The 117,337-nt window shown below is 31.1% G+C and overlaps 1 protein-coding gene across 1 annotated transcript; it reads right to left on the reverse strand.

Moving 5' to 3' along the window:
* Positions 1-379: 379 nt before the first annotated feature.
* On the reverse strand, positions 380-72,695 carry LOC142327018 (dipeptidase 1-like). Its single transcript, XM_075369779.1, has 10 exons — positions 72,557-72,695; positions 37,643-37,799; positions 30,537-30,669; positions 27,778-27,928; positions 23,786-23,864; positions 17,045-17,221; positions 13,348-13,432; positions 8,463-8,538; positions 1,919-2,057; positions 380-875 (listed from the first exon to the last, which is right to left on the reverse strand). Exons 1-10 carry the CDS (start codon positions 72,658-72,660, stop codon positions 771-773), a joined length of 1,206 nt encoding a protein of 401 aa, XP_075225894.1. The 5' UTR covers positions 72,661-72,695; the 3' UTR covers positions 380-770.
* Between the last annotated feature and the right edge of the window lie 44,642 nt (positions 72,696-117,337).

The raw sequence follows: 117,337 nt of genomic DNA on the forward strand, positions 1-117,337 counted from the left end.
TATTTTCCTGATTTAGCTCCTGCTGACTTTTACCTGTTTCTAAAATGAAATTTTTGCTGAAAGGGAATCAATTTGACTAAACTGAGAAGAGCATTCTTTACACCCTTAAGAAAGAAAAATTTCCAGGAATGCTTCCAAACATGATTGGAGTCTGTGAGTTCAGTCGAAGGGACTACTTTGAAGGAGATCCATTACAATAGCCCGTAAGTACTGCCATTTTGAAATTAAAACTTTCCTATCAAACCTTGTATATACTTTATTGGGACAACTGGTTATTACAAGAAATAAATAAACAATAAAAATCTCATATTAGAAAAACAAATTAAAAAAGAATTAAGAAAGAGGTTCTCAAAATAAATAAAAAATATGTGCAATAAAATATAATTCAACATTTAATTTAGTTTATGGATACCTTGACTTACGATAGGGTTTAGTGCCTTTCGTGTTTATTTATAACACTACATTAAGAATATAACAGTACTACTAGTAATATAATAATCATTAAAGTAATCTATAATAATTAATTAATGATAGAAGGTCCCCAGTTCATTATTAAATACATGATAGTAATAATTCTAACAATAATAATAATAATAATGATAATATAGATGTGTAGTAAAATGATAACCGATATACATTATACTATTATAGTAGAGCAATTTAGTTTTAGGTAACTTACCAAAAAATGTTATTAAAATTAATTATACCAATCAATAAACTAAACAATAAATATATTTAGTGTTAATAATGGACACTAGGTAGCACTAAGATCATGAACCATTATATACACAATCAGATGGAGGCCTGACAGGTGATGATGCCGCAAATAATTCTTCAACTGCACTAACCCCTTCGTACTTCCATTTGTCCCTTACCTGAAAGAAAAATTACATAAAAGATTAGTAAAGTATGATAAAATTAGATACTGTTTATAAATCACAAAAATTTTAAATATTCCTCACATTTGAACCACACATGGATGCTTTCTACAGATGACTTGTATGTATTCAAACTAAAACAGTAAAGTTCAAATGAGAATTGTTTTTTTTTGAGCTTATTGAAAAAATATCTTTGAGGTTAAAGTTCTGAGGAATATAAAATATCATACCTCCCTGAATAGGCACAGTATCGAATCGGTTTAAAAAGGATGTTAGTCCTCCTCTAAACATTACCTAAAACTTTTGACTGAAACAATTTTTGATATGATCAACTCTTATGGCAAGGGATGACCAAAATGCTGCTGCAATTGTAAGAAGATGGGGCTTGTCGTATGCTAAACATGTGAAACTTTTATTCACATGCAACCATTGTTGTATTGAGTAAATTTGAAGTTTTTCTTAACTTTAAAGTGGAAATCTGTTTTATCTCCTACTTAGCACCGGTGAAATCTACCTCTTTCCGGCGTGCCGAAAGAGATTTTTTAAATTATATTTATTTTTTCATTTTTTTATACTTCACAGTGTTTATTTTTCTTTTTTAGCAAATCTTTTGATTTTTAATTTTAATTTGGTTTTTATGCCTTGATGTCATATTTTTACATATGAAAAGAATTTTTACAATTTAATTTTTAATGCTAATTTTTCATATTTTTAAATTTTGTTTTAATTTTTAATTTAACTGAATAAAAGTTTAAAATAAAAATATTAAAGGTTTTAAATTTGAAATAAAATAGGTAAATAGATGATATGTTATTATATTTAAAAATGTTTGTAACGCAATTTGAGATGAATACAATGTAGCTGATGATGTGAGTAAATCGTGAAAGTGGGTCAGTCAGACTAATTTATTTATTCTGTACTTTGGTTGATTTAATAAAATAAATATATTTGTATATAATAAAGAGGAATATGATTCTTAAAAGAATTAATCTAAAAAAAGTAATATATATATATATATATATATATATATATAAACATACCTGCTCTGCTGTAGAGAAAACCCTGATAAAATTTAGGCCTGCAAGTTTTTTGAGCTGTTCTTCACCCCATGAAGGATCTTCCATGAGGGTAGCAAACAAATTTGGATATTGTGACACATCTTCTAATCCCCTTGGAGTCCTATTTTTTCAAAAATTAAATAAATTTAATCTGATATTTATATACTATACGTAAAATAGTTGTTCAGTTTAGGAGTAACAATAATTTTAATTTAAGTCTAAGGATGCTAGACAAACACTGATGAATCATCAACATTAACCTCAACATTAGTAATACATCTTGTATAGAACAAATATAGTTATATTTGTTTGCAGTGTTGCACATTTGTGACTTTATTTAGGGAGAGGGCTAACGGCTGCTTTAATAATAGATACTGTGGTCAGATTTCGCACATAGATTACAGCTATCTTACGTAGCTGATCCTGTATGTTTCTGAAAATTAGGCTTGCATAAACAAGGTTTCTGAGTTGATCTACATATTAATAAGTATTGCTAATAAAATAATGTTGATATTTTTTTTAAAGATCCATCATAATTTAATATGTTTTAGAAATGTAATAATTTACATTCTACTGAAACATTTCCTCAGAACAACAAAATCATTTACATGGTCAAAATCTATTGTTAGATTTGCATTTTAGTTACTAAAAATAACTAATTTTAGTTGATAATATGAATAAAATTTGCATATAATAAATAAATTTATATCTACTGATGATGACTAACAATACAAAGGGGGATCTAATAACAAATTTTTACTTTTATTACTGGCACTTTAAAGTACTCTTTGGCATTTTATTTCAATAAAAATTTATATGCTTCACATTTTGTGTTTTTCAGAATTCATCCATGGATTTGTTGCAGATCACATACTAACATGTGATGACGAGTGATTTTGTTTATGATATTTATTAAAGACTAGAACACTTAAGAAAACTATGTACATATAGGGTTTGTATATATATATATATATATATATATATATATATGTAAAATATATGAAATATTAACTGTTCAAAATTTTTATTATGTATTATTAATCTTCACTAATAGTTTTACTAAATACAGGGTCATTCACGGGAACCGGATGTTTTTTAAATAATCATAAAAAATTGAATATTTACTTTAAAAAAGTTTTATTGGTACTGAAACACTTGTTAAATCAAAGCATTTGTTACTTACTCATGAACGAAAAATTATGTCTGGCAAGTGATGTCCATTTTGGGCAATACATTGTTGTAGTCTTTCATGGTAACTGGCCTCAATTCTTTGCAGCATGTCTACATCAATCTGGGTGACGTGATGACGAACTGCGATCTTTAGGTCCTCCAATGTACGCGGTTTATTGCCGTACACATGCGATTTCAGAAACCCCCACAGAAATAATCACAACTACTCAAGTCGGGGGACCGAGGGGGCCAAGGAATGTCGCCGAATCTGGAAACGATCCGTCCCGGAAACAAGTTACAGAGAAAGCCATCATTGCCCTTGCTGCATGCGCTGTAGCTCCATCCTGCTGGAATAACACGTTTTGAAAATCAATTCCCCGGTTTCGTAACTCAGGGATGAAAAACGTATTCAACATCGCAATCGATCAGCTGTTACAGTTACGGCAGCGTCATTTTCTTAAAAAAAATATGGTCCAATAACACCGACCTTTCCTATTGCACACCAGACAGTCACCTTTGGGCAATGAAGTGGACTCTCGTGAAGCTGATGTGGGTTTCTTTCTGCCCAATACCGGCAATTCTGTTTGTTGACGAAGCCATTCAGATGAAAATGGGCTTCGTCACTCATTAACAATAACAAATTTTCATTTTCTTCAAAAATGGTAAGCATTTGTCGATAAAATTGTAATCGCTGCGTGAAATCTTGCTTGTTTAACTGCTGCACGATGGCTATCTTGTAAGGATGGAAATGCACGTTTGTATGCAGAATTCGTATTACTGTACTTGTGCTCATTTGAAGCGCTGCTGAATGCCTCTGAATAGAGTGGCGTGGGCTTTTGACAATGGCTTCCCTTACTCGTTCGATGTTCTGCGGAGTGCTAGCAGTTCGTCGGGGACCCGGTGGTTTTTTCTTCAATGTTGAATCACTTGTTCGAAGATTGTTTATCCATAGCAATATTGTGTTACGAGAACTTGCATTACGATGGATATTAAACTGACGGCGGAAATCTCGCTGAACAGCAGTTACAGATTTGTCATTTCGCACAAAACTGTCATACACGTACAGGCGTTGGTCTAGCGTCCACAGCTCCGTCTCAACGACTAAAATGTAAATGCTATGAACAAAGGAAACGTCAGACACCAGCCACGTGCCCCTCCCACCACGAACGCTCGAGTACAACCCACTTCAAAAACAGCCGGTTCCCGTGAATGATCCTGTATAATAAAAATTATTGAAAATAATCTTAGTGCTGTAACTGTAATTATTGTAGACCTGATGTGCTACAAATAAATCCTGAAAGCATCATTAGCCATTTTCACGAATAATAAGTATTCCATACCACGCCTCCTAGGGAAAAAGATAAGTGACGTATTTTCTCAATCTCTTATTCACTGGGTCAAAGTACTGTGGTATACTGACACACCAAACCCAAAAATGCAGAATATATTCGGCTCTAGAAGTGACATATTCACTCTGTTCAACACAGGAACTGTATGTATAGCTGAAGGATAGATGTAACACACATACACAAAATTCCCTACTATGTGAAAATTACAATTAACTGAAGTAGCAATACAAAAGTCTCCTAGCAAATGAAAAAAAAATTAACGTTCTGACAAAAGTATAACAGATTATAGAAATTTGAAAATTTTCTTGGCAACATAACTGCCTACGATATGGCCAATCTGTTATGCTAGCTTAGGTTTACAATACAATGCTGCAACATAAATAATCAATAAGAATGTGAAGAACCATTATGTGGCAGTTATCCAAGTGGCATATTGAAAAGCCTTATCAGCTGAGATGAGAAATCCATATATTAACCTGGTATGCTTCAATTCAAATGAAAAAGAAATGTTGCACACACTACTTTTTCATAGTACAACACAAGTTTTAATGCAGTTACTTACACTGTCAACAACTTACTCCACTGAGCTGCTTTCACAAAGCAGGCATAATCACATGCTGACTGAGTGTAAGCTCCCTTACTGGCTGTATCAATCCTCATTGTTTAAGATAGTTTTTGAAGAGCACTTACTGAATATCACTACATTAAAATATGGTGGAATCCATCTGTTATGTGATAAAGAGCACGGGCAAGAGATAAAGTGCATGAATAATACATTAAGTTTGGGAGTAAATTATTTCATCATAAGGGAATTTGAACATGTAAACTGCATAATCAACCAAAAAGATCAATCAACAGAGTCACCTGCTTGAATCTATCAGTATTCAACATCTTGGTATGCCTGGGAAAGAAATTTTGTGAAACTCCTGTTTCATCAGTTACAAGATTAGTTTTAGTTTTCTTACTCCCAGTTAGCTGAAGACAGCAAGGGAGTAGTAAACATTTCCATGATGGAAAAGTATACTGATAGACAAAATGTATAAGTATTTTTAGACCCGTGGTAAAAAATATACATCGAGATCAATCTTCATTGTTAAGTAAGATACAGCACAGCATTAAAAAGCAGCAGTGAATATATTAATTTCAGCTCACATCCAGTTATGTGACAAAGTCAAAACACATTAAATTGTAGTTTACAAAATAAAGTAACATTGTACGGGCATAATGTTTGGGATCAGACTTTGCAACTTTTCTCCAAAATAACAACTTCAACAAAAGTCGGACTGAGCCTCCATTAGGTGCGCCTGGATATATCCGGAACATATAAGAGAAATTTGTCCAGTGAAAACTGAATGTAAACAAACTTAACAGTTTCATTTATCATCAAATCGCATCTCATTATCACCTCATTAGATCAAATCTAGAGTTGTATCTCGGGACCTGGTCCTACCACAGGTGACCTCTTGACAGTCAACCATGAACGGTCTTGGCTGAACCATGCAATACCAGAGTTCAGGGAAGGCAGTATTTGGATATGGTGGGCTGCCACTTAGAAGATAACATGTGATCAGAAGCATTGGAATGCCCCAACACTACACACACGAACAAGAAAAATACAAAGTCCAATATCAAAACAGAGCAAATCACCTACATTTGCCCACACACAATGTAAACTCACTCGTGCATACTGGTAAACTAAAAATAATAACTGGCCTAATCGACAAACACAAAATTCTCATCATGGGTCTGCAGGAAATAAGAAACACTGACCAGGATGCCACATAATCTCAATAATACAGACTCTACAAAGATATACCTGGGAAGAGAGTAATGAAAAATGTCCTAGTTTGGAACAGGCTTTTTAGTCAGCTTCAAAATAATAATTTCAAAAAGTTACTTTCACCTTTTTTTTTTTTTTTAATCAGTCTTTGCCTTCCTAAACCGCCTGAATGCCCTCAATTTTCTGTGGGCCTTCTACCATTCCTCCTGAAGACCTCTAATGCCCACAAAGGGGTGTTATCGCCAAATTTCAGGATGAATAGCTTAAAACCTTTATCCTAAACAATTAAGATTGTTAAGTAACCAGTATAGTAACCATCCAGCAATAAACATTTTCAACCATAAAGTACAACTGATTCATTTGCATACTGAATAATAAATACTAACTAAAAATAAAAGACACAAACAATACTTAATTAAAAAATTTAATCTAAAAAATAATTAATTTAATTAACTAAAACTTAACGTATGATTTAATAACTTATAAATATAATCAAAATTATGCTGTATGTTAATTGATATACTGTTATTTTGTGCAACTATCTTTAATAAAGCTGTTTATGTAGATCACCTAGGTTAAACTTCAGGTGTAGTTTCACTACATTCTGTAGCTATTTAATAGTGACTATAGTGTAAAGCCATATCCCCAAAATTTAATCTAATCAAACATGACTGATGAAATACATTGGCAGATTTTGAAATCAATAAAGTAAATTTTAATCAGTTTACTTAATCAATTATAATTTTCAGTGACACACAATTTATAATTTTTAATTGTGACTGACTGACCACTCAACATATTATAAAGACATGTACACTGAAACTCTGAAGCAAATTTAAAATGAATGCAGTATAATAAAATATTGTCAAAAAAAAGATGGCAATGAATTGCATAACTTTCCCGGCTATGCCACTCAAGTTGTGCAATTCATTTTTCAATATAATCATTTAAGCTCTATTTGTATCTTATGATAAAATATTCCTTTTTACTGAAAAACAAATGTTTTAATGATTAAAATATTCACTAAAATTGAGTTTAAATAAATTAGAATCAAAATTTAAAAAAAAATTGTTTTAAAATTTTTTTTTAAATCTGGGAGGTCCCTCATCAGGAGAGCGGTATAAAATTATTTTATTGACTTAATTGTTCAACAAAATATGTTTTGAACATTAAAAATCTTAAATTGTTAAAACATTTTTTTTTTCATTTTGGCAACTCCCATACTCAAGGGGAAGCATTCTGGTAAAATTAATTTTTAAGAAAATACTCCCCAACTGATAATAACACATAAAAAAAATATACTTTTTAAAATTGTTTAAAAATACCAAGATACAAACATAATTCTAAATAAACAAACTTGTAATTTTCTAAGAAGGGGATGAAAATTTTTTTTTCTTCCAAAAATAGTAAGGAGTAAGTACTAAAAATTAAGATTTTTACATTTCAAATGGATGGATAATTTGTAAAATGAATTTAAATTTAAAAAAGCTTTAAAAAATATTTTTTGAAACCACAAACCACTGGAATAAGATAGGAAAAAAGTTTTATAGTGGTTTGAAAGCCTATTGATGTAGAAAATATACATGCAAAAAACTCCCCCATTAACTCCTTTTCTGAAGCAAGATATAACTAAAATAAGAAAAATATATAAAGCCATTTTTTGGGAGGAGGTTAATGTTAAATAAAATTTTTATAATTTGTGATCTTGATAAAAATAAGTTTAATGTTTGTAAAACAATTTTTTTGCTAAAGTACCCCAGTAAAAATTTGAAAACTCTTTTTCAAATTTTTGCAAAAATTTAATATTTTTTCTCTTCGGAAGGTATCTGTCTACCATGTTTGAAGAAAATTGGTCAACAGGATTCAGAGTTATAAGACCAAATACAAGCCAACATTCATACATACATATGCACAAAGGTAGATATTTTAGACTTGGGACCATTGGAATAAAAATTTTTTTTCTGCAGATTATTTACAATCTATTTAAATCTAGTTTTTTAATTATTTTTTTAAAAATTTCTCCTCAAGCCACACACCTTAATAATAGACTAATTTTTTTTAAACTTTTATTTACCCAATAAATAATGTACTTTCCTGTTATAGCTATACAGAATATATCACTATAATCAGGAAAGTAAAAGATGTTAAAAATTATTTGGTTATTTAAAGCATTAAAAAATGATATAATTAAGATAAACTTTTTATAAAAGTAGTTAATATAACTTACGAGTTTATGCCGTCATATCCAGCTCCGATGCCTACATGGTCCTCACCTGCCACGCTCCTAATATGATTGATGTGAGCTGGGAATCAATTTCAAAAATGGTAATGAAGTATAAAAATTACTATTAAAAAAGTTAATCAATTGTTTTCAGTTATTATTTCAAAACGATTAACTTTTTAAATTGTAATACAACTACACTATTTTATACAAGTCAATTAAGAAATTTATTTCAGTTAGTCTAACATTTTAAATTTAATACTAAAAAACTACCTAAACCTTTTTTTTTCTGTGCGATAAAATTTCCATTCCTTCTTATTTTATGCATCGTTATGTTACTTTAAATTATTAAGGAACTTATTCACCTATGCATAACAATAATCAGCGACTGCTGGTGATCATACAATTGCCTTAAGACAAAAGTTTACACAAATTACCATGAACCATAGATAAAATTCTGTGGATCTGGTCACAGGTTGCAGATACACATTAACATGAGGTACGCTAAAATACATCTGTTTCAGAAATTGTAAACAATTTTGTAGGGCATTTAACAGAATTTATGTTTAAAATAATTTATAACAATCACAACATTACACATTTATACAATGATATCAGAGCTCTACAATTGTAATAACATAATGCTGTAGGAAACTATGCAACAAAAGCTGCCATCAGAGACGGATGCTTCTTTGGACATATAAATTAAAGGGTAAGTTCCAGAATAACTTTTTCCTGACCTTATAGATGTTCTTATAGGCCTAGATAAAGAAGAAAATATTTCAAAACGATTCAACAAATTTAACCAGAATTATTTTACTGTAAGTTTTGTTTAAAAATGCGCATTTTTTTACTAAAGATTATAAATGCACTGACATGATGATAACAGATGTCGAATATTATGTAAAATTAAAAAATTGTATTTGCTGATAAGAAGTAATAGCTCTTACAATTTGGCTGCTGATTGTAAGTGACAATATCAGCTCCTGATACCATATTGTCGTAGTGCTCTCACATTAAAAAAAGTTTAGATGTTAAGGGTTTCACTATCTATTAGCTAATGTTATTTATATTCAACATAGTTAGCAATTTTTTTCTTTCTTCCAAATGACAAATTCATTAGAAAGTACAGGATGTGGTGTCGGCACGCCATTTTTTAGTGGATGTCTTGCCATTTTAGTTACAACCATGGTGTGGAGTGGTAAGCATTGTGCTTTCGTTATTGAAACTTATTTTAAAAATGGTGATTCTTTATTAATGCGCAGCAATTATTTTGCTCACACTTTCAGCTGGGTTGACATGCTGTGGTACCCAATAAGAAAACCAATTATGGGTATCCAATTTTAGAGCTACCGGTTCAGCTTTGAAAAAGAAACCATCAACCAGGTAGGCTACAAAGCGTTCAAATGCTCAAAAATATTGAAGCAGTGAGACAAACAGTTACACAATCTCCAGGTCACTCAGCTTTTAAACATTTTACTGCATTACAAATTTCTGATCAGACTGTAAGGAGAATTTAACATGCCGATTTAAGTTTCAGTCTTACAAAATGATGGTCATGCAGCAGCTAAATGAATGTGTTTGGATCAGCCATATTACTCCTTGCCAGGCTATTCTGGAAAATGTTCCAGTGAATTAAATTAAGCTGTCAAGTGACAAAGGCCATTTCCATTTATAAGGTTGTATTAAGAAACAAAACTTTCAGTACTGGGCAGAGAATAATCTCCTCCAACTTTATGAGTGCCCTCTGCACCCCGAGTGTGTTACAGTTTGGTGCATGGTTGCTGAATTTGGTATAAGAGGGCCATACTTTTTGAGGAAGAAAGGCAATCAGTTACAGTAACTTACAAACGTTAAAAATGTTATTCATATAACATTTTTCTTTTTTCTTGCTTCCAAGACTTAATGAAGACGGAAATTAAGCTGAAAATTTATGATTTTAACAAGATGGGGGCCACACACAAGACAATCAATGAATTTCCTCAGAGAAATTTTTCCCAGCTTTCTTATATCACGAGGAGACACCTCATGGCCAACACAATCACCCGATCTTGCATTTTTTTTTTCTGGGGACATCTCAAGGCTGAAATCTTTAAACAGAAGCCAAGAACCCTAGATCATATTAAAGCTGCTACCCATCAACAAATCACTGCAATACCATTGGAAATGACAAGAAAAGTAATACGGACTTTAAGGGAGTGGTTAAAGACCTGCATAGATAGTAAAGGTTGGCATATGAATGACATTATTTTAAAAAATTAATAAAAGGTACGTGCAAATAAATGGCAAACACTACTCTTTCAGAAAATATTTAATTTTTTAAAAATTTTATTGTAATGTCTATTTTATTTACATTTCAAGTTGGGGAGTTATTTCTGCCGAACCTTTAGAATGCATAGAGAAAGGACAAAAATAAATTTCATAAAATTTCAAAGATTATCTTAGTTGTGAAAACGTTTATTATTTATATTAATTCCTTTATAATTTATAAATTCAAATAAAGATGAAATGAAACTTCCAGGAAGGCAAGACATGATCACCTACTACACTCAAGATAAATCAAGGATATATTTAGACGTAAACAAAGTACTTGGCTACGTTATTAATTTTTTTTTTTATTTCTAATAATATTTAATTTTTATTTTGGAAAAAAGAAGGAAAATGTTAATTTATTTTTGTGTTGATATTTATGAATATGCGATCTTTATGACTATTTTTGTCAGAAAAAAAGTTATTCTTAAAAAAATAATAATATACAATTTTACCAAACCAGATAATGGAATTGTTTCAGGTAATTCCACACAGTACAGCTTACAAGAAAACCTTATTATGTTTCTATTACCATCTTTAATAAATTATTGAACCATTTAAACAAATCTTCCTATATATTTATTTCAACAACAATTAAAAGTTTTTCCCTATAGAAACAATATTACTATACGAATGTTTAAATAATACAAATAAAAATATTAAAAAACCTGAATTTTCTTATCCCATTCAATATACATAAAAATATGTGGTCAAATAATTTTCATTAATGTCCTTTTGAATTGTGTATTATTTTGCACTTATTTTTTACATTTAGTATTTTCATGTACTTCTCTTAACATTATTTTAGGTGTTTATATGAGGGTGAATCAAATTTAAATGGTAATTTTGCTATTCTATGTAGTAAGCAGTTCTGAGTAGGATGGCAGAGTGGGGGGGGGGTTAATGTTTGGTATGTTACAGAGGGGGAACCAGCTAAGTTAGCTCCTTCGCTCTGTTCCGTCATTAGTACAGCCATGAGTGAGCAAGGGGTTCCATCATCTCTTCCACAATGTCATAAAGTTTTTAACTAATGAAGGCATTAAACCTGCAGAAATTTTAACTCGTTTAAATGCAACGTTTGGGACGCTACACTGTCCCAGAACCAAGTGTATATGTGGGCCAGACAATTTAAGGATGGGCGAGAAAGTATAGAAAATGAAAATGACTTTCATTTTGGTGTCTTTCATGACTTTCATGGGTGTCGATCATGACGATCGACACCCAAGGACAAGTTTCACAGCTGACATCTGTGCCATTAGAGAGCTTATCAAAGGTGATCGCCAGTTTACTGTTGAAGAAATCGGGTCAGAAGTGGGTATCAGCTATGGGAATGCTATAAATAACATATGTATGATACAAAGAGAAAAAGTAATTTTGATAAATTACAGCAAGCTGAAAAACAGAGAAATAATTCACTGGTTTAGGTACATAATAAAACTAAGGTATGTTACATGAAAATTAATTAAATATTTTAATAATGATGTTTTGTATTCATCAATCAATCGTCTAGTTTGATGTTATGCTTCGTTCTTTCTTCTTCACTAATATTTTAATCTCAATAGGTATAACTATAGCAGATTGGTATAAGCAGAGACCAGACAAAAAAAAGAAATAGAAGAATAAATTCATGTAGGGGTCAAGAGTCCTTTAATTATAGTTCAGGATGCTTTTTAATAAGCGGCTGATATTGCTTGAACAACAAACTTAAAACTTGAGTACGATTAAGCTGAACACAATGGAAAACTATAGCTTATTTTCTGATGAACTGCTTCTCTTCATTTCTTTTGTTCTCTTTCTTAATGATATGACAACAGACTACAATATGCAACTTTGAAAGGTAACAAACCATATTCTGGGAATTATTAGCTAAACACTAGTAGATAGACTTATTTTAATTGTGTAATACTTGTAAAGAACATAATTACTCTAATTTTCAACATGATTTTGCTGTAAGTGCAATAGATAAATAATAATAAAAATAAATAACTAATTCATTTTATAAAGTAATAGTTTAGTTCAACAAGCCATAACTTTATAGTTTGAATGGTTTTTATTACTCAATTGTTAATAATATAAATTCTGAAACAAAACTATTGACTTACGCACAGTAAGTATTATTTTTATTTTAAACTACAATTTTAGTTTAAGTTGTTTTTCCAGAATTTTGAATTCTAATAAAAACAGATGGTAATTAGAAAAATTTTTAATGTCAAAAATTTAAAAAAAATTAACTATTATTTTATAATTCTTACATTCTTTCAATTTGATATGGTATAAACATTAACAAGATATCTGATGTATAATATACACAAATACATATTAAAATAAAACTTTAATATTTAAGCAATATTCATAGAAAAATATTAAATATTCCAAACACTTTTCAAAACATCTAATAAATATACATTTGATTTAAAAAAAAATAATTTCTGGTTGGATGACAATTAAAAGCAGAAAGTAAGAATGAATTAATGTTAATACAAGGAATTAAGTAGCCTGTGAATTTAGCGATGTGTTTCAATTCAAAATAGTTTAGGTACTTGATGTTTAAAGAAATAATAATAAAAATATATTTTATTACCGATGACATCCTCCAGTGATGATGATTGGTTGCAGGTAATGAAGTACGAATAAAAATTTACCATGACAATTCCACCGTTTAAGGCCTGAACATAAAATTAAACATATGACTATTAAAAATTAGCAATAATAAATTAATATCTAAATTAATGCATAATTATTTAAAAATATCTTGGAAACAGGATTAATTGAAAAAAAAGTTTTAATAACACAGTCAATATAGTAAAGAAAAAAGAAATGAATTAAGCTACATTTTGAACACTAATAAATTTAGTTGAGACAACTTTTAATTTTAACATTGGCAAACAGAAGCACACAAAGGGATAAGAATGGTAATAATAACATTATCACAATTAAATTACATTTATAGGTACTGAAAAAGCACTTTTTATGTGAATATTCAAATACAGATAATTTAAAAAGTGGTAGGCAAGTGCTTCAACTGAGAGGTTTAGTTTTTAATAAAGTACAACGATGTAACCCAACCCAATTTTACCTTTTAATTTATGGGTGAAAGAAGAGAATTAGAAACTTAATACTAAATTTTAAGACCGGGGTATTAACTCAAAAACAAAAAATAAAAATCTTGCAATTTAAAAAATTAAGTAAAATTAGGAATAAGTTAAAAGTAATGATTATTATTAAAGGGGAGATTTATTTTTAAAATGATGTGAATAAAATAATGGTGATGAGATTTAAGAAAAGAAAATAAGGAGGAGGTCTGTATTAATGTAGTGGAACAAAGTATCAGAGGCGATGAAATTTTGAGAATTCTTATATATGGTGTCCTAGTGTTGGATGATCTGTACCTGTTCAATATTTTTATCGTTTATCATTTTAAGATCCTGTACTTGCAGCAACTTTAAGCTTGATAATACTCTACTAGCAAGATTCTTTTCTATGATCAGCTATGACTCATCCTACTTCAGGTGCCAACAATACTGTTGACTTGTCTTGTTGTTCTGCATCTATAACTAGCCCCGGACAAGATCAGTCTTCATAAAGCACTCTGCTCTGGTGATTTCTGAGCGTAGGATGAGAGACCTGTATAGCACTTGAATTGACATAAGCATTTTCTATCAACAGTTGTGAACTATACTGCCAAGCACCACACAGCCTTTTCTGCATTGTATCAAATCAATGACATTTATTGTAGTCTGTCACATAAATTTTTTTTAGTTTATGCTGGCTTACAAAAGACTACGGCCACCTGGCTGGTCATTTGGTGTAGTAACTAGCAGATCAGCTCGGGCTGGGTTTGTTTCCTGGCAGTGGTGGAATATTTTCACTTATTGTTTCATTCATTTGTGATTCTTGTTAAAATATTTGCAGAAGCATGATTGGGGTTGTGATAATGGTTGATCTTCTCCAATAATCAGTAACAAGTCCTCAAATTTAAATTCCTTAATTATTACCTGAGTAATTAATGTATACATTTTTTTCTTGTCATGTTTCATAACTTTTGTTTCACTTTTATCTACTTTTAACATAAATTTCTCTTCTCTCCCACCCAATGAGTTCATGCCATAAATATCATCCTGATATTCTCTCTCTGAATTCAAATTTTATTTTTTAACTTAAAAATGATGGATAGACATCTGTGTGCTCCTTCTTTTTTATTTTTATTAAACTTGTAATCTAACTATAGCTTCCTGATACTTGCATAGATTACAATAATTTCTCTTTCTTTATAAACTCAAACCAATGTTCCTTAAAATTAAAAAAAATATTCCATACAATATCTTAAGATCTATGAAACTATGACATCTATGTAAGAATTAAGCTTTATAAGAATTATAAATGTATGAAAGCAGTTTTTTCAACTCGTCTTTTAACACTAATTTAATAGTTAAAGACTACTAAATTGTCTACTATTAAACATGATAGTTAAATTAAAATTGTTTACAATCAAAACAACTTCTCCCTCATATTCTATTCTTCTATAGAATATCCTCTAATTAGTATTCTGAAGTATAAAATGTCAAGCTGATGCTACAGTAATTTTTTTATTTATACTTATATAATAATAAACTAACAACATTACTAAAAATCCATTAATTTGAAGCAGTAATCTATTTTACTGATAAATGATAAAAAGAGCTGTATAACGTTTACCATTTACGGTTTAATAATAGATTTTATTTGAGGCATGTTTTCTAAAAACGTTGTTTCAATTTTGCCACTAATTTAAACTTTTAAAATAGACAGTGCTTGAATATCACATTTATTTGTTAACAATAGTAGTCTTCTATTGGCAATAATTTGGTCATATTCACATTAGTTTACTATTCATAACCTAATTGAAATGACTCCCATGAAGTGTGAAGTTTGGCTAATTTAAGAAATTTATTTCTTAATGATAAAAAAAAATCATCTGCTGAAATTCACAAAGAAATTTGTGATGTTAATGAAATACACGTTACATATGAAGGTAAAGTTTGTAAATGGTAACATTTGTTCTAATGGCTTATGAGTGAACGATAAAATTTGTGAAAACAAAAAATTTTATAACAAATAAATTTCCAAATGTTTTATGTTCAGTGATTTAAAAGATTTTAATGGAGAAAACTGTGTACCAGGTGGGTGTCAAAAAAGTACACAAGAAAAATAGTATTTTTGCAACTCTACAAAAATGAAGGAAATGAACTACTTAACTGAGTGAATTGAGATGAAACTAGGCCATCGTTTACTCACTGGGTTGGTCTAGTGATGAACGTGTCTTCCCAAATCAGCTGATTTGGAAGTAGAGAGTTCCAGTGTTCAAGTCCTAGTAAAGTCAGTTAATTTTACACAGATTTGAATACTAGATCATGGATACCGGTGTTCTTTGGTGGTTGGGTTTCAATTAACCACACATCTCAGGAATGGTTGAACTGAGACTGCACACAAGACTACACTTCATTTACACTCATACATATCATCCTCATTTATCCTCTGAAATAAAACCTGAATGGTAATTCCTGGAGGCTAAACAGGAAAAAAAAAGAAAGAAGGTACATTAATGTTGAAACAAAACAGCTATCAATGCAGCAGTGGGATCATAATTTCCCAAGGCTCAAAAGGCAAGAATTCCAACAGGAAGCTTATATCCAATATTTTTGAAAAAATAAACAGATATTGCTTATCGAGTTCCTTGATCATCAAAGCACTACAAATGCCAATATATACGTGAAATTCTTAAAAAATTTCAACATGCTGATAAAACAAAAGCTGTCCAATAATAAAATTTTATTTCTGCATGACGATATTTGACTGCAAACTGCAACAAAAATAGTGTGAAAATTAAAGCCACTTGCTGGGAAATCTACAAACGTGGAACTGTATTTCCTGATCTTGCCCCTAGCGATTATTATATTGTTCTCCATTTAAAACAATACCTTTCATTGCAGAGATCTGAAAATGATGAGGAACTATAAGTGAAGTAATGATTAGTTCATTTAAATCACTGGCATAAACATTTTCCAAAAATAAAGCAAGTAGAATATGAATAATACGTTGTAGTGAATGGCAACTACATAAAAAAAAAATATATATATATATAAATTTTAATAAAGTTTTTCTTTGTTACTTGCTTTCATTTTTAAACCAAAATGGCCCTTACTTAAAAAAAAAAAACATGCCTTGTATAAAACTTATTTTTTTTTTTTAAAACATGTCGTATATTTAATATATACGAGTAATAAAGACAATATGCTTACCACCAATTTGAGCACGTGATCAGGGACATTGCGAGTTGAGTTGCAGAGTGCAAAGGCGGATGAATGTGAGAAGATGATTGGTGCAATTGATACATTTAATGCATCTTCCATTGTGCGCACCGAAGTATGGCTGAGATCAACCAGCATTCCCAGCCTATTCAGTTCACGCACCACTAACTGTAAATTTATTTTACAAAATATTGTAGAGAAAATGTAAATACTATAATAAATATTATAAACTAGTACTTAATAATAATTAATTACTATCCATTCACTGGGTTCATCTACGTTTCAAGAAACGGAATATGTTATTAGATATTCCTGATGAAACTTTGCCAAAGTTTAAACTTTTCTGTTGTAGTGTTTTCATTACACTAAAACAATTCAATATTATGCAATGATGATAATAAAAATGAGAAAGATCTTCAGATTATCTATGTAGATGAATTAGTTTTTTAAAATTAAAAATCACATCCCACTTCAGCTGTGTAAAAACTTACAACAAAACATATTCTTGACAGACTAAAATTGGATTATTTGGAAAAGAGTAAGGTTTGAACATAATTAAACAAAAAAAAAAAATCATGGACTCCTGGACTGGCCCAGCTGTCATTGTTATCAACTCTGGTAATTCATAGATCAAACAGATCTATTCAGAACCAAATGATTAAAGTTAGTACGATCCTTCCTTATCATTACTGTTGCTTACTTCTGTGTACAACTTTTACAGACAAATTTTTGAAGGACTAAAAAGGATTCACTTTCATACTTTTGTATTAGTACAAAACAAAACCTTTCAAGATAAATAAAGATTTGATTATGAGTCTCTCAAAAGGTAAAAATTCCAATTGCAATTTGTTTTATAACATTAACAACATGTTTTTTTAAAGTATGTTGATTTGAATTTATTTATCTTTTAAAAAAGTTATTACTATTAATGAAGTAATACCATTATTAAAACTCTCAACAAATCAAAATTACTTTACATTTAATGGGAACTACTATGTACGAAGGGTGGTTGAAATATAATGCAAACTGGAATGTAATGGAAGAAAAAATGTTTCATAAAATGATAGGTGTTATCATCTTGTACTTTCATCCCCTACCCCTAACACTTCAAAACTTGTTGACCCACGGCCTCTCATTTTCTGTCAATCACTATTGATATGGAGTTGAATACGCCTGCTATGTTAATGCATCTAAAATGATGTGTTAAAGTGATTGCATGTTATTGTAATGAGGGAGATAACTTCCTTTTCAATACTGCGATGGATAGATGAAACTGGGGTGTATCATTACGATCCAGAAGAAAAACATCAGAGCATATAATACCATTACTTCATTATGGTAAAAAAAATTAAAAATTCAACTCTGCAAAAACAAATTCTCTTGATATTGTTTTGGGATTCCAAACACGTGTCAAAACTGACTATTGAGAAGCTGGGTCAGTTATTCTGTGTGATACATAGATGCTAAAACCCCGTAGGAGACAAGTATGTTCTGTTCAATAATCCATGGAGCTGATAATTCTACATCACAAAAATACTTGGTCAGAAGTGAAGCATGTAATTGCTGGGGCTTTTGTGAAGTTGAAATTTAAACCTATTCCACACTTTCCATACTCATCAGACTTGATGTCCTGCGATTTACACTTCTTTCCACAATTAAAGAGGAATATTAAGGATATCCATTTTACCATGGATGATGAACTGAAGGATACAGTGAGATTATGGATCAAGGGAAGATCATCAGCTTTCTTCATTGACAAAATGAAAAAACTGGTTCACCATTAAGAGAAATGACTGATTGCAAATAGTGAATATGTGGAAAAATAAATGTTAATTTTTGTAGCAAATAAAATGTACTTTTATTTATGTTTATTCAGTTGACTACCACTTTTCATTTATGAATTATGAATGATCGTGCATCACAATTCAGCACCCTTTGTAAATGTTCACCTTTAAGTAGCATAATATCAGACATATAATACATGGAAGATATAATAGTTACATAAAATAAAATTACAGATTAGATATTCTGAAAAAACTTAGTTGTACACAATAAATAAAAAATCAGAATGTGGTATATAGTATTTTAAAAAACGAAATAAAATATTTTTCATAAAATATTTTAAATGCTTTAGAAACAGAAATCTATTATATTTCACTTTTTGATAGCAATGTAAAAAAAAAAAAATAATAAAAATAAAGTAACCCAGTTTTACTTTATTTTTAATCTACTATCAAACAACAATATTCCCAGTCAGTAATAACCAATAATAATAGATTAATATAGCTACATTGCCAAAAAATTGAAAATTGGAAAACATACGAAAATGTTTACAAAATTTTATAATTTTATTTAAAATTTTAAACTAAAACCAAATTAAACTGAAAGAAAAAGGAAAACTCATTAATGAACTTAAAAATAAAGAATTTTTAAAAATGAAATGCTGATAAAAGTGCTGCTCTTACTTTTTAAAAATAAAATTTGTTACGTAACATACTAAAAATTGATACAAAAGAGGTCATACATTACATTGATAAGATCACTCTTCCTGGTTTCATTTGAAAAACTAAACAGGTTGTTACTGATTCAATAATTTTTTGGATTCTGAAGAGAAATGTAGGCTGATTATTTCTGACGGAATCATGCTGAAATGACAACATTGCTTTCAAAATATGAAATTAATAAATCAAATGCGCCGACCAATTGTTTCATAATAAATGTACCGAATTACGAATTTAGTAAAATGGTTATTAAAAAGACTTAGCCATTCGATTACAGCTACCACCAACACCATTTTCTACTAAAAACAACTTTGATTTAATTTATAATTTAAAAGATGAGGTTTTATAATCGATTCTTATACCACCTGACGTTACTTCACTACTATCATTCCCATCAAGAAAATAACTGAGATTTTTAGATGATCGACCACTCTATTGATTTTTGTGAAGTAGAGAACAACATAAGGTTGACAGGTTTATTAATCTTCAATTTAAGAACAAGTTTTATAAAAAAACTGACAAAACAACCAATAGGAAACGCCAATAGGTACATCCCTAGCTAATCTTTTTATAGGGAACCTATTAATGAAAGCTAAAAGAAAATTAAAAAAAAATGTATATATATATATATATATATATATATATATGTACAGATTTTAACTCTTTATCCTCCAATTATAAAATCAAGTAGTGCCACTGGGTCTCCAAGTTTTTGATGATTTAATTCCCTGTCAGCTATTAATTAAATTTATGGTTGGTTACCATATATATATGGTAAAACTGCTTATATAAAAAAAATTAATTTTTTTTACAAAAACCTTAATTTAATCAAAAAATAGGCCTTAAATATCAATTACAATAATTTTTTTGCGTGATATTTCCTAAAACAATTTTTTTGATGTAAATCCGGGTTTCTGGAGTGTTAGGTGTTTCTGGTGAACCTTGGGGTTCAACTATTTCATCATCACTACCTTCACTTTCACTATAATTGTCTAAAATAGCATTTTCTTGATCACATCCTCAAAATTATAATCAGGATCTTCATCACTATTATCATTAAACTCATTTTACATAACAGAATTAGTTAAAAAAAACTACTAGAATGATTTATAGTTGCCATGCCGACTCACAGAAGACACAACCTCATTTCGAGAACGTAATTAAGTGTAAAATGATCTACTTTCGATTATATCAATATTACATGGGTTTACGATCTTACAAACAGATGTCAATTTGTTTTTGGATCTCTGTGCATAGCTGCAGTTAGTTTAAAAATGTCGAGCCATACTCAACATCCTTGTAAAGGCAGTTACTTTATATGGATTTGAATACTAGATTATGGATACTGGTGTTCTTTAGCGGTTGGGTTTCAATTAACCATACATCTCAGGAATGGTCGACCTGAGACTGTACAAGATTACATTTCATTTTCATTCATACATATCATCCTCTGAGGTAATACCTTATGGTGGTTCTGGAGGCTAAACAGAAAACGAGAGGTGAGCTATACTCAACAAAGGAGTGCTATGTGTAAATTTCATTATTGAGTTATACTTGACAAGGCGCAGTACCAGTATATTATGATGTTGAACTGTATTTGACAAAAGAGTGCAAAGGGTTATAATATTTTCTTTGTAGGAATGATATTTAAATATTTCCAATAATCACTTAGCAAAGCTCTTTTTTGAATTTAACATCATGAATGATTAATTCAGCCCTAAACTATACATACAGATAATAGAGAACTTGAGTTAAATGAAGAAATTTGTTTAATAAAATATACTGTAATTAAAATCAGAATATAAAGGACATAAATATAATAAACAAAAAACTAATTTTACTGATTACATCAAGAAATAAATACATGTTTGAAAGCAAAGAAAATATCCCAGTATTTAAAATAAAAACAAATTTCCCTTTATTGTTAAATTTCCCTCTTTCACTTGAAAAAGTAAACAGCAGTAAAAAATATAATTAACAAACAAATAAAATTTGAATGTGATGATTGCTTAGGGAAATAGCACATTTAATTTGAAAATATTAAAAAATATATTGAAATATGGTAAGGAATTTTATTACCTATTGACACATCTTTAGTTGCAGCAGTTAGAATAATTTATTTTATTTCAATAAGATGTTAATCATACATCTCTACTCTTTTTAAAATATGTTTTTTAGTAATTTCTACTTTTCTGACTATACCTCTATTGCTGCTGCAGCAGCATAACTATAAAAAAATTATAGCTATCTGCCACAATCTTAGGTATCACAATTTTTATAAATGTTGGTGTTTCAAGACACCCTTAATTCAAAAACACAAATTATAAAAATCTTGAATCATTCTTCGAAAATGATTCAAAAAATTCTTTATACTGATAGCATTAAATGTTGGATAAAATTAAAAAAAGGGATATTTTCACCATTTTTATTTCTGACTTTTTAATAGTGGTCTTAGAATATTGGACTTACGTATGATGAGATTACTTATTCAATTATTTAAAATTCGAAACTTTTAAGACAATCCAATTTAGGGATATTCAACATTGTTTGTAAAAAGTCTTTGCTTCATATTTTGAAGAAAAAAAAACAGTCAACAAAAAAGTTGAAATTTGGCTATACATATCTCAGCTCTAACCTTATATTTGAACCTATTGGACAGGTATACAAGATACCCATATTTTTTAGTCTTGTTGACTAAATTGCACCAAATTGAGCCAACTAACTGAATTCAATAATTACTTCAGTAAATAAACTTTAAGCTCTTTTTAAAAACAAGGAGCAGAACAGAACTTAAAATATCAGCTTTTTAAACTGTAATTTCACGATTGAAAATTCAACTATACTGAATATTGATGTATATGATATGGAAACTTTTATAAAAAAAGGGGGACTTCCTTCAGGACCCAATTTAATTTTAAACAAATTATTTGAATTTTTTATAACTTCTTAAACATTATTTGTTTTTCAAGTTATGACTGTTATTACAAATGCTATATTAGGTAGAGAAGTTGAGCAAGAGGCTCAAATGGGATCTAAAATTTTTAATAAAAATGTTGGTTTTTTTTTAGCAATTATAAAGTATAATTTTGATGATAAAAATGCCATTTGGTTTTGTGAGTCAGTTGGGATTAAAAATGTTTCCTAAATTTATTTTTTCAATTGTGCATAACTTTTTTAGCAAACAATGTAACTTGATGAAGGTTGGGGGAGATAAAGTTGAGCAAGTGGCATTCTTCAAGTTCCTGGGTTGCATCATTAAGGAAGATATTTAGTGTGATCAGAAAGTTAAAGTACGAATTGCTAGGGCAAAGGAAGCATTCAGCAAAATGAGGAGAGTGCTATATAGCAAACTAGATCTGCGATTAAGGAAAAACTTGTGAAATGTGTTGTGTGGAGTGTCGCCCTTTATGGGGCAGAGACAAGGTCTATTAGGAAGGGAGAGGAGAGAACACCGGAGGCCTTTGAAATGTGGGTTTGGAGGAGGATGGAAGAGATTAGCTGGACGGAGAGAAGTTGGAATGAGGAGGTGCTTCGTAGAGCGGCAGAAGAGAGGGTGATTATCGAAATAATAAAAAGAAGAAAATGCAGTTGGTTGGGACACTGGCTGAGACAGGACTGCCTGTTGGTGATGGCATTGGAGGGATTTGTAACAGGGAGGAAAACAAGAGCTCAGAGACGAATGAAAATGGTAGACAATATAAAAAGGGAAGGAAGCTACTATAAAATGAAACAGATGGCACAGAATCGAGCAGAATGGAGGGCGGCCGGCCATGTGAAAACTGGCCTTTGGGCAGAACACTTATTATATGATGAAGATAGTTAACCCAAATTTTTTTACTGAACATTTTGATTTTTTTATCAATTGCACTATAAACACTAAATAATTAAGTCATTAATATTTAAAAATCCTATAGCGTATTTGAAATAAAATTCTGACAAGGGGAAAGCCAAGATTGTTTTTATGCAACCTTTTGTCATATTTTCTTTATAAAAAAAATATTCTAAGGATGCATAAAGAGATCTCAGTGAATGTGCTGTTAATATATAATGATATAAAACATAATGATTGTATAAAAGAAAGTATTTAATGATAAATAATAAAAGCAGGAAGAAGATATAAAAATAATATTGAATAAAATAATCAAGAATATTATTTTATCAGCATATTATTTTAAAATCATTGCTGTATTTAGATACAGTAATAAGAAACACAAAACTAAAACGTACTTACACTCCCAAAATGGGAAAGGCCTTGGTTATCATCCTCTGAAACAGAATTTTGGTCCTCTGGGCCCACACAACATCCTGCCCTACCAAATTAAAGCAAACAAAACATTGTATTTTAATAAAATAAATAATCAGAAAATATATTTCAAAGTAATTGCATTTAAAAAAAGTAAACAGAAAATAATATTAAAAGTTAACTGTTTGTCTAAATTGTCTGTAAAAATAAAATTAATTATATAATATTTTGATATTTTACACTTTTCCTATTTGTTTTATATAAAAACACCACATACTATATCAACTATTGGGTAAAAGTTTACCATGTGTATATTTTTTATTTATTTCTTGGAGCAAAGGCCAATGCAAAATAGTGTTCTAAGGAATAACAAAACTATTATTAAAGTGTTAATATTTTCATTGCTTAAAATATATAGAAGGTAACAAATTTAATTTCAGTTGATTAAAAAATGAAGACCTGAAATGAATGATGACTGACATGAATCATATTTTAAGTACAGGAGATTCAAAGAAACGGGAAATTTTGAAAGTTGTGTTGGTGGGCGATTGGTACCACTTGATAAGTGGCGCCAGCCTCTCTAACCTAACCTGCCATTTAGTTGTCATGGATCCTTGGAGTGGTGTGCAACGTGCATTTGCTATCAAAGCGTTTTACAAAAACAATGACAGTGTGGAGGGAGCGCGTAGAGAATTTCGCCGTCATTTTAATCTGGGACGGCACGACCGTGTTCCATCAGCACATGCAATTAAAACATGGATATCTAATTTTGAGGAAACCGGTTCAGCAATGAAAAAGAAACCTCCAGGCTGTGAGTGAACCGTCCATACACCACAGAATGTTCAAGCTTTACAAGATGCTGTCACACGAAGTTCACATCGGTCAATCCGTCGTCTCTCAGCATCTTTACGACTGCATAGTTCAAGTGTTCGAAGAATGTTAGTGAAGGACTTGCAATACCATCCATACAAGTTGCAGATCATCCAGGAACTGAAACCGAACGATGCAGTTGTGCAAGCACAATTCTGTAATGTAATTCTTCAGAAGATAAATGATAACGAAGAGTTTGTTCATGAATTGTGGATGTCAGACGAAGCGCATTTCCACCTCAGTGGATTTGTTAACAAGCAAAATTTCAGATACTGGGCACAAGAAAATCCTACGCAGCTACACCAGCATCCGTTGCACAGCCAGAAAATGACCGTGTGGTGTGCTATGTCATCTTAGGGTGTTATAGGCCCTTATTTTTTTGAGGATGAGAACGCTCTTGCGATTACAGTGACGTCGGCTCGTTACGTAGCCATGCTTGAAACCTTTGTTGTGGAACAACAAAAGAGATTTCCACCAATTCTTAACACAGCCTGGTTTCAACAAGACGGAGCAACGTCACATACTGCACGAATATCAATGGCAGCTGTACGCCGATTGTTTGGATAATGTGTCATTTCACGAAATGGTGACATTAGATGGCCTCCCAGATCGCCTGATCTCTCAGCTTGCGATTACTTTTTGTGGGGTCACCTTAAAAGCAAAGTGTTCCACAGTAGACCTGCTACAACGGAAGAACTGAAGGCAAAGATCCGAGAAGCAATTGCGGAAATTCCAGTTGAGATGTTATGTCAAACAATCAACAATTTAACAAAGAGACTTCGTGAGTGTTTACGTAGAAGAGGAGGTCACCTGCAAGATGTCATCTTTAAAAAATAAACTTAAATCTATGTATCCTAAAATGGCAACATTTGTACAATTACATGAAATAAAATTCATTTTCTAAAAAAATTTTTCATTAACGTTATTTAAATTTTAATATTTCCCATTTCTTTGAATCACCCTGTAGTTTATGTATCCCACTGTGCCTTTCTCTCTGGATAAATTTTAACTTCTACACATCACTCTGTTATCAAATTAATTAAACCTGGATATCATAATGTGTGGCCCATCAGCTAGTTCATATATTTACAAGATTCTATCACAAGTTTAGTTACTAATCTATTTATCTTAAGACCTCGTCACTTTGAATTTTATCAAGCAATCTAATTTTCAACCTGCTTATGTAACATATTTCAAAGTTTCACAATAAACATCTGCTGTGATTATTGTTGTACCCGACTTCATAAATTCTGCCAATGAAATTCCTTTACATTTCCTAAACGCAGTTGCCATCATTTATTTGAATATTTTTGTGCTTGTTCAGCAAGTGTGTTTGCATCCGCTATTTGGACTGTTCTTTTGTCTCAATATTGATGAAATAAATCCATGTCTTGCTCGTAGCAGTAATATTCTCAAGAAATGCACTTCCTTTATTCTGATATTGCTGAAGAAAAGTGAATGTCACTCCCATTCTTTTCATTTTATGGGAATATGTAAGTTGTTTCAGTACCTTCATGCACAGAACTAACAAAAATCCAATCTGTCTAAAAAAATTTGTAAAGAGAGAACCTTGAAATTTAGGGAAAATTTTCACTAATTTCAGTAATTATTTCAACAAGTTCATCATTCATAATCAAATGTCGCCCTTTTCTTCTTCGTTGTGTATATTAGTTTGCATTTCCCTGAATTTTCCACACCATTCTCCAACAAAACTATCACTCATTATATTATTATTGTTAACTGGACACATCCGACAGTGGATCTTGGCTCCAGATGTTACGTCTGCTTGTAAAAAAAAATGAATGACACTATGTACCTTGCAACTCGCAGGAACTGGAACAATCACTTCCATATTTCACCATGTACTAGTGGTACAGAGCAATATGGCCACTGACTGTATGTGTGATGATGTTTAATCTTAGCTGATATCTTATTTCTCCTCTAAATTACATAAAAAAATTAAATACATATTTTCTTAAGCCAGAATGAATAAGATACATTTTTTTTTAGTTTTAAAGGGAAAGTAAATATAATACTAACATTTAAAATTTTAATTTTTGAACTGCTCAAACAAGACTAGACTTCATACAAAGATGACTCATTCTATGTTAGTATTGTCAGTCCCTAAATTTACGGATTACAGATTTCTTGAAAGGATCAATAGTCTGACAGGAGAGGTAGAATGAAACATTATACTGTGAGTAAATGAGATGATGAACACAAAATAGATGGGTATCTGGAATATAAAGCTACAAAGACCAGAATATACTATTAAAATACATAATTCTGGGATTGAATAATACATTAATTACAATCACAGAATGTAACTGCCCACAAATTTTCCATTTGTCGTTTGGTCATGAAATTTAAATCCCCGTTTATGAAAGGCATTTTCCCACATTTTATCAATTCATTAACATCTTAATTATTAAGGGAAAGAACTTAGTCATGCATCGCAAAAGTAATCTCTCCTTTTACCCTGGATTTTCTGCTTTTTACTTTGAACTGAATGACCGAATTAATTGTGAGATTAGAAATTTACATTATCATTTCAGACAATGCAAATTCAATGATATTGAAATTTTAAACCTCGTAAACTTTATACATTATGAGGATGTGGCTGTGCTGCCAACCGCGAAGAAATAATTTACCTTTCAATTTTATTAGCTTTAATCTAATTAAAAACACTAACTTGTTTTTTTTACATAAGTTAGTAGTACTTATTGCATGACTGATACCGGACAAGACAGCTAAACTATTGTGATCATACCCTAATTAAAGACTAATCTCTTTGTAGGCTGATTTTCCTCTTTCTCTAATTCTTCATGCCTTCTTTCTCTCACAGGTACACAAGGAACTGTTTTAGCTGCAACTCTTTTGTAGCAACATGCTGATCCTTCTGATAGCTAACAAAGTAGCTGCTTTTTTACTGGAACTAACTGCAGCGTCAATTCTGTCTGTGGGACAGTCTGATGATAATTCTAGTTTCCTTATCCGAAAATCGTATAACAAACCCAATGGTCAACAATGTTATTGCTGGGAAGAGCTGGGTCTTTTGTTCTTCTAACATCAAAATCTAAATATTAATACCAAACAAAAATAAATATTACCAGGGCGTGTGGCAGGTATGTGTAAGCGTAAGATATCTGGCTCCTAAATCATAATACATTCTCAATACACCTAATGAGCTTCCTAGAGAATGTCCACCCTCAACACCAATTAAACTTGCAATTCTTCCTTTTCTATGCGCTTCTTTGAGACCTGTAACAAACAAATTTTGTTAAAAGTAATAACAATTAAGGAAACTGAATTTAAAAAAAAATTCTTTTGAATAACATTATAACATTGCATTTCTTTTTACTACTGCACTTGAAGTCCACTGTAGTCAATGACACAAATAATCAATTACCTACATTTCTACTCTGTATCTATATTTATTCTAATTAAGAATAGATTAGTAAGATCCAAATAAAATTAGTATGACATATATATTTATGCACTTATATTTAATAAATTCATTTGTAAATGCAATTAAAATACATCCTTTGAATTTATAAAAATTCTTCTTTAGTACAATATTGTTTCAAAACATGTAATTCATGTGATTGCTGATGCTTTTAAGTAGAATAAAACAATACTGCTTCAGTAATTTTATTCAAGGTCTATCTAAAAAGTTTTTAATTTTCCTTTCTTGAGAAGCAGTTGAGTCAACAGTAGAATTTTAATCAGTACTTTATTTAATCCTCCTGCACATGCTTTATATTTTATGGTAATACTAATGGTCACTCAATGCCGTACACAATCTTTCATCAAATTTTGACAAAAGCTTGTGATATCCAAACTGTCATACAATTAATCAAGCATTCAGGAATGATTCTTAGGGGTAACAAAAATTAAAGACTAGCATAATTATTTCAAAAATAGCTGAAATTTTAATTAGATATTTATAGATAACAATATAAGATACTAAAATAATTATATCTTTTTATCAATGAAGTTATTTTATTTAATCTAAAAATGGTAGTTTCTTGACTTAGTATATCTTTTGTTTCCTTGATTTCATTTTGAATAAAATTTCTTAAACATATTCAACAAAGAGTGGATGAACTCCAGGAATATGTTCTGTCGATAGAAAGGAATATATTCTGGGATAGAAATTTTCATATAAACACAAGTCTATAAGAATGATGCTTTTTTACCAGTTATGGCGGCCCAAAAATTTAATCAAATAAGATTGGGATACAGACATATGAAAGTTTATAAAATTGTTTCAAGAAAATTATATTTACATTCAGTTGTGATGTAGTGGAATGGTGTAGAGTGTGTGGTTGCCGTAAGGCCATTTTACCGACATGGTGACTGTATGGCAGCTGCACAAAGTGTTTTGGCAACACTATGAGATCCCGCCCAGCAGTCAAGTTCCTTCTTCACAAGCAATCAAAACTTGGGTTGATAACTTTGAAGAGACTGGTTCAGCTTTGAAAAATCTTAGTGGGCATGTATTGTCTGTACATACAATAGAAAACAATGATGCCATGATAAGCAGCACTTCCAATACTTTTAGTGATAAGCAGTACTTCCATTACTGGGCACAAACAAACCCTGCTCAACTTCAACAGCTTCTGTTACATAGCGGTAAACTTACTTTATAGTGTACAGTTTCATGTCATGAGGTGATACGCCCTTACTTCTTTACAGATGAAGGGGGCTCTGTGATTACTGTGACGTGTCAACTTGTTGACAAGCTAAAGGCATTTTTGCTCGTAGGCTCCATTCTCTTCCAAAACTTGACCTTCAGCAAACCTGGTTTTAACAGGACACAACCACCTGATAATTTATGGCAGCAGTGAGACGTTTGTTTACGGATCGCATAATTTCAAGGACTGCTAACATCGCTTGGCTGCCCTGGTCTCTAGACCTTTCATTGTGTGACTTCTTTTTATGGGAACATCTGAAGAGCGGTATGTACCAGACTAGACCAAGAAATCTTGCCCAGCTAGAACATACATTGAAGAGGAAATCGCCAACATCCTGGAGAACAGACTGTGCCACATTTTGCAACATTTTTAGAATCGACTTATTGAACGTGTACGCAAAAATGGATAGGACGTAAGTGAAATAATTTTTAAAAAGTAATGTATATTGAAATCTCCACTCTTGCAGAACATATTTTCAACATCAAATAAAGGAAAATAATTTTACTTAATTTTTTCTAATTATTTACAATTTTCCCATTTCCCTGTGCCACTGCATATTACGGAAAGCACCGAGTATTTTGTTCAAATGCCATAACTTTAATAGCAGAAGGTTACTTTTTTCTTTATTTATTTATTTAACCTCCAGGGCCACCATTAATTGCTTCAGAGGATGAGATGAATGATATGTAGCTGTGAAAATGACAGGCCTGACTTGGATGCGAATCCAGGAACCCTGGAAGAAAGGCTGAGATGCTACCACTCGTGCCACAGAGGCTGGCTAGCTGTAGGTAACCTAACAAGAATTATAAGTCACTTCAGGAACTGAAGTGACAGTCTGAAGTACAGTCATTTTCAAGAGTAACAAGCTCCTATATCAGCCTTACTAAAGAAATAAGGAATGATCTGGTTTCCTGTAGTCTTCTTTACAGAGCTGAATGTACAGATGCATATCAGCACACAAGCCTACTGAAATACAGTGATACTCAGCTCTATAAATGATGTATTCATTCTGTTCACCATAGGGATTGGTGGTTTAGTGAACATTATTACTCATAGAGAGTGATGTTTCTTGTACTTCAAGTGTTTTACAGATATCATAGCTATAAAAACAAGACTAGAAAGCATATTCTGATCTAACAGTACTAATAAAAATATTAATAAAATATATTTACCGGCAACAGATGAGACAAGTTGTAAATCTGTACTATATACATCTGTTAACCTTCTAATAACATCTATCTGTTCCATTGTTACTTGTACTGCATCCAAAAACTGTGATCCACATGGTGAATACGCTGACCAAAACTAAAAACAGAAAAGGAAAAACTATTATATTATCCTTATTAGAACATAAAAAATATCACCCTCTGTTAATACAAATAAAAATTAAAAGCATTTATTTACCATATTTTAAAAGGGAGGGGGGGAATGCACCCATTATTTAAATTTTATAGTCTATCGATATTCAATAAATAAATACAGCATTGGCTGCTATACTCATTACAATTAATATCGGCAGATTGAGCATGCAGCATATAGCCCCTGCCATAGGATCTCAGTTTATAAACACATATGCTTCCTCACACAAAGGCTGTTTAAAACAGTAAGCAATGTTTTTCTCACTGTGTAATTTCTGAACAGTTCATAATGTACACATACACTGCACAGCGAAAGCACGGCACTGTTTTTGTGGTAACTTGTACATGTCCATGCGGAGTAAGAGAGTTGGGTCATTGTGGGGGAGAGAAGGCAAGCAGTGCTACTGACAGGCAGTGGGGAAACCCGCCAAAATAAATGATAATGAGTATAGTGCTTAATTTTAATATTTTCATTTTTTAGAATGTCAATCAATGAAATGTTCTAAGTGTTATATCTAGCTTACTCACTAGTACAGGAATCCATTTTACATTTAAGAACTTACATTTTAGTAGGAACAATTTTTCAAGATATAAAATTGTATGCGAGACCAATGTTTATTGCTCTTAAGTACGAATGTGCAATTTTTTCTAAAAAGAATAGTTAGTTATTCTTTAAAAAAATAACAATATCAATCTCTATCAAACCAGGCAATAGAATTGTTTTTGTATAATATTTTGGTTTATGAGAAAGGGCCCTATTATGTATTTTATAAATTATTTTAATATATTAAATAAATTTTTTAAGATTTAAAATAAAAAATCTTCCTCCAATTTAAAAAAAATACAATTAAACAGTTCTAGTTTACAGAAATAGTATTACTCTATACATTTTTAAATAATACTTATCTAAAAAAACAGAATTTTCTGTTCAATGTTTGTGTAAATATGTGCTCAAATAATTTAAATTAACGCAATCTGAATTGTGATTTATTTTGAAATTATTTTTATTTATTTAATATCTTACATATTATTATTATTTCATGCATTATTTATATTTTAAATTATTAATAAGAACTTACATCAATTTTATTTTATAATTAATTGTATATTTTGTGATGAATGCTGCTCTGATCATGGTTCTCCTTGATCTTTCCAGGCAAATACTGGAGTAGTTCTTTCTTTTATGGACAGAGCATCATACCTACCATTCTCGACAAGTTCTATATCATGTATTATTATGTACCGGTCAGAATTAAAGATTTACTTATTTTACTTGACGTAAATAAATAATAGCAAACACAATATAATAATCACCATAAATTAATTCCAGCTGATCACAATAGTAGTAGAATGGATGCTATGTGAAGAAAATGACAGCTAGTTATTCATTATAATGGTTCAAATTATTTTTACTCAAAAAATGGTTGTGTGGGTATAGGTCAAATCCTACTAAATCTAACATTTTGAGAATGCTTAAATCTTAATGATGAGAGCCAGTTCATCCTTGGTATTATCTGGTAGGGAAGCTGCCTGTAACTTGATTTTGGGATTCTTTTCTTTATAGTGGCTGCATAAAATTCTAATACATTAAATCCATATTAGGTAAAATCAGCCTTGAAAACTCTCATAAAATTAAAAAAAATTGTATCACCTACTATTGTTATTAAACAACAAACAAAATGGTTTAATAAAATAGAAGAATGTAATCTACCTAGTGTCTCTTTCTGTTACTAGGTATTCTTTTGTACACAAAACAACCTTCAATAATATTACCATATTGGTGCACTATCTGGTACTAAATAAAAATAAAAGGAGAACAATATACTACTAGATTCTATTTGTCATCATTTTTTATTCTTATTATCTGTCTTAAGAAGTGGCTGATAGTAGATTATAAGTAAACAATTAAAGGGTAAAAATTAAATCCTAATAGCCAAAGCCAGTTTTTTTTTTTTTTTTAATGAAATGATTTCATTAAATCACTGAAATTGAATAATGTAGAGTCCAGTTTTATTAGTGGTTAATGCCAACAGCAGTTGATGCCACATAAACTATAAATAAAAAAAACATTAATTATGTACAGTAATTTAAAAAAGATTTACTTCACAGATTTCTTTTAGAAACTCTACTTTCATCTAAAAGGTTCTGGGTTTGAATCTTGGACATGCATGCCATTTTTTTTCACGCAGTACAAATTTCTATAATACATTTCTACATGTTAATGTTTTACGCTTACGAGGAATGTTTGATAGTCCACACAAACTCAAGAGATAGGGTTCATAGAACTTTGTTGAGGTTATTTTTAATTTTCTACATCACCGCCAGGAGTATAAACCAAGTTTCAATCAGATGCAATCATAATTCTATTATTGACAATTGTCTGAGTCAATCAAATATTGTGTTTTGTGAAAAAATGGATGAAAGAGAATTTTGTGTGGTGATCGAACATTACTTTTGGAAAAGGAAAACCATACAGGAAACTAAAACTAAGCAGATAAATATTATGATGATTCAGCTCCACTGATTAGAACAGTTTACAAGTGGTTTGGTTATTTTCAAAATAGTTATATAAGCACAAATGTCACTGAACTTTTCATATGATCTGTTCAGGTTACAACTGAAGAGAATATTGGAAAAATCCACAATTTGGTGATTGCGAATTGAAGATTGAATTTGTATGAGATTGCTAAAACAATACACATCAAAATGAACAGATACATCAGATTTTACACAAATACTTATGAATAAGAAAACTGTTCACAAGAAAGATGATGCATTACTCAAGAAAAAATTTCCTTTTATTTCCAAGCATAGTTTCGGGTTTTTTCAATGTAATTAAGAGCAAATTTTATACTGTTTCATAATCGTTTATGAAACTTGGATACAACACCATCATACTGAAGCCAGGAAATAGCTTAAAAAATGGGTTGCAGTCAAGGAAGTTGCTCCAAAGAAAATGAAAATGTTCTGTCAATAAGAAAGGTGGTGACTGGTGCCTTTTGGGGTGCTCATGGGGTAATCTTCACCGACTTTCTTGAGAAAGATAAAATGATAACTGAGCAATATTATGAATTTTTGTTGGATTCTCTAAGTGAGGAAATAAAGAAGAAAACTACAATATTTGATGAAAAAGGTTTTTTTAACTAAAACAATTCACTCTTCTGTGAGATTGAAACAGAAAAAAATTAACTGAATTATGCTACAAAATTCTTCTGCATCTCTCTTACTTGCCACTCTTAGCACCTTTGTAGTATTATCTGTTTTCAAACATGAAGAAGTGACCTACTGGAAAAAAAATTATGCAGTTATTTCTGAAACACCTACCTATTTTGTAAGATTTGTGTAAATTATTAGAAGAAACTGAAAAACCTAGCATTGTAGGACTAAGCGTAGAAGAAGAGATTATCGTAAAACTAAGTGATTGAAAGAAGATTATGTTGAGAACTAAACAAATTTTTCTTAAAAGAACTGTGTTCTTTATTTTTACTTGGACTTATCAAATACCCATTATAAATGGAAGGGATTAATGTTTCCATATTTAATTATTTACCATTCTGGACTTTCTTCTTACTTTTCCAACTCCCCTCCCTGGTTTTCTACTAGATTATCTTTACATCTTAATTTGGTTCTTCCAAGTCTTCTTTTCTCACTGATTTTAACTCTCATATTGTTTTTCAATGTTCTTTGCATCTTGTTTTTCACTTCTTTGCTTGACATACTTGAACCATTGCAACCTATATTCTTACAGACTTCTAATTATATTACCTAGCTTGGCAGATCGTCCAGTGTATTCATTTATCTCATTACTCTACTTATCCATCTTAGCATTCTCATCTCAATCACCTATGAGGGTTGTCTGACAATTTTTGGGCCTAACATAGAAAGATGTATTTTTTCTGTCAAATATAGTTTTATTTTTTAACAAAGTGTCCTTTCAAGACCATACACTTCTTCTAGCAATGCTCTAACCTTGTTAACCATTTCAAATAGTAGCTGGCATCTTTCTCCACAAAATAGGTGTTTATGTATGCAATAACCTCCTTGTCTGATCAAAATCTCTTTCCTCCAAGCAAAACTAAAGGTTAGGAAACAAGAAAAAGTCGCTTGGGGTCAGATCTGGTGAATATGGTGAGTGGCCAACCAATCCAAAGTGCAATTTGTGAATTTTAACCATGATGACCATCTAAGTGTGAGTAGGTGCATTGTCCTAATGGAAAAGCCCTTTTTACTTTTTTGAAGATTATCAATAAACAAAATTCCTTTACAACCCGAAAAAACAGTTGCCTTCACCTATCTGGCTGATGGAACCATCTTTGCCTTTTTCGAAACAGGTTCACGCTTTGCAGTCCACTGTTTTGACTGTTGTTTGTCTCAGGAGTGTAGTAGTGGATCCATGTTTCATCTACAGTTATGAATTGATACAAAAAATCTGACTCATTTTGCTTAAGCTGCTCCAGTAGGGCCTTGGAAATGTTCATTCAAATGTGTTTTTGGTCCAAAGTGAGCAAATGTGGCACCCAATGTGCAGATAGCTTACGCATATCCAATGCTTCAGTTAATATATAACAAACACATTCTTTCGATATGCCATAGCCTCTGCTATCTTTCTAACCTTAATTTATTGGTTGTCCAGTACCATTTGGAGAAACTTTTTCGATGATATTGCTGGTGGTTACAGTTTTTGGCCATCCTGAATGTTCAACATCAACCAAGCTGGTACAACCATGCTTAAATTCAGCTGCCTGTCTTTTCATGGTGACAAATGATGGGACAGAGTCCCTGTAAACAGTATCCAATTCAGTTTTAATTTGCATAGGTGTACTGCCTTTCAAATGCAAATATTTAATCATGGCCAGATATTTAATTTTTTCCATTTCCACTAAAACACTCACAATGACTTACTCAAACGATTATCAAACAACTGAGCGTCCAAAATGGATGAAATTTTAGTGAGAACCTTTCAATGCATGTGCGAATATATTCCCTAACTTTTATTGATGAGTGCTGTCTTCTTCATGTTGAGGCTCAAAACCTTTTAGATGACCTTGTATACCCCCTTTATCAGCATCTCTTTGTAATTGACCATGTCCCACACAGTTTTATATGTTTTTTCTTTCATCTTATCATACAGCAATGTCGCTTATTTTTCTCCACTTCCAGTATCCATGTTATATTTTACGGTTTATTTCATCCTGCAGCTTTATTTTCTACATTTGATCCAAAATTTTTGGAGTAATTTAATCATAAATATTTAATTTACACAGTTTTAATATAACTGGTGATGTTTTCCACAGTTTAAATCCAAAAGACCAATGTAACTTAATAAGCGAAATTTGAATCTATAAGTTACTGGTGAAATTAAAACTTTCAGATAATTTTAAGTTTACATAATAAACTTTTCATTAAAACTTCAGTGATCCTCATAAGTTTTAAATCATTCAAGTTCCCCTCAATAAAAAAGTTAAAATAAACAAAACACAAGCGGTTGGATTGAGGAATGGTGTTACATATTAAATTTATATCGAAGATGTTTTACACAACAATATATTGTTACTGTATTGAAGAGAGTACATATTGGGGAGATACTCAAATGCATAACAAAAGATATAGGACAAATAAGTCATCATAATATGGCATGACCAGAAATATAAACAATAATTGTATATGGTATAGTATATTACATATTATGGTTGTATATATATATGTATATGTGTGTGTGTATTTTATTGCAGGATAGAGAATGGCAAACCGACTGACTACAAGGACACACAAAACACAGCTCCTCTTGTAAACTGTACATTGTAAACATTCTATACTTCACTATAATACCCATCAATATTCACTTGATGCACTTCAATAATGACATCTACACTTGTTTGCTTATCTATATTTTTATTTCTCCCTATCCATCTTCCTGTAAACTTAAATATTTTTATAAATAAAAAAAAATCATCAGAAAATAAAAAGAATGTGTTTTTTATGACTATAAAAGTTATCTCATCAATTTTATTACACATAACCTTACAAGATATATATATGAACACTCATAAATATTTATATCACATGATCTCATATATATATATATATATATATATATATATATATATATTTTTATAACCTCTTCAATGACATATATTGGTTATATTTAAAGAAAAATGGATGAAATTTGAAATCTTGAATGTAAAGATTAATACTGAATTAATTATTAAAATAGTTATCTAATTTTAATAGAATATAATTATATTTTAAGTGGTGAACAAAATATATGATTATAAATAAATTTTTCTTCTTGTCAAAACCATCTAAGCAATATGATTCACAACTTTTTTCCAAAGAAACATGAAAAATTAAATCATATTGTGATTGAGCAATGACAAAAATAAATTATACGCAAATAGGTCAAAGTATAGTTTGAAGTAAAACCAACTTTTTTTTCTAATAAAAAATTAATAATTTTATTAAACAAATAATGTTGAAGCAGAATTTTCATAGGAATTTTGCAACAATTGCGAAGGGGATGAAATAAAACCATATTATTATTTTAACAATAAAACAAAAGTTTTTAATGATAAATGATTTTTAAAGAGGAAGTTTGATCTATTTTATAAATCACTGTATGACATATACCAAGAAAATTGTATCACACAGTTGTTAAATAAACAATCAAAAATGTTTGTCACGTAACAACACATTTTCTTGTCAAAAAAAAATGTATGACCATCATCAATTTTCCTATCCACATTTACCTATTATAATACTTATACAAAGGCTGGTTGGAACTATAGTCATCAACCATTTGTAAATAAATCTTCAATACCAAGTCGTACAGCATGAAATATTTTATTCAAATACTTAAAATACACACTTAAATATTTAAAAAAAAAAAAAAAAATTAAAATGATAAAAAATTAATATAGTACCTGTGCACCGACAAGTCCTGCACGTAATCTAGGCAAATCTGTATGCGACCAATTTGATTTTGACCATGGTTCTATTTGTCTTAAATCCCATGAAAAATTGAATTGGCCTAATTGATTGTGAACAAACTTACGAATATTCCAGGGTAGATCATTGTGCCTGAAAAAAAATTTAAGTATGAACAATAAAGTACAACAATATTTTTACATTCCTGGCATCATAGTCCTCGGAGCTATGCTGCAAGAATGAAAGTATGGAAATCAGTCAAAAAATGGGGTATGGGTTTTTCTCGATGTTTCATGACCCAGGGACCCCCCCAAAAAAAAAAGTGGGGAGTAATGTTTATAAGTGTGGGAATGTTTGAAACTTAACAACTTTTGGCTGGTTAACTGATTTACCACAGATTCATGTATGTGGAACAATTTGTTGGTAAAATTTTGGGGTCAATATCTCCAGGAGGGTGGGGAGCCAACTTTCTCAAAATCTTATGAACATAACCCCATTTTATATTAAAACTCGGTACTTAGATTAAAAAAAATTAATTTTAGTTTTCCTCAGTGTTTTGAAAATAAATCTCAGAAAGTGACTGGGAATAAAATAAGATTATCTTCAATTTTTTACTACTATTATGAAACTTCAAACTCATCATCAAAGCTGTGATGCAGCTGTTAACAATTGTTTTGTCTGCTGACTAGTAAAAGTTGATAATAATAAGGTAAGCTATTAAAACGAATGGTTATAAACATAGTTATTTTGGTGTATATATGTATATATTTGTTTTGCATTTAACTAATATGCAATGTTTTTGGGATAAATAATATGTGCATGCAAAACAATAAATGAAAATGCATATACTATTATGGCTGCACGACTGTTTTGGCACCACTTTAATATCTGTTGAAATGAAATTATACAATCAGCCTGTGCAATTAAAGTTTAGATGAAAAATGTTGAAGAAACTGGTATATTGTTGAACAAGAAGCCTCCTGTTGACCAAAAGAATGTACATAAATCTGAAAACATAGAAATATGAAAGAAACAGAATGCTGATAACAGTCTGTCTCATCGATCAGTTTCACTCAGCTTATCAAACATCAATGTTCAAAAGATTCTTTATAAAGATTTATACGTGTAGCCAAATAAAATTCAAGTAGTATGCAGATTAGATGATGCTGATCAAGTTCATTATATGAATTTTTATTTATAATTCTTGAATCTTAAAATTTTATTTAAATCTATTCATAATATGCAAATGAGTAACAAATCACACTTTGATTTATTTAAGCAGTTGTGTTAATGAACAAAAATTCTGGTATCGAATAACAAACAATCCTAATGAAATGCATCTATAATTACTGCATAATTCAAAAGTCACTGCATGATCTGCAACAGTATCTAGAATAATTATTTACATTTCTTTGAGGACAATGATTAATGTTAATGTCAAGTCAGCGCAATACATCCATGCGACTTAAAAATTGTTGTTTCCTCAAATAGCAGATAAACTTTAAATCAAACCAGGCATATATCAACAGGATAAGATGACTATTCACACAGTGCTAAGCAGTTAATGAATGTAGTTGAACAATTATTTCCAGTCTGCATCATCTTTAGATGTGGCAATATTCTTTGGATTGTGAGATCACCATATCACCCTTTATTATTGTGCAATGTTTTTTTACCCTTGTTCTTTTTATACCTGATGGTTTTTTGTTAAATGACCATGTATCCATGAGTTCTTGTTTGTGGTTACTCTTTAAGTTGTGTGTTCTCTATAAATTACTGTGGAATGGGTCTACTTAAGGGTAAAATGTATTCTTCAATGTAGTAGCTTACATGAGTGCAAGTATGCTGCACAACATGTGAATACATGTAAGATGATATACGTGAAAAAATTTCTTGGAAGCAAATTTTCAGGAATTTAGAAAGCGAGTTATGATTTTTATAACTTTTTAATGATTTAATACAGTAATATAAAATGCCCTTTAATTTCGATAAGGAATAACTTAGAACTGATGAAAATGTAATAATTTTCAAATTTAATATTGAAGAAGAATTAAATTTTAGAGTTGTTAGCAAATGCCAGACGTTTAGCAAACATCATGGGTTGCTTTTCTAATTTTACTTCTTCTTCTAATTCATTTTTAAGTTTTACTAATACAACAGGACCATTAGTAACATATCAAAAAATTGTTTTAATGTTCTTCACATTTTAAGAAAATAAAACTGACAATTTTTCACATACAAGTAATCTAATATTAAACTGAAACATTTTAATTTTATCAATTAAATTGTTCTTCCACACTATAAGGTGAAATGCTTACTTTATTATACATTAACAACATGAACGCATTGTTATAAACACTACAAATGATTCCACAAACTTGTTTTAACTAATAATCTTTTAAAGTATGAAAATGTTAAGTGTTTAAAATGTTCTATAATAAGTGTAATATAAAATGAAAACAGTTAACAAAGTTTACAAAAGGGTTTTTGTTGAAAGTAACTTACAATATAAAAGAATTCTTAATTTTCTGACATACTAAATTACCGTATGTAAGTAATTGCTTAAAGAGGAAACAGGAACGGCATTAAAAATCTTTCAGTACCTTTTATTTACATTTACTGATTTGTTAATTTTCATTCCATTTAAAGATATTTTACTGAAGTGCTTAATTACAGAAAAAAAATCTTCTTATTTAATACTAACTAAAATCTAAATTTAAAGAAAACAAACATTAATATGACATGAATATTGTATGATTTTCTCCCTCTTTCTGAGTAAAGGCTTTGTTATTGAAGAGATAATACTTGCTAGGTAAACTCAATACATAGAGAACTGACTAACAGAATAAAGATATCAAGTTATAATTTGGATTTTTCATCATTTCCAAAATAATAAAAAAAGGTAAAGGGGTCTTTTGATCCTAGAATCATAAACATCTCTGTGATTAAGGTTGGAACTTATTTGAATCATCTAATATAAATATGTTGAAAAAATATTTCTATATTTGTTGCACATACAGAGCGAGTCAAAAATATGGAAAACCCTCAACAACTTTAAAACCGTTCCAGATAGAATACTATAGCTTTCAGGATAAGGTATTGGTCAACTACTTTACCTTTTGATGAGAAATTAAATTTCAACTTCTTCTTGGGGTATGGTCCAGTGGTTGTAATGTGGTACATAATTTTAAAGGTCCCTTTACAACAAGAAAAATGGTGAAAATAAAAAGTTGGTACAATGTCTGTATCCAAAATGGCAGCAAGATAAACTTTGAATTTTGAAAAAAATTACATTGTTAATAATTTAAGAAACTGTTATCGGAAATAAATAAACCTATACAAATTTTATTAAATTTATATTATTGAATAAATTTATTTAAAAAAAAATTGTTTGCTTATTTACTTAAATTTCATTTGAATAAATATTCAAAACGTTCTCCTGTTTGACAGTGTGCCAGTTGGTTGTGAAAGGATGATGCTGTATCATTTAGTGATTCCCTAGCGATATTTTGTGCTGATTTTCAAATTCTATTTGGTAAATCATCAATATCTTGGAGCTTATTATGTTGAACAATACTTCTTAAGTGGCTCATAGAAAGTAATCCGATGGTGACAAGTCAGGTGATTTTACTGACCATTCTATTTGACCGCTTCAGGCAATTCATCTTCCATTTAAATTTGACTTAAAGCCCATCAGGGCTAGGTATGGAGGGGGCGATGTGGGGTGACCACAATCGTCACATAGTGGGTGTCTTCCCCTACGAGGTAGGATACCTGAAGACTGAAATGAGGTGGAGCACCATTCTGTTGAAACCAAATGTTTTGGAAGTTGGGGCCAACGATGTTTTGAATGATATGGTCAAGAAGCAAAGCCTCATATTTCATTGTGTTTAAATTTCCATCAATAAATATAGGCCCTATCGATCATCCACCAACAATACCTGCCCATACATTTACTTTGACTGAATACTATGTATGTGCCTCACAATACCAGTATGAATTAACAATTTACATTGTCATTTAAAAAAAAAAATGTGGCTTCATCATTAAAAACTATGTTGTTTTAATAAATTACAATCTGCACAAAAATTGTTCATTATAATTTCGCAGAATTCAAGTCTTCTACCATAGTCATCTTCATTACATTCTTGCACCAGGAAAATTTTTGAAGGGTTTGAAATTTTCACTTTTTAATGTTTGAATCACAGAACTTTGGTTAATGTTATGTTCTCACACTGCTGATCAATTCGAGGAATGAGAATTCTCAATAAATTCTTGTATAATCTCAAATGATTTGTTATTATTTGTTGCAGATATAGGCCTCCCTGATTTACCGCTATTATTAATGCCTCCTTTTTCTTCAAATCGTTTGATGGTTTTTGACACTGTACCTTTTGATCTAAATAACAAAAGTGGTTAACAAAAATGGTAAAGGTAGACAAAAAATCAATTAGCCAACCAATCACAATAAATTCTCATAAGAAACTATCAATGCAGTAATGAAGCTCTAAATAGAATATTCCACAACAATGAAGTAAGCTTCATTTTTGCAACAGTGGTAAGAGACCATCAATGATCAGCATGATTAGGTGACAATATTTTTATTTAATTACTCATTAAATTGGAACAAAAACCTTTTTTTATGTAAAAAATCTTTTTAAATTTAACTTTTAAAATAAATTTTTAATTAGATTAAATTTTTATTTAAATCAATGTCAATTTCTTTTTATTTAATTTTACTTTTTGAACTTACTAAATTTAGTAGTTTTCAAAATAAAAATTTTATACTGCCTTCATTTTGGCTATAGACATTGTACAAACTTTGTATTTATACCATTTTTCTTGTCTTAAAGAAACCTATAAAGTTTCTGCATTCTTTCTGAAATTAAATTGTTCTTAATCTAATGCAACTGGCTACTACCATTCTGTTTTCTGTTCTTCTAAAAATTTATTTCAGTTATGGAATCATGAGATCCTCTGTTTTGATTTTATTTTTTTCTAAAAAAAAAAAAAAAATAAAACAACTGGTTAGAAGTTAATTTAAAAAAATAATTTAATATTTTATTTCATTATAAATAAAAATGTTATAAAATCATATAAATGAGTCTAGAAGACCATATGTTTAATAATATGTTCTGGTCACATACGGGACATATATAAAAAACTCATTCATTGTAATACAAAATCGCAGAAAACTTTGGCTTAAAGCCAAATACCGAAACATTATAGAAATAGTATTACTGAATTTTAAATTAAAATCTATCTGTTTAACTTAAAAAATCCTTATTCAGTATGCAGAATTATAATTTATATGTACTAAATATTTTATTCATAACTAGCAAAGGTATATGGCTTCATCTGAGTGGAGGTTGTACACTGTACTACCATTACCTACTAACAGAATCAGTAAATATTTAAAAAAAAAATTATAAGAGCAAATAAATACAAAATATAATATTTATCAAAATATACTATGCACAGAGGAATAATCTTTATTGCTGGAAGAGAAATATATTCTCCTAAACACATCATGTTAAAAAATATAGCATAAATATTTCAGTTATAGAGGAAATAAAATTCCCATTCAAATTTTAGTAAAAACAATATCATAGTTATTATATAATAATAAAAAAAAATCATCAATGTTATGTAAAAACTTACTGAAATTTTGGTAGTGAATTTGTAATCTGTCACTTCTACTTTGTATGGTAAATGATCTAACTACTCTCTAAGTTCAGTTGCTATCCTATCTGGTGATATATTTTCATTAAGTTTCAATTTGTGTAATTAGATATTACAAAAAATTAACTAATTCATTTCAATAAATTTTTCCATGTGAGAAGTACGAATGGGCTTATGCTTTCTTTTTTTAAATGAGAAAGTTTGCTAACTACTGAATAAGGTTAATTGAGTGAACTGAATGATTTAAATTTTTCTTCATACAATCTTAACTTAATTCTACATCACTATTACAAATAAGAAAGTGTTATTAATAGTTTTCACATTATGTTGTCAAACTTCATTAATTAAAACAAAAGAAAAGGACCAAACAGATTAAATTAAATAATCTCTATTAGTCATTTTTTTAAAAAAAAAGCTGACAAAAGCATTGCATGAATTTTCTGGCTATGCCGGTCCAGTCATGATTACCAAAATAAGATTTAAGCATCAAAATTTCCAAACTTTGGATAAAAATGTTTTTGATTTAAAGGGCTTCCTTACACTGTCGAGAAAACTTAGGAAAAATTTAATTTAAAGAAGAGATCGCTAACAAAAAAAAATTGCTGGTCCTTTTGTGTCCAGAATACAAATGCCAAACTTATTTTAATTTTAATAGCCCTTTAATTGATGAAGAAAATGCAAAAGTTTTTTTTTTAATAAAAATTAAGAGTTAAAGCAAAAAAAAAAAAATATATTTTTTAGAGGTGGCAAATAAATTTTAAGAAATGTTTTTCTAAAAATATTCATACATAGATTAAGTTTAGCAAAGTTGTTTAAAAAAAGGTTTTCACTACAAGACAGAAATGTCTCATAACATCCCCTTCAATAAATGCTAAAATAAGAAAATAAAAATTTCAAAAAACATTTCAGCATTTTAGGTCTGAGATCTATAATTTAAATTTTTTTTAGACATTTCTGATAGCTTAATATATGAAGTACAAACTTTCAAAAAATACTTAAACTCAAAGGACATAAGAGCAAAATAACAAAAGACATTTCAATTTTAATAGATGGAGAGGTTGATTTTTTTATAAAGATTTTTTTTTATTATTTATATACACATTATAGATAACAAATTTGTTTTAATAAAATTTTTTGTAAAATGGCTCTGAAGAAAACTGAAATTAGGTGTTTTTTTTTGTGATATCCCCCACACCCTTAACATGTTAAAAAAATGAATAATGGATCAATCCCAAGATAAAAAGTCAAAGAGTATTACATTATTTCCCACGCTTAAAGCATGCTGATCATGAGATATCAGGTTCCTCATTTCAAGGAAGTTTGTTGATCTCTTAGTTTCTTTAATAATTTTTTGAGAAACAGGAAACACGTGAAACAGGGCTGTAGTTCTGAATTTCTTGCCTGCTTTCTTTTTAAATATTGGTATTACATTAACGTTTAGTTGGCTGGAAAAACTCCTAACTCAAATGACTTGTTTAAAATATTACAAAGAAAACCTATTCTGATATTTATGTGCTATATTAGTGTTACACTGTGTCAATTAGTGGTTGTTGAGTGATTTTGCTATAGTATTCCCATCTGTCACTACAGTATTAGCAACTCTAATATTTCCAATGTTATTTGAATTATCTTTCTTCCCAGTCTAAGCTGATTAGTTGCTAGTTCCTTTTATTTTTACAGTTTTATTTATTTATTTTTATTACGCAGACTATTATAAAAAAAATAATCTACAAATAGGTCCTTTTTGCTTCTATCAGAATGTTTTTGTAAATTTTCCTCTGCAACATATGAAAGTTCTGTTGTTTAAATTCCCTGGCTGATTGTGCAGAATCTTTCAGTTTTACCCTAGTCACTTTGACTACCGTGGTAATTCACAGAATGTTTTTTGTTTTTATAACTTTTAATTTTGAGGGGGAAAGCAGTATTAAATAGTAATTAAATATGTTAATAAATCGATCATACATTTCATACTGTCAGAAGTGGTAACTTCTGACAAGTGATAAATGCGTTACCTGATCTAATATTATAATAATTGAATAAATTCACAAAAGGCACTTTTTATATAAAATTGTTAGTTTAATCTACTGTGCTATACTAGTGGGAAAACACACTATAAACAGACATATACATATACACATATATATATATATATATATATATATATATACCTTGTGGGTGTACATGCATATACACACAAGGTCTGTAAATAAAGTAATGAGACTGGTTCAGAAAAACTTTTTATTTACAATCCAATTATACATGGAATCTACCACCTTTGAAATAGTTCCCTTGGGAAGCCACGCAACGCTTCAAACGGTTATCCCACAATTCATGCAGTGTTGGGACTCAGAAACCGGAATATCCTTCAGATGGTCGGTTACATTTTTTTAAATGTTTTCTACTGTTCCAAAATGTTATCCTTTGAGGTGATTTTTTAAAGTTGAGAACAGAAAAAAGTCGCAAGGACTCAAGCCAGGTGAATAAGCTGGTTGAGCTACTACAGGAATGTTTTTCTTTGCCAAAAACTTATTAACTGAGAGTGCAGTGTGACAAGGTGCATTGTCATGATGCAGCATCAGTTGTTTTTGATGGCTGGACTCACATGGGCAACTCTTTTCAGCAGTCTTTCAAGAATTTCTCAGTAAACATATTGATTTACAGTCTGTCCTGCAGACAAAAACTCCTTATGGACAATGCCATTACTGTCAAAGAAACAAATTAGCATGGTTTTGATTTGTTCATTTTTTCTTTTTGGGATGTGGTGAGTTTGAAGTGTGCCACTCATTGCTCTGGTGTTTTGTTTCTGGGTTGTACTCAAATATCCAAGATTCATCACCAGTAATAACATTTTTTAGAAAATCAGGATCAGTTTCAATTCGCCCTAGATGATTTTACATCGTCCACCCTGTTGTTTTTCTGTTCAACAGTGATGTTTTTTGGAATTAATTTTGCACAATCTTTTTTCAAGTCCAATTTGTTTGTCAAAATTTGATGGACTATGATATGGTTCAAATTCAATTGTTCTGCAATCATTATGGCAGTTAATCACTGGTCGTACTGTATCAAGTCTGATTCGCTCAACACGATCATCACTTTTTGATGTTAATAAACTTCCAGAGTGTGGATCGTCTGCAACTGTTTTCCATCCATCTTTAAATACTTTAAAAACCACCTAAAAACTTAGGCTCATGACAGAGCATCATCTCCATCCGCCCTTTAAATTTTTAAAAAGTTTCAGTAGCATACTCACAGAGTTTAACATAAAACTTAACTCATTTTTGTAACGCACAACAAAAACTCATTTCACTAAAAGTTTGTTTAAGTCTCTTGTGGCAACAACAGATTAAAAATATTAATACCTAATATAAATCAGCTGTTCATATAACCATATGTTTACGAGTAACTTTACAGTGTTGCCACTATAGCTGCCAAAAAAAACTAGTCTCGTTACTTTATTTATAGACATCGTATGTAGTATATAGTATAGTGTATGTATATATACATACACAACACAAGTACCCTAAAAGCTTCCGTAAATAGGGAAAAATGTACGTCAATATTTAGGTCAGCAGTTCCATATGCTTGGGAGGTCGGCGTGGTCCTGTGAAGTAGCTTCCCAGATTCTCAGATTTTATCCCACTTGAGTTTTATCTTTGAGGGCATTTGAAGGCCACGGTGTATCAGGAAAAGATACAAAACATAAATCATCTGAAGGAACATATCACCAACACCATTACAAGCATAACTCCAGCTGTGCTTGTAAGTGTTCAGCACTGGAGGATACGCATTGAAATGTGTATTCAAAACAATGGTAGTTATGTAGAGCATATTATATAAATAAAAATGGTTTTCATAAAAAAATGTTCAGTTTTCCTATAAGTTTAAAAACTTATAGGAACCTTGTGTGTGTGTGTGTGTATGTGTGTATTTGTATTTTGGTTAATATTTATAAATTGTTTATATATTCATATATATATTTTGAATATATTAAAGTTAAATGCTAACAACTAATAAAATATAATGGTAAAATAAAATATACAGTATTGAATTAAAAATTTATGATGAATTTATGCTAAATATAGTAATGAAATTATTTATAGTTTTTTTTTTTTGTCTTCAGTCATTTGACTGGTTTGATGCAGCTTTCCAAGATTCCCTATCTAGTGCTAGTCGTTTCATTTCAGTATACCCTCAACATCCTACATCCCTAACAATTTGTTTTACATATTCCAAACGTGGCCTGCCTACACAATTTTTCCCTTCTACCTGTCCTTCCAATATTATTTATAGAGTAGGCTCTTTAAAGTATTTAGTTATTATTTTGATAAAAACTTTTAAGATACTGGTAATTAAGCCATAAAATTATTTGACTTAGGAAATAAATTCAGTTATTTCAAGTGGTCAGTCTGTATAAGAATACAACTGTAGTAATACGATTTTTGTGCATCTTTATTGTTTATATACAATCATAATTACTTAGGCAAGTTAAAAAATTCAAACAGAATATCAAAAATAAATTGAAATACAGATGAAAAAATATATCATTATTTCAAATTTTATATCAGATGAACATAAAACAAAGGGTAACAATACAAAATCTGTTAGTGATGCGATCAGCTGTTTTCTAAAAAATAATTGCGATTCAACAATTAAAACAATCAGTAAAACTATGTACCCACAGATCTTGTTTACAAAGTAAAAATGAAAAAGAGAGATATTTTAAAATTTGGAAAGGGTTATAGATAGACTATGTAAAAAACAATGTTAATGGAAAAAATAGTTTATTTAATGGAAGATTTATGCATACACTATTTAATGGATTTATCATGTACTGCAATAGGAATTTTGTTTTGTTTATTATATGAGTATATAAATTAGAATAAGTTACACATATATTGAAGTTAATTTAACCACATTTTCAATTAGTTGCAAGTAAAACATTATTAAATAATATAATAAATAATTCTTGTATAAAATTTTCTTCTTATTTTGGAAATAGATATGCATGATAAACACAACATATGAATCTTCTATGCTCTACTGGGACATATACAAAATGTTTCAATTAGCCAGTCAACATTTTGTTCTCATTTTCTTTCATTTATTATATACATTTTTTGAAAAGGGATTTTTAACAATACAGAGTTCTTTCTTAGTTAATTTCTTTACATCACAATACAAAATAATTATTGAAAATACATTACAAAAAAAAGAGTAGCAAGAAATTTAATTATTTATAATATATATATATATATATATGTTCAAAAGAAAAAACAAAATTCAGCAATCCACCATAGTGCAGATCCAAATAAGAGCTCTTACCTTATTTTTTCATTTTTTTATTCTCCCTGATGTAACAATGTGCGCTTTCAAGGAATTCCTGTTCATCAGTTGATTAAAATATCAAAGTTAATACTTATATAAAATATGTTTTTTTTTGTCTTCAGTCATTTGACTGGTTTGATGCAGCTCTCCAAGATTCCTTATCTAGTGCTAGTCGTTTCATTTCAGTATACCCCCTACATCCTAGATCCCTAACAATTTGTTTTACATATTCCAAACGTGGCCTGCCTACACAATTTTTTCCTTCTACCTGTCCTTCCAATATTAAAGCGACTATTCCAGGATGCCTTAGTATGTGACCTATAAGTCTGTCTCTTCTTTTAACTATATTTTTCCAAATGCTTCTTTCTTCATCTATTTGCCGCAATACCTCTTCATTTGTCACTTTATCCACCCATCTGATTTTTAACATTCTCCTATAGCACCACATTTCAAAAGCTTCTAATCTTTTCTTCTCAGATACTCCGATTGTCCAAGCTTCACTTCCATATAAAGCGACACTCCAAACATATACTTTCAAAAATCTTTTCCTGACATTTAAATTAATTTTTGATGTTAACAAATTATATTTCTGACTGAAGGCTCGTTTTGCTTGTGCTATTCGGCATTTTATATCGCTCCTGCTTCGTCCATCTTTAGTAATTCTACTTCCCAAATAAAAAAAATTCTTCTACCTCCATAATCTTTTCTCCTCCTATTTTCACATTCATTGGTCTATCTTTGTTATTTCTAATACATTTCATTACTTTTGTTTTGTATTTGTTTATTTTCATGCGATAGTTCTTGCGTAGGACTTCATCTATGCCATTCATTGTTTCTTCTAAATCCTTTTTACTCCCGGCTAGAATTACTATAGCATCAGCAAATCGTAGCATCTTTATCTTTTCACCTTGTACTGTTACTCCGAATCTAAATTGTTCTTTAACATCATTAACTGCTAGTTCCATGTAAAGATTAAAAAGTAACAGGGATAGGGAACATCCTTGTCGGACTCCCTTTCTTATTACGGCTTCTTTCTTATGTTCTTCGATTATTAAAATATATGTATGTATGTAAAAACAGATAGTAATGTATTTAGTGGCTAGCCACAAAGATACTTAAAATTTGAATTATTTGACTACACATATTTTACACATGTTAATAAATTCGGTATTTTAATGTGTAATTTTGAAATTTTAATCAACTGATATTGAGAAATTCCTCAAAAGTGCTACTGGTACATAAGGGAGAATAATAAAAATGAAAAAATATTGTAAGAGCTCTTAGTTGGTTCTGCACTGTGGTGGATTGCTGAATTTCATTTTTGCTTTTGAATTAATTAGTACACAGGAAATATGGACAACATAAAAATCAATTTTGCTAAATTAATATATATATATATTTTCTTTTTCTATAAATTTTGTTCACAAAATATGGTAATTCAAAGTATAAAGAAACGTGATTCTTTTTGTTGGTTTTTTTTAACTGAATTGTTTTTACTAAAATGCTTTTTCTACAATTTATTATTAAATTTATCTACTATTATGACATACAATAATTAATTAAACCTTTTTCTTACATCCTATGACATTGTGTCCTGTTAAAAGCTATTATCATTCTATTGTTTCAACCCTCTTACAAAATCTTCTCAATTCCTGTATGACATTGGATATATTATAATGCACAATAACGATTAATTTTCAGCTACTTATTTTCACATTTGATCGTGTGCTCATATGTGAATACACACTCACATGAAATAGTAATCGCTATGTATAAAAGCTTCCTGAACATACAGTAATAAGAATTTTGCCTCATTTTTACTAAAAAAATCTGTAATGAAAATTAAAATTTTTAAACAAAAACAAAAAATTTCACAGTAATATGGAAAATTGAAGTTTTATCAGCCTGTTGGCTTTACGGAACAATAATTTTGAAAGGCTGGTGCCCAACTCTTAACTTGAAATATACAACTCTTTGTTTTGAACAATATCTATTTATTTAATTTGTTACATTGATAAAAAAACTAAATAAAAGAGATAACAATGCATAAAAAAGAACAAATAAAACAAGAAGTAAGGATATTTTGGAAACTAGTAAGAAAAATAAATATTATATATTAGCAACAAGCTGCCGACAAAAAAAAAATATGCAGTTAATTTTTAGCTTAATCTTAATATACTCCTAATCACAATGCAAAATATTATACATACATATATATAAACAGTTATATATATTTACACATATATATATACAGTGACTCCGTTATCATAAATCTCTTGTTTCCAATCAGCATGAATTTCCTCGTATTTTTTTAACAGGAAAAGGAAACAAATATTACTTCAACAATTACTAGAATACAAAATTAAAAAGGATTTGAAATGGTTACTGAGATCAGAAGAATTTGAAACTCTGACTATAGAGCACAAACCAATATTTTCTGTTTTACAAAGAAGAACATTTTGCTCCAGTTGAATGTTATACCAAAATTTGTCAAGATTATTTGCTCCAATAATATTCAAAGTAATTTATGTAATTTTATAAATATCTCTTTAACACAGACTCTATTGCGGATAAAGTATATTCTTTAATTTTCATAAATGTTCAAACCCGTTATAATGGAAACTTGAAATTCAACACAGGTAATAATTTCAACATTCTATGAAGCAATGTGTCTTTGAGTTTTACTTTAACATCCCTCCCTCTAAACGAATGTAGATTGATAATGGAATAATTCATAGCTCCTTTATCTACTTGTATTATAATGTAATTATAACCAGAACTACAATTTAGTTACAAAAGTAACTTCAATAACTTAAAAAAACAAAAAAACTGGAGTTTCCCCTTTTAACCAACTTAAATAGGTGAAACAGGATAAACATGGAATATTTGATTCACAAATAGAATCTACAACCGACTTGCCTATTTAAATTAAATACTGATTACTGGCACAAAATGTTTTCTTAAGATGAAACAAGCCTAGAAAAGAAAAAAAATATCATGAAGTAAAGACATCTTAAGGATCTGGCATTAACCATTGTCAAAAATGGGTATTTCACCTAATATTTTAACTTGTAACTAAGTAAGTATGAATAAGGAAAATCATGTCCAATATTTATAACTGTGATACAATGATTTTCTCCCGCATAATTAATTACAATATGATAAAGCAACAGCTATTAAATGGAAGCATCTAAATAGCTTAAATTATTTTTTTTATTTAAATTAGTATGTTACTTATTAAATATTATAGAAAACATAAAATAAATATAGCCAAAGAGGAGCCACCTGAAGAAAAAAATCACATCACCTTTCTACTGTTGATTATCTATATATAATAATGTAAATGTTCGTTGGTTCAAAATCTTAAATCTCCGAAGTTCTTCACCGATTGCTTTGAAATTTTGACACAATGCTGTATTTGAATACACAGGTATTTTTATACACCTATTATTTATATAGCTAAGATGTCATACCTGTGTCAGGTAAAAACATGCTCTTTTTTAAAAACAGCGCTATCTGTTGGACGTAAAAGCAACACATGCTATATTAAATATTTTATGATTTTGTTTCAGTGTTTCCGATATGTGTATTCGCTACAGACTAAAAAACTACTAGACTGATTTACGCGTAGGGAAAAAGGAAATAAGGGAAAAATCAGAAAAGGAAAGAAGGGGAAAACAGAAAAAAGGAAAGGGGAAATGTGATAAAAGAAGGGGGAAAGGGAAATAGAAATGGAGAAGGAAAGGGAAGGGGAAAGGAAATTGGGAAAAGGAAAAGGGAAAAGTTAAATTTTGTGACATTCTGTAGTGTTCATTTTGTTAATGTTTTATCAAACTTTCAACTGTGTTCATTTAATCTATATATATATATTCAAATCTAGCAATAGCGAAGCATTGCCGGGTCTGCTAGTTATAAACAAAAAAACTATATGATAAAAAGACACTCAAAGGAATTTTTATATCATTTTTTAAAATTAAACTCATGAAATATACGGGGTGTTGAAACAGGGCTGAAGAAAGCCTACTCAGTGATCAAGAAGTTTTTTCTGAAACTGATTACGTGCAAATGAATCAATTACTGAGGCTAAAAAGAAACTTCTAATTTATTTAAATATTCTTTTCATCCATTTTAAAATAACTGAATTACAGTACTTAGCAATTAACTGATAGTTGAAAGATCATAACTTTTTCTCACCTCATCTACCCACCATTTCTAGGAATTCCTTTTGTTATATAAATATCTTCTGAATTATGTTGTTTCTGCCTTATTTTTTGCACTTCAAAATGACCTTTAATTTCTATCAACAATATTTTATGAAAATACTATTTCAAATCCATATTTTTAAGTCATGAAATTCAGGTGAGCATTTCTATTCATGTGAAACGTACTGCAATACACAAAATTACATTGTTACGTGTAGATAACAATATGATGTCATTGTTTTTATTTTAGACTGCTTTATGCAGGACTTTTATTATCCAAAATAATACAGTCTATAATAAACAGACTAATAATCAATAGTAGAATGAAAGTACAGGTTTTTACAATTTGATAAAATTATTTATTACATCAAATTCATTATATCACAATAAAATCAGGCCATGTAAGTAATAAAGTTTAAAACATTGATTCAGATATAATCTCAATTTTATACTCATTAATGGGTCTGTGTGCTCTTTGTTTTACATAATAGTTAAAAAAAAAAAAGTCTGTAAACAATCTAGATGTTGGTCTAAGTCTAATAAAATTATTGCTTATTCTGTACCTAATTAAAAAAAAATCTACATTCTTTTATTTAAAAGCAATAGGTAAATAAAGATTCGGATTTAAAAGAACCCTACAAAGTAAATTTCATGCTACTCTTTAAGTATTTATTGTATTACAAAAAATAATGTCAGCAACACATTTGCTATCAGTACAAACGGTACAGGACTTTTTTGCTGAATTCAATCAAAATGCTGCATCTAACAGTGAAGTGGGAGGTCTTTGTTCAAATTACTGTGAAAGGATTACAGGATTAAAATTTTCAGTGCATTCTGATAAACTATAGTAAAAATTGTAATAATGAAAGTGTATCAAATAAAGCATATTGTGCATATAGATATTTCCATCTAAAATAAAATGTCATCTCTTCGAGCTCCCTCAAAAAATCAAAATGAGTTTTTAAGATACAAAAAAGCTCTCGGATTTAATTATGGAACATCATAAATATAAATCATGTAGAACTACATTTATAAAATTAATTATGTTAACTTATCCTAAGGGTTATATTTATGAATGTGCAATCTTTGATAAAAAAAATAAAATAAACAATTATTCAAAAATAAAAAAAACTAAATATTCAACTCTACCAAACCAGACAACGGAATTGTTTACATATAAATCAATATAATACTTTGTCTGATGAGAAAGGGCCTTATTATGTTTATGTTGCCATTTGTAATAAATTACCGAACTATTTAAAAAATCTTGCCACCAATTTATCTAGAATATTGTCAAAAGATTTTCTTTTACAGAAGCAATATTATTCTGTCTACATTTTTATATAACTAAAAAAAAAACCTGATCTTTCAGGACCCTCTTCAACATGTAGATAACTATGTGCTCAAAATAATTTTCAAACTGTTTTCTGATTTGTGAATTATCTTGCAGTAATTTTGTTTATATGTAATGTATTTATCTTAACACTATTTCATATATTTCAAGGCATACACATAAAGCAATAGTTGTCATCTTATATTTAAATATTGGCGGGTCTGAATACAGTTTCACGCTTGCAGGGCCATCTATCGGCTATTGTTTTAAAATAGTATAGTCGTTTACCTGCCGGTGAATACAGATCGCAATGCCCGCGACAATCGTTTCTCTCGCCAGTTCTGAAGTGCGCGCTGTGATTCTATTTTTGTGTGCAAAAGGATCTTCAGCTGCTGAAATTCATCGGGAGTTGTGCCTAGTGTATGGACCTACAGTAATGAATGAAGGAAAGGTTAGACAATGGTGTCGAAACTTTAAAAATGGCCGCACAAATGTGCAAGACGAAGAGCGGAGTGGCAGGCCCAGTATTCAGACCGACGAAATCGTTGAACAAGTGAACCGAAAACTGTGATGTGATCGGCGATTGACGATTAGCGACCCGGCTGATGAATTTATATATGTTGGACGCACCTCTGTCTACACGATTATTACAGAAAAGCTCGCACATCACAAATTGTATGCAAAGTAGGTACCGAAAATGCTCACCAACTAACACAAAGAGCAAAGATTGTGCAGTGAACGAATGTTTTTGGACCGCTATCGAAAGGATAAATATGATTTGCCACATTTTACGGGCGACAAGACTTGGATATACTACACCGAAGCAGAATAGAAACAACAGTCGATGCAGTGGCGCCATTCAAGTTCTCCAAAACCGAAAAAGTTTAACCAATTCTCGTTCTTGAGTAGAAAAATGTCGGCTACCGTTTTTTGGGACGAAAAGGGCGTCATTTTGGTTGATTTCATGGAACGTGGATCAAAAATTACAGCTGACGTGTTCTGCGAAACGCTCACCAAACTGAGACGGGTAAACCAAAATCGACGACGCGGGAAACAGTCGTCCGGCCGCAATCCTCCTTCACGACAACGCGCGGCCTCACACCGCTGCCTTAACCAAGAAGAACATTCAAGATTTTCGTTGGTAAATTTTTTACCGCCTTTCATATAGTCCTTGCACCTAGCGACTATTTCCTGTTCTTGCATTTGAAAAAGTGGTTTGGAGGACAACGGTTTAAAAACTACGCGGAACTCAAGACTGTAGTTGTTAACTGGTTCAATTCCCAGGAGGCGAACTTCTATGCAGAGGGGTTAAAGAAATTGGTGCAGCGTTACGAAAAGTTCTTAGAACTGAATGGCGATTATGTGGAAAAGTGAAGTAGATATGTAGTAAACTAAAACTGAAAGTTAATTTTTTTTAATGACCAAACGGCTCTTACTTTATGAATATGCCTCGTATATTTAAATAATTAATATCAACCCTATTTTTTAAGTTACAATTAATTTTATAATGACAAGATCACACTGTTTTTTCTTGATTCAAATGAATTTGTAATTATACACCCGAAGAACGATCACATTAGTTGACTGTTATAAGAGAGCGGTAATGGGGAAAATTTCCAAGCAAAAAGTATCATTTAAAAGAACCTTAATCATCTCAATAAATAAAAATAAATTTAAAATGTAGAGTAATACATATGACTTTATAGTGTTTTGTTGTAAAAAAAAAGTAAATTAAAAGGTAAATATCTTTTTGCAACATTATGGAATTAAAAATTAATATATATCTTGCTATTTATCTTAATATTTACTTTTTTTATAAAGATAATACGAATACATTATTTTTACTGGTATTTAAATCCCATTTAAAACAGCCTTGTCCATATCTTCTTTACATATAACGAAGGTTAATATTTACAGTTATTATTGTAATTTATTTATTAGTAATTAAATTTTAACTTATTTACATAATGTTTATAATTCCACTGCGTTAAATTTTATAATTTGCAATTACAGTATCGTGTTTTTCATTTTAAATTTTACTCAATTTTTTCTTGTAACTTACAATGCACTACTGCTGTAATGAACAAATTAAAAACACAAAAATACCATTAAAAAATAGATGACAGGTCCAGCCCACGTTTTCCCCCAGCCTTATTGTAACTATACATTGCAACAAGAAAAAAAAAAAAAAAAAAATTACATCATTAATAACTAATATTATAATACAATTACATTTTCTTTAAGTATTATGGAGTTAAGCAAAAGAAAAAAGTATATACATATACAACACAATGTACAGAATAACGAGAAAAAAGCTTAGGATATTTAATACAGGCAAATGCATTATTTAAAAGCAACGGCTGGACAGAAGAAGCAAAGAAGATCAAAAGAGATTACATAAAAATAGGAAGTCACTAACAAAGGATGAAAAGCCTAAATATTCCAACTGAACCACCGATATTATACAAAGAGTATATAAACAGAAATCTGCACGCAGATGCTGATCTCCTTACTTTATACACTAACATCATATTTTAAAAACATTTATTACATCGTGATATTGTGCATAGCAATTATACTTTAAGATAAGAAAGTGACGTATGGCTGGAATGGACTAACAATGAAATCTAATTATTACAGTAATATAAATAACACATTAATTAAATATTCAGGTGTATTTATAACTGAACAAGATTTATACGAATTCCAATAAAACCATATGCACACTGTTATTTTTAGTCTGTGTATGTGAACAAGAATACATTTTTATTTTCTTATATTTGTTAGATTATATCAAAATCATTTTCAAAAGTAGTTTGAGTAATAATTATAATTAAAAATTGTTAAATGATTTTTATAGGCTTAAGTATTAACAGAATATTTATAAAAGACCAAAAAACGTCCTTGGAAACTGAATTTTATCCCTTAAAAGCCACTGGTTCAACAACACTTAAAACATTTTGATTAGTAATATTCTGGTAACTAAATTACGTGAAGTAAGGATAAAATGCCAATGATAAAAGTCATGTTAAAGAAACCGGTTCCTATAAAGTTAAACAACACTGGGTGCAGTTTAGTTTATACTCGCTTGCATCTCATGAATGAAGCGATTAATGCCACTTGAAATTAAAAAAAAAAAAGTAATGTTTATCTCCTAAGTAGACAAAATGTATATAATACATTGTTTCTTAACAGAAGAAAAGATTAATTTATTGATTCATATCGCCTATCATAGTCTTTCGTATGGGTGTAGTAAATACAAAACACCTGAGGCAGGAGGCACTACTTAAAGTTGCTTTGACAAAGAGTAAAATTACAGCCCTGGTAAACAGAAAGGCGACATGTATGTTTTGTTATTTAATCCATCTTCTGTATTTCAGTAGGCTTAGCAAGCCAATGATCTAGTGAATGTTTCTCAAAAAAAAAAAAAAAAAACATGAAATTTATTGCTTTCCTTATTAAGCCTGATATGGGATCTTGTTATTTTGAAAATTTCTAGTTCAGTTTCAAAATTCTAAGAAAAATAGAATATTTACACATCATGAAGCATCCTCTGACGATCTCTAATATTCCATTTACATAGAAATATTAAAATTAAATAATATTTACTGACATCCTATAAATGAACTTTTAAGTTAAATTTGCACTAAACTTTTTAATGTCATTTTTATTGCTGTAGTTTTATGTAAAGCTCAGATTCCATAAACAACTTGTTCATAAATTAATTTTACCCAGATTTTTTCACAGAAAGAAAGATTAACAAAGTTGTGTCTTCAGACTGGACAATGGAGAGCTATTGACTCATCAATCATTTGGCGGGTTGATGAACTTACATCATTCTCTAAAACTTCAAGCTTCAACATACTTCCTGTATTTTTAATTATCAGTTTCATATATTCTATATACCTTTATTGTTTCAGTCATCTTGTTACATCGACTATAGTTATATGTTTCGTATATAATAAATCTCTGACTTCCTTTATTGTTCTTAACTTCTATATTTCCTTATAGGGCCAAATTGACTAATCCTGGGAGTTTTAATGTTATTTAGTCTTGTCTTTCTTTTTAAAATATTGTACCATAAATTTCTCTCTTGTTTTAAGAAAAGAGATTGAGGTTTTCTCTTAATTCTGTACGCTATTTACCTAGTTAATTTTCAATATTCTCTTACACCAGACACTACTTTTACAGGAATATTACATTTACATATAGTGATCAGCCAAACTTATGGGTTTTTGCAAATAACATTCCATGACTATCTTGTTTTTTGACCTCCCCCCAAAAAAAAACTCTTAGTCTATGAAACATTAATAAAAAAAAGTTATCGATTTCTGAAAAATGTATGTATGTTGGCCTGTATTTTGATACCTTTATTTTGAATACCTCCTGAGTGGTTGACAATTAAATTCTTCAAAAATTGCTCACAAAATTTCTACATACGGAGAGTAATGATGGCATTAAATTTTGGACAAAATTAAAACATTCATCCCCATCAGGTGAGAGGCATCACAGTACTCTGTTTTTTAAGGTATACTTATTTTTTTTTTTTTTTTAGGAAACAATAATTTTTTTTAGCTTTGTTGAATAACATTGTCCTGAATCAAACCAACTTATTTAAGTAAATAATTACTCCAATAAACAGATTTTTAAGTCTTAAAAACAAAACAACTGAATGGATCCGTACTTAAAATATAAATTTTCTTAAACTTTTATTTTCAAGATTGAAAATCCAATTGTATGTACGTATTAATAATGGAAACAATTAGAGAACTTTTTAAAAAAAGGGGTCCCATGGTAACTCGCTTAAGAATAAAAAAATTTGAATTTTTTAAAAGTTTTTGAAAATTTATTTGATTTTCAAGTTGTGGTTATAAAAAATTTTATATGAGGTAGTCATTGAGCAAGGGGGTCAAAATGGGATGGACAATTTTTACTAAAAATTTTGATTATTTATTTTTTCTTAGCTGTTATTATACAGTACAATTTTGATAATAAAAATATTATTTGGTCAAGGGAGTCAAATCATATCCAAATTATTTACTAAATGTTTTGACTTTTTTTTGCAATTAATTGAACTGTAGATATTGCATATTTAAATCACTGATATTTAAAAACTTTATGGTAAATTTAAAATAAAAATCTGTCAAGGCCAAATCTAGGAAAGCTATGCAACCCTTTACCATTTTTTTTTTTTACTCTCCTTTTGTCTACGTTCTATTGTAGTACACTCCATAAATATATTCTAGGAATATTTTACTGACAAATTACATCAACAACATTCCTGACAAATTATTCTGACCACAATTACTAATAATAACAAAATGTTTATTTCAGAATGAAGATAATTACAAAAGAAATAAATACATAAACATTTTATAGACATGACCATGAACTGGTTGTCTGTCAGGTTGAGTTCTAATATTTAAAAAAGTCTACTATAAACAAACACAAGATTATAATTATCTAATGATTACATTTATATTTATATAAAAAGAACAAAAAGTAATAAATAATCTAATTTCCCGAAGTAATCCAATCAACAATTCCTGCTTCTAACGTGGATAAAATTTTTTAGAGGGATTTATTTATGAAGATTGGCTATTAGTAATTTAATACTATTCATAGTCAGTTTAATGGTAATCCAGTTAGTATACATATTAACTATTTCCAGTGGCACCCTGGGTGGCAAAATTTCACAATAAATATTAATATCTTGTAATCTGAACTAAAAATTTGAACCATTTCTTTTCGTATTTTTGTTGCACCTAATATTCAGACCGATTAAAATGAGCACTGAACGTTTTGTTATTTAATCTGTAACAGAACTGGGGAATCCCCCTTTCTTTAAGTGAGTGTAGTCATCTTGCTTGCTCTAGCAACTGGCAACACTATCTGTACTAACCAGTTACCTTGTGGTAATTCCCTGTGCTTTATTTTGTGCTCGGATTGTTCACAACGAATATTCAGCGAGAATTAATTCTTTCATATAAAGGATAGAGTTCAATATTGTCTAATAACGCCTGCAACATCAGTCGTCCAGTTCACATCGACTCAATTAACCTCAATTCATGATTTTCTTTAAGTGCATGTTGTGATTGTTAAATTATTGAAGTTTGTCGAAAAATTATTTTATTAATTTTATGTAATAATAATTTAATCTTGTCTATGCATATCATAAATGTTGTGTTTATATCAATAAGTGACATACGTGCAAGAACTTTTGTAACAAATGTGTTTATTATATTATAAAACATTCACATGACTTCTTTATTTGTACCTGTACAAACACACAATAACAGATTTATTCTTGCCGAAAAGTTCTTTAGAATTTCCGTAAATTTTGGAGCCTTTCAGCCTTATTTTAAGGGCGAATTTGGCCTACGCCAAACAGCTGAAACCCATGCTATGCCACTGACTATCTCATAAATGAATTTCATTCTTAATAAAAATAATTTCATCACTTGGAGAGGCCTTTTTATCTGTAACGGCACATTTTTCTACCTTATAATTTTTAAACAAAGATATTACACTACTAGGCATACTTTCCAGCCAAGTCTCTGTAAGATAAACAATATTAATAAAATAACCAACCTTTATCTGATATCATCTAGTATGTTGGAAAACCCATTTATATTTCAGTACAATATATTATTTCAGAACATACAAAATTCAAATTACATCTTGAATTATATATAAGTGTTGTTGCTATTTTTTATTGTCCCGCTGGGGTTGGTAATAAAAAACGATTCAAAGAATCTTGTTGACCTCTCAATTTTAATTTTTTTTTTTTAATTCTATTGAGTGCAGTAAAGCTCCTAGATGCATCTACTCCTTGACTTTTTCTTGACACACCTCAGCTTCCAGTTAATTTGTGATTCTATAGTAAACAGCAATAAGCTAGTAACAGCTAGCAAAAGTTAATTTTTCTTAACTAAAATACTACTGCTTCTAACTCAAATATGTACAAGAACATCTTGCTTTCAGTCCCTTAGCCTTCCAATTTAATTTATATTTTTATGGTGACTAATATTTGAATATAACCTCTTGGTTGATTTCAGGAAAGTTTAACTCCAAAGCAGTACATTCTTTTTATTTTTATTAGACTTAAAGGATTCATTTTTTTAAAGTTTGAAACGGAACTCAAAATAATAGACAAATCACTAGACATGCTATAAAAGTTATTATTGTCTTGGTTATTTCGATACTGTTCACTTTATTTACTGTGAAAATTATTTAAAAAATATTTTCATATTCTTTTAAAAGTGTATTTGCAATTTTCAAAACATTATAATGTCTATGTTGTGTAAAATGAAGACACTTGTGTTTCAAATGAAACTAGTTAAGACTTAAATTTGCTTTTTTCTTGGTAGCCAGAGTTGCATAACTTTCCTGATATTAATGAGAAAGTTGTGCAACTCTTTACTGGCAATTTCTTTTTTTTTTAGTTCTTATTACTTTTCTATTATTATAGTTTATACTCTCTGTAAATAAAAATATACCATGAGCCATAAAACACAAATTAAATATATCTTAAACATGTTGTGCATCCACCTTATGTTAATATATGATTGGGAAATTAGGTAACCTGCAATGGATAATCATTGTTATGTGTGGTCAAAATTTTAGTTGAACTGCTTTAATTGGATAATAGTTATTTTGGTTAGTAATTTACCATTACTCTAGTTGAATGTTATTACTTAATAGGCTGAAATTTTTATCCTCAAAATGTCAGTTCCAAAAAAATACAAAATGTTTTTGCTGTAATTGATTGTTTGTTAAGTACTCATTTAACAGCTGGCAATAATGTTACAAAAAAATTCTTCCTGTTCTTTTTAATTTTTAACGGTAAATTTTGTTTTTGCAAATTTTTCACATTACCAAAAAAGGATTTGGTTTTTTAGTTTACATTAAATGAGAACTTTTCTGAAGCAATGTACTGTTTCTAAACAAAATTAAAATTTTTCTAACTTTTTTTGTTTTATTCAACTTATCTTACACCATTTTGTTCAGAATTACATTCTCTACAAGCTTTGTTTAAAAGTTTTATATGCTTATTAACCACTTAACAAAGTTATTGTTGTCAAAACAAGAAAACAGGGTGTTTTTAATTATTGGTTTTTAACTCCAAATTTCTCAAAAATTACTGCAGTTATGATTCTGAGCCATATTTTATTAGATTTTTCAGGTAAAAAAAAACCATAAGAAATTACTAATTACTTAAATTACTACCCCCTTAATGATTGTCTGAAAAATTTCAATATGACTTCATTTCACTGGGGTAGCTGAAATCTGAGCAAAATCTTTCACTAGTCGTAACTCACTAACGAAACATTTTAGGATATATTTTTATATGTGTAACGTTTTCCATTATTTTCACAAGTAGAATAGATTATGAAAGTCCCGGGAAAACTTTGTGAAACACTGTATATTATGAGGCATGATAAAAAGTACAGGTTTGATATTATAGTATAAGTAGATGTTGTCAAGTAACATAGTGCCCTTACAGTTGTAGGTACACATTAGATTTGACTCAGCACCATTTGCACATACTCCGCCTCTACAGAACACTGTGACCACACACATGTGGTGGATGTTCTCACTGATTTATTAATAAACAATCTACTTTTCATAAGAAATGTGAATCACTGTAATATTAGGATAAGGGATGTGACCCACCGGGTTGGTCTAGTGGTGAACACGTCTTTCCAAATCAGCTGATTTGGAAGTCGAGAGTTCGAGCGTTCAAGTCCTAGTAAAGCCAGCTATTTTTACACGGACTTGAATACTAGATCGTGGATACCGGTGTTCTTTGGTGGTTGGGTTTCAATTAACCACACATCTCAGGTATGGTCGAACTGAGAATGTACAAGACTACACTTCATTCACACTCATACATATCAACCTCGTTCATCCTCTGAAGTATTATCTAAATGGTAGTTACCGGAGGCTAAACAAGAAAAAGAAAGAAAGAAAGGATAAGGGATGTGCAACAAATTAAATGACATACTTTCATTTATGAAAATCACCTGAGAAAAGTGCATATATTTTCTAGTTTTATTATAATAAATATGGTAAAAAAATATTTATTATGGTATAATAAATTGGTAAAATTTATATCCTTTCTGTTTTGTTAAAGCAATCATAATTGAACATAACTTAACGTTACAATTACTGGTAGATGGAAGTTATTTATCAAAATATGAACTATATGATATCACACTTCCATGGTCCATATGGTTTCTCTTATCTAAACTGCAGAATGAATGTTTATATTAGACATGCTAGATCAACAGTCTGATCAATAGAACTGCCAGTTTAATATCTAGTTTTCCCTGAAATATAAGGACAAAATTTCTATTTTATTTTTTCTATAACTCCCAATGACCTGTGAGTGAAGATAACAGAAGTGATTGCAGTTTTAAATGCAGATGCTGATTTATAGGATTTGGGGAAAATCTCTTATCAAAGCATCCCAAAATTTTGGTTAACTACTTTATATACCCAATGCTTTTTTATCTGTTATTTTTACCCAGAATATATCAAGCTCTAAAAAATTATTATAAATTTTGTTGTAATTGAATAATAATTAAAATACCATTCAGCAGATGGAACTGTTAAATAGAAATTTATTTAAATAGAGTGTAATATAAAAAAGGATTAACAGTCATATTTTATGCAATGATAATATGAAGGTGATCTGATGAGTAAGGTAAATGACGCACAGATAGGATTAATATTAACAACATTCTTTGTTAAGCATTTTCTTCCATTGCTGAAATATCCAAATCCTACATATCAGTTCAGTATATTAGTTGGATTTTTGTTTAACAATATGCTAAAGAAGATGGGTTCAATGATTTTGGTAAAATTGTGTAAAAGATGATTGTATCACTCTGCATAAAAAAGGATGAAACGTAGGTTTCTTGTATGTGCTCAAATTTTTATTTTAGCTGCTAATGACAGCGCAGACCAATGGTGATACACTGGGTGGCTGCACACAGAGCACGAATGATGCATTTGTTTGAATGATTTATACTTCTTGATACAAACAATTTATCTAAATTATATTTGTGCTTTGGGAATGAAAAAGGAAAACAATAGGGTTAGAGCTGTGTTAACAAATCAGAACTCAAGAAACAGCTAAAAGTCTTCAGGATAGCCCATCCTTTTCTTAGTAGTAATAAAATTCTACTTTTTGAATGAGCAAAACGGGCACTTAAATAAAAAGCAAATTAGATATAGTTTTTGGCGAGACTACACAATCATTTATAGTTCACACAAAAGTTGTTGAATTTTTAAATATGGTCGATCAACCTGCGAAGATAAACACAGCAGTGGCTATATGAATGAGGACAGCTGAAAAAAGCAGTGAGATTGTAAGCATTTCAACTGACTATAACATCCTTCATGAGATTTTGTATGAAAATATTTATTGTTGTAAATACTGCAACTGATGAAAAAATTGTGTGAATGGATATTTCATCCCATGGTATAGCAAATACCAAATGAAATTTTATATCAATTTATAAGTGGAACTTGGGTTCATCAAACCCGTAAGATAGAGAAACAATCAAGACAATAGAAATCAAGAGGTTAACTGAAACACTGAAGAAGGAAAAGTGAGTGTCATCTATCCAAAAATTATTTTCACTTGTTTTTGGGATGTGAACCCAGTGAACTGCATATTTTTCATTAATTACTTTACAGAAGAAAAAATAATGATTAGTAATTTATTGCAAAATTATAAAAAAAAAATTACAGAAAACCAGACTGCAATTGGCTAAGAAAAAAATTCTATAAAGATTTGTGCTAGTTGTGTTTCATCAAGAATTGTGCTAGTTCACAATTCAGCAATTGCAATGACCAATACAATGTATGAATTCCTACGCATCTATCTGACTAGCTAAATTTGGCTCCTACAATTTCAACCTATTCTTAAATCTAAAGAAATGGTTCTGGGAAAAGGAATTTTACAGTGAAAGTTAAGAGATGAATGCTGTGTATATCTATTTTGAAGAGTTGGACAAACTTCTGCTCTATAGAAATGCTATAACACTGATAAACATAATTTTTGTTTCTTAACCTGCGATACATGATTTTAATCTGTTTTTGATTCTGAAAACGAATATGAATTCGGAATCTTTCTATCACCTACCATTTTTGAAAAATTTTTAAATTTTAATTAAAGGATTTTTTTTCATTTTTCAACGTATAGTTAGCTTCTTAAGCTCCTATATTGTATTTTGTCAGCTCATTTTTTATTTTTTAACTTTGTTACATAATTTGTAAGCTAAAAATAAACAATACTAGACAAAGAATTAAATCATATCATAGTCACATATTATATGACATGTACCTATGGTTTGGCGTGAACCAAAGGATCATGTTACTGATTGTTACTTTCATTTAACAAGTATGTCTGTAATTTCTAAAAAATCTAAACATACTGTAAAATATCCTTCATTGCAATCTGCAATCAGACCTGTACCTCACAGTGAACTTATTTCAGTTCCTGAGCCACCTGTGAATGTATGTTTCGAAAGCAGCGATGAAGAATCAGGCAGTACTGAAGAAGACAACAATGCTTTTGATTTTGAATAATCATCCAATTAGCTACATCTTATTTCACAAGTTGAATTAAATGACTTGGATAGGGATTTTAATTTATCAAAAAACCAAGGTAAACTGTTAGGATCAAGACTGCAAGGTTGGAATTTACTTCAAAAAAATACAAAAAATTTTGGGCTTTTGAAGCCGACAAAAAGAACTTTCTCAGTACCTTATTGATGAAAATAATTTGGTTTATTGCACAAATATTGATGAGCTTATGTTGCACCTCAGGACAAGTTCATAAATCTGAGGACTGGTGTTTTCATAGATTTGTCCAAGTATAGTTTAAAAGTGGTTCTACTACACAGCGGTAACGCATATCCTTCGATACTGATCCCTTATGGTACTAATTTTAGAGATATACAGTGCAATGAAAGATGTACTTGAAAAAATAAATGATAAAAACCATAGCTGTAATATATGTGGTGATTTGAAAGTTATAGCTATTTTGTTTGGCATGCAGTTAGGCTATACTAAATATATGTGTTTTCTTTGCGAATGGGACAGCAGAGCTAGGAATAAACATTATGTTACCAAAGAGTGAAAGAAACAAGACAACTTAACTCCAAATGGGAAAAATATTATTCATGGCCATGCACAATTATAAATTTTATATATTGAACTATATTTTCCCTTAATATTTTTTGAAGTGTAATTTAATTAATAGAAAAATTGTATTTCAGATCTATAATGTATGCAAAAAAGCAATTCAAGAAACGGTATCACACTTAGAGAAACATTAAGGAAGTTTTTTTTGTCTATCAGCGTAATTGCTCTTGAATGTCCCTTGAATTGGTGTGTCTAGATAAAAACAAGCATACATAAAAAAATAAATATAATTCAATACCTAAATAATTAGTTTTTGAAATTTATCTTCTTTATAAAACTGCAATTGCACTTGTCTAGTATTATGTTAACAAGATTCATTGTATGTTTGATAATTAAGAGTTACTTTAGTTAAAGTGCTACATAAATATTCATAATTGATTGGAATATTGTAATACACTCAGAATAGATTAAGTTACTATAACTAAATATTAATGCTCTGTATTAAATTATTTGTCTATTCCTAGTTGAGTAAGTAAACGAACTACACTGTGGAGAAGTGAAAATGGAATACGGTTATGTACAATAGAAACAGAAATTCATGGTATGAGAAGAAATATATTTAAGAGGTAATAATAAACACATTCAGTGGAAGCTAAAAACAGTAATTACTACATATTCACTGTAATTAGCACCCTTTCATTATGTCGGAAGTAATTCAATGAAGAACACATCTATTTATAAATACATATAATTTTGATCATATTATAAAATATTTCAACATAATATATTAAAGTAACGATATAAAAAAAAAAAAAAAAAAAAATGGATTGGCATAATTTGACTAAAATATATTTTACTTATTGTTTTAAATGACATAAATTCAAAAGAATGCATTGTACAATATAACTGTATACTTTGCAGGCTTTACTAAATGAAAGGAAGATGTCTCATTTGGAGTCATGTATTTTTTTACATGCATGATGCTCATAAGTCGCACTTACGATAATGTTGATGAACTTTTTATATTTTATAGAAGGCATATTTCTGGTAAACTAGTAAAATATATGAAGATACTAAATAAAAAGAAAAATAAATACCAATAAAGTAACTACAATTTAAAAAGGTATTAATAAAAGTTGAGTAAATAATTAAGTACATGATGAACAACAGTATGCAGAAAATTCAAGGTTATTAAAATTTTTTAATCAGTATTATTAAAAATTCACTGACCTAAAAATTAATCAAGAAATTTATTAAAAATGATAATAGAACTATCTTAAGGGACTTTCTTGTAAGCTGAAGTATTAAGTTGAATTTTATGAACACTTCTGCCATGGTTTGGTAGAGATGAATATTGTTATTTAAAAAAAAATAAACAACTATTCTTTCAGTAAAAGATGTGATTCAAAATATATGAATAAACACAAGAATAAATTAAAATATATAACTTTACAATTATAGATTTACATGATTAAAACTTATGGGCACTAAACTATGATTTGACAGCTAATTTTTGTGTCTTTAAAACTCTGTGACTTTTAGGGGAGCTGCAAAAAATATTACACTTCAGACATTATATCAGAACTTCATGAAAGGTTAGATGGTGATGCACATGATTTATATTTAATTTTTCATCATTACTTAGTACATTGAATTATTACAGTATAAATTAAATATGTAGCCTGAAGTAATTTGTTTTATTCAACAAATTTTCATCAAACCAGTCAAAATTTTAAAAAGTAATAAAATAAGTTCCTGACTTGTTTCACAGACAGTCCTATTGTACCATAACATTCATTCTATCTCTGAGGTCTAGTCACTCTCACTCAGTACGAAGCTTCAAGCAGATTGCATCAGCCCGAATTGATTGGAAAAGAAGGGATCAAAGATAAGGAAATATGTAATAACAGATGTGATCTACACGCTCTAAATTAAGGACCTATTTCTCAGGTTTAATTTTCTTATTTTTATTAAGGACACAGGTTTTTTTATCTGTCAATAATATATATATATTTATAAGTTAATACAAGTTTTGTGTCTATTGAATAATGTTTTTACTTAGAAAAAGCAGAGAACTGATTGTCAGCTCTTTTGGAAAAGACCTTAGACTGCATGAAAAACATCAATACTATTCAGCTGTTTGGTTCACTGTGGGTCATCATTTCATATAGTTATAGGTTTTGTACATGAATAATACTAAGTTCAGCAATGTGTCAGTCTGAAATTTATAATAAAATGAACAAAATACAATTTGTTCAAATGTTTCGTGAAGCTTACAGGACTACATCTCTTGTGTATATGTATTTGAGTGGTACAAAAGATTTGGTAGAGGAGAAGGAGGCCAGAACATGGAAGATGATGAAGTGAACTTTACATTCCAAAGAATTGAAGAAAATATAAAACAAATTAACCAGATCGTTTAAGAAAACACTGACTTAGCGTATGAATGGTAGCTGAAGCTGTGAACAGTGACAAATACATTGCATGAAAAATTTTGTTGAGCATCTCAACATGAAAAACATTTGTGCCAAGATGATCCCTAAGGTTCTATAAAACAGCAAAAAGAAGATCACAAGGAAATTCCCGCTGACATGCTGTAGCAATCTGAAACTGTTCTCGACCTTTTTAAAAAAAACCATCACTTGTGATTAAATCTTGATTTTCTGGTGTGACCTTGAGATGAAACAACAATCAATGCATTGGAAAAACATCATCTATACCAAGAATGAAAAAAGTATTTTTAAAACAAGTCCAAATGCTAAGTCATGCTCATTGTTTTTTTGTTGTCAAGGGTATAATTTTGGAAGAAAGGGATTCAGAAGTTACAACAGTAAACTGACATTATTATAAGAAAGTTTTGACAAAGTTTAGAATAAGAGAATTAGAAAAAAACAACCGAAATGTGGAACCATTAACTGTGATTTTATTCTTCATCAGGACAATGTGCCTGCTTACACAGCACTTTTGGAGAAAAACTTTTTTGGGTGACAAACATGTTACTACACTGCAATGTTCTCCATATTCTCCAGATTTAACATCTTGTGACTCTTTTTTTCCCTAAAGTGAAACCTATGATTAAATGAAATTTGTTTTGAGTCTGTTGATGCAGTAAATAAGAAAATGGGAGATTGTTAAAATAGCTGAGAGAATTGATCTGCTCCACACTTTTGATCAGTAGAATATAAGAATGCATTGGTGTGTAAATACAAGTGGCAATTACATTAAATTGTAATTCACAATAAACAACAGTGAATTATTATATCAGTCTTGTTATTTAAGGCATTCCTCTTATGTTTGTTGTAGACAGTTGTTTTTCATTAAGATTTTTTTATTTATTTATACATTTGAAATAAAATTTAATAGAAAAATTTTACACAAAGCAAAAAATCATACTACTCAATTCTTAAACGTTTGATGCTCAGTACCAAATCAAGGTTTTGCAAGTTACAAGTTATAGATATGATCTTAATTTGATGCCATATTTTAATAAAAAAAACTTAAGTTAAAAAGAGTTGAACATGACTTTTTACTATTTGGTGTTTTTTGTTGTTAGCTTTATTATTGTTAATAATCTTTCAAAACATATTTTTATAAACTCAAATAAAAGTACACTAGAATTGATGTACATGTCTAATCAATTGTTTATATTATAATTCCTGATCAACATAAAATTTTATACAGTATTCCCTTATCAATAATTAAATTTGTAAATATCAATTACTTTTAAATTTTTGTTGAATAAAATAGGATTCTTTAAACATAATTAATATATTTTATATGCAGTACACATATTTTATGCTTAGATGTGTGCGTCACTGTCTACTTCAGCTGATTATTTGTTTATTTCTCTTTGATAAGTATCATGATATATACTGTCTACCCTTTGTATTTGCTAAACACAAGTAAACATTTGTTTATCCTTTATAAGAAAGGAAAAACATTCTATTCTTTTTACTATCTTATAAAACTAGTCGTAATTAATTTATTTGTAAGTCACTTTACAATTGTTATTTTTTAAATCCATAGAAAAATCAGTTTTCTTTCTTTCTTTCTTTTTTTTTAATCAGTTGCATGGATTGTGCATTGAATTTCTTTTTAATTATTAACTACAAAATTTATGGCCAGTTAATTTATTTGTGTATTCACAGTATACTTATTACGTCTGTAATTATCTGTGCATATTATTTTTTTTAAATGTACATGGCTGGGTGTATGCGTTTGTGGATGTATGTGTGCGTTTGTTTGTTGCAGGGCTATAATAAGCATAGGTACTTACGTATTAACGCCACCGCAGCTACAGCTTTATTTAAAATTGAGTATTTATTTTACTGAGTCTCTTTATTAATTTTAAGAAATGGTTATTTATATTTATTTATTTTATAAATATAATGCAATTATTTATTATTTAAATAACAATAATTACTGAATTTATTAAATAGATACTCAAAAAATTACAGTATTAATTAGTCAAGGTTAGCGAGCGAAGCGAGCGTAGGTTAAGTTTGGTTAAATTATATTTATGAAAAAGAAAAAGCATATATAATGTATATATTTGCATGTGCTATTAAGTACACTATTTTCAGCATATTACTTAAACTGAATTGTGCATGTAGATGCACACTATTATATATGTTGTATATTCTGAATAATTATGGAGATTATAATCCTCTTTAATATATGTATGTATTTTTTTTTCATTTTATTTATATTTGTAGTTTATATTACTTCTACTACCAAGGTGCCTACTGAATGTAATGGAAGTTTTAAGGTAATTATACATAGTGTTTGAAGAACAAAATTTACAGGTGTAGTATTTTATGCACAACCTTTTTTAACTCATTTTGATGACCTGCAGTGATATTTTTCAGTCTAATTATACTGATTTTATCTTTATTACAGAATCATGGCTAAAACAAGATTGGGTCATTCATTGGTTATATGACCACTACAACTAGCTTGCTACTACTAGAATAGTAATTATTTTGTTGAAGTCAGATGATCAAAAAATGCACAAGTAGTGTGAATGTATGACTTCACTTTTTCTTCTAGGAGAATACAAATCCTGGAAAATTTTCCAGGACATTATAAATATTTTGGCTACCTAAATAACAGGTATAATTACTAATTAAACTGATTTTCTTATAAGTAATAAATCTTGGTTTTGTTCATTTAAGAAAAAAAAAACATTATCTTTTTCTTACCATATTCAAATAAATCTTCTCTTTTTAAAAAAATACATATCATGTTAATTCTGTACATTCAAATGTGTTAGCTTTAATAATTTTAAAATTTAAATCAGTGCAAAAGCAGTGGTTGTATAATAAATAAGACTGGTCACATTTAGTGATATTGTCAGTCTGATCAGATAAAATTTTTATCTGAATGGCAGAGATGGTAAATATATCAATGACATGGATATGTATGTCAGTATAATTTTAATGTCACCTATAATCTTATTATATTGTAGACTGATTCATTCAATTTCAAATTAAATTAAAATATTTTATTCAGTTATATGGTATATGGGCAAATATTGTGAAAAACACAAATAAGATAGTTCTAACAAACATCAGCCCTTTGTCTTCCCCAATCTCAAGCCGATCATTTCTGAAGACATACAAGCAATCGAAATCAATTGGCCAAAGAAAGGCTGTAACATTAAGCATTAATATTCAAAGAAAAGTCAATATCCTACTAAATTGGGCGTACATTGTGCTAAATACTTTGCATTTGTCTTAAATTTTAGATAATATAAGATTCTACCTAAACTGCAAATAGTTATTCTTATTGAAGTGGATTAGTATTACTAAGATATACCTTTGTAAATATTTTACAGTTTAAAAGTTACTGGGAAGAGATTTAAGGTTATGAACTAACTGGTAGGTTAACATACACTGAAAATGAATGTTTAAAATTGATAGCATTAAACACAATTATAAAAATTAAAGATTAGACAGTTCACAACGTAGTAGTAAAAAGGAAAATAAATCTTATCAACCTAACCCTAAATGGAATCATTAATATCCGTACGGATTAATTAAGTTGTTAAATTTGATGGATTTTATAACTAAAAATCGATTCGTAATAATGAAACTGCCGCGAAAATGCAACAGGATGTTTGCAATAAATTTTAAACCGGCATTATAACACAAATCCTATGAATTACCATGCTACTTAAATAAATATAATGTAAAATAAATATTTCTCACATTATTAATAATAATTCATTCCAGCTTTTACTACTGAATTCATCAACAACTAAATGACTGTAAATGGTAAGCAACCGATCACAATAATAAGTATAAATTCTCATTAAGCATCGATACGATAAATGAAACAAATAAGACAGTAAAGTTAACTGTGATCTACCAAAGCGTAATCAGGTCACGTGACCCACAAGCCCAATAAAATTTAAGCTTTGAAATTTCGTTATACGTTAAATTAATCCTGATCTCTACGTAGCCTGGCGGTGCATAGAGTAAACAGTTCAATATATTTGGGGAAAAGATTTATAGCGCAACTGTTGCAGCCATTATATGAATATGCTAATTGATGTCTTAATGTTGAAATATTTTACTTTCTTGTTTAGGTGATATAAATTCATGAAAACAGTCGACTGCTTGAAAGGTAAATTATTATTATAAATTATTAAAAATTATTATTTGAACTGTACCGTATAACCTATTTTTTAAATACATTTTAAATTAACTTATTTTATGAACAAGTCTATTTCTTTAGATTAGTGTAGCGTACAAACAATTTTATTATGTGACTATATGCTACTGATATTTTCGGAAGCAACAACATTATTTAATTAATGCATTTTACTTTTAATTTAAATAACTCATCAATAAATACATGTACATTTTTGATTCAATGATATTTAGTTAAAATGGGATATTTATAAATGTAATTAGCATAGTTATTAAGAGTATGTGTCTTTAATATTATCGTATGCACATATTAAAGGTGGTAATCCCCTAAAAAATGTTATTTATTTATGTAGGTGATATATTATTACAGTAATTATTTGCTTTTATTAACAACTGTGTTAAAAAGTAAATTATTTTATTGATTATTATTATATTCAGTAAATTAAGATTATTAAAATTATTTTATTTCTTAGCTGAAGGGTGATTTTCAGGAACATTACCTTTAGGTTTTCGTAATATTTTGTTTTTAATGGGTAAAACTGTGATCGTTGACAAGTAGGTCGATTGAGAGCTTTCTAAATTGTTTCTCCCTCTAGACTAGATTTTATTTATTTTCATGTGTGTAATTTAAGTGTACCATTGTAAGAAAACAAGATAAAAGTTAAATCATCTTTTTTTCTTGTAACGCAACTTCTGTAAAAAAAATTGAATATCGTCGCCATATTCTTTCTAGATTTTTCGTAAAGTTACGAAAAGAGTGTAGTCTCAATTATTTTTGCAGTGCTGTTATATTATAATTTTTGTTTGTCTGGGGTTAATCTCGGGCACTCTTTAACAGATTTGAAAATATTCTCTCTTATCCAAATCGTTTTTTTCTGATTATAGTAGGCTATTTACTCATTATTATACTCAGTCTATCCTTTCCTAATCTCATCTTTAGAGGCACCGATGTGGTGATGCCGTAACGTATAGTGATTGTAAGAAAACCTTTTATCATAGATTCATCAAACTTTCAAATCTGATTTTTATAATCCAGCAGGAAGATAATTTAGTTTGATGAGTCTGTGAACTCCCGTAACCATTTCAGATTATTAAGATAAAAACTTTAGTCTCTTTTAAATTTTTAGTTTTTTAGCAACCTCATTTAAAAAAAATGAGAAAACATTTGGCTTAAATATTACAATATTCAGATTCTTTTACTTTGCCTAGGATAGCAGCTATAATGGAAAAGTATATAGATCGGTAAAAAAAATTTACCTTAAGGAGACATTTAAAAAAATATAACAAAAAATTGATTTAAATAAATTGCAAATAATATGAGAAAATTTTTTTTTATTCCAATGCTTCGAAGACCAAAATAATCTATTTTGGTATATATATATATAGTTTTATTTTTATTTTAGTTATATCTTGCTTTAGAAAAGGAGTTAATAGGAGCTTTTTTGCATCTATTTTCTACACTAATAGGCTTTCAGACCACTATAAAAATCTTTTGCCCATCCCATTCCATTGGTCTGTGGTAACAAAATATAGTTTTTTAATTTTTAGAATATTAAAAAAAAATATTTTAAATCTTAATCAATCTCGCAAATTACTTACTGCATTTAAAATGTAAAAATGCTGATTTTTGGATAGCCTCTTTAGTATTTCTTGAAAAAAAAAAATAGCCAAACATTCTCACTCTCTTCCTAGAAAATTACATTTTGTTTATTTAGAATTATTTTCTTATTTTTTTTTCGCATTTAAAAATTTGTATTGCTTAAAACATATTTTGTTAGCAATAAAGTTACTACAGTAACTTAATTAATATCCCTTCTCTAATTGGGGAGCTGCAAATTAAAAAAAAAAAGTAACTTTTATTTTAATTTGTCGAAAATAAATTTTTAGGGAGGTCCCAAAATAAAAAAAAAAGTAATTTCGATTTTAATTTACCTAAACTCAATTTTAGTGAATAATTTAATCATTAAAAAAACCCCCTGATGCACGGTCCTATAAATTTTCAAAACGTCGAAAACATTTTTTCAAAATTGTGATACTAATCTTATATCTTATATACATATATATATAAATGATTGTTTGTTTGTCGCGTATGCGTTCCTGAACCATTCATTCGATTGCGATGAAACTTTTGTGAGTTGTTGTACGCCCGCCCATGAAGGTTTCTGAATTAGTATGGACCCGCTAGGTGGCGCGGGGGTCGAGATATTCCGGAAAATTGTATTTATGGTCCGATTTGGTTCATATTCAGAATATATATTAGTTATGCGAAAATAAATATTTTTTGCGAAAAATGGAGCCGCTAGGTAACGATGGGGTCGAGATATTAAGAAAAACTCTATTTATGGACCGATTTGACTCGTATTCAGAATATATATTAGTAATGTGAAAAGAAAATTTTTTACAAAAATATACCCGCTAGGTGGCGCCGGTGTCGAGATATTTACGAAACAAATATAAACTTTCTTTTTTTATATATATAAAAGGTAATGTTCATATGTGTGTCCTTTATAGATTAAAAAACTATTGGAGCGATTTAGGCGAGGGGAAAATGGAAAAGGGAAAAAGAGAAAAAGGGAGAAAGGAAATGGAAAAAGGATAGAAGGAAAAAAGGGAAAGGGGAAAAGGGATAAAGTGAAAAGTAAAATTTTGTGAAGTTCCGTAATGTTCAGTTTTTCAATGTTTTGTCAATTTTTCAATTGGATTCATTTAATCTATATACGAATATATACTCAAAATTTAGCAGTAGTGAAGCACTGCCGGGTCTGCTAGTATTGAATAAAGTTTCATTGCCATTGAACAGATAATAATTTATCTAAAGCAGTTTGTTTCTTTATTAAAAGACCGTTGTATGTACTCTCCCTCTCTCGCGCACTCACTCACTCACTCGCTCTGTCTCTCTCTCTGTGTGCGCCCGCACATATGTATGCATATATATATATATATATACATATGTATACGTATGTATACATACATACATACTACGTATGTATACATACATACTAAAATTTAAATTTAGCATTAGCGAAGCATTGCCAGGTCTGCTAGTATATTAATATTAAACATTTTGATTATTGTTTTATTTTGTTGATCACCTTGGCTTGAAAAATTAAAATTAGGGATTTGTATAACTTGACTGGCGTTTCTTTGCTGGTCTTTGTAAAAAAAGTGCTGTATTACTGAGAATATGCAGAAATGCCAATGAAGTCTTGTTTCTGATAGTGACACTAAGTTGCGATCTGCTTTGCAACCCACGATACCTGCAGCTGACTATTGCATATACTGCAATAGTCACCACAGTACCCAGCCACCTGAAATTGATAAATATTGCAAAATTCTTCCATATTCCTATTTTCAAGAAATTTTTAATTTAAAAAATAAGTAAAAACGTAATTGTGGTTAAAGAATTTTGATATCCTTTTATTTGTGATTGAACTTTCTTTTTTCAGCTTCCGGCAGCCGGTAAGTTACTCAATAAGAAAGATTGTATTCTTTTGCCAGCTGAAACCATTATAACCTTCTATTTCTTTTTTGTTATAAAAAACTGAAAGTTTAATTTTAATTTTTTTTTTTTTTTTTTTTTTTTTTTTTTTTACTAATTGCATGGGTAGAATTTGCATTAATGATAACGATTGTATTTCTGTTGCCTATAAAATAAAATTTATAGATATTTTATTAGATAATTTCTCCTGAGAAGACCAAATTTATTTAATTTGGAATAAAATCAAACCGTACTTTTACTTCCTTGTACAAAGTGAAGGAAGTATTGTTATCGCGAAAAATTTCGGTTTTCAGATTTCTATGGAAATATCCATTTCGACTATCCCTGAATCCATCTTGACTGGTTTCGGGGTGATATCTGTACTTATGTTTGCATCTCGTATAACTCAAAAACGACTAGCCGTAGGATGTTGAAATTTTGGATTTAGGACTGTTGTAACATCTAGTTGTGCACCTCCCCTTTTGTTTGCAATTGATTTGATAAAAATGTTCGAAAAAGCCCAAAATCCAAATTCTCTGGATTTTGGGCCTTTTCGAACATTTTTTATCCAGAAAATTTGGATTTTGGACTTTTTCTTAACTGCAGTAATCAGCCCTATTGAGAGATTTTCAACGATTTATTATAAGTGGTTTTTTTTTTTTTTTTGTCTTCAGTCATTTGACTGGTTTGATGCAGCTCTCCAAGATTCCCTATCTAGTGCTAGTTGTTTCATTTCAGTATACCCTCTACATCCTACATCCCCAACAATTTGTTTTACATACTCCAAACGTGGCCTGCCTCCACAATTTTTCCCTTCTACCTGTCCTTCCAAAATTAAAGCGACTATTCCAGGATGCCTTAGTATGTGGCCTATAAGTCTGTCTCTTCTTTTAACTATATTTTTCCAAGTGCTTCTTTCTTCATCTATTTGCCGCAATACCTCTTCATTTGTCACTTTATCCACCCATCAGATTTTTAACATTCTCCTATAGCAACACATTTCAAAAGCTTCTAATCTTTTCTTCTCAGATACTCCGATTGTCCAAGTTTCACTTCCATATAAAGCGACACTCCAAACATACACTTTCAAAAATCTTTTCCTGACATTTAAATTAATTTTTGATGTAAACAAATTATATTTCTTACTGAAGGCTCGTTTAGCTTGTGCTATTCGGCATTTTATATCGCTCCTGCTTCGTCCATCTTTAGTAATTCTACTTCCCAAATAACAAAATTCTTCTACCTCCACCGCTACCTCCTCTTCTCCTCCTATTTTCACATTCAGTGGTCCATCTTTGTTATTTCTACTACATTTCATTACTTTTGTTTTGTTCTTGTTTATTTTCATGCGATAGTTCTTGCGTAGGACTTCATCTATGCCGTTCATTGTTTCTTCTAAATTCTTTTTACTCTCGGCTAGAATTACTATATCATCAGCAAATCGTAGCATCTTTATCTTTTCACCTTGTACTGTTACTCCGAATCTAAATTGTTCTTTAACATCATTAACTGCTAGTTCCATGTAAAGATTAAAAAGTAACGGAGATAGGGAACATCCTTGTCGGACTCCCTTTCTTATTAGGGCTTCTTTCTTATGTTCTTCAATTGTTATTGTTGCTGTTTGGTTCCTGTACATGTTAGCAATTGTTCTTCTATCTCTGTATTTGAACCCTAATTTTTTTAAAATGCTGAACATTTTATTCCAGTCTACATTATCGAAAGCCTTTTCTAGGTCTATAAACGCCAAGTATGTTGGTTTTTTTTTCTTTAATCTTCCTTCTACTATTAATCTGAGGCCTAAAATTGCTTCCCTTGTCCCTATACTTTTCCTGAAACCAAATTGGTCTTCTCCTAACACTTCTTCCACTCTCCTCTCAATTCTTCTGTATAAAATTCTAGTTAAGATTTTTGATGCATGACTAGTTAAACTAATTGTTCTGTATTCTTCACATTTATCTGCCCCTGCTTTCTTTAGTATCATTACTATAACACTTTTTTTGAAGTCTGATGGAAATTCCCCATTTTCATAAATATTACACACCAGTTTGTATAATCTATCAATCGCTTCCTCACCTGCACTGCGCAGTAATTCTACAGGTATTCCGTCTATTCCAGGAGCCTTTCTGCCATTTAAATCTTTTAATGCTCTCTTAAATTCAGATCTCAGTATTGTTTCTCCCATTTCATCCTCCTCAACTTCCTCTTCTTCCTCTTCTTCCTCTATAACACCATTTTCTAATTCATTTCCTCCGTATAACTCTTCAATATATTCCACCCATCTATCGACTTTACCTTTCGTATTATATATTGGTGTACCATCTTTGTTTAACACATTATTAGATTTTAATTTATGTACCCCAAAATTTTCCTTAACTTTCCTGTATGCTCCGTCTATTTTACCAATGTTCATTTCTCTTTCCACTTCTGAACACTTTTCTTTAATCCACTCTTCTTTCACCAGTTTGCACTTCCTGTTTATAGCATTTCTTAATTTCCGATAGTTCCTTTTACTTTCTTCATCACTAGCATTCTTATATTTTCTACGTTCATCCATCAGCTGCAATATACCGGTTCTCTTTATTCCGCCTAAGTTTGCTTCTGCTGATTTAAGAATTTTCTTTTTAACATTCTCCCATTCTTCTTCTACATTTTCTACCTTATCTTTTTTACTCAGACCTCTTGCGATGTCCTCCTCAAAAATCTTCTTTACCTCCTCTTCCTCAAGCTTCTCTAAATTCCACCGATTCATCTGACACCTTTTCTTCAGGTTTTTAAACCCCAATCTACATTTCATTATCACCAAATTATGGTCACTATCAATGTCTGCTCCAGGGTAAGTTTTGCAGTCAACGAGTTGATTTCTAAATCTTTGCTTAACCATGATATAATCTATCTGATACCTTCCAGTATCGCCTGGGTTTTTCCAAGTGTATATTCTTCTATTATGATTTTTAAATTGGGTGTTGACAATTACTAAATTATACTTCGTGCAAAATTCTATAAGTCGGTCCCCTCTTTCATTCCTTTTGCCCAGCCCGTATTCACCCACTATATTTCCTTCCTTGCCTTTTCCAATGCTTGCATTCCAACCTCCAACTATTATTAAATTTTCATCTCCTTTTATGTGTTTAATTGCTTCATCAATCTCTTCGTATACACACTCTACCTCATCATCATCATGGGCGCTTGTAGGCATATAGACGTTAACAATCGTTGTCGGTTTAGGTTTTGATTTTATCCTTATTACAAGTGGTACTTATTTTCATTGGTTTCAGAGTTATAGCCAAATGAAATTTCAATTAATGAAATATTTGAACAAAAATGTTAATCTTACAAGGGAAAGGCTTATCGGTTCGAATCAGACTTCATATATTTTTTTTTACCTTTTTTATTTAAATATATAGATTTATTAATAATTATTAACCTCTGATTGTAAAAACTTTTACAATAAATAATAATTCAATAATAACAATAATAAAAAAGATATAAAAAATATCAGTAGTTATTAATGAAATAAAATTTTATATACTTTTAAAAATGTGTATATGTAATTTAATAGTCGTACAAGGAAGTCATGTGATGCCCAAATCAGATTTTTTTTCTTTGTGCCGTAATAAAACGCTAAACTTGACTTCATTATTATTAAATATTTACTATGGTCATGAATATTATTAACTGAAGTATAAAATCATTTCTAGTGGTTTCCTCAAAATTTAGATCATTGTTTCATCAGTCATAAATATGAGTCGTGTAGCCGGAAATTGGGAAATAAAAAAAAAAATAACTTACCCTTATGTTTATATTAATGAATATATATAATCTTTGAAAAAATATAATTATTTAAAACATATTAAAAAAAATATTATTCTTAAAAAATAGTAACATTGATTTCTACCAAACCAGATAACAGAACAACTGTTTTTATGTATTGTAACCCAATACTTTGGCTTACGAGAAAGGTATTATTCCTTTGCCATCTTTTTAATAAATATCATTTTTCAATTTATTTAAAATACAATTTTTTTTTAGAGCGAAAACTATACTTTATGGATGAATTTTTAAACAATGTTAATTAAATAGTTAGTACTTTTTCGTTTCGCACCTTCCCATAAAAGTTTACAAGTTTTTCACCTGGAAATAACTCAAAATAGCAGGAAATATTGATATCGATAATAACCAGGTTGGAGAAATAACACACTGACATACGCTGTTTTATACCGGTCATTTGAAATATTCTCCATATTATCGTATTGTATATATTAAAAATATAATCACTATTTCTTATAATTGTAGACATAATCTAATCAAATTTAACATACGCTCGCTTCGCTCACTAACCTCAACTAATTAATAGTAAAGTTTTGATTATTTAAATAATAAATAATTGCAATAATTCCTGAATTTATTACTTAAAAATACTCAAAACATTACTGTTAATTAGTCAAGGTTAGTGAGTGAAGAGAGCGTTGGTTAAGTTTGGTTAGATTCATCCGGAGGTACCGGGTTCCAATCCCGGTCAAGCATGGCATTTTCAAACGCTACAAAAATTGTCACTCATCTCATCCTCTGGAGTAATGTCTAATGGTTGTCCCGGAGATTAAAAAAAAAAGTTTGGTTGTATTATATTAATAAAATAAATAAATAATAAATGGCTATATCGGGTTATTTCTCCAACCTGGTTATTGTTTTGTTAATATCAATATTTCCTGCTATTTTGACATATTTGCAGATGAAAAACTTGCACAGTTTTGGGTGTGGGGGGGGGGAAAACGAAAAAGTACTAAACATTTAAAAAAAAAACTTTGAATTTTTGTGCATCCCGTTCAACGTGCATATATTTGTAAATATGTCGTCATATAATTTTCCTTATCGCTTTCTAAATTGTACATTTTTTTTTATAGTTATGTTTTATAGTTAACATCTTCTTGAATTTACCTTAACATTATTTCATGTGTTTATATTTTAGATAATTTACATGGACTATGTTCTACGCCTATATTATAAAGTTTGAATTACGCGGCTGGAACCGGTATCATAATGAGGGTCATTATGAAACAGATTTTCATTATTATACAGGCGTTTAACCGATCAAAAGCCTACTCTTTTCAACCACGGACCGATCAGAAGCGGTTATTGTTTAATATATCGACTGTTTTTTTTTTGTTTTTTTACTTTGATTTTAATCCGATTTAGTAGTTAGCAAGTGTAGGTTAATTTGAAAATTCACCTATAGGTAACTAAGTTTTTATATCGCACTGCTTATCCTTTTGTTAATTATGTCACATTCTGAGGAAAAATGTCTTTAAAACTGATCGATATTAAAGAAAAGGCAGAATTTATGACTAATCTGTTGCAAAATGTATTTTTTGAAAAATTAAAAAAATATTCCATAAAAATGTAGTCATCATTGATTTAAATCAGTGTTTTTGTTGGCTGGGAGAAAGCGTCTTACACCGATCCGCTTAACGGTTAAGGGACACGTCATCGTCCCGGACGCCGAAACGAAATACCTGGGCATCTGAGACTACGCTCAGTTCGGTCTCTTGACGCCTGACAACATCATTTCGAGGACGCTAGTGGATGAACGGACATGGAACGTCTTCTTCCGCCTTGTGGGCAAAATTATTCGTCGCAATAATTTTGCGACGAATAAGGCGCACACCTTGTTACTAATAAAACAAAAGAACAGTTATAAAAAAATAAAAGACAGCAATTTTGGCTGTCATGCCTCGGTCGCTGAATGCCAGCTAGTACCTGTCCACCATTTAAAGCGCTTGGAGCTTATATCTGGCTGGTGACCAGCCATTATCTCAAGAAAGACTTCCCACAGCGGCGCCATAGGAATCAATATAACCAAAATAAATTTACCTTAAATCTAGCGATGACGGTTAAACATCCCAACCTCATCGAGGAACTCCCACACGGTCCGACAATGCGGCTCTCGCCACACTGACTCGCCGTTTGTGAGCGGCCAAGTTTCCCCCTGACCTCTAAGTTCCAGGGTGGCTTGGTCTCTGCCCCCTCCCCCCCCCCAAGAGTGGGGCAGTTGAATATCATATGCTCATTCGACTGGACCTCCCCGAAGACACACAACTCATCAGCCGCCAGGCGGAACTGAAACAGATGTTGCTTTAAATTCACATGGTTGGTGAGCACTTGGGCACCCACCGCCCTTAAAAATGAACTCGAGGCATACCATCCCCCCAGATCCTGTATAAATATATACAGAGATCTTCCCTTAGTCGTGGTGTGCCATTCAAGCTGCCATGCCTCCATCGCAAGGCTCTGTAGCCTCTTCCGCAGACGGGAGATGGGCAACTGGACGAAATTTTGCTCCGGTGCATTGTGATCACCGTTCCGCTCCGGTTCTGGCCCGGCTTGAAACCGCATCCCAAATGCCTCGGCCTCCCGACCTCTTCGCAACTTCCACATGACTGCTCGAACTTTTACCACTAAATCGATTGGGAGAGCCTTTCCCAATACAGTAGTAGCCTCGTAGGAGGTTGTTTTAAATACACCAGTGCATACTATCATGGCTCTGCGCTGGGCACTCCTTAAATTTTGAAGTAGTGCTCTATTTCTTTCTAACCTATGCGCCCAAACTGGCGTCGCGTATGCGATAATACTTTCGAAGACGCCTCGGTACACCAAGTATATTTGGCGGCCCAACAGCCCGTAATCCTTCCGAGCAATCCTTCTAAGTTTGTGCATCACAGAGACAGCGTCCGCCGCAACTTGCTTAATATGGTTACTAAAAAGCAACTTATCATCAAACAAAACACCTAGGTACTTATGAACCCTTACTCGGCTGATTACACAGCCTTTATACTTAATGTGGGGGTTTCGACTGCATGATAATTTGTCTGCGCCCTTTAGAAGCATAAACTTCGTTTTGGGCACAGAAATCCTTAAATTTTGCATGTCCATCCAGCCTTCGGCGGTTGACAAAGCCGTCTGCGCTCTGCTTTCTAGCTGTGGTCGTGAATCTCCACGAACTAAAAGGAGACAGTCATCGGCGAAAGCCTGGGCCGTGACTCCTTCTGGGAATGTCAACCCCAGAAATCCGTCAAATACCAGGTTCCACAGCAGGGGGCCGAGAACGGAACCCTGCGGGCTTCCCCTGGTGACGGATTTTTCCACAACTAGGTGCGCATCCTTAAACAGAGCCGTACGTTAGACAAATAGTCTCGTACCATGGCCTGTGTGGCTTCGGGAACATTGCGGCGTTCCAAAGCATAGAGGACAGAACTCCAACACAAGGAAGGAAATGCTGCCTCTATATCAATAAAAATAGCCAAAACATATTTGCAGTCGGCGCTTTCCACCTCGGTAAGAGCATTTAAGATGCAATCCTCGGTGCCAACCCCTTTCATGAAGCCATACTGGCCTCGATTTAGAATACAGTTCATATCGATGCTTTCTTCGAGCCGTTCCACAACCAGCCTTTCAAGCAACTTGCCGAGAACCGGCAAGAGGCTGATGGGTCGATAACTGCCGACCTCACCAGGATCCTTTCCAGGTTTCAGGAGTACCCTCACCAAAGCCACCTTCCAGCAACCCGGAAAGCAGCCCCAGCTTAGGCATCCCGTAAACAGTCTGCCGAGAGGCTCCCTTATGACAGGCAGTAAATGATGGAAAATATCCGGGTCAAGTTGGTCAATCCCCGGTGCCTTCTTTAATGCCATTCGAGAAACCACTCGGTCTATATCTTCGGGTTCCACGGTCCGAACGCCAGGGAATGGTGTTTCACCCGCCCTAACGCCGATTTCCGCTTCACCCTCCGGAGCATCTGGAAACAGAGTATCCAGGAACGCCCGGTAAGTCGCCACAGATGTTATTGTGTGGTCACGACCACCTAACCCGCATCGAACACTGGACAACACGTGTAATGGCTTTGGCTTGTAACAAGTCTTTGCAAGCTGCCAGGGATCGCGTTGCAACTCGCGCATGGAGTCTTTCCAAAACTTGAGTTTGGCTTCCTTGATGGCGTGAACATATGTGTTACGGGCACGCCGGTAGATCCGAAGACGCTCAGCGCGCACGTGGTTAACGATATTCCCCGTTAGGGGGCAGCGCTGGTACCTTATCCGCGCGGACCTCACTCTTGCGCGCAGCACGCTAAGGTCAGAGGACCACCATTTCTTGCCGGGCCTCCGTCTGCCTTCCACAGACGACCCCCCCGGAAAATGGGGTCATGACAGCTCCATGCACGCTTAGATCAGCGGACTGGCTGCTTGTGACGGGTCCGTCCATCGGCCTAGGCCGCCGTAGGACCTCGTCGCAGCCAGTCTTGATGGCCCGGCCGATTAGCTCCGCCATCAATTCCACCTCCTCCCTAGACTCCATGCTCCACTGCAATCCCTGCAATGCAGCATCGCATACCCGCCTCAGCCTGCGTCGATCCAGGCCCCTTAGGTTGTAGCGACCTGGATTTGGTGCCCTTAGACCGCCTCCGTAAGCAATATCACAGGTTATAAGCCTATGATCGCTCACACTAGCCTCGGGCCAGATAGTCCAACTACCTATCCTCTGAAGCAAGTCACCCGTCACCAAAGTGACGTCGATGTAACTTTCTCCCAGTTCGCTGGAGAAAGTTGGTGGCTGCTCCGCGTCATTAATAAGGTAGAGGTTCCTGGCTTCTGCGAACTGTTCGACACCAGCGCCTCTGGGGTCTGTGAGTGGTGAACCCCAGGCGGTAGACTTGGCTACGGTAAGGGATAACCAAAATATAGTTGGAATTGTAAGAAGAAGAAGCTTCCCACATGCTAAACATATGAAACTTGTTTCCATATGAAACCATTGTCGCATCGAGTGAATTTGAAGTGAACGCATTTAAACTACCGTAACTTAGTATTGTGTATATTTTAATTCTTGCAAGTGACAATATTTTATGTGGGTAATGTAGGCCTACTGGACTTTAAAATCATCTCAACATCAACGTTGTTACACTAATACATACTTTTAAATAAAAATTTCTGAAAACATTATCTTTTTTTATCAATACAAAGAGACAAACCTGGAATCTCCCACTAATCCTCAAATAGGTGTGTTGTCAAGCAGTTCAGGAAAATCATAAGGAAATCTTAATAAATTTAGTAATAGTTTGTCTAATGAGAAAACGTGGAAAGTAATGTTTGATAGGAGCTCGTACAATCCGAGTTCGCCTACACCTATTTTGCCCCAGTGAAATCTACTTCCGCCTTCCGGCGTGCCGAAACGAATTTTTTTCACTTGTAATCTCTTTATATTTTGTGTAATAAAGATTATTATTAATTAACACAGTGATTACAGCCACTAGTTTACGATGTAGGTTTATTAACTTCATTAAAAAAAAATTACCCGCGTTAAAATTTAATTTTTTTATTTAATAAAAAACAGGTTATGTAGTATATAAAATGGATCGCCTCAAATTAATATCTTCTACCGGTATCGGATTACATACTCAATGTGTCGGCTAAATTAATTATTTTTGGTACGCTACAGCAGTTTGTATGTGTAATATATAACCGAAGCGCCTTACGTTTACATAGTTTAATGAACGGTTTTTGTCGGCTTGTATCTTTCTTTTTCGCCCTTTTTAAATATAGAACAGGTAATTCTTTTATCCCGGTTAACGTTTACGGGCTAAAAACTGTTGCTGTAAAATAAATTAAAATCTTCAGAGTAATTTGTTTCCGCAGTGTTATATGAGCCTAATACTGAACAGTTAAGTGTTTAGAATATATTCGATTCGTAGACCTTTCTTTCTTTCACCTCATATATACCTGTTACTGTTACGATTATTTCTCTCTTCCCTGTTTTTACGATAAATGTTTACATGCTTTTTATTTTATTTGGATATTGTGACAAAAAATTTCTATTCGCACATTTTAAAGAGAAATTGAGGTATATAAAATGAAAGGAAAGTATAGGGTTTCACAACTTTCCCGAGTTTGTCCTTAATAAATTTTTATTTCAGATAAACCATTGGGTTTTTTAAAAAAAATATTGACTTAAATATAAAATATTTATGGTAAAATTCCGAAAATGATCAATATATTCATTTGAAAAATTGGGTCCGAGTTGATCCTTTTGATCGAGTAATGTTTTTACCTTAAATTACTCAATAATACCCCGTGGTGGTCGGGGTGGGGCAATGACCCCCTCCCCGACCATCTCTTCATGTTTATGGTAATTTCTAAACTAATTTACCAAAAATAAGCCGAATTTCTATAGTGCATTTTTAAATTAATTTATTTTTATTTATTTAATTAATTTTTATAAGGTACGTCATGACTTTGGAAACTACTCCCCTCTTCACGCAACCTTAATGAAGAAGCATGTAAAATACATTTTTTTCCATGCGTCGAAAATTCTTTAGACGGCTTATATTCTGCTTCGCGCTTTTACTTTTATGTTCTCTATAGAGTTCATCTCGGTGTAACATCCAGCAGTAGTCTGCCATCATCGTAGTAGCCCCAATTTCCTTCATACCTCCTTTCCACTTCTTTCATATCCTGATGAAATTTTTCATTCATATCTTCGCTAAAGGCATCCAGATTTTCAGGAAAATAGTCCTCATGTGAATTTAGGAAGTGAATCTTCAAGCTCATGAAAAAGTCGAAATTTTTGTACTCTGCATCATGTTCTCAACGATTGATTTGAAGTATGGATCTTCTTATTGCCCATAAAGCTGGTTACTACGTCTTTAAAGGCTTCCCAGGCTTCTTTTTCTGCAACTTCCATTTGTCTCTCAACATTACTATCTTTGAGAAGTTTTATAATGTCAGGACCAGAAAAATAGTTTTCTAATATCAGGACTAAAAGATGGTGCTCTCCTCTTTTAGTTTAGCGGTTGATAAGACTGAAAATTTTTCACAGATGTATTTAAAAAATTTACCTTCTTTTGGTAAGCGTTTGACAAACTGCTTCATCAAGCCTAACTTGATATGCAAAGGTGGAAGGAGAACTTTATTCGGTTCTACGAGTGCTTTTTGGAGCACAGTTTTGATTCCAGATTCTAATGAAGTTCTTTTTGGCCAGTCTTTCCTTATCCATTTTCTCTGTCTCCGCTATACCGTTCACACAAAAAAACAAGGAAACTTTGTGAATCCTCGTTGCTGCCCTAGGAGCATCGAAATTATCTTGAGATCGCCGCACGAAATCCACTTATGATGGTCGTATTTAATTTTATCGAGAACGAATTCCAAGTTATCTTAACCCTTTTATAAATCGATAGAATGTCTGACGGTTATTGACCGATATATACTTCCATCGTTAAGAAGGACAAATTTAAGGCTTCTTTTGGACGAATCTATGAACAGTCTCCATTCGGTACTTTCGTACGGAATGTTAAATCTAGTCAAAATTCCATGTACATCAGTGCAAAAGATTAATTCTCCTTCTTCCGAAAAATACGGAAGAAAATCCTTTATTCTGTACCTGAACCAGGAAAATAAGGTGCCAGCTGCTGGCAGGTTCTTCTCTTTAAGCCTCGAACCAAGCAATCCTGAAATTTCTTTGGTCAGATGTAAGTCTCGAACCAAATCGTTTAGTTCAGACTGTGATAAAGCTCTGCTGCACAGCTATTTCCGGGTTCATACTCCACGATTTTATCTTCCTTTAAATCACTTATAGAACCGTCTATTTCAGGTAAATTTTCTGGTGGAATTGGCACCGGTGCGTCTGGACCATGAGGAACCGGACCATAAAGCGGACGGCATATTTGGATAGACAATTCTTTTATTATTCTTCAGTTGAAACCGTGAACACCAGTTGAACAAAAGTAACAATCATCGGTGTGATTTCATGGCTCTCGCCACACCATTGAAACTCCAAACCTGAATGCTTGTTCACCCTTTGACCACCGTCTTAAGTTCTTCAGCACATATGTAGCAAACGTAATGTGGTGCCCAAGTTTTGTCTTGATTTCCTAATTTCACTCCGAAATACGTGAGGTACACTTGTCGAACGAAACTTGCTATATTTATTTTTTGCCTTTCCACCATTAACTCACTTCAAATATAACAAAAAGAATCTGTAGAATTTTTGCAGCCTCTTGAAGCTATTCTGAAAACGGAAAGTTTGCTTTATGGCCCGAAAATATATTTTCCACCGACAAAAAAGCGTTTGATCACGGAGGACGGAAAAAAACTTGATTTACGCATTCTGTTAGTTGAAACAACACTGGTCAACCCAAAATCTCCCTGCCCTCCTCTTCAAATCGCCCAACTATTTAGCTGTAAGAATCCATAGTATAAGCAAGAAAGTAAATATATTATATTAATTTATTATAAAAAAAAGTTTTATTTCTATTTAATAGTATCACATTTTCGCAATTTTTCAACTTTTTAGAAATTTGCGATTTTGCGAAAAATCCTGACCTGATGGAAAAAATTGAAGGTTATTTTCGGATTCAAGGCTAAAACATAGATAGGAATCGATTATCAAAAGTTAAAAACCATTTCATAATCCAAATTTTGCAGGCTTGTGATAATTATTACAGGGGGTTAGGGCTAAAAGTATAAAAAAAATGACCTGTATTTAGAAAATCATACGTCGTTATCTCTTAGACGTAGGCTCAATCTACAGAGGAAATATCTCCAAGATGTGTTCTGTATACTTTCAACGTCAGCAAAGTACGCATGCGCAGGCAAGTCGAATCATAATGCAGTTGTAATCAGTAGTAGTCCAATCGACGTGTGGACTCCACAACAGAAGGTTCAATGCGCGCTTTGATTAGCGGAGTTTCAATCAGTTACGCGTATTCAACGGCATATACAACTGAATAAAATATGGATCCTACTAGTCCTATTCGTCATTGGGAAACGACTTTAAGAGAGACTGGAAGCTTGGTTTCACAAACTGGAAATCATCCAAAAGTTTCAGTTAGTGACGAGAATGTGATTCGTATACGCGATGCACTCACTACCAGTCCTGGCAAGTCAACTAGGCGGACTAGTTATGAATGCAAATTCCTCGTTCCCGACATTGTTCATAAGCGGCTCCCTTTGCAAGCCTACTAGTTGTAACTTTCTCATCGTATTAAACCAAATGATCACCTTCTACGATATCAGTTTGCTGTAGAGGTAATGCACTGTGTCGAAAACAATCCTAATCATCTTGATACTAAGCTATTTACTGATGAGGCAACCTTTCATACGTACGGGAAAGTTAACTGACACGATTGTCGAATTCGGGTCACTGAAAACCCTCATACAGTAATCGAAAATGAAAGGGAGACATCGAAAATCAATGTCTGGTTAGGGCTACATAAAAATGACGTCATCGGTCCATTTTTTTTCACAGAGACTACTGTGACAGGACACACGGTACCTTTTTTTTAAGGGGTGGAGGAACCTCATTTATGGGCGCCAAGGCAGTGTCGGTAACAGGTTCCGCGAGATGTTATTAAATGCTTGTACCTGCGCACTACCGACTAAACCTCCACCCCTGCCTTTCTCCCTTCCTGGGACTGCTTATAAAAACATTTCATCAGAAGAAGGGGGAATCGCCTGCACACACAGTTCATAACACATCAACAAATGTCACACAGCACGTCAAATACAAAACCGACAACAACATCGCACAAGAACCCTGCAGATTACAGGACAAAGCTTCCAACATCCGCAACACCCACGCGATACACACCCACACAGCAGTCAAGACAGAAATTTCAAATAGTCACACCACTTACCAGTGGCCACCATCAGATGCACGAGCAGAGTGTCCTCGGCGACCCCCACACGTACGGGGGACTCCCTAGGCACTCAGCCGAGAACCTGTCCGTCCCCGCGCCCTCATCTGCGGAACTCTTCTTCATATAAATGCTGCTTTCTTATGACCGTCCTGACGAATCTTTCCACAGTCTTCCACTGTGCCTCACCTTGTAGTAGGATTCGTTAGGGTATGTTCAGGGCGAAACATGTGCTCACGTTTCAGGTTATATACACGTGCTGTTCCTTCTGCAGGCTGCAGTTTCCGATAAGATGGTGCTTCACCATACTGTTATCGAGATGTCACTATGTTCTTAAACAATACTTTTCCTGTAATGAATACGTTCATTCCTTTGAACATTTTGGCTTGGGTATTTATTAAAAGTTGTGTGTATAAAAGAAAAGTTCGAAATTTGGGCGATCTAAAACAGAGAATCGTTGAAGCTGTTAATGTAATAACGCCGCAGATGCTACTAAACATCTGACAAGAGTTAGATTATCGTATAAACGTTTGCCGAGCTTCCAAAGGTGCACGCATTGAACTTGATTAACCTACATTAAAAGTTGGTGAGTTGCTGTGTTTATTTAAAAAATAAAAATAAATTGTATTATTTAGTTATATTGATATAAGTTATTACCTTTGGATACCTTTAGTCCGGGGACACTGTACTATGAATATTTAATAATACTAGTTACAATTAATTGGGAATTTCAAGAACGATTCCGTTCAGCCCTTTGTTTTTTTTTTGGGGGGGGATAAAAATTTATTTATTGGAGTAATTATTTATTTTAATAGCGACCCGATTTGGAACAATGTTATTCAACAAGGCTAAAAAACATAGTTAAAAAAAAAAAATGTACCGTTTTGTAAAAATATAACATCGTTGTATCCCTTTGTTTGATTGGATTGAAAATCTCTGAAAGCGTACACACACACACACATATATATACACACACACACACACACACACACACACACCAGATAAAGTATCAGAAATTATAAAAAAAAAACATCAAAAATTTGATAAAATTCTTAAGTCGATTCCTACGGGACCACCAAACAGTTCCCATGTTGTTTACATTAATATTAGATACAATCTGATTCTCAATCTTGACAATTCAAGTTAAAAAGATTGATTTTTAAGTACGGGTCTCGCTCAGTTCTCTTGTTTTTTTTTTTTTATTTGAAGTTTGTTTATTAAATATTTACTTAAAAAAAAAGTTGGCTTGATTTTAGACGTGGTGGTGCCCCTTTATCGGATGGGGTGGAAAAGTTTTATAAAGCCAAAATTTACACACATACATATATATATATATATAGCTTATATATATATATATATATATATATATATATATATATATAAGCTATATATATTTATAGCTAAATATTCAAAAATTTGTGCTGAATTTCTTGGTCAATGAAGTTTCGAGATAAGAGGCGAAAATTGTTTAGAAATAACGCTGAATTTCCGTCGCCCCAAAATCCGATTAACTTAGAACTTTGGAATTTAAACAATTTAATAAGTTCTTTCATTCGATTAAAACTTAATTTACTACGACCAACGTACAAAAAGTAAAAATGAAAAATGGCAGTGACTACTTCACTTTTGTAATTGTATCCAAAATTTAATGCAGTCAGTACCGTATATATGGGCGTCCCAAAATTCAAGCAAGATTTGAATCTTGCGCCATTTGTGCGGTAAAGTGTTACCAACAAAAAAAAGACAGCGTGGCAGTTGACAGTTCAGAGTTATTAAAAATGGAGTGCTATACGAAAAAACAACGCGTTTTCATTGTTGAGCAGTATTTTAAAAATGTATGAAGGTTTGGCAGCTACAGTTTGGAATTTTATTACAGAATACGGTCGGAATTGTGATATAACTTCATAAACAGGGAAGCGATTAATTAAAAAATTTTGGGTTCAGTAAATCCATGATTCATTGTCGAGAAACAAATGCATCCACAAAGTGTCACTGCCTGGCGCGGATTTTGGGTTGGAGGCATCATTGGACCATTCTTCTTTGGAAATGCGACTGGTCGGCAATAACAGTTAATGGTGCTCGCTGTCGCCTCATGATAATCCAGTTTCTTGTGCCTAAATTGCAATATATGGATGTGATTTCAACAACATAGTGCCACATGCCATACAGCCAATTACTGCATGAGTCATTTCCTGGTCGTGTAATTTCCCGTTTTGGTGATCAGAATTGGCCGCTCAGATCATGTGATTTAACGCCGTTGGACTTTTTTCTTTGGTGTTTTTAGAAGTCTTACGGTTTATGCCAACAAGTACACGACCATCCACGCCTGGAAGGAGGAAATTGAGCGCAGTATCAACGAAATTCAGCCACATTTATGCAAAACGGTCATGGAAAATTTCGAAAAAAAGAATGCGTATGTGCCAGCAAAGTCGTGGAGACCATTTTACCCGATATTCTATTCCATACATAACCCTATACTGTATACTTTATGAATCGACAAAAAAAATACAATTTTTAATTAAAAACCTGTGTTTTCTATCAAAATTACTTCTTGCGTGAATTTTGGAAACCCAAGAAATTATTTTTAGCCGTTTTTAAAATTTTTATGTTTGGCCGATCCGAAGATATTAATCAAAATATAGCTCAATATATGTAGGGACGTACGTACATGAAAAACTTATCTACATAAAAAAAAAAAAATCAATTACAATAGAATTAAAAGAAACATGAATTTTGTGGATATTTCTATAATTTTTTTCCTAAGGTTTGACGTTTACTTTCCTTTAACAGCTATGCTGTTGCAGCAACAATAGAGCCATAGCTGGGAAAGTAAATGTACTAGATGTTCACCGGGGATTCGAACCGGACGATGATTACTATATACATTAACCGATCGGTTTGATAATTGAAAAATAAACATTTATCTGACACACTGACAGACGTAACTTATCCTGTTTGTTATCTAGGATTATATGATTAACCTACATAAATGTAAAACAACATTGTTTGCATTATGCTCTCCGTATAACTAAGCGCCATACAACTTGCCGTGCTACTTTTTCATATGAAAAAAAAATCGTAAAAAAAAATTTATACTAGCCTACTTAAGGGCATTTGTATGTATGTGTGTGTCCGTCCTTCTTAGCTTAGCTTTACCGGAATGTACCGAGCACTAGCGCGGAAAATCCCGAATCGTTAGTTCATGTCTCGTGGTGGTCAGGTGTATGCTTGTTATATTATTATATATCGATATTTATATTAATAATATGTTTTTACTTCCTTGCACGAAGCAAAGGAAGTAACGTGATCGCAAAAAATTTCGGTTTTCAGATTTCAACGGAAATATCCATTTTGACCATCCCTGAATCCATTTTGACTAGTTTCGACGTGACGTCTATACACATGTACGTATCTCGCATAACTCAAAAACGATTAGCGGTAGAACGTTGAAATTTTGGACTGTTTTAACAACTAGTTATGCACCTGCCATTTTGACTGCAATCAACCGGACCAAAAGTGTCCGAAAAAGCCCAAAATTTAAAAAATTTGGATTTTGGACTTTTTGTTAACTGCAGTAATAAGCCCTCATCGGGAGATTTTCAACGATATATCGTAAGCGGTACTTATTTTCATCGGTTCTAGAGTTATAGCCAAATGAAAGTTTAATTAATGAAATATTTGGTTCTTACAAGGCGAAGAAGGCACATCGGTTCGAATCGGAATTCGTTTCCATTTTTTTATTTTTATTTTTTGATTTTAAATATATAGATTTATTAATAAATTATTAACCTCTGATTGTAAAACAGTTTTTACAATAAATAATAGTTTAATAAAAAAAAAAAAAAAAAAAAATTGAAAACATCAGAAGTTATTAGTGAAATAAAATTTTATGTGCTTTTCATTTTAATTCAAAAATTTTTACAACCAGAAGTTAATTTATTAATAAATTAATACATTTAAATTAAAAAAAAGTATATGTATATGAAGTCGGATTTGAACCGATGTGTCTCTGATTACTTATTCGACACGTTCTCATTTAACCACATAACTACTTAATCGACATGAAACAAAATTAATATATAAACTAATATAAAATGCCGATATGGATTCCACAAAAAAAATGAGATTCAATGTGGTGTCCACCAAAATGCAATTCTGTAACCGTCCACTTTATTAAAGAATTGGAGGATCGTATCCCATTTTCAAATGAAATAAGTTTAATGAAGTGCAGCAAGAAATGTTTATATGTAATTTAATAGGCGTACAAGGAAGTCATGTGGAGTCGACATTTTTTTTTATATATGTGATTGTTTTCTTCATAAATTAATGAACTATAACCAAAAAGTAGGCGCCGGAATGTACCGATCACTAGCGGAAAATTCCGATTCGTTAGTATCAATTTCTACAGTTAAATTAGATTTTTAACTGAAGAAATTGATACTGTTTTCAATTAAATTTCTAATTTAACTTATCAGTTTTCATCATTCAAAAAGAAATATTTTTTCACAAGAGGCAATCAAATTTGGACACCTAATAATGCCATTCTGAGATGCCGCCCAACAGGGCCTAGCTGGGGAGGGCGTGCCTACGGCACGCTTCTGCAGCTAGTTATACTTCTAAAACTGTCAATCGTTTCTTTGTAAAAATTATAAAAAAAAAACAACTGTGTAATTTCTTTTTTTATTTCGGGAAAGTAGGAAAAAACACGTCTTATTCGGTATATTTTCGGAAAAAATAAAATTAGATAGCTATAAATATAACTTAGAGTTATAAAAATGTGATATTTTAAGATGTTGTTCATCTAATCACTATTTATCACTTAGCCGAATACCGACCGATTGATTTAAGAATTTTTAAAACGATCACGATGTTTTTGAATTCTGAAGAGCCGATGATCGTTTTGCGATAGATTTGATATCTTAGAATCGTCACGCAACACGAATTTGATTTAAACAATTGTAGATCAAAATAAATCGATGTGAAGCGTGACCGCCGTAGATTTGAGATTGTTTTATTTATTCCGTATCGCCTGAAGCTTAACTCAAGTAAAATTTAAATTCGCCAAAAGTAAAAAAATTTGATTTTTTTTTTTATATTCCTTTACTCGTATTCCGAATTCGAAAATACTTTATTTTCTTGAAAAATAAAACTTCCAGGCTAAGATCTTTCATGCGGTGACCCGTAACTTTTCTGCATCAGGACTGACGGTTAGGGCAAAATAATTATCATAATTAATTTTCTGTCTTTGTTATATTACATAATTTATATAAAACACTTACCCGTCAATGAGAGGAACCTGTTTTAGTATCGAGGCGACTGCTGCTCGTCTTTGATCGACAGTATCGAGAGATGATTCGTGATCCGCATCCGATGAGCCGAATAGAGGTACGCATAACCCTAAAACTAATGCTCCCACCACTAGAAGACAACATAGGCACAATATTGACAACGGTCGAACTGTTAACTCGAATATAGCTGAAATCAGAAAGAAAAATCGTTTCATTATATTTTAAACGATTACAACACGTGCTTTTTATTTATTTGTTTACGTATACTAGGTTACATAGTAACAGTACAGTGACACGATGATGTGAACAGTACTCTGCATGTAATTGTAAATGTGTAGTCTCGAACAGACTCAGGCCGACTACTCCTGAGGCGTGTGGTTAATTGAAACCCGACCATCAAAGAAACCGATATCCAAAGTCCTAGCATTCAGATCCATATGAAAGCAATCGTCTTTACAAGGACTCGAACCTTAGAACTCTCGATTTCGAAAATCGGCTGATTTTGCGATGATGAGTTTAATCGCTAGACTAACCCGGCGGGTACTTAATATTAGTTATCGGCTAAGAAGCTGTCCAACGATCGATTTAATAATGAATGTTTTGCCGCTAGGGGCGCTTTTATATTAGTAGGCACGTGCTACGTAGTATTCTGTTGTCGTTTTATCGATCGAAAGATTACTAACAGACGAGAACGTTTGAACACTCATCGGAAATAGTATACGTTAATATCAGAACGGATAAGCGCGATTATGTACAGATTTTACTTTTGATACGGCCAATCCAACAACTAGTATTTGAATTTTATTCGAATGTAAAATTCACATTTTAATGTATCCTGAACATTATATAATAGAATCTCTGTTCGTTTCTCATCCGTTTGACATTTTGAAGTAAGTGATTATATTCAATGACGGAATTATTATCGACGGTTAAAAAAAAAAACGTGTTACCCTAAAAAAAAATTGATAATGCGGGGCATGCGGTTTTCGAGTGCACCGGTTAATGCTAAAAACATTAAAAACATTATAAGTTGGACGCTTGAGTTCTGGAGGAGCTGGGCTTTGAGAGACGGTATGATCACGAAGATAATTAAGGGAAAGCTAACTGACGAGTAGTGGGGTGAGTTCAGTCCTCGAAGATGGGCAGTGAGGGCCACACAGGGTCGTCGTCTGGCAGAGATCTTCGGGAAACACAAGAACCCGCTATTTTGGAGGCTGGTAACAAATGTATCCGCAAAACATCATAGGAACTGTGTTCATGCCTTACGGTTTGGTCCAGTTTCTATGTGATGAAGAAGGAGGTGGTTTTTGTCGGTGAGAGCGGGCGGCGGTTGATATAGCTTTTCCCTCCTCCAACAAAAAATAAATAAATAAAAACGAATGCGTCGGTGCGTAGACACACAATAAAAATGAAGCTTTTTTCGCCATATTATATGAATTATTAATGGTGCAAAATAACGTGTACGCAATATGGATTACATTAAACGTAAAAAATAATAAACTTCAGTTTTTTCGTTTAATTCATTGTTTGGTAAAGATTATGAACCGTAGAGATTCCTCACAGAAGCTCAACCATATCTAGATTAAGATGCGCTTCTATTTGTAATTTGTCGGTTGGAAATAGTAGTAGTGATGATTTAGACAAAATTAAATTAACAAGGAATACACTACTCCTCTTAAACATTGTATAATAGATGTAAGAAGAATGTATCGGTTATTAAAATAAAAATAACAAATATAAGCGTGATAAAAAACCGGTCACAAAAGAGTAGCAGTATTATTCTTATCAAAGAATAATACTGCTACTAAGAATATTACAGGAATAATAAGAAACAAAGAACTTTTACTTTTCCGTCTAGCGCTATACCAGAGCTATTTTATACCTTTAGAAGGGACAGTATTGTAAACGATCTAGTTTGGGCGTATGCGGTTTTTACCTGATCTTTACATTTTGAGACCTAAGAAACCCAAAAACCGGATGAAACTTTCCGGATGTTCGTATGTACGTGTGTATGTTCGGTGTCCCTCTCTAAATCACTTTATATTTCCAGAGCTACTGGGCCGATTTTGACCAAATTTGGTCAGACTACTTCTATGTATGGTATTAAAATGATGATGGCATTAAATTTTCAACTTAAATGTCAAGGGGTGAGGCTGTACAGCAATTCCATCTTCAGGATTTTATTTTGCAAATTTTTAGGCTATATAAACGTATAAGTTTCGTAATTATTTCTAGTAATTTGGTCTTTTATTGCTAATAATCTTTGCTGTTTTATTTTTTTAATGTCTTGTATTTGAATACATTTTTACTTTTCCGACTAGCGCCATAGTAGAGGTATAGCTATAGAAGATACCTCTACTATGAGGTATAGCTACCTCATAGTAGAGGTAGAGGTAGCGAGAGTAGAGGTAGCTTCGAGAATATTTAGTACGGTAATCGGTACAATTTGGGTATATGCGGGTTTCACCGGATCTGACGTTTTGACACCTAGGAACCAAAAAATCGGATGGAAATTCTTTCGGATGTTCGTATGTACGTATGTAAGTTCGCTTTAGCTCTCTACATCACCTTGTATCTCTATATCTCTAGAACTAGTCGACCGATTTTAATCAGGCTTAGTCAGATTACTTCTACATATGGGTCATTGATGCCATTAAATTTTCAACTTAAAAGGTCTAGGGGGTGTAGAGCAAGGTCAATTTCTCTCGAGATTTCGCCTGATTAAGGTCTTATTTTTCTTAGGTACATTTTTTAACGATTAAAAAATTAAAATTAAAACAAAAAAAATTTCGCAAAATCTCACTCCCATCCCAAAAATTATCTAAATAAAACAGGGGCTAAGTGGGTAAACTGCCTCAATAATAGCTCCCTCCCATCACAAGGAGCACTAGTGTAGTACTGATGTACAGCTGCTGTAGTTGTTTGCTGTGTTGTAACGTCACTGTTGAGGGTAGAATTAAATAAATGAATAAAATATTTAAAGTGCAAAAAAGTTATTAAAGTAGCCACCAGTACCGCCACTCCCGCGCGAATGAAATACAGTATGCGCGCGCGCTTTAGTTAGAATCATTGAATTAAATAAAGAAAAAATATTATATTTTAAAAAAATTATAAATATTTCTATTTAAGTTGTGTGTATTTGTGTGCAAGTCGTGTATCAGAAAAAAGCAGCGTGACGAGAAAGTCCTACAACTGTGTAGTCAACTTCTTCTTTAGAACCATAGTGATCCTCGACTAATTCTCGAATATAATTTTCTATGTAGTTTTTTCACTTAACTGAGTATAAACTGTGTTTTTAACGGATCTCAGGTTTTCAATAGTAAACTCGCAGTTCATTTAGACTCGTCTCAAAGCGAGTGTCACAACTTTTATTATCGGTATTGTTAATCCAACGGTGAGACAAACACGATTGTATTTCTAACACGAAGTAGCCTAGCACCGTTATATTGTCTTGTTATTTATCATCTGAACAGAACATTTCCTGATCCCAAACCGTGGATTAGCTGATGTACACTTGCTTGACCGGCCGCATATCTTTCATTTTTTTTTATCGTACAGATACATAAAAGTCTTAATTTATGGCCAAACATGAGGTAATTTAAATTAATTTTTATAAAGAATCGTATCGTATCTAGTTGAAGAAATCAAGAACGATCGAAGAATGTTGGAGAACACAATTCAAGTTATGGATGAACAATCGGAACGGCGGGTATAAAAATTCGATTATGTGAAATAATGCTGTATATTTCGTGAAATTATTTTCAGGTAAATATAAAAGATTAATACAAATACTGTTTGTATTCAGTTAAATGTTGGTTGCGATCAACCTAGTGCTATTCTGAGCGGTCCTCAAAAGTGGAGCTGTAGTGGGAGACGAGGTTATACTCAGCTTCCGACGGACCAGACCTGAGGTCCTCTGGGACTTAGTTTATGCTGGCTGCACTCCAATCGCTTAAATTAACAATATTCGTTTCCGGGTGACTGAATTTTGCAGATTGATATGCTGTAGTGGCATACTTGATGCATCTACGCACTAGGGTGTAATTAGGGCTTAAAGGTGACGGGTGCGGGGTCTTCGATCTTCCGCGAGTAGGCTTTTAGCTTAGTTCCTGAGGGCAACGTGGTAGCTTTCGGTGTCAGATGTCTTCCTTATTCATCCCCTGAAGTATTATTTGAAAGGTAATTACCGGAGCTAAACCGGAAAATAGAATTAACAATAAATAAAAACAATTCATCGAATTGAATATAAAATGGAGGACATGAAAACACACATAATTACATCGATTTTTTCCCATAACTTGGCTAATTGTTAACCGATTTTCAAAAATAAAATGTCCTTTTGTTCAAAATAAAAGGCTTAATATTTATTAAACATAAATTTTGATAAAACTAATATTTATAGAAATGTAACGGATTGAAAAATAAACATGGCCGCCATTTTGTAATTTGCGAAGGTATTTAATTCCTGAGTTTTTGCTAGTTTTAAAATTTTATTACCAAGACGCGTACAAAATATAATTATGATTCGTCTATCCGAACTTGTGATATAAATTTTGATATAAAAATAACGAAATGGCGGACAGCGGGAGAACGAAGTCACCATTTTTCCTAAGGATATTTTTGTTTAGTTTCACAAGTAGAATCCGAAAAAGTATAACCAGCCCACCATCTTTGAAACACTTATATATATATATATATATATATATATATATATATATGTATACAATGTGTTCCGGAATGTATTATCCGAATTTCAGAAGCTGATCAGGTTACCAAAATGAGCAAAATGTTTCATATCGACATAAGTCCTATTTTGCTTTGTTTTCCTTTTGGACGCTATTTTGTGATTTTCAACAAAAAAATTATTTTTCAGGAACAGGTAAACCTACTTTAATTATAGTTGGCAGATATAAGGCTGGTGTATTGTTCTACAAAATAAGCAATTTTTAAAAAGTTACCTTCAAAGATTTAAAAATGACTTCCATCTTACTTTTTTAATCTTCATCATCTGTAATTATTTATTTGATCAAAGTTTATTAGCAAACGTAAAGTTTGATAAAACTAATATTTACGGAGATATAACGGATTGAAAAATAAAAATTGCCACCATTTTGTAATTTGTAGAGGTATTTAAGTCCTGATTTTTTGCTAATTTTGAAACTTTATTACAAAGACGCTTACCAAATATTAATGTGATTTGTCTAGCCGCGAACTTCAGGTACAGATGTTCATATAAAAATAACAAAATCGCGGACAAGAGGAGAACAAAGGAGAAATTGACATTTTTCACCATTTTAGAAATTCTCTGTATATAATTTTTTTTAAACAATTTTTTGGAATCAAATACTTTATATAAAATTTATAAGAAAGTTTATAAATTTTAGTAAGTTTTATTAATTTTTTCCATAAAAATTAAAACAAATTTTAATTTGGTTAGTTTTTTAAACGATATTTCACAGGGATTTTTCAAAACGTTTCCATTCACGACATTGGTACAATTTAAAAAATATAATTTAAAAAAAATTACATCTAAAATCATAAATCTAGTTTTATAAATTACGATTATGAAAACGAAATAGCATTTGGTGGATAAATTCTCTATGGATGATGAAATTGGTTTCGTTTGCAACAAAGTCAAACCGTATTGTTTTGCTTTGAACGTCGAAATAAAATGCTAAGCTTGTCATCATTATAAAATATTTATGAATATATATATATATATTTTTTTCTTCTAAAGTATATCAACACTTGGGTCTTCCTAAAAAAGTCAGAACGAGGTTTTAAGATACAAACATGGGCTCTTAGATCATTGTTTGGGCGCTGAAATATGAATCATATTAAGAAAATTAAAAATTCAATTTAATCGTATGTTAAGAAGACGCACATTCTAGACGCATCTTTGCTAATAAGAATAATTACTTATTCTTAAAAAAAAACAAAAAACAAAAAACAGTAACCACATTTTTTAAAACCCGATAACAGAAGTATTTTCTTGTAACTTGAACTCGCTACTTCGATTTATGAGAAAGAGATTACTATGTTTTCGTTGCCATTTTTACTTCCTTGTACGAAGTAAAGGAAGTATTGCAATCGCGAAAGATTTTGGTTTTCAGATTTCAACGGTAATATCCATTTTGACTAGTTTCGGCGTGACGTCTGTACGTATGTTTCTCGCATAACTCAAAAACCATTAACCGTAGGATGTTGAAATTTTGGATTTAGGACTGCTGTAACATCTAGTTGTGCATCTTCTCTTTGGATTGCAATCGAGTTGACCAAAAAAGTCCAAAATCCCAAAAATTTGGATTTTGGACCGTTTTATTAACTGCAGTAATAATAAGTCCTCATTGAGAGCTTTTCAATGATGTATTTATTATTAGTGTTACTTACTTTCATAGGTTCCAGAATTATGCCAAATAAAATTTTAATTAATGAAATATTTGGATCTTACATGGGGAAGGCACATCGGTTCGAATCAGACTTTATTTACTTTTTTTTTAATTTAAATATATTGATTTATTAATAATTATTAAAATTTTACAAATTATAATTTTTTTTTTTGTACAAAAATTTTACAATAAATAATATTCAATAACAATAAAAAAACAAAAAGTTATTATTTGTGAAATAAAATTTTATGTGCTTTTAAGTTTAAAAAAATCTGATTTGGACACCACGTGATTTCCTTGTACGCCTATTAAATTACATATACACATTTTTATAAAATGAAAAGTTTTTTAAAATGCACATAAAATTCTATTTCATTAATAAGGTGTGATATTTAAAAAAAAAAATTTTATTGTTATTATTAAATTATTATTTATCGTAAAATGTTTTTTACAATCAGAGGTTAATAATTATTAATAAATCAATACATTTAAATTTAAAAAAAAGTTAAACAATGGAGATTAAGTCTGATTCGAACCGATGTACCTTCCGCTAAGATCCAAATATTTGATTAATTAAAGTTTTATTAGGAATAATTCTGGAACCAATGAACGTAAGTACCACTTATGATATATCGTTGAAAAGCTCCCAATGACGACTTATTGCAGTGAAGAAAAAGCCCAAAATTGAAATTTTTTAGACTTTTTTGAATTTTGTAATCCAAAGGGTAAGGAAGGTGCACAACTAGATGTTATAACAATCTTAAATCTAAAATTTCAACATTCTACTGATAATTTGTTTTGAGTACAGATGTCATGCTGAAACTAGTCAAAATGGATTCAGGGATGGTCAAGATGGATATTTCCGTTGAAATTTGAAAACCAAAATGTTTCGTGATCACAATACTTCCTTTACTTCGTAGAAGGTAGTAAAAATGTGTATATGAAATTTAATACGCGTAAAAGGAAGTCATGTTGTGTCCAAATCAGATTTTTAATAAATTACCGAACCATTAAAACCCTACCACCAATTTATTAAAAATAAAATTGAAATATCGACCTCCGTGGTTAAGTAAGTAGCGTCTCCGCATTTCGTTCTCATGTTTCAGGTTCAAATCCCGGTCAGGCATGGCATCTTTTTATACGTATCAATTTCCACCGGGTAATGACTATAGCTGTTAATGCCCGCTCTTTCATAAGAAAAAAAAAAATAAATAAAATGAAAAATAATAAAACAGAATCCTGTATTTTCTGCACCCCATTCAATGTATACATAAATTTGTGCTCAAATAATTTTCCTTAACGTCATCCGAATTTTGATTTGCGTAATAGTTATTTTTTTATATTTGTATATTTATGAATGCATCTTAATTTTTTTTAGTTTTTATATTTTAATTGATTCATATGGATCTTAATCAAATTTGTTTTTTTATTTTTATTTTATAATTGTGTATTTTTTAATGGTGCTCTGATGAGTTTTTTATCAGGGTTTCTTTCTCTTAATTTATCCAGAAAAATGTTGGGGTAGTTCCCTTTTTTTTGGTGCGTGGTATAGCATATCTGCCCGTTCCTGACGAGATCTATATAATCTATTTTAATATAGCGATCTGAATAAAAATATTGTTTATTTTTTCATCGCAAAAGCGCAGACACATTTTTGATCAGACTTAATTTGAAAACTAAGCATTTTTGCATGCCATGTTTATAATTTCATATACAACTGTAAAGTTTAGGTGGAGCCTTCTAGAATATTCTTATACATTAATAATTTGTTATCAACTAAATTTCTAAATCGGGTTTTCGTTACAGATCGTATCTGCTGTTAAATTGTACCTGTTACAAAGAATTTCTTTAAAACCACTAAATAAAAAAAAATTATTTATGTTTATAAAAACAAATTGAAATATTTATTCTAAACATGTTGGGTTTAAATAATTTAGCGACTACTTTTTTCCATTACGTTACATTTATGCAGTTCTTCTTTGGTGCCGGCCTCCGAGGCGCGAGTGGTAGCGTCTCGGGCTTTCATTCGTATCGAATCCCGGTCAGGCATGGTATTTTCACACACGCCATAAATCGTTCATCTCAACCTCTGAAGCCATACTTAACTATAGTCCCGGTGGTTAAACAGTAAAAAAAAAGATCTTTGGTAATCGGATTGGTCTAGTGGTGAACTCATCGTAAATCAGCTGATTTCTAAGTCGAGAGTTCCAACTTATAAATCCTAGTAAAGGCAGTTACTTATGTACGGATTTGAATACTAGATCGCGGATACCGATGTTTTTTGGTGGTTGGGTTTCAATTAACTACACATCTCAGGAATCGTCGACCTGAGACTGTATAAGACTTGCAACACTTCATTTGCATTCATTCACATCACTCTCATTCATCCTCTGAAGTAATACCTTACGATGGTTCCGGAGGCTAAACAGAAAAAAAGAAAGATTTTAGGTTTTAAAGGGAGATCCTAGTAAAAGCAGTTAGTTTTATACGGATCTGATACTAGATCACGGATACATGTGTTCTTTAGCGGTTAGGTTTTAATTAACGACACATCTCAGGAATGGTCGCTCTGAGACTGTACAAGGCTATTTACTTTCATATAATCATCCTCTGAAATAATACCTTACGGTGGTTCCGGAGGCTAAACAGAAAAAAAGAATAGAGAAGATCTTAGGTTGTACACTATTTAAAAAAAAAGATTCGTTTCGATTCATTTTATAGTGTAATTAGTTTTATTTGTGATGTTATATTCACGAAAAGCTTTGCCGTTACTTTGAAATAAGCTGTCAAAAATAAGCTGTGAAATAAGCTATTATATTACTACCTAAATATATAAGCGAGGCGTTATTCATGAACGCCCTATAATAAACTGAAATATTATAATAACTGGCAGTTTTCCAATAAACGGAGGAAAAAAAGAAGAAAAATGTTGTTAAGATGACAAACTTTAAATATTATAATGAAATCTGTGAAATTAAAAATGTTTTGTAAAATTTTGTTCTTTTGTATCGCTTTTACAAACATCTTCAAATCTTGAAGTTATGAGGAGGAAATATTAGGATGTGTTTGATTGTGAAAAGTTTTCGCTGGGAGGAAATATTTTCTTACGTAATCTTTTAATTAGTTACTTACTTACTTTTAATTATTATTAAAATAATAAAAAATAGTAAAGTAATAAATAGTTATAAAAATCAAATCCGTAAAAAATTGAATAGATTTATTTCTGTATTAAAGTGCTTAGATTTAAAGACTGTAAAAGAAATTAAAAACATTTTCATTGAATTTTTGTTTTAAATTTTTTTTAAAATTTTAATATTTACCTCCTGCTTCTGTGACAAACTTAAAAACAGGTTTTATTGGCGATAATGAATCATATTTATCAGGTATTAAAAAAAAAGAAGTTTCAAGTCGGTAGATGAAAGTAGTAAAGTTATTTATCTTTATTATAAACTAGAACAAAGGCGCCGCGAAAATGATTCACGGTTTATGTTTCATTACATATGATTTTGATAAATGTTTTTCCAGCTGTAACTAAATAACGTTAATGAATTTAGTGTATTAACAACAAAAACTTTTACAACGAAACGCTTCAAAATCCTGAACATTTTTAGCTGTTTCTTGAATTGTGATAATTTAACACAACTCTAACCGCAAATGAATCGTTCGTGCGCTGCGTGCAGCTGTCAGGGGCATCACGTGATCCGCTCTACGCCAATAGCAGCTAAAATAAAATCTGATGTGGACACCACGTGACTTCCTTGTATGGCTATTAAATTATATTTATATATTTTTTTAAAATGAAAAGTACATACATTTTATTTCGTTAATAACTTCTGATATTTTTTCATGTTTTTTTTTATTGTTATTATTTATCGTAAAAATTTTTTAACTGAGGTTAATAATTATTAATAAATCAACATATTTAAATTAAAAAAAAAAAAAAAAAAAAAAATATGTATATGAAGTCTGATTCGAACCGATGTGCATTCTCCTTGTAAGGTCCAGATATTTCATTAATTAAACTTTTATTTGGTTATAACTGTGGAACCCATGAAGATAAGTACCGCTTATGATATTTCTTTCAAAAGCTCTCAATGAAGGCTTTATTACTACAGTTAAGAAAAAGTAAAAAATCCAAATTTTTTCCGATTTTGTTTTTTTTGGACACTTTTGGTGCGGTCGATTACAATAAAAAAGGGAGATGAAAAACTAGATGTTACAACAGTCCTAAATAGAAAGTTTTAACATTCTACGGCTAAGCGTTTTTGAGTTATGCGAGGTACATACATACCTCACGCCGAAACTAGTCAAAATGGATTCTGGATTGTCAAAATGGATATTTCCGTCGTGATGTGGAAATCGAAATTTTTCGCGATTATAATACTTTCTTTACTTCGTACAAGGAAGTAAAAATGTGAGCACATCCATCAGACAAACAAACCCATGCATTATAATTTTTTATGGGAAAGAAAGATTTTTTAAAAGTCTGCTCATTTATAAAGGCAACCCTAAAAATTGTTCTTTTTAAAAAAATAAATATTTTAAAAATTTCAAAGTCGATAAATTACAGAATTTTTTAAAGGTAAGAGGTTTACTATCCTTTAAGTCTTTGAAGAATTAATCCTACATTAATAAACTCTTTTTGAGAGAGGTAGATAAAATGAAAGAGAATAGAAAAATCAAGTATAAAAGTTAAGGGAGTATGTCAAGTATAAAAGGGAGCGGATATAAGCACAAAAATTAATAATTAGGAGAAAAACACAATTAACAAAAATAATGTAGGAAAAAACACAAATCAGAATTATACGTCAAAAGCACAAATTACTCACACGGGTTTTATCCGTTACTAATGGCAACGTCGCATTTAAAAAAATACGGTTTTATATATCTCTTGGAGTGGTTTTACGGGCGATGATTGTTAGTGTACCACAGGCGGGAAATCCTTGTTTGTGTAATCGTTCCAATTTTGCTTCAGTTTCGCCAGTTTCTGTTTTTCTTTTGAAGTCTCTGAATTCATTTCAGTATTAATTTTATATGTGTTTCACTCTTAACTCTTTCAAACGGTCAAGGAGTATATAAATAGTTGGGTTTTTTGGGTGGAATAATGATTTTAAATATCGATGAGAAGTTTCAGCCCCGTTTGTTGTACTCTGCAACACCTCATGAGTAGTCTCAGTGGCCCGCACATGATGGAGTAAATTGGAGGTGCCGATACAGGTCTCTGTAATGTAATCCGAGAAATCAGTTATATATTTGTTGTTTCACGGAGCTCTAATAATTAGTTCCGTGTAAGCATCCTGTACTTTTACAGCTGGTAGGAAAGGTTATCCGTAGAACGGTTTTAACCACTAATTCGTTTCGTTATTGTGGGAACATAAATATCGCGCAAACCTAGATTTGCAATTTCTCTGTATCAAGATTGTCCCGAATGAAATCTACCCCCGTGAAATTTGGACGTCGGCTATACATATTTAACTGCAAGATGCGCACTGCACTCAAAATCTATAATCACCGTGTTACGTTTTAATTATCACAAAGTTTAATAAGTGACCACATATTTTCGTAACTCTCGTGGACTTTAGACGGTAAAAGAGCAATTATTACATGAAAGTATTTTCCGCTTTTGTAAACGTCAACTGTATATATATATATATATAAATAATTCATGAAATAGTTTTTGACAAACAAAAAAGATACCATCGACTAAAATCACTTGTTGATCTTTACGCAGAAATTTTATGTTAGTATTACAAATAACTAGTACTATATTACATTGGTCATTAATACGAATAAAATTTTACGCTTCCGCCGTCGGCTGTAAATAGCCTTGTAAAATATTTTATTTTAATCGTTGGAACGTTAAATGATTTTAATTTTGTTTTACTTTAAGTTAACGTGAAATATTTTATTTACAGCATTGTTCAAATTTCTATCACAATTTATCTTTCTTGTTTTTTTATCCCGATCTCTACCCAAATGCACAGATAATTTTTGCATTTACCCTTTTAGGTAGATTTCATAAGAAAGCTACCTATTGTAATGGGTACCGTGATTCATCTTCTGGAAAATTTCGACATATCTTCGGGTTTCACATCTTCCAGAACCCAAAACCATCGTCAGCACTCTCTTGTGGACACGATAACTTCCGTAATTTTGCGTCAATCATTCTCAAATTGATACGTAAAATATAAAGACCCAAAATCTCGGTCGAGTTTGTTAATGGGAAAAATTGGACCATCGGGGTGGAGCTTTTTCGAAAAAAATAAAATATCGCTATAACTTTCTTATTAAGTAAAATATCGAAACCGTTTAAAGTTCCTACTATTCTTTGGATAAGGGCCTAAAACATAAGTAAAGTTTTTTGATATCACCAACCATTGGTCCACTGGGTGGAAAAAATTTGGGTTTCGAAGATAAAAAATCTTACTCCCTTAATAGGCACAGTATTGAATCGGTTTAAAGTGGTCGTTACTCCTGTAAGCAGTACCTAAAATTTTGCCTGAAATAATTTTTGATATGACCAACCTTTACGGCAAGGGATGACCAAAATGTTGCTGTAATTGTACGAAGATGGGGCTTGTATGCTAAACATGTGAAACTTTTTTCACGTGCATTGTATTGAGTAAATTTGAACTTTTTCTTAACTTTAAGGTGGAAATCTTTTTTAATCCTATTTAGCACCGGTGAAATCTACCTCCGCCTTCCGACGTGCCGAAAGGGATTTATTTTTATTCACCATGGGCCGTTGGTATATATAATAATAAATTGTAATTCCGTTTACCAACCGATGTAATTAATTATGTTCTAGCGCTTTCGTAAGTTATTTTTTCATCTTCAGGATCATATGAAAAACTTGTATAAGTATTTACTTCACATATTATTTTGATATAGATTAAAATAAAAAAAAAAAAGAAGTATTTCCATAAATATAACAATCGATCGTCAAGTTATAAAATAAGTCATACATTTTTTGTACTTCCAGTCGATAAAGCGTCTCAATTGTTATGTCTATGGTATAAAGAGTTTGGCCAACATACGAATCAATAATTATTGTTTAAAATTTTGTTTTATTAAAAAAAAAATGTTATAATTTATATATTTTTATAATGAATTTTAATCAACTTTACCGCGAATAATTTTTTATTTGGTTTTATTTCTCCTATTTTTGAATAGTGGTCAATTTATATTTTTATGGCCGTTTTTAAGTGTATTAACTACTAAAGTCATCAGCAGCTACGTTCAGTCTTTATTAATTATCCAGATTCTAGTTGGTAATCGATTTCGGGACTATTGTTGTAGTAGGTAAACCGACTGTTAACAAAAAATCACTTGCTTTCTGCTGATTTTCTACAAATCAATACATTTTTACGTGTTTTTCTTTAACTCACTTTCGTTCCACAGTTAACGTTTTAGTTTTACGGTGTAATACACATGCGTAGTACGTAGGTATGCACAAAAGATTCATTCGTTCGAACGATTTATACTTCTTTGTGCGAACGATTTATCTAAAATTATATTTGTGTTTTAGGGATCTATTCCATTACGGTATTAATCGACTCAAGAAAATTAAATTAGTTTTTATTCTTATTTCAGACTTTGTGATAAGAGTCAGCATCTTGTCTACGTTTATTATATGGCAATTCTACTATTACCGGAATACAGGATAATTGTCATTCAGTTGAGTCTGTCGGATAAAGAGATATACGAGGTCTGTAAATAAAGTAATGACACTGGTTCAAAAAAACGTTTTATTTACCATCAAATTATACATGGACTCTATCACCTTCGAAATAGTTTCCTTGGGAAACCACGCAAAGATTCAAACGGTTTTTACACTCTTCGTAGCAGTGTTGGAACTCGGAGACCGGAAGAATATCCTTCACATGGTCGTTTACATTTTTTAAAAATGTTTCTACTGTTCCAAAATGGTGTACATTGAGGTTTTTTTTAAAAATCGACAACAGAAAAAGTCGTAGGGACTTAATTCAGGTGTATACGGTGCTTGAGGAACTACAGGAATATATTTCATTGCCAAAAAACTCATTAATTGAGAATGCAGTGTGACAAGGTGCATTGTCATGATGCAGCATCCAGTTGTCTTTGATGGCTGGTCTCACGCGGGCAACTCTTTTCCGCAGTCTTTCAAGAATTTCTCGGTAAACATATTGATTTACAGTCTGTCCTGTAGGCAAACACTTCTTATAGACAATGCCATTACTATTGAAGAAACAAATTAGTATGGTTTTGATTTGCTCATTTTTGATTTTTTTTTGGAATATGGGGAGTTTGAAGTGTGCCACTCCTTGCTCTGGCGTCTTGTTTCGGGGTTATACTCAAATATCCCAGATTCACCAGTAATAACATTTTTCGAAAATCTGAATCAGTTTCAATTCGCTCTAGAAGATCGCGGCACACTTCCACCCTGTTGTTTTTCTGTTCAACAATGAGGTTTTTTGGAACCAATTTTGCACAAATCTTTTTGTGTCCAATTCGTTTCTCAACATTTGATGGACTGTGGTACGGTTCAAATTCAATTGTTCTGCAATCATTCTGACAGTTAATCGCCGGTCGTACCGTATCAAGTCTCTGATTCGCTCAAAATTGTCGTCACTTTTTGACGTTAACGGTATTCCAGAGCGCGGATCGTTTGCAACTGATTCCCGACCATCTGAAAATGCTTTAAACCACCTAAAAACTTGGGTTCGTGATAGAGCGTCATCTCCTTACGTCCTTTTCAATTTTGCAAAGGTTTTAATTGCATTCTCACCGATTTTAATACAAAACTTGATTGTAAAAAGTTGCTCATAATTAGTATCACTCATTTTTGTAACGCACAACAAAAACTTTGTTTACGTCTCACGTGGCAACAATAGACTAAAAATATTAATACCTAATATAAATCAACTGGATGCAAAATGGAATTGATTCTTCGGTATACAATATCTAGTAAATCTCTTAGGATGAACTAAAGTTAAGATGCAATGTAGAACTGAAGTCGCGCCTCATGTCTTTCATTGTGGTCTTGCAAAAATAGACAACTTTATACATATTATTTTGTTGAAAACAAAATTATCTTCTATTTATTTTTACTCGGTAATCCATTGTTTGAATCATTTTTCCTCGAAAATTGCATTGAATTATTTCGTATGCTAAACTTAATTTTTCAGTAGTTCTTTATTTTTGAAAATATTATTTTTTACTTTTTATTACGATGTTTATATATAGAAAAGCATTTTCTTAAAAAAAATAAATTATTAGATAATTATTGGTTCAGCCCAGTTTTGAAGATGATCCGACGTAAGTAAAAAAAACATTTTTGAATTAAAATATTTAAAAACTTATTTCCTGCCAGTTCTTTTTTTAAAATGAACCTTAATTTTTGTTATAACAATCTAAGATTTAAATTACGATTAAAATAAAAAAAAAAAATAAATCCTTTATGATTTAATTTAAATTCTGTTTCACGGTTCTTTAGTAATACTAGGCATAGATAAATGTAATTCGAAATAATGGGATATTTTATTTTAATTTTCTTTTTAAATCCAATTATATTTTGAAAAAAGAAACATTAAAAAACAAAGTGGAGATAAAACATAAAATTTATATTTACAATTTATTTTACTTTGATATTGGATAAAAAAAAAAGGTAGATAACAATTCAATTTGTAAAGGATATAAAAACAAGAAATCTATTTAAAAGCATCAATCAAACAAAATTTGACCAGTGATTGATGAACATTGAATCTGATAGGGAGCTATTTGTCTGTTATACGTACTGGCAATAACAGATGTCGGTATGAGGAAATCGCTAAATTATTTTACTAAATTCATTCCATGACTAAAAACACACACACACACAGATACATACACATACCCACATATATATATATATATATATATATATATATATATATATATATATATATAGAGAGAGAGAGAGAGAGAGAGAGATAAAGAGAGAAATAAAGAAGAGGGAAAGAGAGAGAGAGTGCGAGTGAGTGAGAAAGCTGTTAATGTATTAAGTAACCTAGAAATTTTGGGTTGGGGAAAGTTTCTTCGTATTCTCTTGGTAGATGGTTTTAGGATCTATAACTCTGATATTGTTAATTGAATCTAGCTACGCTTCCGTGCTTTTGAAAGGTGATATATGACTAAGTGTTTTTAGAAAATTTATGATTATATTAGATTATTTATTTAAAGATTTTTATTTAAAAAGTCTTGAAAACGAGTTAAAATATGGGAAAAAATTCGAAACATTTTGAAATTTTATTACGAAAAAGATAAGAATGATACTCAGGCTGCTAAAAAAATGTATGATGTTTATGAATGTAATGCGGTATTAGTACGTCTGACAAAAACCTGGTTCAAGCGTTTTCAATGTAGAAATTTTGATGTTGGTGATAAAACACGCTGTAGTCGATCGACGACTGAAAAAGTCAGTGAAAAATTTGAGTAATTCGGCAAATTAGTGGTATTTATATCATTAACGAACTAAAAATCTATCACAAAAAATTTTAAACTGTTTTAAGAATGCGGAATAAAACCAAAACTTGAAGTTTGAATGTCATACGATTTAAGAATGAGAAATTTAATGGATCGAATTTCCATCTACGAGTAGTTAAAACGGAACGAAGTCGAATCATTTGTAGAACGGCTTATTACAAGATGAAATATACTTCATCATACTTCAAATGATGAATGATGATGATATGTGTTAGTGTAAATGAAGTGTAGTCTTGTACAGTCTCAGGTCGAACATTTCTGAGATGTGTGGTTAATTGTAATCCAACCACCAGAGAACTCCGTTATCCACGATGTAGTATTCAAATGCTTTTAAAAGTAGTATTTGAACCTTAGAACTCTCGACTTCGAAATCACCTGATTTGCGAAGACGCGTTCACCACTAGATCGACCCGGTGGGTCGCAATGAATATTGTAATTCTATTTACCTTCATGAGTCGATTGAATTTCGCAGAATTGAAATCAGTTGACTATACTAGTTTTGGTACAACTTTAAAACTACGCGTTTATTAATGTTCTTTTTAGAACGGTACTTCTCAAATGAATAAGGCGCTCAGTTTATCTCACTTATTCGGTCTACCGTGGTGATTCAACAAGCAGACAGACTATCCAACGCAACAGTTGAAAAACCTTAAATAGAAACGTTTTTTTCAGTCTGGCCGGATTTTTGGAATTTAAGACAATAGTGCAAAATGACCGCAAGAGTCCCATGTTTCTCTAGACCTTACATATTTTTGGAGAGATTTTAATTAAGTTAAGATGCATCCACCGTACAGACCTGATCTTTCATCAGTCATTTGTTTCGGTTTCTACAGAACACTTTTAACGATATAAAGTTGGCTTCAAAAATGGCCTGTGAAAATCAGTTATCACAGTTTATCGTCCAGAAATCACAAAAATTCTACTGTGATGGGATTGTGATTTTTACTTCCAAAAATGGAGAAAAGGTAGTCGATCAAAGCGGCACGTATTTGGTTTTATAAATTTCATTTGAAATATAAAAGAACCGTGTTCTAATTTTGCATTAAAATACGTAGAAACGTTTTCCCCAACTCTTAGCGGTATTTATAAAATTGAATTTTATTTATAATACGACCTGAGTAATAATGTATAGAGTTAATCAGAAATATTGTTTTGCAATGTTTACTGTCAGTCGAATATAGTATGTTATAAATGTATTGCTAACGCGTTTAGGAAGGAAGAAATATAATATTGAAGGAAACGGTACGGTATTACGGGCTCTATTCTAAGACCCGCACATCTTTACCCCTGCAGCCGTACGCTACCCGTTACCCGCGTCCGGTTATATTCAGGAAATTTGAAATACAAGCCCATAGCGTCACAGTTAAACGTGCTGCAAATACTAAATGTGCAATAGTATCCCGACTATTACTATTAATGTTACCTCTACTACTGCAACGACAAAGAAATTTTGTGTAACAACCAAGAATCTTTTTTAATTTTTGTAAGCTTATTTTATTGTGGTGTTATTGAATCGTAAAACCTTCGTTGAATAAAAAAAAAGAAGACAATTATTAAGTACAACGTATACTTGAGTAATCAGCTGTTAAATAAGTAATTTGCAAAGTAATTGTAAAGATGAAAACAGTGTAGGTTAATTTTTCTAAATTATCACACAGTAAAAAAAATTATTATTATTACGGTTTGTTTGTTTGATGTATGTGCTCACATTTTTACTTCCTTGTACGAAGTAAAGGAATTATTGTAATCGCGAAAAATTCCGGTTTTCAGATTTCAACGGAAATATCCATTTTGACCACCCCTGAATCCATTTTGTTTAGTTTCGGCGTGACGTATGTACGTACGTATCTCATACAACTCAAAAACGATTAGCCGTAGAATCTTGAAATTTTGTATTTAGGTCTGTTGTAACATATAGTTGTGCACCTCACCTTTTTGATTGCTATCCCAAAAACACCAAAAGTGTCCAAACAAGCCCAAAATTCAAAAGATTTGGATTTTGGAATTTTTCTTAACTGCAGTAATAAGCCCTCATTGAGAGCTTTTCAACGATATATCATAATTGGTATTTATTTTCATCGGTTCCAGAGTTATAGCCAAATAAAAGTTTTAATTAATGAAATATTCGGATCTTACAAGGGGAAGGCACATCGGTTCGAAACCGACTTGATATGCATATATATCTTTTTAACTTAAATGTATTGATTTATTAATAATAAAGTCTAATTGTAAAAAAAATTAACAATAAATAATAATTCAATAATAACAATACAAAAAAAAAAAAAATTGGAAAAACAGAAGTTATTAGTGAAATAAAATTTTACGTACATTTCATTTTAATACAAAAATTTTTACTGTCAGAGGTTAATAATTATTAATAAATCAATATATTTTCAAATTAAAAAAGTAAGTTAAAAAAACATATAGGTATATGAAATCGGATTCGAACGGATGCGTGCATGGTTACGGATCCGACACGTTCTCAGCTACGTCACATATCTACTTGAGCGACGTGAAACAAAATTAGTATGTAAAATAATATAAAATGCAAAGGAAATTTTTAGGGTCATTTTTCTCGAGAATTGCGTGTTAGTATTTTGTTACGAAGACACGTAGACAGTGAACTATTCACACACGCAATATGATTCAAATCGTGTCCCGAAGCCCGTGCCTTCCCCTTGTTAGCTACATACAGTAAGATGGATCTTAGGTGGCTTATACTGATTTAACTTGTTATAGATAAAGGTCACTATAGTTATTTTCTTTCAGAATTAGAAGTAATTTGCTTAGGAAAAACAATTTTTTTTTAAACATTAAGCATGATCGTAGTATATTAGAATAGTTTTACGAGTATTTCCAAAGCCTATCTTGTTTTACCTTTTACACATTCTCAAAAACGATTAGCCGAAAATAATGAAATTACGTATTTAGGACTGTTGTAACATGTAGTTATGCACATCCCTTTTGGATTGCAATCGACATTTAGAATAATTGAATGTTCTGTCGGTAATAACCATGTACCATAAAAAAAATATATGCATATCAAGTCGGTTTCGAACCGATGTGCCTTCCCCTTGTAAGATCCGAATATTTCATTAATTAAAATTTTATTTGGCTATAACTCTGGAACCGATGAAAATAAGTACCAATTATGATATATCGTACCATAACCTCGTATATTATAACTAATTATTTAATAGTAATGAAGATTATATAATTTAGAATCGTATTATTTTTGGATTTTCTTAGCAAAATCTTCTAAAAATTGTATATTTATTTAAAAAAAAAAGTTTTATTTAATTATTTGACAGAACAATAAAATACAATATTTTGTTGATACTAACTGTACATTTTTGAATTGTATTCAAATTAAAGTGATTGTTGAGAATTATTTTATTAATTAATGTTGAGATTTGAATTCAAATAATATATATTTTTTTAAATATTTTTATTTACTATAAAAATTATTTTCATTTATAATAAGAATGATTTGTAAATTATTAATTTCAAAATACTTACTCTATCCTTCAAATTTCTATTTCTATTTAATAAAAATGCAAGTATCTTTCAAATGACAGTTTTTTTCTTTTTTTGTGGGGAAGTGATTCTGATCGTAGAAGTATATGTGTTTTAACTCTAGTTAAAACACATATTATACGCACTCGTGAAATACGTAACTTTTTTCACTTATGCGTAATATGCTTCTTACAACTCCTATTACGTAACATACTATTCTAGATCAGTATTATTCGTATCTTCCTGAGTTGCTGATTAACAAAAGTTTCAGATTTCTGGTGTGTCATATAAATAAAAGTTAACTATGAAACTATTCCATTTAGTTTACTGTACACTGGTTAAATAAGGTTTAACCGGTTTACATGAAGTGCAGCAAAAAATAAAAGTGTAGCAAGGTACTTTTTAAATGACATGCAGCAAAAAATGTGTATAATTATGTAATTTAATAGGCGTACAATGAAGTCGTGTGGTGTACATCAGATTTTTATTTTAGATGATTGGCGCAGAGAGAACCACGTGGTGCGCTGGGCAGCTGGGCAACTGCGCGCAGCACACGAATGATTCATTCGTTCGAACGATTTATACATCTTTTTACGAACGATTTATCTAAAATTATATTTGTGGTGTGCGGATAAAAAAGGAAAACGTTGGGGTAAGATCTGTGTTAAAAAATCACAACTCAAGAAACAGCTAAAAATGTTCAATATTTCGTTGTTAGTACTAAATTCATGAAAGTTATTTAGTTACAGTCGGCAGAAACATTAAACAAAATCATGTGTAATGAAATATAAATCATGTAACAAACGAAAAAATTACTCGATCAATCGCAACCAAATTTTTACCCGTTTTTCTTGACATAACTGAGAAGGTTTTATTGATATATTTCATTTCGAAAAATCTCTAAGAACCAATCGATCAATTGCTTTCAAATTTTCAGGACCTATTCGTATTATAGTATGGACATTTTTAAGCCACACACCGAGGCCCTGGCACCCTTGAAGGTTAAAATATTAAAAATATTCATTATTTCTTCACCCCCAAGAAGGGCGAAGTTGTAATTGAAAGATATTCATTAAGGAAAAAAAGATTAATCCTTTTACTTTATTATTATATTTCTGTCACTATGGCAAGAAATAAGTTATGAATTTTGCATCGATAAAGGTGTGTTTACTTTATTACCATAGCTACTATTATTCTGTCTTTTGTAATTTAGTTTTTTTTTCAGGTTTCTGTAAAGCCTAAATAGTTTAATTGTTATTTATTACTTTAATTGTCATTATTGTCACAATCATGAAGATAATGAACAGTGCTCCAGGAGGTGGAGCCCTCTGGGTAGACGGAAATGATGAATGAAGCGAGCTCTACAGCTCTGGTAGGCCTCGTGGCTTGGGAGACTCAGAGGAAGCCCTGAGTTGTTGGCTCAGGGGTTCACCTGAGCTGTGAGAGTCCAGGTTCTGGCTAGACTGGCCGGCGGGGAGTATATGTATG

This window comes from Lycorma delicatula, chromosome 6 (assembly GCF_047948215.1).
Source record: "Lycorma delicatula isolate Av1 chromosome 6, ASM4794821v1, whole genome shotgun sequence".
Lineage (NCBI taxonomy): Eukaryota > Metazoa > Arthropoda > Insecta > Hemiptera > Fulgoridae > Lycorma > Lycorma delicatula.

Excerpts from the sequence above, each read along its gene's own strand:
- LOC142327018 (XM_075369779.1), bottom strand. The coding sequence starts at position 72,660 with ATGAGAATTTATACTTATTATTGTGATCGGTTGCTTACCATTTACAGT. Across the intron at positions 30,670-37,642 it reads CAGGACTTGTCGGTGCACAG|TTTTGGTCAGCGTATTCACC; the intron begins GTACTATATTAA and ends TTCTGTTTTTAG. Across the intron at positions 27,929-30,536 it reads ACTTGTCTCATCTGTTGCCG|GTCTCAAAGAAGCGCATAGA; the intron begins GTAAATATATTT and ends TGTTTGTTACAG.